Below are 139,317 nucleotides of genomic sequence, written 5' to 3' on the forward strand. Positions count from 1 at the left end.
CTAGCAGCACACAGCAGGGGGGATCTTTTGATGTAAAAATACATGAAAGCTGCTTATATTTTGATCTGGTTAGAAATGGGATGTTTTTATTTATCTTGGCATTTCTAGTGACTGAGTAGCCTAGTGTGACATTCTTCACAAGATTCAATTATATGAAATAATCTTTAGCCATTATATGCATTAATACAATAAAGCTTGGGACTTGACTTCTATAAAAAGTGTTGTGTCATCAGCTCAAAATGCTCTAATACACTATATTGACATTATTTCAATGGTTTGCTATATATAAGCAAAAAATTATCTTATCTTTGGATGTCTGATATAAGTTTTAAAAGTTCACCCAAAAATCACAATTTTGTCATCGTTTACTCACTTTACTTGTTCCAAACATGTATAATTTCATTTTGTCTTTACAGTGCTCAATACATGAGACAGTCTGCCATTCTACCATTCTGCAATATTTAAATCTTTTTGGATGAACTGTCCTGTTAATGTAATATAATCTTAAAATAGTATAATATAACTCCTGCTTGTGTTTATTGTCTTTTGTTTCTCTGACACATGGTTTTGCAAGGAGACAGTGCCAATTGGTTTCGTTCAAAAGCCATAAAGAGCCATATAGACAAAATTTCCCAGATGTCTTTATCAAAGGCTAAGGCCAGTTTGTTCATTTAGTGCAGATGTGGCTCACTATCATCACCTAGGGGCCACATCTGATGTATACACTATTTCTTAACAGCACGATTGTACCTGTAGATGGCACTAACCACAAACCTATGACATACTGATACTGGAAGACTAGTAGATGAAAAATACAGAGAAATACACTGCAAACATGTGATGTGTGATGACACATATTGTAATTGATGATGTCAGCCTTTTCTCAATTAAGGCATCAATAATACATTTAATATAGTAGATGTCTGTTATATAATTAAGCTTTATATTAAAAAGTTACTGTAATACAAGCACACTGCAATCAAATATCATGTGTCATGAATGCACGTAGCCGATGCATGTCATATCATCACATGGCATTATATAGCTGTTGGTAAATTGAGACAGGCTTCTGTAGAAGAACATATGGTTAGTGATTCAATTGTTTCAGCCTTTCATCATACTGGTAAATGTGCAATTATTCATTCATTCAATAGAAGTCTACTTGATATCATTGTATTATGATATTATAGACAGTTATTTGTGGCTTCAATGTATTAAAGCATTGCAAAAATGAGAAAATTGTCTTGACTTATGTGATGCTGCAAATGAACAAAATACAATTTACAAGTCATATAACACATTTCAAATCTATTATTAAATTACCATCGCAATCATTGCATTTTTAGGTTTTATGTTTAAATGATGCACTTTTTTAATGAAGACCACACCCTCTCTATCTTCTTCAACTGTATTAACACAAAGAGAGAACATTGTTAAAAGATGAGTAATTGCTGTGTTCATTATGGCCCCACAGCTTGCCACAGCATTGTTAATGGAAGCCTGTAATCCGTCATGAAAGTGCATGCCAAAATATAGGGGAGACTGGGGCTAGTTGTCACACTTTTTACTCCAATGAATATTTCTCAGGGTAGGTCTATTTATGAAATTCAATTTCAATGCAATTAGGTCTTTGATACAAAAAATGTTATTGCCCAGGAAAAAGGATGCGGTTCATTAAACACACATTGACTTTTGTGACCCCAATAGCCGGGCATGTTGTACCCCTAAACTACCTATAATAGGCTAAACAATGGTAAAACAATAATGAAATACAAAACAATTAATAATATGGTAGCATACATTGTTTTGGCCAACAAATGCTGTAATTAATAAATTGTATAGGCCTATATAACATTTAAAACACACATGACAACTTGCCCCAATAAAAATGTGACAACTTGCCTCGACCTGACAGAATCTTTGTCCTGAGAACACAGTTCAACCTTGCGGTTAAAATGTACTTTCATGATACAGTTGCCCTTGTCTGAATGCATGTCACTGTGGTTTTATTGTATACAGTCGGTGCACTCGCTTACCCAACAGCTATAGCAAGATAAAATAGAATTCACAGACATTATTCTAATTTAACCATGTTTTGAGTCAGGTGTTTGACATGACTGCTGGAAGCAACACACATTTGTGTATCTGGACTTTTGATTCAAAATAGTAGAATTTCTTACTGAGATAGATTTGGAAACAGAAGGTTGACTTGTCTTTAACTGAAATCGGTCTGTTTACCGAAATTTGAAACACTGCCCCCCATGGCCAAAGCGGTAAGTTTTGTTGGGTGTATGAGCAGGTGTAAGCTCCATTTTCTGGGTGTAATGTCCATGGAGGGGCGCCAAAGAGAGTTGTGAAGCGAGTTGTTTTAAACTGTATACAGTAGGATGTAACACAGTGAAGAGGAATGCATATTTTATTAACTGTACCCCCCAACCTAAACCCCAAACCTAAACCCAATCATCAGTGGAGAAAAAATGTAATGTTAGAGGGAAAAATGCAACCTCCAAATCACGCTCATCACTGATAATGCAAACATAATTACTTCCTGGTTTCAACACAAGAAACAGACCCTGACCTCCCACACTACTGATGCAACACACTTCTTGTCACACTGCAGGGGAAGGTGATCAACACTGAAGCTGATGTCTGATCAAGATGGCGCTTGTCATTGAGTTGGCATATAGTGGCCAATCCTAAGGTACCAGAACTCTCATAAACAACATGCTGACTTCCTGTGTGATACTAGGCCCTTTCCCACTGCATTAACTAAAGCCTGATTTAGGTAGTTTTACTCGGAACTACTACTTCTGGTTGTTTTCACACATGAGGAACTGTAGTTCCTCTTAGCCGTTTAGAGGGACTTTTTTTTTTAGCTACTACTGTGGTGTAGGTACTTTTTGGGAAAGTGGGACTGTGGGAGGTGCTGCAACCTGTGATTGGTGAAACACATATGATGCACAAAGCATTGAGAAATGTGACGAGTCAGCAGCCGCCATGAGTAAACAAATTTGTAGCTAGCTAGCCTGCTACTCAGAGGATTGTGCTAATTTTCCATTCCCATAACAGAAATAACATAAAACCAACAAAGTATCCAAACAGTATTGCCTGTTTTACATATTATGTGTGTGCAGGGGGTGAGCAGAGCTGCTGCTTGACAGGATGTATTTTTGGTGTCAATGGGTGAGTAGTTCAGTAAAGTATTTTATGTTGAGATATAAAAGTATAGCATGTGCTGCATGGTTAAAATAAGATGATTGCCTCATCTCTCCCCTCAAGCGCCCAGTGTAAAGACTGTAGCCTGAAGACAGTTTATTCAAAACAGCACTAACAAAAGTGTAGCTCCAATCCTGGCATTCTCCATCGGTACTGTTTATTTTGTTGTTGTTGTTCCTATTGAATTGTGTGTGCAAACAACAACAGCAGAAAAATGGTTTACACTAGATGACGTCACTGCAGAGTTACTTTTGTGTGTTCAAATGCAAGAGGGAAAATTCTCCTCAGGTGTGCAGTTCATCTTTACAGATCTCATCTAGAAAGTTCCTAAGGGGAAAGTACTGGGACTGTATTTGATAAAGTGGCTAATGTTGTCTTGTGACAATTAGTCCCTCTCCTATTGAGAGAAACGTGAAATCAGTCAGTGTATCACTTTACGGGGGTCAGCTAGAGCCTTGGGCCCAGATGCCTGACAACATACATGTCACTCATTCGACTGCTTGATTCTAATGAATACAGTCTGTTATGTTGTTATGTAAATTCCGTGATGAGAAGGGTCCTTGACACCAAGTTAAAGTCCAGCTGGCCTCCGTGAGACTATATCCAACGGGTCACTCACCCCACAGGGATTTGACCCTCCTTACACACCATCTCTGCCGAGAATGCAAACTGACAGCCGAATGAATAATGCTAATTTACCAACATCTTAAATGTGAAAATTAACATTGAGCTCAGGAGATAACTTAAAATGTAATATCTGAAAAGTGTTTTCTAAGGATTTCTACCTGATCTAACCATTAAAAATTACTTTTATTGGTGTAACCCAGGCCTATTCAACCGGCGGCCCACGGGCCAAATCCTGCCCGTTTGAAATTTTCAGTGGCCCGCGTGAGGTTGTCAGTTGTCTTAGGGGCTGTTCACACCAAACGCGTTTTATGTCTGATCGCACTGTTTTTCCATTGTTTTCATGTGTAAACTTGTGCTAGACAGATGTCTAGTGGAGAAGCGCTGCGTTTTTAGATGCTGTCAGAGGTTGCGTTAAAAATAATCCATAATTTTGACAAAATGGGAAGATTAAAGTACTAAATCATGGATGACTGGCAAACGTGAGTTCGGAGAAACAGAAAAGTTCTATTCATTAATTTGGTCAAGAAATTAGATTTTCGATTTGAAAAGTCAAAAGTTTAAATCAATGCATCTATAACAAACTTCACTCTTACTGTTCAATAAAATTTTCACATCAGTCTAATTTACTCCAATTTTAAAGCACTTTTTAGTTTATTTTTATTAATTTTCTCCAAAATTTCCTGCTGGAAAGAAAAAAATCTTGATGTTTTATTTATATAGTTTACAAATATTATAGGCCTTTTATAACACAATATCTGAAAGAAGCTTTATGTTAACAAAATATTCTGGCTTGGCCCACATGCCCCAGAGATTTTTTTCCATCTGGCCCACTGGTCTATGAAGTTGAATAGCCCTCGTGTAAACTGTGTAGTTTGGTTTATTCAGTCATATTAAATAATATTTTTTACTTTTTTTACTAGAATAAAACCAGTTAATTTAGATGTTATGTTTTTTAAATTACTTGACAAAAATGTTTTTTGTTATTTTTACATGCAGTTGTTTCCTTAAAGGGGTAGTTCACTCAAAAATGAAAAATCTCTCATTATTTACTCACCCTCATGCCATCCCAGTGTATGACTTTCTTTCTTCTGCTGAACACAAATGAAGATTTTTAGGAGAATATCTCAGCTCTGTTGGTCCTCACAATGCAAGTCAATGGGTAACAACATTTTGAAGCTCTAAAAAGCACATAAAGGGAGCATAAAAGTAATCCATACGACCAGTGGTTAAATCCATATCTTCAGAAGTGATTTAAAGTGTGGGTGAGAAACATTTAAGTAATTTTTTAACTATCAATCTCCACAGTTACTTCCACATTTTTCTTCTTTTGCTTTTGGTGATTTGTATTCTTCATATCGCCACCTACTGGGCTTGGAGGATAATTTATAGCAAAAAAGGACTTAAATATTTATCTGTTTCTCACCCACACTTATCAAATTGCTTCTGAAGATATAGATTTAACCACTGCAGTCGTATGGATTACTTTTATGCTGCCTTTATGTGCTTTTTGGACCTTCAAAGTTCTGGTACCCATTGACTTGCATTATGAGGACCAGTAGAGATGAGATATTCTTCTAAAAATGTGAGGACCTAAAAATCTTTGTGTCTGGAATTCTTACATAATTTTTCATTCAAAATCATTTCATTCAAAACCACTTTCAGAGCTGCAGTATTTTGCATTCTGTAGCAACACAGACTATCAAAATCTTTGAGCTACCGGACATTTTGACATGCACAACTCAATAAAAAAGACAATGGTTTTCCATACCCGGTGTCATTCTTTACTGTTGATTTGGTAAATGGCCTACTAAAAAAACGCTGAGTAGATTTTTTGCGTGACTGAGATGACATAGACGGGGGATGTGCAAAAATGACTAATACAGGAACTACCACTGGGGGATGTGTTCTATCACCAGCAAGCCCTTATATGAAGAAAGGAGCCCCTCTTATTAATATTTAAAGGTTGCATTTATTGACAGCTTGTTGATTTACGGGGTGTTGTGGGGAGCGGTCTAATGAATCCTTTGCCTCTTGCAGTGGCGGCCTATTCCTGACTCTTTAAATCAAGCCTCGTGTGTAATTGCACACCTGCCTCAATCTATTGAATTAAAAAACACACCCTGATTTTCTTACGTATCGCTGTTGTTGGATAGATATACTCGCGTTTTGGAATTGTTTCTTTTATGCTTGACTCATATGAAACAAACACATTGTTCTGTGCTACAGGACTGTTGTATCCCAGATTAAAATTTAATCTTGAGGATGTTTTAAAATAATCTTTTATTAAACTCTTACTTTAAAGGATACTTAAAAAGGCTTTACTGCTTTTCATTTCCAAGGAAAGTTGCTTGCAAAGCATTTATAAGACAGTAGTTAAAGTTCTTAAGTCAATCTTTGTGATTTTATTTACTGACAGCAGAGCATAGACGAAAGACACTGCATGAAAAACCCATTTTGTATGAAACACTGTGTAGGATTTCATGTTTTCATCATGGGTTTGGATGTAAGCCATAGGAATTCATTGCACAGCAGATGCTATAAATTAAGTCTTTGTTGCTCATGCACTTGTCATTAGACTTGTATTAATAATGGTTTGCTAATTAGTGGCATTAATTACACTAATGAGCAGACATTATGAGACACATGGCAAAAAACTAAATCACTTAATTCAACTAAAGGGGATCTATTATGCTGTGTATCTTTAGTTTTCGTATCAGCAACAAAATAACATAGAATTACACTACTTTACAGAGCCATTATTATGAATCTTAATGCCATTGAAATCACTGTTTCCTGAAACGTGGGAAAAAACATGTCCCCAAAGTTTTACTGATTAGTTTGGAAAATAGCAACATTTCAACTTTTATATCAGAGATGATATTAATATTATATTATATTAATCAGAGATGATTACTATTATGTTTTTAACACAAATGTACTGTACCATTTAATTGGATTTTCACTTAATTTAAACAAAATTATGATTACATTATCACACACAACCACAAACATCACCTGTTTTCAGACCATAAGTCAATTCTAAATACACTGACATTTTGACCTCCTGCCTAATATGCTGTTGGTCCTCCGCGTGCTGCCAAAACAGCGACGACCCGCTGAGGCATGGACTCTACAAGAACCCTGTAGGTGTCCGGTGGTATCTGGCACCAAGTCATTAGCAGCAGATCCTTCAAGTCCTGTAAGTTGCGAGGTGGAGCCGCCATGGATCGGACTTGTTGGTCCAGCACATCCCACAGATGCTCAATCAGACTGAGATCTGTGGAATTTGCAGGTCAGGGCAACACCTTGAACTCTTCATCATGTTCCTCAAACCATTCCTGAACAATGTGTGCAGAGTGGCAGAGCGCATTATCCTGCTGAAAGAGGCCACTTCCATTAGGGAATACCATTGCCATGAAGGGGTGTACCTGGTCTGCAACGATGTTTAGGTAGGTGGCACATGTCAAATTGACGTCCACATGAATGGCCGGACCCAGGGTTTCCCAGCAGAACATTGCCCAGAGCATCACACTCCCTCCACCGGCTTGTCATCTTCCCACAGTGCATCCTGTGCCATTACTTCTCCAGGTAAACGGCGCACACGTACACAGCTGTCCATGTGATGTAAAATAAAATGGGACTCATCTGCTCCAAGGACCAGGTCTGACGCTCACATGCCAATTGTAGGCGCTTTCGGTGGTGGACAGGTGTCATCATGAGCATGCACTGTGTGCTGTGACACATTCCTCCCATAACCATCATTAAAATTTTCTGTGACTTGTGCCACAGTAGACCTTCTGTTGGTTCGGACCAGACAGGATATCCTTCGTTGCCCTCGCGCATAGATGAGCCTTGGGCGCCCAACACCCTGTCGCTGGTTTGTGGTTTGTCCCTCCTCGGACCAATGTCGGTAGGCATTCACTGACTGGGAGCACCCCACAAGCCTTGCCGTTTCAGAGATGCTCTGACCCAGTCATCTGGCCATAACAATTTGGCCCTTGTCAAAGTCACTCAGGTCTTTAATCCTGCCCATTTCTCCTGCATTCAACACTTTGACTACGAGAATTGATTGTTCGCTTACCATCTAATCTACCCAGACCTTGACATGTGGCCTTGTTTGGAGATGATCAACATTATTCTCTTCACCTGTGAGTGGTCATAATGTTTTGGCTCATCAGTGTATAAGTATAATATATAGTACATTTATAAAAAACAGAAATATAGTTACAGTATGTAATTTATAAGAAACATTTCTACTATTTCCTCACAGAAAGAAGACGTTAGTTTTAAAAAGAAACCTCTTTATATAAAGTTTACTGCTGTATCCCCATCTTCATCCTGAAGATTCGCTTTACATTTTTTTAACCTGCTATAAGTTCAACAAGTCCACACAGGCTATGGTGATTTCTTTATATATATATATATATATATATATTTTTTTTTTATTATTGATTTTCAAATAATACAGACATACAATAACATCAATGAACAAACAGACAAACAGACATACAAACCCAAAGCGTTGAAAGATAAACAATTATATATAAAAAGTATACATCTCTTCCTGCATAAATTGTTCACAAACATGACAGAAAAAGGAAAATAAAAAAAACAGAGTAAAAACCCATAGTCCTCTTGAAACAGGTGGTCAGAGTTTCTGTAGAAAAGAATGCACAGGTTTCTATAGCCTCCAAAATTTGTCCGACTTGTGATTAAGATCACAAGTTAGTTTCTCCAAAGGAAAAAAGGCTAATAACTGAGATATCCACATGGTAACCGTTGGAACCTGGGGTGCAGACCACCTCAGTAGAATAAATTTTTTAGCCAGAAATAAAAGGATTGTAAATAAATACTTGGTATCCGGGTCAAAAATGTCTTTAGGAGTATGGTTCAGCAGATAAAGTGAAGGGGATGAAATAAACCGTTTACCAATTATCTCCTGTATCACAGAATGAACCACTTTTCAGAATGGCTGAATGTGATCACAGGACCAAAATAAATGAAAAAATGTGCCCTTGTATATCTTACATTTAAAACAAAGGTTTGAACAACTAGGAAACATTCTATGGAGGCAAACAGGTGTAAAGTAAATCCTGTGAAAAAAATTGAAATTTTGTTAATGTAGAGAAATTGAAGTACATTGTGGAAAAATGCCATTACAAATCTTAGTCCAGTCTGCTGAACTTAATGATACCCCCAGGTCCCGTTCCCACAACGGCTTCAAAGAATCATAACCTGAAGAATCAGAATACACCAATAGGGCATAAAACTTGGAAATAATTCCTTTGAGAGATTTTGCTGAAATCATGGTTTCTTCCAATTCTGATAAGTTTAAACGGAATTTCTGCCTTAAAAGAGACTCCACAGGGAAGATGACTTCAAAGATTCAGAAATCGAGTTCTTTATATTTTTAGGGAATTGTGCCACTACCATGAAATATCAAATCCGTGACCCAAATTGTAAAATTTGTTATTTTTTAAATTTTTTCCCCTAATTTTAAGAAGCTCCCATTAGTAGTTACTGTAGCAACACAATAAAAATAAAATAGCTACTGCATTTAACAGTTGTGTTTTTTGTAAATGATATGCAAAATATGGTTATTCTATCAACAAAGTTAGTAAACTCTTTTGATTCAAGAGCTTAAAATCTGTTTTAAATCATACTGTGTGCTCAATTTATTCTTAATCAATGGAATTGACACATTGAGTACAAAGAGACAATAAAAGAATCAGTGCTGTACCATTTATTGTTTCACTTCTGTACCCTGTTTTGTCCCAGCACTCAAAATTAGGTTAAATAACAAACATCTGCTTTCTCCTTTTATTGAGTAATGAGTTATTGTCTTTCTTCTAACAGGACGCTTTTTGGGGGAGTTATCAGATTTGTTTCTGAAATACATATATCTACACATATTCCAGATAAACAGGCTTGAATCTTACTGTGCTGGGAGCTAAAATGTCTGGTCCCCCAGACATCTACTTCAGGATATCCTTTGTAAATCCGATGATAGTACGTTAAAAAAGGTTTGCTTTTGTGTTTCACTCCATTAATCCAACACTGCATTGAATCCGATTATGATTATGACAGGTCAGGAGAGGATACTGTAGAACTGGATGGATTTTAGTTTTATGCTGTTTGTCATCTGTTTCTTACAGAATGATAGCAGATCAAAACATGCACTGCAGACAGGCTACAGTGAAACATGCCCATGAAAGCCTATGATTTATATATATATATATATATATATATATGATTTACAAAAACACGATTAATTTTTACACGTTAAGATTCTCTGAATGATGTACACAATATTGCAGTGCATTCCTTACAGTTGTTTATTTATTTGATTTGTTCTATTGAATTGCCTTTTTGCTGGGGAACAATGTTATATTGGATTACAGTCACTTCTATGAAAAGAGCATTCCTACTTCATGATAAAACAGAGAGTTTAAGATTGAATAATATCTGCCTGTTGGTTTGATGGGGTTAGATGAACATATTAAATGAATTTAGAGAGAAAATAAGAGGTTCTTTCCAAAATGACTATTATATTTACACATACATCATTGGGGACTCTGGGAACTCAAGGATACAATCCCCATTGATACACTCTGTTTTAACCTTTGGTCACAGTTGTATTTGATTTTTTTCTGTCAAATTCCGGTGACTGTCTGCCATTGCTTGTCACTGCGTCAGATGATCCCCTCATCGGCAGGATGTCACAGTGATATTGATCCCTGTGTCTAATTGGAAACTTTAATAAACTCAGTGTCTTCTCCTATCGACTGGTTTACTCATTATCAATCAGTGGTCTGTATGAGACTGTTGTTCAGTGTCATTCAGCAACATTGTTTAAACTTTAGGGTTAAACACACCAAATTATTTTGTTATACCATAAAGTATTTTTACATGATGTTAGACAATTATTTTCCAATCCAGGGAAGTCATAAATCATTGACAGCTTTAAAAGAACTGCTTACCTGCACAAAAACTGAGACTGTATATATGAAGGGAGTCATAGAACAGACAATACATTTTCTCTTATGTATTGTAAAATATTTCAACCCACTTAAATTGCAAATGTAAGGATAATTGCTACTTTAAAGTAAAATCAAAGTGATTCCAAAGTTACAGTTTGCAATGATAACACAATTGGACATTTTAAATTTACTTACTGGAAAAAATAAAAGAAAAACCCCTCATGGAATCGAGTAGAAATGTCAAAAAATATATTTAAATTGAGTTAAATTGAGTTAAATTAGCAACATGAACAACAGGAAATCGACATGTTGCTACCGAATGTTACAGTACCCTGAAATCGACCCCATTCTGTCACATTACTGACAAGTACCATCCTTCAGCAGACATTATGTTCTGTGGTGCTACTGACAGCGGAAGCTGCTTCAGGGACATGGGTTCTGGTCCCATGGAAACCAGGAAATAATTACATCCACATAATCATTGAAGAGCATCATTCAGTAGTTACATTTTCCCCCTAAAATTACATTTTTACTTCACTGACAGTTAGATTTGGGTTGGGGTTTGGGTTAGGTTGTATAGTCAATAAAATATGCATTCCTATTAACTGTATGTAACAGGGTTCAATGGAAAGCAGGAGGCAAGAACCGGACGAAGCATCAATGTAATGTTTTAATAAACTCTAACACAAAAACGCACAAACATAAACGCATACAGGGCAGCTGCCTGTAGCTCTCTCTCTCCCGAACTGCCGCATATCGTTGCACTTATCCCTCTCCATGGCTAATTAGCCTGATTGGGGGCCGGGCGTGCATAGTCATGGCTCGGCTCCGCCCTCCTCCTTGTCACACTGTATTACCTAATTTACAACTGAAAACAACTCGCATTTGGTGCCCCTCTGTGGACATTTCACCCGGAAACTAGGGCACACAGGTGCCCATACGTGCAATGACACTTCCAGCTTCGGCCACTGGGGGCATTGATTTGAAATTCGGTAAATACAGACCGATTTCAGCAGAACAAATTTCGACCTACTGTTGCCGAATTCATAGTGAGATCAGTCTGAAATTGGTGAAAGCAATGATAGTGTTTTAACAATACATTTTACATTGTGAATCATTTTAATTTTACAACAAATGAATAAACATGAAAAGTTGAAAAGATTAACTATTATAGAAATGGAAACCCTCTCTGGTCCTGACATAAATTAGATTAATTCATTGTTTAGAGATATGAAATAAGGTTGTGAGGTATTGAGTGGGTTTTTGTGACTGGAATAAGATTAGAATGCAACAATATTGACTCTGTGTAATTAGAGGGGGTCATTAGGTCTGGTGCCGTTAAAGTCCATAAAACGGATTTGGCTCCAGGAATGTTGCGCTGCTGGTAGATAATTTTGCCTGTGCTGAAATTAAATTGATGTGGTAGTATATGAAGGGAGGAGCATCTAATAAGAGGGGGCTTGGGCATGCAATGGAACTGGGAGAGCTATAGAGGTTTAATGAACAATCAAAGGAAATAAAGGCATCCCTATAATTCAAAAACGTTTAAGATTGGCAAAGAGAATTCCAACCACACAGTTCTTGTTATTGCTGCTGTTTTTGCTGCACTTTCATTTTTGGTTATTGCCACCAGGATCTATGACAACTGCCACCTTTCATAACATCAGACCACGCAGCTATTGCTTGGTAGAAATCTAATTTCCATGATAGTACACTTGGATTGTGGAATTTCTTATGTGATTTAGGGAATGATAGAGAATCTAATTTTAGTGCTTTATTTTAGAGTCCACTGGGACATGCGGTACATGTTAGGTGCTGTGATTGACTTCATAAAGAATGATTGTCTTTGTGACCTCTGGATGACCCTGCAGCCTCTTATGACCAGTGCTGCTGCAGTAGTCCCATTCAACCCTGTGCATTTATTGATCCAGTGTTGAAGACTGGAAAAAAAACTTTATGATACACTGTTCAAAGGGCACCCACGGGCTACTCATTTTATGTCTTCTTCAGTGAGAAGAAATGGGTTATCTGTGAATGCTTCTTGAAGTGATTATCAGGCCCACACCTTGTAACTGATTTGATTGCATTCCAGCCACAAATGAAAAATCATGGCACAATGTTGGCCAAATTCACACCGAAGGCTATTGTCATAAATCTTATTTCATTGCTTGAATTCCTCAGTGAACTTTATGTTGGAAAACTAGATGTTCAGACACAAAGGATGTCATCTGAAAATAAACCCCTGTCTAAATTTTCAGCATTTTCTGGAGAGAAAACTCCCATTTATGCAGATTTTGGAATGTTAGCAAGAAAGATATTCTATTAGTTGATTAGTCTACTATACTAATCCTGATAAGGTTGAGATAAGATTTAAATCATCGTAACATTCAAGAAACTTTGAAGACCTTGAGGAAACACCTCTTCCGTAAGCACTTAATTAATCCATAACAATGAATAAAGGCATTTCCTAACAAAAACAAATAAATGAACTTTTCTCTCTTTTCTCTACTTTTCTGCTGTTACACTTCTGATCTAGTTTCTGTATTACTCTTATCTTACTATTATTTTTCTTTAAACTCTGTATTGTGGTTCTGCCAAAGTTTTTGGCTCCTGTATGATATATTGCTTGTGCTTTTCCTCATATCATTTACCTCATTCGCTTTGAATAAAAGTGTCCGCTAAATGATTAAATGTAAAGGTAACCATATATGATTTTTTTCCGACATTAACATCCTTTGGTGGATTGCTTGACATGGTTCCTGAAGAGCCCATGCCCCATATGGTAAGTCATTACAAATAGAGTGAACACCCTAGCAAATCTATTGGGAGAAATTTATGAGCCCACTGATAAAGATAAAAAGTGCCATTATCCAATGGACCAAAGCAGCCACAGACCAGTTAATGAAGTCATCACACGTTTTAAAGCTTGAGACAAAAACATGACATTCTACAAATATTGAAGAACTTCAATAAATTGTCCATATGGCTCTTTCTGACATCTAGATGATCAAAACACATGATGTTATTTAAAGAGGGCTATTTTCACCTGTAATATTGCCAGAAGAACTGTCACCAGTGGGAGGGAAGCAGCTGCTTGTATATCCTTGGGATACGATTGGCTGGCCTAGATGAACAAGCTCCTCCCGAACTTACATTTGGAACTACATATACTGTATAGATGATCACAGTGTATAATGTCTGGAGCTACATACTGTACCAATACTTCTGGTGGACATGCATCCTCTATTATACTGATGAACTCTACATGAGTGCATTGTACATTGTATAGTTTTTGTATATAAGAGCATATGCTTATAACAGTCCATTATTGCTCAATGAGAGAGGTATTCTTTTGTAATTATGCGACTGAATGATGATATAGTTGTGTTTGTTGTGTTACTGCATGTTCTTGTTACTTGATGCCTTTGTTTGGTAACAAGTCCTATATGTTACACAGAACACTTACTGAGCACTTTATTAGGAACACCTGTAAACCTACTTATTCATGCGATTATCTAATCAGCCAATAGTGTGGCAGCAGTGCAATGCATATAATCATGCAGATACGGGTCAGAAGCTTCAGTTAATGTTCACATCAACCATCAGAATAGGGGAAAAATGTGATCTCAGTGATTTCGACCATGGCATGAATGTTGGTGCTAGACGTGCTGGTTTGAGTATTTCTGTACCTGCTGGTCACATGAATATATATACCTTGAAGGTGGTGGCTTTGAACAATCTGGCCCAAAACATATTTCTTAGAGGTCAGACAATAAAGTATTAATATGATTATTTAAAAAAAAAATTTAATTAACATTTTTATTGATTCATATGCACATGACAGTGAAAAACTCAACACATATATAAAGAATCATATTAATATGATTATTGTAACACCTGAGACTTTTGCCCTAGTGGCCATCAGAGTTCGCTGGGAGTTAAGTGACTTTTAGTTTGAAGTTTTGTGTGTACCTTCTTGTGTCTCTGTTCCTGTTTACCTTCATGGATGTAACGTTTGTTTTGTTCCCAAGTTTTTGTTTTGTTCCTGTGTTAACCAAGTTTTGTATCTGGACCCATTTTCTTATTAAATATAAGCTGCACTTAGATCCTGCTCTCTTGACTTCTTCCTGCAATCGTTACAGAACAGCTGACCACAAATTATGGATCTAGCGGCTTTACAACTGCTGTCTCTCAAACAGGGAGACTTAACAATTGAACAGTATACGGAGCAGTTCTGCAGTCTCACCCAGAATTTTAATTGGGGAGATAGTTGTTTCAAGGACATCTACTGTTTTGGACTCAATGAGCTGGTGAAGTCCTGCCTGCCTAGAGGCAAGTGTGAAGTATCTTTAGTAGAATTAATTGACTGTGCTTTGAGGCTCACATTCTCCCCTTACACTGTGGGGTGTAGCGGGAACCCTGTGCTGCTGTCAGCACCCACGTCTGCCACGGTCCACAAGTATGTATGTATGTAACACCTGAGACTTTTGCCCTAGTGGGCACCAGATTTTGCTAGGAGTTAAGTGACTTTTAGTTTGAAGTTTTGTGTTTACCTTCTTGTGTCTCTATTCCTGTTTACATTCATGGATGTAATGTTTGTTCTGTTCCCAAGTTTTGTTTTGTTCCTGTGTTTTCCAAGTTTTTTATCTGGGACCCATTTTCTTATTAAATATAAACTGCACTTAGATCCTGCTCTCTTGATTTCTTCCTGCAATCGATACAATTATAATAATATGGATGCACTGATATTAACATTTTTGGATGATACCAATACCAATTAAAAAAAACAAACAAACAAACAAAAAAAAAAACATAGGCCGATACCAATATTTTGCCACTTACCTTATTTTGTCATCAGATCACTGTTTTATTTTGCAATTATTCTTTAAAATTGAACAAAGAGGTGGAAAAGCTTTTTCATTGTTCTAACAATAAATAACTTCCATTGAACATGGATTGGATCTTTTGTACACATGACAGTCCAACATTTTTAAGAGAAGCACAATGAAAGATAAATAGAATATAAAAAGATAAAACATAATAAAAAACAATTATGATAACACACTGACTGACATAAAAAAAATATATTTTGTACTTCTAAAACATTTTTGCACTTGTTTTTGCATTTTATATATATGTACTGTATATAATAGTACATTACAAATTCATACTATGCATATGTTGGGCAATTCCATGGAAATGCCAACTAGATCATGAAAAAATTATTTGGGGGTTGCATCTATAACCTAATTTCCATCCACTTTTAACGACAAAGTGAAAATGCGTAAAAAAAAAATGTTTGCGAAATTTGCCGTCTTCCGCCTGTTTCCATTCAAATGGCCTTTTATCGATAAAAATGGTGTGCTTGATGACTTCATGCTTAAAAAAACACTTTGTTGCATAAGTTTTGGTTTATTGTAAAAGAAATCTGCTCTTAAGCCGTTTTCATACAGAAATGTGTTTTTATATCGCTAATTGTGTACCTTTCGCCTCCCAGATGTCCCTAATCCCCCCCTCCATTTTGGTAAAATGGGGAGAGTATTGAGACAATTCACTCAAATTAGCCAGCTTACTGTCATTTCGATTTGCCAAATAAATGCAATCAGAAGAGAAGGCATTGCAATCAAAAGGGAGCAATTGCTCTTCTGATAGGACTGTAATATTGGTTCTGATGTTGCACCTATCGCAGGTTGCCACCGGTTCTGACCCGGAAGCGAATTGTCATGGCCCTTTTCAAACTGGCAACCTGCACAAGCAGTGGGGGAAACTTTCTTAGTATAAGGACCATCCATCAATGTGTATATGCTCTGTGCACAGATATTAAAGAAAAATTGATGCAGTGTAATATCAGGGTTTACATATATGATACATTCCTGATATTCAATGGGCTATTTTGAACAATCATCTAATCTAAAACATTGCCATCACAACTGCATTATGTCCCGCATATTTGTCCAGCAATTTTTAACGACCAACTGAACTTGATTGTCATAATGCAATTTATATTTTCTGAAGAAGCTCAGCAAATTCGATCTGAGGTAAAGAGGTTAGATTTAAAATATTTAAAAGTTTTAAAATGTTCAAATGCTAGTTTTCTGAAAGTGAACACTTGGACAAATAGTTCTATAGTTTATAGTCTTGAAAAAAATTGCAGAACATTCTGAGAATGTCATTCAGACAACTTTTTTCATCTAAAGATCAGGGTAAGTCTAATTTAAGTTTGTATAAAGAAAAGGCAAGAATATAGGCCTAACAATATAATTTTTTCATTTGGTAATTTATTTAATTTAATACAGGAAATTTGCCGGCATTTTTTCAAAAGTAAGCTAAACAATAATTTTATAGAATTGGGATATGCTAATGTTGCAAAAAAGCACACTGAAGCTTTTCTTCTAGTATTGTGTATTTATTTTTTATTTAAAACATCTTTGTGCATAGAAATGATATGTTTTATGTATTGTGGGCTAATGACTGCCGTCTATTATTTTGAATGGTGTGGAAAAACAACTTTAATAAATAAACGGATGGCTACCGCGATTAAATTAATCGCAAAGAGTGGCCATTCATTTGTTCTCCATGCACTTGTCGATGACTGGTGCATGATACGAGATATTTGTGTTGGCACTCCTGGAAGTGTCATGACGCAGATTTGTTTGCAGCATCGGATCTGTGCAGGTATGCCGTTAAGACCAATCCATAACAGTGCGAGTAATGCTTCATGTACAATAAATTGACTTCCAAGGATGTATACCTTGTTGTCATGATTAACACAGGCTAACAATTGAGGTAAATTCTGTTATGTGACACTATATTTTTGCGTTAATGCCAATTTTCTTGACAAAAAGTGTTTCAAAACCAGTATTTTGCGACATTTGAAGTACCGACATAGAGTTTATGTGCTAGAGTTAAACTGAAAAATATTATGTCAACACTTTTAAAATGTTTGCGATAATTTGTGTTTTCATCAGCTATATTGGTAAACTTTTTGATGCGCTACACTTTTTGTCACGAAACAATCCTTGGATGGAAATGTAGTTATTGTCGGAGGCATGTGGATACAAAAGCGAAGGGGAGTGGATACAGTGACACCTGGGACAGAGAGGTGTGGCTTTGAGTGGGGTGGCCAATGGGGTGGCCAGGCTTCTGCCTGGGGGGCCACGGCCACCCCTGCCCCCTCCTCTAGTTCTGCCCCTGATCATACCAATGTCTCAGAAGTCAAAGTCTGCTGGTTTCAAAGCGTTTTTAATGGTTTCCCTGATCATGGAGCCTATGCATAAGTGCCAACTGTTCATGTATTGTGGTATATCCACATTAACATAAGAACGAGAAAGAATGAAAATGTAATATTACATGTTCTTAGGAGTGCTAACCTTTCTATTTTGTGGCTATTATTATTTCTGGATTGTGCATTTTAATTTACAGAGTTTTTACAAAGCTTATAAATAAGCCATCGTTTTTTCATATCACCATTTTCATGCTAAGAAACAATATGCCGATGGTTTTAATTTAGTCAGTAATTGGCCAATAAATATCAGCAGCCAAAACACTGGAGCATCCTTAATTACTATGCATGCAAAAAAATATTTTAAAAAATGCAAAAATCTTATAAGGAGAAATATCATAGAGAAAAATTTCTATTTCTGTTTTGGGTTCACATTATGTTTCACATTATGTCAACTGGAATGAAGAGAAATGTTAATTCAGACTTCACACCTGCCACCTTTGGGCAACAGCTCCTATTCAAGTTCGAGAACAAAACCTTTATTCAAATGTTAAAAATAAATTGTTTAACATGGCATATCAAACAGAGCTCTCTGACAGTGCAAACATGGCAGTTCCTGCACTCTTTTCAGGATCACTGATCCGAGACCTGTTAGTGGCTGCTGCATAAAGAGGGAGATTTGGGCATAGAGAGCGAGAACAAAACCTTGGTTGAATCGTGGGCACGTCTTTCCCCAAAGGCTTGAGTACACAAGCTGTCATCTTTCACTAACATTGGTGATATGTATTCAGACAAAATCCCACACTGCCAGGCTGAATAGACATTCCTGAACTGAAAAGAGAGCTATTTGAGGTTAAAATGTTTGGATGTTGTATCACGTGTGTTATGGAGGGTTAACATATACTGTAGTCCGGGGCTGGTTGTCACATTTTTTTTTACTCTGGTGAATATTTCTCAGGGTGGGTTTATTTTTGAGAGTAAATTCTTTTATAGGTCATTATTGTCCAGGAAAAAAGATAATCTCCTTTTGTGTTGCACAGAAGAAAGAAAGTCATACTGGTTTGGAAAAACATGAGTGTGAGTAAATGATGATCATTTTTGGGTGAATCTCCTTAATAGTGATAATCAGTTTAATTTAGTTCACACATAGAGATTCAACTGACTTTTTAGGGTTAAATTCTATCTAACAGGGGTGATCAAAACACGACACAGAGGATCAGATAACCGCTAGGCCGTTTATCAATAGTGTTTGGGTAATGGGCAGTAATCTAATGTCCACTAGGGTCGTGGAGCATAGGCCAGAGCTCTGTCAGATGGTGCGTGATCTCTGAGGGGATACTGTCTGCATCTGATATCCATAGGGATGCTTGCTTATGTAGAGACATATGAAGTAGAATTATCTCCTTGGCTGTCCATTGAGAAATATATTTGATAGATATAAAGCAATATTACCACAATAAATTATTTGAGTTTAAATGTCTGAATGTTCTAAATACTTATTCTGCAGATGTGGTAATGGTAGCACTTTAAATTGTATACAAAAACTTCAATCACTGTAAAACATGATTTTGGCTTTCAGCATTTTTGAGTTGACAACAGCCTTTAAAATTTAACATAACACACTGTACTTTGTAATTCTATCAACTTGTACTCAAGTTGAATTAACAAGCATATTTGTTATCTCAACTTGAAAAGTAAATTCAGTACCAGTTAAATAAGAATGTTTTCCCAACTAGCTTAACAAATTTGTCCTAACAAAGAAAGATTTGCAAGCTCTTAAGACCAAACAAAATATATTACGTGAATCTGCGTTGCTGATTGCTCCGCGCACAGTATGTGTGACGCAAATTGTGTCATCAGTACAGCCACGCGGTCGCCGCCTAGACTTTCATGATGTCGTCTCGTGTCCTGCATGTCATGAGTAGTATTTTCTGCCCTACGCAGAAAACACTGAAAACTGTAACTACACTGCAACTAAGAACTAAAAGCTATGATATAGCGAAAGTAGGCATTAATAAAACATGATCTTGCTGTGGTTTATATTTCAGCATTATGTGTAATATCCCTGTGGGACATTGTTCACATTTTCACTATAATCATTACTAGAAAGGTTTCCAAAACTCTCTTCTTATTGACAAATTCATCCAGATCTGGCATGAGCCCTTAAAGAAATAGTTCACCCAAAAATTAAAATTCTCTCATCATTTACTCACCCTTATGCCAGATGTGTATGACTTTCTTTCATCTGCTGAACTCAAATTAAGATTTTTAGAAGAATTTTGGTCCATACAATGCAAGTGAATGGGTGCCAACATTTTAAAGCTAAAGAAGTCATCCATAAGACTCCACTGGTTAAATCAATATCTTTAGAACCTATGTGATATGTGTGGATGAGAAACAGATCACTTTCACATTCTTCTTCTTGTGTTTTTGGTGATTCACATTCTTCTCTGCATATCACCCCCTGCTGGGCTGAGAGAAGAATTTCTAACAACAAATGACTTAAATATTGATGTTTCTCACCCACACCTATCATATTACTTCTGAAGACATATATTAACTGGAGACTTATTCATTACTTTCATGATTCCTTTATGTGCTTTTTGGAGCATCAGCATTTTGGCACCCATTCACTTGCATTGTACTGACCTACAGAGGTGAAATATTCTTCTAAAAATCATAATTTGTGTTCTGCAGAAGAAAGGAAGTCATACACATCTGGCATTGCATAAGGGTGAATAAATGATGAGAGAATTTTAATTTTTGGGTGAACTATCCCTTTAAAGTGATAGCTCAGACATAATTTAATATTTTGTAATCATTTCCCTACCCTCATGTTGTTCCAAACCCATGTGACCTTCTGTATTCTGTGGAACACAAAAGATGTTAGACAGAATGTTAGGGACTGACAGTCTCAATCACCATTCACTTTCAATATATATATATATATATATATATATATATATATATATATATATATATATATATATAATTAATAAATAAATAAATAAAACAAACACATTTACTGAAAGTAAATAGTGACTCAGGCTAACATTCTGTGTAATATCTCCTTATTGTGTTGCATGGAAGAAAGAAAGTAATTTGGGTTTGGAACAACATGATGGTGAATGATGACAGAAATCCATGAATAATAAAAATAATAATAATAATAATTCTGTAATACATGTTAAATGTGTATTATGTAATGGAATCTAGGGAGTTAAAGTCCATTATGTCATTTGTGAAAGTAACGAGTTACTCACTACTTGAGCACTCTTTTAATTGGATACTTTCTTACTCTTACTCAGTAATTATTTATGTTAGCACTTTTACTTCTACTTGAGTAATTTTTTTTTTTTTTAAAGTAATCGTACTTTACTTGAGCACAGTTTTTGGCTACTCTACCCACCTCTGGTTATCGCATTAGCATCATGAATTCAGAATGTAAACAAGACCAATTAAGCATTTTCTACTGAATATATATTACTTTAAATATCACCGAGTGGTTAAAACAACCTCTTTTACTGACCTAATGTGAATTCTACTCAAAGAATGAGGCATATTGATAACACATTTTAATGTCACATTAGTTAAGGTTTTACATGTAGCCAGGGCTGCATTAATGCATGGGCTTAAATATATTGAGAAAAAATATACTCTACATATTATATGGAATAAAGAGGCATAATTAGTCTGAATTAGTTATTTATTTTTTGTTTTGGCAAACCTTGTATTGGACTAAATAAATTGCTCTTCCAGATATACAAATTCCAATTCGATGTCCTGTGTGCCATGGCATATTCAATTCAAATTCCAACTCAGGAATTCTTAATTTCTGAATTTTGCCCAATACTTCTGTAAATACATCTTCTAAAAATTTCCCATAATGAAATTTAAAAATGATTGATGAACACTATAATGAGGGTTTTATTTAAAATATGTGGAGCACAAGCTGTTATTTTGCATCCATAAATGTTGTCAGAGAAATAAAGAGAGACTAAAGTGTATATCTCCAGGTAAGTTAACAGATCCTATTAAGAGCAACGAGCATGAAACCTCTTGGGACAGGCAAAATGAAGAGGGTCATCAGTCCTCAGACACTTGCTGTTGTCATGGGTCAATGGAGTGAAGCAGCATTTAAACAACACTATGAGTAATGACCTACTTGGGCTAGAGGCTTTAATTCTGCCAAACTTGTGACTGTGTCATTGATTGTACTTTTGATGGCTTCTGACAGACTGAAAGATTTAATTTTAGAGACAAGCCTAAGTAGTTTGCCATAAGCAAATAAAATAAAAACCTACACTACCGGTCAAAGGTTTTGAAACACTTGACTGAAATGTTTCTCATGATCTTAAAAATCTTTTGATCTGAAGGCGTATGCTTAAATGTTTGAAATTAGTTTTGTAGACAAAAATATAATTGTGCCACCATATTAATTTATTTTATTATAAATATAAAATGTAATTAAAAAAAAAGTTTTTGAAATTGATAACTTGGACCAAATAATAAAGAAAAGCAGCCAATAAGTGCCCAACATAGATGGGAACTCCTTCAATACTGTTTAAAAAGCATCCCAGGGTGATACCTCAAAAGTTGGTTGAGAAAATGTCAAGAGTACATGTCTGCAAATTCTAGGCGAAGGGTGAGTACTTTGAAGATGCTAAAATATTACACAGTTTTGATTTATTTTGGATTTTGTTCAGTCACAACATAATTCCCATAGTTCCATTTATGTTACTCCATAGTTTTGATGACTTCACTATTATTCTAAAATGTGAAGAAAAAAATAATAATAGAGTAAGTGACCCTAAACTTTTGACCGGTAGTGTATGTCTAGATGTTTTTTCAGCAGGAGTATCTCAACAGGTGCAATTTAGCAGGAGATTAAAAGTCACAATGCAGGTAAAAGTCACATTTGTTTATTTCAGAATGTATTATAAGTGTGCTTATTTGATGTAACATAATAAAAGTGCAAAGGATTTGCTTTTGAACTACTATAAATTTTGCTTTCATTTTTTGAACCCAACAAACAGCCAGAATAGGTTAAGGATAAACACATGATATAATCTCCATAATCAGTAAATTAATTGAGGGGTGTTGTTAGCTCTGGGCTGAATAAATCTCTTCTATTGATAGCCTTTTCTGGGATGAAGAAAGTACATTAACTTTTGATTAATTTATTTTTGCATCAATAACAGCCAAGCTACTGTAAAGATGAGTCAACGGAGTTGAGATCCATGTGCAGATTTTAATAATAATAAGCGTAGTAATACAGACAGGCAGGGGTCAGTCATCATCAGCAGAAATATCAAAGGCAGTCCAGAGGGGTATACAATAAACAGGCAAGAAGTCGGGGCAGGCGGCAGACAATCACAGGTTATTTCCAGGTAACCAAGGCAATAATGGTAGGCAGGCAGCAAAGGATCAAAAACAGGGTGAAACAGTCCAGGATAATACACAGATAATATAATAACCTCAGAAACCGCTCAGAAATGTCAGCCAGGGCAAAACAAGACTTTGCAGTGACAGCAAGTGAGAGTGAGACTTAAATAGCTGCATGAATTAGAAACAGGTGAACAGGTAATCATTGACAGGTATGGGGATTATGGGAAATGGAGTCCAGAGAGTTAAAGTCAATCCCCAGGTGATGGAGCCATCTGATGGTGAGCGGGAGGAACAATGGCGGGATTCATGACAGCTACAATACAAAAGTGTACAACAATAGTTGTCAATATCCATGTTCAGTGCTTTACAGTACAGGTCAAGCTAATCACATCACAGAATAAAATTTACCCCAGCTCCAAAATATCCCCAGACATACAGTTTCAATTTTAATTGGTCTATAAAAAAAATGTATACTGTATCTGTTTTAGCCTTTGTCACCCCCAATAATACCACAGAATACCACTGAAATAAATGAAAGTTATAGTTACAGTTAACTAAAATTATAGAATCGAATATAAAGAATAAATGCAATTAAATAAACCTGTATATACAGTATATACTATAAATATACAGTGTATACACACACTGAGCACTTTATTAGGAACACCTGTACACCTACTTATTCATGAGATTATCAAATCATCCGATCGTGTGGCAGCAGTGCAATGCATACAGTCCTGCAGATGTGGGTCAGGAGCTTTAGTTAATGTTCACATCAACCATCAGAATGGGGGAAAAAATTATCTCAGTGATTTTGACCGTGGCATGATTGTTGGTGCCAGATGAGCTGGTTTGATTATTTCTGTAACTGCTGATCTCCTGGGATTTTCATGCACAACAGTCTCTAGAATTTACTCAGAATGGTGCCAAAAACATCCAATGAGCGGTAGTTCTGCAGATGGAAATGCCTTGTAGATGAGAGAGGTCAACAGAGAAGGGCCAGACTAGTTTGAGCTGACAGAAAGACTCCAGTAACTCAGATAACCACTCTGTACAAAGCCGATTCCTATTTTCAATAATGCATGGTTAACGTATATAGTCTCACCAACTGCTGGACTTGAAACTTAAATGGAGGATGTGACTTGAGTTCTTTACAGCATTATTATCACATTTGAAATGAAGAGGAAACAATTAGATAAAGCCATGTGGATTATGTTAACTAATTTTTTTTTTTCCCCATCACTCAAAGGACACAAAACAACCTTAAATTAAGGTTATATCTTACTTGGAAGAGAAAATGTGTAGATGAAAGTATTATGAAATATAAAAATGCATTGAATTCTCTAAAGAACTCTAAATTAATCTTTATATGGTTTTCGAAAGTTTAATAAAAATATTACACTGAATTCAAACAGAAGGTAAGGTTGGAAACTAACAAAACAACATTTTTAAAGATACACATGAATTCTTAATCTAATATAACATCCATAGAGACAACAAATGGGATGCCACAGGAAGTGGTCTGGAATGGGATATTAAGGGACATCCCGCACAGCATGAAAGGTGACGCCAGCAATGGACCAGATTACCGGCCCATATCTCAATACTCATTAATCCTGCAGATTTTCAGGAACAAATACAGGCAGATTTATAAGGGATAAGAGCCATGTTGTCATGATGTTTTACCCCCACCCTAAAGTGATCTGTAATCCTCACTATTTACAACACTCTTATTAAACAAAGATACCAGATGTGTTCTGGCTCAAACAGAATGAGGTCAGCCATTCAGCAGGTAGTAATCTCTTTCTGTTTCTCTTCCTCTCTCTCTCTGTTTTATAGGCAGTTAAACAAACCTGTTTTTGTGCATGAAATGAGACCCATCTCATATATTCATGTGTCCTGCATCTCTTCCTATTAAAAGGAAATAATGGACCAGAGTTGAACTTCTCTGGGGTGAACAATAAACTGTTTCGCAACTTTTGTGTGCAGTAGTTCATCATAAAAAGCCATGTTAGTTTAACCATGCACTAAATGCACTGAAATATCACTGCACCGTGAGTATTTAAATTAATTCAATGTTATTCTTTTAGAGCAAACATTTGCAAGACAGCTGCAAATGAATTGAATAAAATGCTCCAACTCGCATGTCAAGGAGTCAGTCAATGCAGGGGTCATCCACCCCTAAATCTCCTGACACCACAAACTAAGCAACTTCAATACTGAATAAAAGTGTCTGTCTCTACTGCTAATCTGGCTTTTAACCTAAGAGGGTTTGGTGCTTTAAAGGATAAGTAAGGTGATTAACTCCAACTACTGAATACAGGTGCTGCCATGAGAAGCTTGTCCTACAACAGCATTGGGACTGATTAACACGGGTTTAACAATTAGCCTGCAGTCTGTCCCCAAGAACTGCAGAGCGTATTAGCAGAGCCAGTTCCTGAGAGTTCAAATAAGGGAGAAGGGACCAAAACAAGAAATAAACCATTGGTTCTCAGCTTGACGGTCAGGACCCAAAAATGCATCACAGGTCTGTTGCTAAATACAAATAATAAAAAGCAACTAACCGCACTGTGAAAAAGTGGTAACTTGAATCTAACCCTTAAATTTATTTTTGATGGTGTAATCTTATGAAGGTTGATTCATTTTAAATTATAGACTGACCTCACTGTGAATTCGGTGACAGTAAGTTGAATGTAGTATAACTTTACATTAATGTTCCCTATGATAAAGCTTTATAAAGTAGTTTATTAATGACTAATAAGTCATTTACAAATGCATTATAAATCATTGATATGCAGTTATTATAATAACATGAGTAAAAGGGGAAACTTTCATGCAATACTTGGCAAATACTGAGCATTTTAACGTACATGTAATAAATGCTTAATAAATACACTTGTAAATACTTATATTGATCAAAACACAAAATGGCTAAATTTTTTGTCACAATGTGGTTAAAATGACTTTTATAGTGAGATTAAATGGAGCAATTATGTTATTTTGCTATAATACACTTTGTGTTTATATAAATAAATGCCTCAAATGTGTCATAGGTTACTAATGTTGAATAATGTTGAATGTTATTAAGCATTTATAACACGTGAGGTAAATGGCTCACTATTTGGCAGGTATTGCATGAAAGTCACGCTTTTTATGCATGCTGTCATAACCACATATCAATAATTAATAATACGTTTTTAAATGAATTATTAGTCAATAATGAACCCCTTTATATATATATATAAAAAAAGGGAACATTAATGTAAAGTGTTACCAAAAGGTTCTTTAGCTGAAATCGATCTTTGCTTACCAAAATATGATAACTTCCTGTTTGATCGTGTTGTGTAGGGCATAAAATCATGCATCATGTGTAAAGCAAAATAAATAGGCTCATCAACTATTTAAAGAGAGGAGAAAATATTTTCCATATTTTTGTTGACATCAAAAGCCATGAGTCCAGTCAAACTTTACAGTATTTTAATATAAAATATTAAATTTGCCAGATGCCAACATGGCCAGGTTGCGTGACATGCCCTCATCTTCAAATACAAGAAAAGAACCACTGCTATACAATGCAAATATAAAAAAGCATCATGTATCAGTTTTATATTTATTTTTGTCTGATCCATCCTTTTAGTGATTAATAAGACATGAAAAAGACTTAAGTGTCTCTGTAAGACAGAATACATTGCCAGACAGATGTCATTACTCTAGATAAAAAGGCCAGCCAAAAGAGGTAGCAAGAACATAGGCTGCAATCTGCTGCACACTATCCATATCACCGCCTCTTCACACACTAAATTACAAAAGCAGTTAATCCAAAAGTCTGCCTCACACCTCTCACTTCAGCTTACAACAAAGCTATCTGGCAATCTGTCTTGGTGGACAGAGCTTTAAGGTCCTTTTCCAGTGATAAGGAGCAACAGGCGACAACAATGCCTGGCGAGGATGCTTTCAGTAATGTATGACATGAGAGCTTCAAGTCTGAAATATTGATGGTGGAGCACAAGAAGGCGCTCATCATTAAGCACATGCGTCAGCAAGCTGTCAGCTTGGTTTTTTTTGTGTGTGCTGCTTTTCCATGTTGCATGTTGCCCAGTAAAAGATGCCAATGTGTTGGTTAATTCATGCAGCACTTGTCTTTACTTCACTCGCAGTGATTTTCCCTCAAATTACTTTGAGAAGAAACTTTTGAAAGTGGAAAAAGCCTGTGCCTCCTGATGCTCTGCATTATATTGTCGTTTGGACAATTAACTCATCTTAATTCATTGTGACATCATCAAAACATAGATTGACATGCTTAGATATCCTCATCCATTTCACATATAACATTTTTTCATGATAAATAATAGACTGAAAAAAAAAAAAAAGGATATTCTGATAGTATTTTAGGATGCTACCTGGGCAATTATGGCAGGCAACTCCATCCTTCAAAAGATTTTAAGGTTTTGTCTGCAAATTACACTTACTGCCTCTTGATGCGAACAACAGCATATATCTCCTGGAAAGCAACGTGGGATACAGATTTTTGTTGGGCGTGCATTGCCTACACACAGCATAAAATGAAAATCAGCCAGCAAGCAAAGTAATTAATTCTTATTTGAACGTTTCAAGAATGGTAACCCAGGTATGGCTCAGCACACTTAATAAAGCCCTGGCGCTTGTTATACTTTCATGAAAACAGTGTTTTCTTCCCTGCAAGGAAATAAATCAGCCTTGCTGCTCACTGGCCCTGACCCAGGGGTTGCATTTTTACTGATGGCTACTTCATCATTCAACAATCTGTTCTTGGACTGCACACAAAAGACATGCAATTGCTTGGACTGACTTGGACGACCTTCCTCTGATCTCACAATGAAATCAAAACAGTTGGTTGATTTTTCTTTATCTAAAACCAGTCTGTTCTTACCGAAATCTGAAACACTGCCCCCAGTGGCTAAAGCGGTAAGTGTTGTTGGGCGTATGGACATGTGTGAGCTCCGTTTTCCAGGTGAAATGTCCACAGAGGGGCACTACAAGCGAGTTGATTTCAGCTGTGCGGGATGTAATACAGTGAAGAGGAATGCATATTTCATAAAATGCACCCCCCAACCCATCCCCCAGACCTAAATCTCAGTCAGTGGATTAAAAATGTAATGTAAGAGGGAAAAAACACAATCTCCAAATCACACTTGTCACTGATTATGCAAACTCAATTACTTCCTAGTTTCAACATGGGATCTGAACTTGGGTATCCCATGCTGTGGACTTAACACACCACAGGGGAAGGGAAACACATTGGAGTCGATGCAAAGATGTCTGATAGGAGATGGCACTTGTCAGTGAGTCTGCATAATGTGGCCAATCCTAGGGTACTGGAACTCTTGGAAACAACATGACGACTTCCCGTGTGATCATGTTGGAAAACAAGTTAAATTGATAAAATAAACAGGTAAATCCAGGCAAATATGCTATTATCAGCCTGATCTCATGACAATTACGTGACCTTGGCAACATTTTTGCAAAACGAAATTACGTGCCTTTTATACACATTTGGCTTAAGTTTCCCAGTGAAATGTCCGGTGGGGGCGACAAAAACGTAATCAGAAGAGGTTTTTAAGGTGAATGTAAGATGTAGGTTTTAATGAGTAAAATGTATCTCCTAACTTAAAACTTAAAACTTTTACCTAAACCTAACCAATAGCGATCTAAAATGAAATGAGTGGTAGACATAAAACAGACACCCTTACCCTTAACCAATGCCTAAACCTAACTGATAGTGTCCAAATACAAAATGAGAAATGAAAAGCGAATTTTCTGAAGCAACCACTTCATCTCACATCACTTCTGTGACACTCTCGTCTCACGTGTCAACTTGCGTGCTTGACTGGTCTCAAACCGCAGTCCTCCATGATTTAAGTCCAACACTCTGCTAGTTGAGCTACCGCAGAAGCTAATCAAATCACATTAAGTGTGTAAATGTAGGTGAGTCTGTAATACAAGTGTTAAAATGTGTAGTTTTTCAAATGATGCGTTAGAGTAAACGTGTTTTGATATAATAACACAGTGTGTGAGTAATAGTGCAAAGAATTTCATGTTTATAAAGTCATAATCAGCCGTTGAAGTCATGATTTGTATGAAAGTGAATAAAACGCACAGTTGTCGTAGCTCCTCTAGTGGTAATTTCACTAGGAAACTGCGGTGAAATGTTGAATGCAGTAAGTAAAAGTCAGTTTGCAAAAATGTTGTTATAATAATGTAGTTATAGTAACGTTCACTTTATGAGACTAGGTTGGCTATAATGCCACCTACAAGTGCGTTCAAGCATCAAGTCATGATTAAAAGAATGTGGCCTTTTTGTCAAAGCTTTATTTTTCAATTGTTTATCTGATTCATATTGTGAATACCACTGCATAGACAATTTTATTGTATAGAAACAATGATTATGCAGACAAACTGGTTTTTGAAAGAAATGTGTTAATTAAATTGTATCATATTACATTACTGTTATTTTGTATCATACATTATTACAACCCCAATTCCGAAATAGTTGGGACAATAGAGTGTTTACCACTGTGAAACATCACCATTTCTTCTAATAACACTTATTAAGCATTTAGGCACTGTAGATACAAGTTTGTTAAGTTTAGCAAGTGGAATTTTCCCCCATTCATCCATTATGCAGGTCTTCAGCTGCACAATTGTACGAGGTCTTCGTTGCCACATTCTCAATTGGAGATGGTCAGGATTCGGCCAGTATGTGGTTTGAAGTTGTCCTACTGAAAATGCCAGGACATCCCTGGAAAATATGGTGCTGGATGGCAGTATATGCTGCTCCAAAATTTTTACATATCTGCCTGCATTCATGGTGTTCTCACAGATGTGCGAGTTACTCATGCCATGGGCACTGACACACCCCTGACCCATACAGACACTGGCCTTTGGACCTGATGCTGATAACAGCTTGGATGGTCCTCTTCCTCTTTGGCTTGGAGAACACGACGGTTGTGTTTTTCAAAAACTATTTGAAATGTGGACTCATCAGACCAAAAAACACAGTTCCACTGTTCTACTTTCCATCTCAAATGTGACCGAGCCTAGAGAAGTCGGCAGCGCTTCTGGACAGTGTTGATGTAGGGCTTCTGCTTTGCATAGTAAAGTCTTAACTTGCATCTGTTGATGCAGTGGCGAATTGTGTTGACTAACAAAGGTTTACTAAAGTAATCCCAAGCCCATGTTCATTATATCCATTACAAATGAATGATATTTTCAATAAGAGGGATCAAAGATCACGCGCATTCAGGAGTGGTTTTCTTCTTGCCCTTTACGCACCGAGATTTGACTAGATTTCTTGAATCTTTTAACTATATTGTGCACTGTAGAGGGTGAAATGCCCAAAATCCTTCCAATTTGTCTTTGGGGAACATTGTCCTCAAAGTGCTAGATTGTTTGCTGAGGCATCTGTTGGCAAATTGTAAAGTCTTGAATGATCTTTGCTCTTGAAGGACTAGGCTGTTTTTGGAGGCTTCTTATATACTATGACACGATTGTCACCTGTTTAACATCTCCTTGTTATTTTAACTCATCAAATTGTTATTAGTCTTAAAATGCCCCTGTCCCAACTTTTTTGGAGTGTGTTGCAGTCATTTGATTTGAAATTACTGTGCATAAAAAAAATAAAAAATAAATAAATATAAAAAACAATGAATTTCACAAGGTAAAAACATCATACAATGTTTAGTTGAAGTGCTTTCAATAGAGCAAATGGTTACAAATCACTCCTTTTTGTTTTTATTAGCATTTTTCATACTGTCCGAAATTTTGTTGTATTAAAATGTTGTATTATATACAATAAAATTAGTATAGATTTGAGGAAGAACACCCTCAACAAAATCTGGAGAATGACTAGGTATGGTTCTACTAATAAGTTTCTTCTTAAGAGAGGGTATGCTTAACCTTTTGATCCTGGTCACATCTGCACTTGGTAAATGGGAGATATAAATCATGACATAAACCGGACAAATCACCACGAAATGGCTATGTAATGCATTTACGCTGATCCCGTCATGATGCAAAAGGACCATTAAGTATAATATAATAAATATCAGAACTGCAAACCTATGAAACACTCTCTGTGTTTATTTAATATAGCATTACTGAAGTCTGCCCATAGGCCTACTTTTGGGGGTAATAAATCACATTTATATCTGCCATGTCCAGCACTTCATCTGTCTTCTGGTTCCTAAGGGTGAGAGAAAAAAAATATCCTGCAAATAACAGGATTATATGTGATAATGATTTTGCAGCACACCAAGGGTGATGCATTTCTAAGTGAAGAAGTAAACATGGTCCTCATCTGCCACCCAGCTTTGTTGTGCTGATCTGATAAATGGACTACTTGCCAAACCAATTATGAGATCAAGAAAACTCCTGATGCCTTACATCTTGAAACGGTTACAGTTATCTGCAAAGTGTGTGTAGGGTCATGCAGAAATTTTAAGGTTTATCATGTTTGATTATTTGGGAGTCTTCAGTGCAATGTATTTCTGTGGTTTGGAATGGTTCACTCAAAAATATAAATTCTTTAATTAACTAGGTTTCTTACCCATTGTTTGTAACCTGAACAATTTTGTTTCTTCAGTGGAACACAAAATGTGAAGTTTGGCAGGATACAATCTACTCCATACAATAGAAAAATTGGGAAAGATGCTTTTGAGCTCTGAAAATTACATAAAAGGCGACGCTTCTCGAAGTGACAATATCTAAATGTGTTACAATGAGTCGAGAGCAGGATGTGTTATGGCAGATGCCAGGGGACCGTGAGTGTTGAATAAAAACCTAAATTTGGGTACATTCTTCACACAAAGCGACAGGAAGACCTGGAACAAATCAGGTCACTTCAGCAGAGCAGAATGTGTACAGAAATCAACAGATAAAACATTAACCACTGCAAACTAATAAATGTTGCTGATGAAACTTTAACCACTGTGAATAAATGTTGCTTGTTCAAATGAAATGAAACATTTCATTTCACGATGACAAAATTGTCCCGAACATATAATTTCACAATTATAAAATTCCGATGCTCTTCGCTTCAGTCTATTGACGCCAAAGGTTTCTTAATGAAAACAATGCGCTTGGCGAATGCATCAGAGGATGCTTTTGGGATCCAAATTTGGATTACTTTTATTATACATTTATGGTGCTTTTTTGTAAGTTTTAGAGCTTGTTAGTGTTCACCCCAATTTAATTATATGGAAAATAGCAATGCGTAAATTTGTAGGAAATTCGTGTAAGAATTTAACTTGTACAAAAAATCGAAATATTGCAAAAGCAATTTGCAAATAGAGCAGCTTTTTCATCCCATGGGTTCAAGAGAACAAAATCGTCACTTCCAACACAATCTCATGAGAAGTCGTACAAATTCGTACTAGTTGGTTAAATCGTATGAAATCTTACGAGGTCGTTCGTTTATGCAAATGCTGGGATGTGTAATGCAGAAGTAAGCAAAATTTCCGTGTGTCAGATGTTGAGTACACGTTTATTAATTTTATGCCCTAACCCAAACACAGGGCCGTAACCACAATATACTTTGATTGGGACAAGTCCCCCCAATAATCAGATATGGCCAGATTGTCCCCCCAATTGATATCCTTGTTGCTCTTCTGCTGTAGTCCATTATGCACCGCTGTTTAATTGTCATTAAGTTGTTGCAGGAATAACATAATGGTTTAAAAAAAGATAAATTTTTTACCATGCTCAGTAGTCTAACACCGCTCATCAATGTCATATGAGCCAATCAAATCGATGAAAGCGGGACTTAAATTTAAGAAGCTAAATGGGAACCTCGTGGATTATTCCAGCACCACGCATCAGCTAACAGTTCAGGATAAGAGTGTTTGTGTCATGTGAGATGTATCTAACTAAACATGCAATACTTGACCACTGTTTTATGATTGAAATGTTGTACCGACCGACAATAATTTCCAAGGGTGCAAACTATTTTGGCGAAATTTGCGGTTTTTAATTGAAAATATGTCATGTACAGTACATGATTTGTATGTCTTTCATAACTGTGAATGTGAAAACATTAACGGAGCAGTTTTCAGCAAATCAGGCTCAAGACAAAGAGTGAATGTGTGTATATTGTAAAGGAACTGAATGAATGTGGTAATCAGGCAAGCTTTTGAAGTACCTTTTTAGAAAATTCTCGTTCGTGCACACACTCCATAGGGATGCGAGCGCACGGGCATCGACCAAAACAATGACGTAACATACAAAGAGACAACGTGATTCACCGACATCATGCTGACAGATGAGGTAGCATAATTAAAATTACACAGTTATGATTGTTTTACTACAAACTTTGAGACTGTATATTATATTTGACTCTCCAGTGCTGGAACAGGGCTAAAATAAAGCGTGGATATAGGTCTGACTATACGAGACTGTAGTTTGAAGTAATCACTTTTCTTTGCATGATACACTGACTGCATTTATACGATAGCCTATGTCGGCGTTAGCTAGCTAGCCAGCTTTATCAGTAGCTGTTAGCTAAATTTGGTGGATGATGACAGTAGCTGTTTATAAAATAGACTGTACATTATAAATATGTTGACACAATTCAGTATTGATGTGATTCCATCACAACTGTCATTTTGATATATCGATGCGCTATTGTTTTATAATAATAGATTGTATATATTTTCTGTATAACCAAGTTACGTTACAGTAATGAATGGAGCTTTTTGCATTATCTTGAACATTGTCTAGCATTCAGTTCATGTGTTATTGTAGTTTAGCTAAAATTACACAGATCAATCCTTATGGCACTATATTTCACATGCTTTGCTGTTATGTAAGCTTACCTGTCCAATTAGAAGAACGCCAATTCAGGGTCGGTTTTCGAAGTTCCAGGAATCCAATGCCCTGCCGATGTTCAGTCTTGTTTTCGCTCGCCCACGATCACGTTCCCGCTTAGCCAGACGGGATTCAGTAAATAAATGTTTTTTTGTTTGTTTGTTTTTTGGCTTACTCTGAGTTTGTGTAGGAGTCAGTGTTGTGCTGGGAGCTGGACGTTTGCTGGATTTCATCTCTAAGATAACGCTACCTAGTGTTGCAGACTGTCTGTTGATGCTGTTGAATAGCGGAAGGGAAGCAATTACTGAGGCAAGGCTCTCAGGAGTGTGCATAAACGTCACATCCTTTGGATTTTCCCGGCAAAAGCGACCCGCTCCCTTCACATGAAAATCAGTCTATAGACTTTAATAGGCAACCTAGGAAGTCCGGGAAGGGCTCATTTTTTAAGTTGCGTTACAAGCCGTTCACACATTGGCAAAAATGGGCGAATATTACATGAAAATTGTTACATATTGCACCTTTAAGTAATAATTTAAAATCAACTTTAAGATTTTCTAAATAATTTCTTTATGTCTTTAATTAATTCTGAATTTTGTACAGCATCTCCTAAGAGTCTTTTAAAAGAGACCATTTTATTTTGAGTATGTCTTGTCAGGTCTGTGCTCAAAAAATGAGCCATCAGTTAAAGTAGTTCACCTAAAAATGGAAAATGTACTTTTACTCACTCATTTACTCACCCTTATGTTGTTCAAAACCCATATGCTGGGTTTTTCTTGGAACATAAAAATAGATATTTTAAGCAGCTTTATCCCATAGAATAACAGTTTATAGTGAGCAGGAGCTGTCAAGCTTCAAAAAGGACAAATACTATAAAGCACTATTAAAGGTTCAGTATAAAGACATCATAACAGTTGTCCATATGACTTGTGCATTATATTCCAAGCGTTCTGGGGCCACACAACAGTTTTGTGTTGAATGGACTACTTTTATGATCTTTTTATAATTATTTTTTTTTCTTCTCTTTGGACCTTGACAGCAGTGCTCAGTTTGAACTGTTTTTGTATGGAAAAGAGCAGCGTTAAGATTCTTGAAGATAATATTGCCTTAAGATTCTACTGGGAGGAAAAAACAATGAGGGACAACTTGAGGGCAGTAAATAATTTTGTGTATTTTATTTTTTGCTAGCCAGCAGACACACTCATGTCATTTTACAGATACATCAACGATGAAAAGAAATTCAAATTATATTCATCTTTTCTTTGAGACAGCACACAAAAGAAAGAAAAGATGACTGAAACAGGCAAACTGCTAACAATGCAGACACAGTGTTTGTCTTGTACTGTATGAACTTTAAAAATACATGTACCTTTTAAAACCAAAAATTATAAAATTTTGGGCCTTTATCGCATTTCAAGCCTTTATTCAGAAAATTATTGCATTTTTAGGACCATTATATTTGTGACCTCAACACCTGCGACCCTCCACGCCCAAAATGGTTTGTTCCCCCCTCCCAATGTTCATGACATGGTTATGGCCTTTCCCAAACCCTTATCTAAACCTAACCATAGAGAAGAGTCTATAAGGATGATTTGAAGCGTAAAGAGTATGTTTTGTATGACCAAAGAATGTAATTGTTGCGTTTTAGAAGGAGACAAGGGAGAGTCATCTGATTGACTGTTGCAAAAGTCAAACGATTTCATACAATCCAATTCATATGATTTAGCCAACTCGAAGCCAACTCGTACGAATATTCACTCTGTGAGAGTGTGTTGTCACTTCTGAAGAAACTGGCAATAGAAATGGAATTTGAAGCCACTGTGGCTCTTTTATTAAATGTAATAAATGAACTGTGGTTTAGAGCGTGCAGACAAAATGCTCTGACAAACTTCATGTTTGCTAGCGTTTTGCGGCAGATGCCTTAAGTCTTGGAGCGAAAGCGTCTCAGTTCTGGGAGGAAATAGAAGCCAATCATGGCTTTAAGATATTATGCGATAATATTGATGATATTCTCTGAGTGAATTGAGGCAAAGTCACATGACTTTTTTAATGTGCCTATACTGCATATTCCTGTAGGGCCTATAAATTCTATTCATGGAAAATGTGTATCCATCGTAGTTTATGCGCATGTCTTGTTATAAAATAAAAAAACTTATCCACATCAAGTGAGCGTATACGTTTTTCATTCACATTTTGGACATTTTATTTGCATCTTGGTGTTTCCATCCAGCATTTTCAATGCGATATCTTGAAATTTGCCTACAAATGTGTGGATAGATATCCAGATATACCTCTTTTGTGTTACACTGAAGAAATAAAGTTGCACAGGTTTTAAACGACATAAGGCTATAGTGTCCTAAACTGTGACAGCATTTTCATTTTTAGGTGAATTATTACTTTAAAAAATGGAAAATAAATCCCATACCACACACACAGGGCCCTCTCTGTTTAGACCTCATATAAAAAACATCACTGTATCCAAATAATGTAAAAATAATGCATGCCATATTTCACCCCATGTTAATACCACCAGCTCATCTTGTGTATCTGTGTTGTCTCTGTAAATTCAACGGAATTAAACCCGCCTCCAGCCATGACCCTCCAATCAAAGGCAGTCCTGAGAGCAGGACCAGGACAGGAATCCTCCGGGGACCCGTGGCACATCACCGCTCTCCAGCGCGGAAATTACAATCGGTGTTTTTCTGCTGCCCCTGCAAAGTATGGAAACGCGAGGAGGAAAAAAGCTCCAATCAATCTCTCTCTGACAATGAAGCTCAAAACCAAACTGAGATTTTGAGACATTAGGAACGTCGCTCCGCACATTGTCCGGAATGGGAACTGCGTTGTCTTCAAGACAAGAGGCAGACGCACCGGCTGTCATTCGCTCGCTCGGTTTCCAGCTCGTCAAAGTTAAACGAATAAAGTCCTGAGTAGAATGGCCGTTTACAGACTGTTTACAGCGGGATGGCAACTTTTAACAAGCCACTCCTGGACATCCGGAGACTATTGCAAAAACTTGTAATCATGTTGTCCTTCAGCATTATATGCGTCTCTCTCATTTACCTTTTGCTGGGATGCTGCGAGTCGGACTTGGTGGACAGTTCCAAAAATTCACCGTGGCTTTTAACGGGATGGTACCGCGAGCGCCATAATAAGACCGTACTCAGAGATATATTAACGGTGCCTGACTACGTGGTGGAAGATAGTGTAAATTCAACCAACAGCTCGGGGAAAGATTGGACCGCAATCCGGCGACTTCCACACGCTTTGATCATCGGTGTGAAGAAGGGAGGAACCAGAGCGCTTCTGGAATTCTTGAGACTTCATCCTGACATCCGAGCTCTCGGGTCCGAGCCGCATTTCTTTGACAGACACTATGCGCGTGGACTCAACTGGTACAGGTAATAATGGCACAGTGGTCACATCGAACATTAGTGTCGTTGGTATAGTGTTATAAGATTGTAAGTAGAGTTATTAATATGTAATTTTTTTATTGAGTAGTTTTTTTTATTTTTTATTTTTTTTTAATTCCACATCGTAAGTGTTGTTTTTGTAGTTGTATATCAGCCTGGTATCATGCAATGCGTAAACTGTAATTGGTAATAGGTATGTGTCCACGTAATACATGTAAAATTTAGGGGAAAAAATCTAAATTAACTGGTTTCATCCATATAAATTTTTATATTTAAAATTATTTATTTAGATAATTATTGGATCTATGAACCAACCTGAATACATTAGGGTTGCACAAACAAAACAAATTTTAAGGTTTATATCAAGTAGAAATAGCTCCTTTAGGTAACAATTGCAGGGTACATTTTTTTTAGTGTGGGTAGATTACTTCTGAAATGTAATCTGGTACTGATTAAAATGTACACAATTAAAATTATAACCAGCAATGTAATGTAGATTGTACATTGTAGATTGTAGATAATTAAAAAAAAATAATCTAATCTGATTACCATTGCATTACTTTTTGAATTTTTTACGAAAATCTCATTTTAAGTGTATATTAGCTAATTTGCACTCATTTCATTAAAAATGGGTTAAATATGAAATCAAACAGCAGTTTGCATCTCTTTTTGACCCTGTTTCCCCCTGGTATTAAGATGCGTTTCGGGTGATCCGATCACGGTCAGCCCTAAATACAGGCCTAGATGGGGTCTAAAACGTTTTGTGATCGGATCACAAAAATGTGGTCAAAAATGCATGTGTCCACATCGCATTTCAGGTGTAAATGCTAATCCGTCCTGTATGTGTCCCGGCAGCAGTGAAGCGCCACCCCTCACCTGTCAGTCAACCGCTGCCCTAAAACAAACTTTGCCATTTATGAGCGGCTTTAAAAGGAAATAACCATCCAATCGGAAATTTTAAAAAAGCGGATACATACTCAATCATGAGAGCTTCACGGATCTGTTTGATATCAACACAGATGACAAGCACAAACACCTGAAGCTCCTTTACTACAGGTAATAGAGTAAAATGATGGATGATTTTGCTTGACGTTGCGTTTGTGCTTAGATTAAATTTCAACTGCATTTTGAAGAAACGGTGCACCTTTTTTTTCACGCTTTCTTTGTATTTACTGATTTTGTTGCACTTTATTATCATACAGTAACACACTGACATATTGATGTATGTCATCATGAAACAGAGACCCTCCCCTCCAAATACGAACACAAGTGGTCAAAGGAGAAGCATTTAAGTGACCAGGTGTAAACAGCGATGTGTCTCACCTGACCACATATGATCGGATCACCTGAAACGCATCTTAATACCAGGTTTGAAACAGGGTTTTTAAGTCAAGTCTGATAATGTAATCCACATGTACTCATGTAGATTACATATAATCCATTACTACCCAATACTGAATGTAGGCTATACTTGCATACTTTCCAAGCCAACTTTGGAACTTTGCATGAATTGCTTATGTTGTAGCATTCCTTATTTGCAAGTTCCTTTTAATAAAAGCTACATGAATAATTGTAAATGTAAACATGTAATATGTGGACACTGTAAAGTAAAGTGTTACCCCCACTGTTACAATTCCGCACACAGATTAGAGCTTACTATACTGCCCTAAAGTAAGTGCGAGTTTCACCATTGCGTGACCTTGATGCAATCTACTCTCAAATGTCCATTATAGATGAACTTAAGCGTATTATTTGATGAGGCGTGGTATCAATAGAACAGTAGGCTGTATCATGATATTCATAAATGAGTGAAAGAAATAATACCATCTGGTCATTGCAATTCACTGAAGTGGGGCTGGATATAAGTTGGCAGTGTTAATCATCTCTGGAGCTGTTGCCAGATGTTGCTTTTAACCGAGAAATCTTGTGTCTCAATTGTACCAGCAGTTTGTGTTTGAAAGACTATATGGCTCAATTTGAAATATGTCTTGTCTAGTTTCATCATTGGAAGCTCCTGGCATGCTGAATGATGTAAAAGGAACTGACAGATTTAGCTGATTGGGTTGTGGGAGACACTAATGTGGTGTGGCCTTGTATTGTTAGGCATCAGATCAATTATTTATTTGTTTGTTTGTCTACAGAATACAGTGACTGGTTGATCAACAAGCCCATCAGATATTCTGTCAGTGTCCTCAATAAAGTCACACCATACGATTTTATGGTTGACTGTTTGGAGAGTTGACAAAACTCAATTACTTACCTTTAAAGCAGTTGATTGATTGTTTTGTCAATTCACAATTGGCTTGCTTAGTCCATATAATTAGTCTATGCCCAGATTAATTGGTCAATGCACTGAAAATGATTTGGAATTCTGAACAATTATGCCAATGTCATTTGACTTATTTGCCTGCAAGGATATTGCTTTGATATTCAATTGTGTGCATGCATTTGTGTGATGTTGACACAAAAATCCCCTGTGTTATGCTCAGAGGATCTCTTTGAGCAGAGAAGAGGCAGATTGTCATCAGGCTTGGACCAGATGGACCTCACAGCATGACAGGCCACTTGACATTATTGTGAGACCTGTCAATTGATCTCTAACCCGAGTCACTTTTTCCACCAAACATAATGATCTGTGCCAGGGACTTTATATGGTCAGAGGACCTATAGATATCTGGCCAAACACAAATTCTGGAATGAGTCCACAGTGATTTATACGGACATAATGGAATGGACAATTCATTAATCTTGTTATCAAGGGTAGATTAAATCTGTAGGTGTAAGTGAGGGGGTGGGATGCTGGTCTCACAATCTCAGTTCAGATCTTTAAGAAAGACAGTAAAGTTTGGATAAGATCTGAAACAAGAATGAAGTGACAGATGGATGTTCTCTCCTTATAGTGTTTCTTCAATTGATTGGCCCAATGCTAGACCTTGAGTTCTTGCTAGAATTAAACCAGTCAGTTTTGGTCACTGCAGATTCAGTTACAGTGAGCAAGAGTCTTTTTCCTGCCGAGGCACAATCTGTACAGAGGCTCTGAGTTCATGTTTCAGATGCCAGTACTCTTACTTTCCTTTAAAGAAATCTATTTGCTGGAAGTCACCCTCAATTCTGCATCAGATAGATCCGCTGTATTCAAGTTCAATAGAGAACTGTCAATGGTCCATAAGGGGAAAGCAGAAAAATATTTGAGATTAAAACAAAATATCTTATATCATTATTATTCATCCCCTGTATCACTGTGAGAGCTTTGAAACATAAATGTACATTTGCAGCATTTGAAGTCTAGAAACACATCAATATAATTGATTCAAAGGTATACTGGAAGGACAGACTTGCTGAACCTAAAATGGCAAGACTTTTCCTGTAACCATCTGGTAAAAAAAGCATTGTGTATTTTTCTTAAGTCCTTCTGGAATGTACTCTCTTGTGATAATAATGCTGTATCACTCATAGGGGTGAGCTGTAATTTGATTTACTAGTTTTGCAGTAAAGTGTGTTGGGGGGGATTCATAGAAAAATATGTGAGCATTCTTGTTACTTTTTAAACAATTTAGGCAAAAATAGTGAAGTTTGTAACAGACACTTAAACACGTTAATTACCACATACTTTTCAAACAGACAGCAATGAAGTAAGGCATGTGACCAAAAAAAAAAAAAAAGTTAGTTGTTAAATACTGATCGAAAATGACAGTCAATGGAAGAATGTGGTAGCCTGGCATGAAACTAGTTCTGTTTATGAGTGTTTATGGTGACTAGATGTCTTTGTGTACTGTATGCACACTCTATGAAATCAACATAAGGCTTAGATGCTCCATTGGCAATTCAGCTCTCATTAGGTGTCTCAGGGGAGCAGGAATGGGGAGGTAACGTCTGAGCCCCTTTATGATGGATGTTTCTGGGAAGTGGACAGGGCACAGTTACAACTGACTGGGTCTTAAATGGCCTCTATATGCAAAGAAACCAACACACAAATACACACACTTCATAATGGACACACCCTATTGTCTGACTGTTTACATGTGCCTTCTCTACTTTTCTGTATGTGAGGCTTTACAGAAATGATTATATGAATATAATAATCACCTTAATTAAATTGACCAAAAATTAGAAAGTAAACAATTTACTTACTAAAATGACTACATATAAAATTGACAACTATTTAGAAAATGTTTCTTTTCTGCTGGTGCTGTGCAAAGTGTAAGTAGTGGAAAATGTGTTTTATTTCATTTTAAAAAAAAAAAAATATTATTATTATTTTATTTTTTTCAAACAATGAAAGTGGAACTGTAACAAGACAGTCTGAGTATAAAAAATAAATTAATTTAAAAAATCTGTCCCATACATTTCATGCATATCAACATTCCTAAGTCCTTTTTTATTACATTTAAAAAAGAAAGAAATGTATCATCCTATTAAACAGATTCATTGGAATGAAAGAAATGCGTATCACATCCATTGCTGTAGTTGATGCCCAGACACAAGACAGGGTAATTGCCTCACATCTGTTTGTGCACAGCAAGCTGCTGATGAGGCCATAGAGTGACCCATCTACAAACTCCACCTGCCACCCCCACACCAGCTGAGACTCAAATTATCATACCCCCATCATGATCAATACCCAGGGCACCATTTGGTTTATTCAGTATACCTCAGAGAGGCCCAGCCAAATGCAGCCTCAATTAGAGGAGACCTATCCACTGGCTCCTTTGGGCTGTTGTGATTGTGGAAAACAATGAAGCAGCGTCAAAGCTTACAGAGAATCCATATTGCTTAAATTGATCTTGATTTTCTGTGAGCACTTTACAAACAAAGACATACCTGTCCACTAAATCCAGACCTAGCTCTTGATTCTTCAATGACAATTTTGTTCTGTTATCTTTCAGCTTTTATGACCTCATATTAATTGAGAAACTACCAGCCTAGTCTCACTGAATGAACGTTACTTTAACCACATTTTTGCAAACTGAATTTTACTCTATGTTTTCCTGCAGTTTCAGGAGGCGTTACAACACTGTTTAGGACACTATTGGTTAGGTCTAGGCTAAAATTTACTCAGTAAACATCCATCTAATATTCACCTTAAAAACCTCGTCTGAGAACAATCAGAACTCTTCTACTTAGGGGAGCCTACAAGCTTAGCATAAGAAAGCATAACATGGCGGTCCTATAGACGTTCTATGGGCGAACACTGGAAAGGAGGCAAGGCAGGTTTTTTTTATTTTATTTTAATGGATGTCTATGTTGGAGATGCTTCAGTGTCCTGAATAAACTGCTTTTGTGAGGAAACAGTTCATCACTTAATGACTTGACCGCCTGTCTGCTAGTCTTCAACATGTTTTACACTAATCAGTCCTTTTTGAATGAACTATGTGTGAAGTTTACTACAGTGAAATTGCTGTTTTATAAGAGAACTTTTGCGATAGTTAGGTGTCAGTTTATGGCTCTCCCCATCCATTTGTATGGTATCCACAAATGGTGACTTACTGTTGTAACACGCTAGTTGACCATTACACTCTTTCCTAAGGTAAAAGCACAGAGGTTGTTATCTTGGTATAGAAGATCTCTGGTAAAACATAATTTCACTCGATTTTGGAGTCTCATGCTGGACATTTTGCTGGGAAACTGCATCCGAATGTGTAATGAAGCACGTAATTTTGGTTTGCAAAAATGTTGCCTTCGGAAGCTGTATAAAGAGGTATGAAAATAAGGTGCTTTTTAAACTGTTCTGAGGCCAGTTTTCTTAAGAGTGACATTTATTAAGAAACGTTGTCAGTTAAGCCATTAGTCAGCTGCCTAAGCTTTCGGATGCAGTCTACATGAAATATTTGTACTTTAAAATATTCTTTTGTCACAATGCAGGACCATTTGAAATAACATTGTGAAGACAAAAAGGTGCTAAAATGGTGAAAAGAATTGGTGACCTAAGTTATGCACTTTCCCTTACATTCATATAAATTACATTTATTTAGTTTTTGTTTTATAACCATTAACTAATGTTCCAAAACCATTCTAGGAACCAAAAGTTGTTAGTTAGGTATACATTTTATATGGGCAAGCCAAATTGACTTTGAATTACACCTTATGTGGTGGTCTGCCTGCAGGTCTGTGGGACCCATTTACTGAAAGAAAAGTGATACAATTAATAATTTTTTGACCTGAGATTCATTGGCTTTACCTCATTATCTGTAAATAACATGTAAAAGAACGCATTTCCACACACACAATTTGGACAGAATACATGGCTGGTTCTGGTGCTGGCTGCTGATGGACTGGTCCTGGGACTGGCTGAGAGTCAGTCTCATTCTCTTCTTTCAATTCACTGTCAGACTCAGAATTCAGACATGATCCTCATATTTGGAAAATTATCCTCATATTCATCCTCATTCTACACTTCCACCCCCAAACACCTTATTTCTAATACAACCCCAATTCTGAAAAAGTTGGGACAGTATGAAAAATGCTAAAAAAAAAAAAAGTTTTTTGTAGATTATAATCACCATTTGCTATATTGAAAGCTCTACAGCTACACATTATATGATGTTTTATCTTGTGAATTTCATAGTATTTTTGAAAATGTACAGTAATTTCAAATCAGATGTTTGCAACACGCTCCAAAAAAGTTGGGACAGTCGAGTGTTTACCACTGTGAAACATCACCATTTCTTCTAATAACACTTATTAAGCATTTGGGCACTGAAGACACAAGTTTGTTAAGTTTAGAAAGTGGAATTTTCCCCCATTCACCCATTATGTAGGTCTTTCGCTGCACAATTGTGCGGGGTCTTCGTTGCCGGATGGTGTGCTTAATAATGCGCCACACATTCTCAATTGGAGACAGGTCAGGACTGCAGACAGGCCAGTCTAGCACCCACACTCTCTGCTTACACAGCCATGCACTAGAAATCCAGGCAGTACTGTATGTGGTTTGAAGTTGTCCTGCTGGAAAATGCAGGGACATCCCTGGAAAAGACGGTGCTGGATGGGAGCGTATGTTGCTCCAAAATTTGTGAAGCCATTATCTGTATTTGTATCTGTATCTGTTCATATGACAACATGATCTGTATCTGTCTCTGTATTCGGATAGAACCGGATGCGGGCTGGTCTTAAACCGAAAGTGCGTCAAAACTAAATGAAATGCCCATTTTTAAATGTTACTCTTACATTTATAGTTTCTATTAATAAAATATGCCTTTTCATAATAATAGCCTAATAATAATAACAATAATAATAATAATAATAATAATTATTATTATTATTATTACATAACTATTTTAAAAAATACATATATATTTTTTTTCTTACCAGATGAAGCTGAATTTGTAGACTACATTAACTGTTGAACATGTTGTTAACTGTGGTTTCTCCTGGTATCACTGTTTAAGATGAAGAAAAAAAAGATGGAGCCAGTTTCAGTTTCTTCATTTTACATAAGGAGGAATATTCCTAATAGATGAATACTATATGGAGCATTTTAAAAAACATTTTTTCAGAATAAAATCTTAATCAGATAATTTCCTAAATCGCTGACGTGAATATAAATGTGGTCCACTTTAAGATATGTCTAGAGGAGCTCTGACGTGAAATCATCACTTTAGGTCAGGAATTTATGACCTAAATTCAGATTTAGACTATAAATAAATACATTGGAATCACGTGTGAATCGTGTGATACATTAACATATATTTCAAGAAGTGAAAAGTGTATATGATGTTGTATCTTAATGTTACACTTGATAAGCTCCAGATGCGCACAATTAACAGAGACCGCAAACGACCACGCCCATCCAATCTGAAATCACAACGTGCGCATTTTTATTCATAAGGTTTACACTTTAGAAATATTGGCTGCACAGATTCATAAATTCTTTGTAATTTTTTATGTTTATTTAAAATGTCGCTTTATCCTTGTGCTTCTTGGATAATCAGTCATACGAATATTTTTTATATTATTCGGATGAATCCGTTATTCATTTTGAAGTAATTGTTCATGCCTTTCCGAATAAGGTATTTGGCTTCAGGCACATCCCTAATGTGGACTCTTGGGACCATATAACACTGTTCCACTGTTCTACATTCCATCTAAGATGAGACCGAGCCCAGAGAATTCGGCAGCGCTTCTGGACAGTGTTGATGTAGGGCTTCTGCTTTGTATAGTAAAGTCTTAACTTGCATTTATTGATTCAGTGGCGAGTGGTGTTGACTAACAAAGGTTTACTAAAGTAATCCCAAGCCCATGTTCATTATATCCATTACAAATGAATGATATTTTTTAAGACAGTGAGATTTGACTTGAATCTTTTAACTATATTGTGCACTGAAGAGGGTGAAATGCCCAAAATCCTTCCAATTTGTCCTTGGGGAACATTGTTCTCAAAGTGCTGGATTATTTGCTGAAGCATCTGTTTGCAAATTGACAATTCTCGAATGATTCTTGCTCTTGAAGGATTAGGCTGTTTTTGGAGGCTCCTTGTACAGTATACAGTAATATGACACAATTGTCTCACCTGTTTAACATCCCTTGTTTAACATCTCCTTGTTATTTCAACTCGTCAAATTGTCCTTAGTCTTCAATTGCCCCTGTCTCAACTTTTTGGAGTGTGTTGCAATCATCTGATTTGAAATTACTGTACATTTAAAAAAATAAAATAAAAATAAAAAAATCTAATTCACAAGGTAAAACATCATATTATGTGTAGTTGTGGTACTTTCAATATAGCAAATGGTGACTGACTCTCAGCCAGTTCCAGGACCAGTCCATCAGCAGCCAGCACCAGAACCAGCCATGTACTCTGTCCAAATAGCTTATAATTGATATCTAAGTTGCTTAGTCAGCATCAAAGCATTTAGCATTAAGTTTTTAAGAAAATAGTAAAAAAAATAAAATAAAATGTTGTGGGTCCATTAGACCCGCAAACTTTGTGTGAATAACTAAAACATAAACTCCACATGCTGTAAAGGTTAATCATATGCAGAATATGAATTATAAATATTAAAAATAAACATTTTACTAGTTAAATCTTGATATCAGAAATAGAACTTCTACTAGTGAAAGTGCTAATTTTTGATAACAGTAAGTGCACTAGAAAAATGATGTCATTACTAGAAGAAATACTCATACATGAATTCAAAAATGGAAATGCTTCTATTAAAAACCTACATTTTTGCTATCTGTAACTGCAAAAATGTCACAATAATCTGTCATGCACTCCTGTTCAAAACAAAAATAAAGATATTTATAATTAATTTTGTGCTAGTTGTAATTCCAAATATACATATCATCGATGTACTTCCTACTAGTAAAAAGTTTCATTTTTTTAATATAAATAATTACATTGTTACTAGTACAAATATCCATTCCTGATCAAAAATTACAATTTTTACATGTTGAAATTCAATTGTTGATATCAGGAATGGACATTTGCACTAGTAAAAATGTAATTATTCATATAAAAATTATAATTTTTACTAGTAAAAAGTGCTTTGCTGATATGATCAGTGTTGGGTAAGTTACTCAAAAAAGTAATTGACTTCAAATGACAAATTGCTTCTCTAAATTTGTAATCAGATTGCTGATCCAAAAAAGTAATCACATTACTAATTACTTTTAGGTTACTTTCTAAAACACTTTTCACAGAAAAGCTTTTGTTTTCCGCTCTAAGATTTAAAAATAATGCCTATATTTCCTCCTATTTCCTACTCTTTAGGGGGCAAATGAACATTAGCTGTCACAAAACACAAACAGATATACATATTAACATTAATTACTTTGTAATTAGATTACACCCAAAATTGGAATTTCAACTAGTAAGAAATTAATTATAGATATCTGTAATTGGGTTTTGAATTGAAGTAAATGAAAATAATTGTGAAATTCTACTAGTGAAAATGCAATTACAGATACCAAGAATGATGTTTTTTTTACTAGTTAAAATGTAATTTTTAATATCAAGAATGGGTATTTGCATAGTTAATGACATAATTTTTTATATCAAGAATTAACGTTTTTACTAGTGCAAATGTAATTACTGAAATAAAAAATGAGCATTTTCACTAGTACAAATTATATTCCTGATATCAAGAATAAGCATTTTAACTAGTGAAAATTTGTTTTTGTTTTTATTGTTGATATCTATAATTCATATCCTGCATGTGATTATATGTTGAAAGAGCTTCTGATACATTTGATAAAATATAAACAATATAAACAGATAAAAAAAATAAATAAAAAAAAACTGGATTACTGACTTTGTCTCACTTATAAATCTTTATGAAATGGCTAAGACTTTTCATCGACATCTATGTTCTTATCTCAAAGTGTCTCAATTAAGTTAAAGCAGATCTATAAAATGTGCTGCACATTTCAGCATCAAACACTCTGTATATTCAGTGTTATTAAACACATTCCTCTGTTTCTTATTATTGTGAATATTGAATGGACATCAGAAAGCACTCTTGCATTAGCTGGAGGGCAAAATCTCAGAGGACACACATAGAGTCCACTGCAAGTTCGAACCGGTTATATCAGTGAAAGTGAGTGAATAATTAATGGTGGGATCTAATAGACTGGCCCCATAATAAGCATAGGTAAACAGGGAAGTCTTTAGGCTAAGTGCTTTCTCAGATGAAGTCTTTGATAATGCAGGGAGGTCTTGGGATTGGCATAGCTGCACCAGGAGGATGCTGCACACTGGTGGTGGTTGAGGAGATTCCCCCTATACCCCTATGTAAAGCGCTTTGAGTGCCTAGAAAAACGCTATATAAATGTAAGGAATTATTATTATTATAGCTGGTGTGCTTCTGTATTGACAGGAGCTTGCGTTGAAGGGACGGCTGGCACAGCAATGTAAGTCTGTCTCGTGCCAGAGGACGCAGGAGGCATCATATGGCCTGTCCTCTGCAACCCATCTGAAGAGCATGACAAACAGTAATTTGTCATCTCTTTGATGATATGCAATCAGCTTTGTGGGTTCTCTTTTGTTGCTTTGGTTCATTACTATGAGACTTATACATTTAAATAGTGTGTCCTTGCTTAGTTAAGGCAATCAGTCTGAAAGGTTGGGACAGGAGATTGGTATTCCAAAATTGCTTGTTGTGTTTTAATAAAGACCATATATTAAAACCAGCTGCAAAAACGGCTCATTCTGAACTTCTCAACTCTCTAACATCAGACAGATGAATACATCAAGACATGACTATCCATGTTTACATGTCAATGACACCTATTGGGTGATCAGAAACATGGCCTGCTCTGTCACTGTGAGGTAATAAAGAGAAAGCAGGATAGTTGTTTGTTTCTAAACACACAAAGAACTAATGATGATATGTGTGAATGTTCACCAAAAATTGTGCTTTTCCTGGCTCTGCATGTCCTTCTGAACCAGCTCAATGTTAGAAATGAGTGGCTGAAGTTTATTTTTTCTCAGTTATTTTTTCCTCATTAAAACGTTTTACTATAATGAATTGTAGTTTTAAAAGATATGTATAAAATCATGACTACTTACATAATATGAAGTTTCCAGTCATATCAGTGATTGTATAAAGGCAGTTTTATTACTTCATGGAGAAGGTCACCTCATGCCGAATACTACTCGCTTAATCTCAGTAACCGCCCTGTTATTGGACACTTTTATTCATGAATTAAATTAATCTTGGCTGACCGTGAACAGTGAATTTCTGCAATGGCATCGGTAACTGAAAACTATTGTGTTTGAATGATGCTGCATCCATGCCCCTAGGTGTCAGTGTAAGTCCATGACTAAATAAATACAAAAATGTAACAGTTTGTGTGGCACATTTGAGTAAGGATTTTTTTGAAGGAGGTTTGTTAAAAGGATAGTTCAACCAAAAACAAAAATCTGTCATCATTCACTGACCTTCGTGTTGTTACAAACCCATATGACTTGATTTCTTCTGTGGAACACAAAGGAGATATTAGGTAGAATGGCAGGCTTAGTCACCATTCACTTTAAAAAAGTGGATGAAAGTTTTGAAAAGTGAATGAAAGTGAATGAAAGTTATGAAAAGTGAATGAAAGTGAATGGTGACTGAAGCTAACAGAGTGCTAAACATCTCCTTTTGAGTCATATGGATTTGGAACAGAAAGTTATATGGGTTTGGAACAACATGAGGGTGGATAGATGACAGAGTAATTTAATTAATGGGGGCTCGGGTCAAACATGCCACTGAAATGGACAAAAGTGTGGGAACAAAAAAAAGGCCCCTGTTATGAATTCTTCTGTTTTGTTTATATCATCTGATATGTTTTATTCTTGGTCTACTTAAATGATCATGTAAAATATGAGTTGATGCTGATTTAATTGCATAGGTAATCCTTTCCATTTAAATCACAAAGCAAAATTCAAACAGATGTGTCCCCACTTATAATATACATTCACTAACTTAGAGATGCAGTCTTCGTTTATTAAAATAACAAGTTGCATTAGGGTGGATTAGAACTCAGAACTCCTAGTACTAGAGGTGAAAACTTTACCATGAGACAGTGTTAGATGTATGGATCAAGTTTTCAAATTAATTATGTGAAATATTTATTAGAGCGCTTGAATTGGTCATCAAGAATGACTATGTACCAGTAAAAGATTATTTGACATAGTCTGCACATAACATAAGTAATATTCATGAATTTTGCTACTTCGTAACATCTCATGACATTAACATTAACCCTCGTTCATTAGGACTATCTTATATACAGTAGAGAATAGTTTGTATAAGCCTACTTGTTTTTAAGGCCTAGTAAAGAGTAAAATGGAACATTTTGTGTTTATTTAATTATTCATCCAACCAACAGTATATTTGACAGCAAAAAGTAGGCAATAACTATGGTATTACCAACAGGGAAATTCAGTTAACAGTGACATTGAGCAGAAAGCTTACATATAACCAGTTTTGACAGAACTGCTGATAAAAAGTTAAATGATCAGCATCAGATGATTAGATGAAAAGAAAATTGGTAATCGGTATCAGATGTTAAAATCCTGATTGGAGCATCCCTAATATTCAAGTTGACTGGGTTTCAAAAACTGATAATGATGATTAGTGACCCTATCACAAAATGGACAAAAACAGGTCCACAGTGGATGGGTACAATTTGAATATGAAGAAGGATTGTTTCACTGTTTATATATTTCTTTGTTTGTGAAAAAAAGGTCTCAGTTTGGTTCTTTTTAAGAGGACTCAAGTGTGAAAACCCCAGTAGCCTTTTGACCAGCGTGATCTCACAGTAAAATCGGAAAGAGTAGACCGACTTTTCTTTCGTCAAAATCTGTATACGTTGACCGATATTTCGAAACACTGCCCCCAGTGGCCAAAGCGGTAAGTGTTGTAGGGCATATGGGCACGTGTGAGCTCCATTTATGTCCAGGAGAGGTCGCCAAAAGCTAGTTATACAATGAAGAGAAAAGCATATATTTATAGATTCTATCCCCCAATCCAAACCCAAACCTTACCTTAACCATTAGTGGAGTAAAAAAGTAATGTTAGATGGAAAAGTGAAACCTCCGAATCATGCTCATCATTGATTATTCAAACGTAGTTACTGTCTGGCTTTGAACCCTAGTCTCCAACTCTGATGCAACGCGCTGCCAATCATGCCAGGTGGAAAGGTAAATACATTGAAACCACTGCAAACATGTCTGATAAGAATGCTGCATGTCAGCACATTGGCATACAGTCACCGATCCTAGGGTATCGAATCTATCGGAAACATTATGCCAACTTCACGTGTGATCATGTTGTTTTGACAGTTGAGCATGTGAAAAACATTACCTTTTTTTTGGTCTATCATAATCGTAGTTCAAATCGCAATTGCAATATTTTTCAAAATAATTGCAATTTGACTTTCTGACCTAATCGTGCAGCCCTACTTGATAGATTTCTACTAGTAGTCCCTTAAATAGGCATTAGATGTGGTCATGTTGTACAGGCAGGTGGGGTACAGCTGGACCATTAAACCGGTGGGCCTATGAGCCACTTAAAACAAATGAGTCCCATCTGCCAACGGTAAGAACAAGACACATACATTCCATTTGTTTTTCCTTGTATGTTGGTTACCCTCTGTGATTGATGCCGGCTGCACATCTGCACGATAAGCAGCATTACAAATGCACATTTAGAGCATGAAGGGAGCTGCCTGAATTCTTATTTACACCTTATAAGAGACACAGTGTGACCTGGGCTTATCTGCTTGAGGACAAAAGCCATGTCACCTCATTAGTTCAGTTTTGCTGGGCCAAAGAGCTGATGCTGGTGCTGGGGATGTGATGTGATTTAGAAAATCAAAACTGTGTTGGCTGTTGTAATCTATGTGTAAAGTAAAACAGATCTTAGGACCGGTGTAAATGATTGATTGATGGCAGTAGGAAAGAAAAGCAAGTCTACTTTTTTTGATGACTTTCCTAACTCTTTTCTGTCTCTTTCAGGAGCATGATGCCCAAAGCTCTTGATGGGCAAATCGTAATGGAGAAGACGCCCAGATACTTTGTTACGCCAGAGACACCGGCCCGCATCCATGCCATGTCCCGGGACATCAAGCTAATTGTGGTGGTGCGGGACCCTATCACCCGCGCCATTTCAGACTACACACAGATCATTTCTAAAACCCCTGATATCCCTAGTTTTGAGAGCCTGACGTTTAAGAACAGAACAACGGGACAGATAGACTCTCTCTGGAGCCCTCTGTACATTGGACTGTACGCCAAGCACTTGGAGCGGTGGCTGGCCTACTTTCCACTCTCGCAGATCCATTTTGTCCATGGAGAGAGACTGATAAGCGACCCGGCGGGTGAGCTGGGCCGCGTACAGGACTTTCTTGGTCTGCAGAGGATCATTACAGACAAACACTTTTACTTCAACAAGACAAAGGGATTTCCTTGCCTCAAAAAGCCAGAAGGCAGTAGCAAACCCCACTGTCTGGGCAAAACCAAAGGCAGAACTCACCCTAAAATTGACCCAGAGGTCATTCAGAAACTTAGGGAATTCTACCAGCCACACAGCATGAAGTTCTACCAAATGGCAGGCATGGACTTTGGATGGCAGTGAAAATTTCTGAACATTATATCAAGGAACTCAGATTCGCTTATGCACAGTTGCAGTGGCAATTAGTTCCTTATTGGGAAACTATACACCGTAGAGTGTGAGTTGATCAGTAAGAGTGCTGTTGTCTGTGAGGGCAGGCAAAATCATAATGTGATTGAAGTGAAAAACGATATCTCCAGAATTCTTCATAGGTTTGTTGATGACTCCATAGCTGTTCAAATCAATGTATCTTATCTGCCAGAATTCATATCAGAGTGTGGTACAGACTGAGGGTGTGATAAGGAACATTAGTCGGAGCAGGGAACTGATAGCAATAACATTGTATAATTGTTTTCAACAGCACTTTTCTGCTCATTGTTTATGTGTTGATATCTAGTTTTTGCAGAATCAAACAAGTGCTTGGGCGAAAAACAACATTCAATCATGATTCATGTTCAAAGATTGATGATGCGTAGCAAAATGTCATGATTTAAAATAAATTGTGTAGCATAGATATAACTTGTCATTGTTGCAGTCTTTACACTAAACAGAAAGATTACATATTAAAGCAAGATATAACTGAGGCACTGCAGCACATTTGTGTACAGTAGTAGGTGCTGGTCTACCATCACATTCTATAGCCAATCTCTCAAACTGGTTTTCATTCTCTGTTGTAATTGGTTGCAACTGGTAACTAGTGTAGACAACATAAAAAGAAAATGTTTACCTCTGCTTACATAAAATTGCACTAGTCTGAAATACAGCCCATAAGAAAGAAAATAAATTATTTTAAGATCATGTGCTGTTGTTTTGTGTATACATATAATTTTTTTTTATATAACTTTTTCGTTATACACATTTAAATTAAATAAAATACTTTTTTTGCTTCATGACAAAAATTCCTCATGGTGCTGTTGCTAAAATCAATATCCAAACGAACGAAAGGACACATGCTGCATAAGATGCATCTGAGTCCTTCAAATAGTGTAAAATGGATACTGTCTTGAATTGCAGTACCAACCCTTCCAGTGCATTGCAAGTCCACACAAGCTTCAGTACAAAAAAACATTGTCTCTAGCGCCACCCTCTGGTCATAATAATAAAATGCTATTTTTTTTTGCAGGTGTGCAGAAAACCTAAGGGGAAAAACTGATCTAACTTTTAAGATAATACAAAATTAATTATGGACATTCTGATATAAGCTGCCATGCATTTAACACTATTTCTCTACAACATTTTTGTCTATACATTTTACTATATGCCACTTGTACATTTCTGTAAAAAAAAAAAAAGAATTTTAATTCTCTATATGGTTTATTATTGCACATTAAATGTAAACAGTTTATTTTGGCAGTATAAAGACTCAAAAACAGTTAATAAATACATGGAAAAAATAAAATAAATATATTGGAAATTTGTAATGTATTGTTTGGTAAATGAGTTTCAAATATACAGATAATAATATAATATTATCTTATGAAAATAATATTATACACATAATAATGAGATGATGACAAAATCAAGTTACATAGACCACATGGACAACACGACCCTTTACAGTGAGTTTAAAAAATAAAAATTGTTACACAGTGACAGACATCCATGTCTTTGCGTTCTACCGAATGCAATATTATTAATGCTTTTCTAAAATTAAAAACAAATGAATTCCTATCTCTCTTGATTTTTTTTATATACACATTTAGAGCTACACAATTTAAATGAGCTAAACAAAATACAGCTAAAAAGCAATACATTATTACAAATGTAATCATTTATCTAATTTCTAAAAAGAGAACATAAGAGATATCTCATAACTCCATATACAATGTTTGGCGCTACAGAAATGCTTACATTGTCTGATATGTATTGGGGTCATTATGGATATTTTTGATGATCAAATACTATATAAAAGAAACAGTTTAAGGATTTTTGCATGCTATGGTTAATTAACTTTTCAGTTCCACAAATAAAGGCACTCAGCAACGTAATTTGTTTCTAAATACAACTTACAGTGCATCCGGAAAGTATTCACAGCGCTTCACTTTTTCCACATTTTGTTATGTTACAGCCTTATTCCAAAATTGATTAAATTCATTATTTTCCTCAAAATTCTACAAACAATACCCCATAATGACAATGTGAAAGAAGTTTGTTTGAAATCTTTGCAAATTTATTAAAAAGAAAAAAAAAAAGAAAAGAAAAAAAAAATCAGATGTACATAAGTATTCACAGTCTTTGCTCAATACTTTGTTGAAGCACCTTTGGCACCAATTACAGCCTCAAGTCTTTTTGAGTATGATGCTACAAGCTTGGCACACCTGTTTTTGGGCAGTTTCTCCCATTCTTCTTTGCAGGACCTCTCAAGCTCCATCAGGTTGGAAGGGGAGCGTCGGTGCACAGCCATTTTCAGATCTCTCCAGAGATGTTCAATCGGGTTCAAGTCTGGGCTCTGGCTGGGCCACTCAAGGACATTCACAGAGTTGTCCCATAGCCACTCCTTTGTTATCTTAGCTGTGCGCTTAGGGTCGTTGTCCTGTTGGAAGATGAACCTTCGCCCCAGTCTGAGGTCCAGAGGGCTCTGGACCTCAGGACCTTCATCAAGGGATGTCTCTGTACATTGCTGCATTCATCTTTCCCTCGATCCTGACTAGTCTCCCAGTTCTTGCCGCTGAAAAACATCCCCACAGCATGATGCTGCCACCACCATGCTTCACTGTAGGGATGGTATTGGCCAGGTGATGAGCGGTGCCTGGTTTCCTCCAGGCATGATGCTTGCCATTCAGGCCAAAGAGTACAATCTTTGTTTCCTATGGTCTGAGAGTCCTTCAGGTGCCTTTTGGCAAACTCCTGGCAGGCTGTCATTTGCCTTTTACGGAGGAGTGGCTTCCGTCTTGACACTCTACCATACAGGCCTGATTGGTGGAGTGCTGCAGAGATGGTTGTTCTTCTGGAAGGTTCTCCTCTCTCCACAGAGAAACACTGGAGCTATGTCAGAGTGACCATCGGGTTCTTGGTCACCTCCCTGACTAAGGCCCTTCTCCCCCGATCGCTCAGTTTGGCCGGGCAGCCAGCTCTAGGAAGAGTCCTGGTGGTTCCAAACTTCTTCCATTTACAGATGATGGAGGCCACTGTGCTCATTGGGACCTTCAATGCTGCAGAATATTTTCTGTACCCTTCCCCAGATCTGTGCCTCGATACAATCCTGTTTTGGAGGTCTATAGACAATTCCTTGGACTTCATGGCTTGGTTTGTGCTCTGACATGCATTGTTAACTGTGGGACCTCATATAGACAGGTGTGTGCCTTTCCAAATCATGTCCAATCAACTGAATTTACCACAGGAGGACTCCAATCAAGTTGTAGAAACATCTCAAGGATGATCAGTGGAAACAGGATGCACCTGAGCTCAATTTTGAATGTCATGGCAAAGGCTGTGATTACTTATGTACATGTGATTTTTTCATTTTTTATTTTTGATAAATTTGCAAAGATTTCAAACAACTTTTTTCACATTGTCATTATGGGGTATTGTTTGTAGAATTTTGAGGAAAATAATGAATTTAATCCATTTTGGAATAAGGCTGTACCATAACAAAATGTGGAAAAAATGAAGCGCTGTGAATACTTTCCGGATGCACTGTATATAGAAAAGAATATACATACCCTCGGGATACAATTGGAAATGTTTCAAAATTACATAGTAATACAGCAAAGAGGGACAATCTGATGTGGCAGACAGTTTTCACAAAAAGTTGAACACTCATTTCTAGTAAAAATATTTCTATGCTGTCAGTCTGGCAGCTTTGAGAGTATGTGCATATGTTTCTTATGCAATTTAAAAAGTTTAAATAACTTGTATACACTATCAGCAATACAAAATATTAGCACATCAATAACAAACTAAAACCCAAAGCATTATCTTCAACAAACAACAATACAACAGAGTACATCAAACAAAGCATTATGTCAAGAGCACAGTTATTAAGCCTTAATGCATCACCTTAAAGGGATAGTTCACCCAAAAATGAAAATTATGTCATCATTTACTCACACTCAATTTGTTCCACACCTGAATGATGTTCTTTCTTCTGTGGAACACAAAAAGAGAGGGGGAATGTTAGACTCAGTCGCCATGGTTGACTGAGGCAAACATTCTGCCTAATTTCTCTTTTGATAAAAAGAAAAAAAGTAATATGGGAAAAACATGGGGGTGACTTTTTTGGGTGAACTATCCCTTTTAAGAGCCCTGAATCAAGGCTTTCATGGGTCTCAGGCTACACTATAATGTGAGGCCAGGTACAGTCTAATAAGAGCAAGCAAGAGTACCAAGAAAATGAGGGATATGCTCTCTAAATGAGAAGGTCCATTGTATTGGCTTCAACAGTACTCTTCTCCCTGTGGAGATGGCAGGTCATTGAGGTCCAGGAAGACAGAATTGGTGGAGAGCTTTCGCCCAGAACTGGACAGGTCCAGAAACTCCTCAGCAGTACTGGGCACAGAGCTGATGTACATGTCCCACACCTGGTCTGGAGAGTCCAGGTCCAGCAACTTCTGCTTGATCTTCAGGTTCTTCTCAATGTTCTTTCGCTTGTGTTTGAACTCCAGAATAGTCTTAGTGTATCTGTTTATGGTGGTTACAGATGAGGCCATGCAGGCAGTGAATGAGCTCCAAGCCAAGCTGGAGGAAAGAACATACAGTGTCAAGGGGGCATCAAAGGTATCAAATCAGAATCAGCATCTGATTGTTAATTCTGTCAGTCTGAAACAACTAGGTATAACAACTACATTCCATTTTAAAGTGAAGATGCAAACATGATGCAGGATCGTGATAACGGATTTTCAAAGGGATTTCTTCTCTATACCACCTTAATGTTTTACGATTCTCAGTCAGCAGGGGGCAGTAAGTGCAACTCCAGCTACACTTAGCACTTAGGGTTTAGCGGGCACTATGTAACATTTTCAATAGCCAAATTCCCCGAACACGTCCACTTATGCAAACTTTGATAATATTCTGAATTAGGAAATCATGATAATTCAGCCAAAGAGTCATTACACTGATGCACACTTCACAAAAACACACAACAGTGATTCAGTGTCAGTGATAGAATGATGGAGAAAGGACCTCTCAACACTATTTGATGTACAAATCAAGCCCAGATGGGACTTGTGATAGAAATCAAGTATTTTTCAGCCTACAGTATGGAAGGCAGACTTTAATTACCACAGATGCACGGCAAGTTTTAACTATCACCAAAGCGCAGAATGAGACATTTTTGTCTGCAAGCACTTTCATGTGGATCATGAACGTGGCTTCACGATTGCTGTAGTAAAGTGAATAGCCACAGTCTACTGACAGATTAATATTGTGGAGGATGAGAGTTTAAGAGATTTAATGACCATTGCAATAAAAATGCAACCTATGGGAGACTAGTTCTTTCAATTAGTCAAACTCCCACTTAGACCTTGGGAATGTTTAATGTTACTTGAATTGGTGCTATTTTAGTGCATTTCTTTCTTTATACTGTGGAAGGCTTTGTTTGGAAAATGTCAATAAACCATTATATTGTTATATATTGTGTTGTTTTCTTTCCTAAGATGGTGTTATAAACTATCAGAGAAGACCAGGAGACTCAGGTAAAGCTTCAGCAGGATTCTTTATTGCAGAAGATCGGGAGAATCAGTCTACACGTCAGAAGGTGCTGTCTCGCGCTGCAGTCATCAAGTCTAATTTAGGGAGGTATGCATTGTATTTTACTGGCATTCAGTGGGCAGTCCTTACAGGTGGTAACAAAGTATTCAGGTGAACCTTAAACAAAGAATGAAGTTGAACCCACCACAGACTGGGGTTTCTCCAGCCCTAATCCAGTCAGCATAACTATATCACTCAGATGACTTCATTTTCATAGAAATAAGGAAGGGTCCACGCCTATGGCAAAGCATTTACATTTGACTCAGACATTGGATGAATCATGAACAATGGCCACCAATTCACAGAATGGGACTAGGGCACCTAGTGCCATCAGTTAGCATGAGAAACAAGTTTTCATTCACATACACTCTTGTTCAAGCTGACAAACAGGATGCAGCCATGTGTAGACGATTTCACACAATCACGACAGCAAATACCTTAAAAGCCAAATACAATGTGCATCACTTTAGTTTTTCATGTGATGTTATATGAAAGACAGTAAACTACCTGATCTTATAGTTACACTTAAATTTGCAATCCCAAAATTGATATAAATTCATCTTGACAGGAAAAGTATATACGGTGTCAAACTTTGGCACTTTCAAAATCTGTGATGAATCGTGATTAACTACAAAAAAATATGCAATTAATCGTGATTAACTACAAAAAATATGCGATTAATCGCGATTAAGTAAAAAAAAAATGATGCAATTAATCATGATTAAAAATTTTAATCGACTGACAGCACTAGTTCAAAATAAACAAACTGTTCATGAACGACCCATCACTACAGCAGACAGCACAAAGTGAGGAGGCGTTCTTGCGTTCAAACACAGTTGTATGGAACGCAGGGGTGTCAAGACATGTTTTTCTAAGTTTCAAATATTAACTTGACACAGCACCCTAAAAACACTGTGTTTATGACACGGCACAACCAAAGCGTACATAGACACATCCTTTGAAAAGCCCATATGATATAAAATGAATTCAATTGCAAAACAGATTGCTGTGGACTGTAGGCCAATGATTTGATTATGTTCAATATGGGATAATGTTAGACTATTGCCTTCTAAAGCCATTTTTTGTATTGCCTAATCAGTGCTTTACTCGTCTGCCAAAATAATGTTATGTAACTTAATTATCTGAATTATTATATGTATAAATATTTATTTGTAACGGAGTGACTATTTGCACCACGTGTGGTGGTGTGGTGTGTATGTGCTTTTTTTATGTGGACGACACGAGTTCGATTCTCCCTTTTGTCCAACTTTTTTTCCATCCTGTTTCCTGTTTCCACTCTTAATATTCTTTTAATACTAAATCTAAAAAATAAATAAAAATGTATATAAAGGTTGGTTGCCTTGCAGTGATTTGGTCAGGGTGAAGGTCGGGATTTGAGTGAAAGGTTAGATCCAGGTAAAATTAACCATGGTTTTACTATAGTAATATTGTAGTAACCATGTTTTAGGTGAAAACCATAGTTCTAATGCAATTAACCAAGGTGTTACTATAGTAATATGGTGTTCATATTCTTTAGTAACCATGTTTAATTTTTGTGGTTACTATGATTTTACTACAAAATATCATAGTGATACTCTGGTTACTGTAGTTCCACCATGGTTAATTTTTTAAGGGAAGGTTAGGTTTAGGGGTAGAGGTAGGGGTTGGTGTAAGGGTGTCTGTGGGACTCTAAATAAACACAATAAACATGCTGCAGTGATACCCCTATACTGTATGTTAGTAATTAATTAGGAGTGCAATTAGTATCTGCCACTACTTGCACTGGGTTGCAAACAGCATCTAAGACTATTTGCACTTGAAAAGAAGATGTTTTTACACTTGGTGTAAATAGCAACTATTGTTATTTGCACTTAGTGCAAATATCCTCTGCCTATTTATAATTATTTAACAATTTAATACAGATTTTTTATTTATTTTTTTTTATTTTGGGGGCTTTCTTTGCATATAATAATGTATGAGTTTAATCTGTGACTAATTCAGTTAATTTATTGGCATAACATGCAATTAATTACATTAACTTTAATGCTCTAATTTACTCAAAATTCAAACAACATGAAGGCATTTAGGATGGAAACCTAAACAAAACACCTAAAAAGTTTTGGCCTATTTTATTGTTCTGTTGGCTAATGTAGTTCCTCTGTTGCGTGACTGTGTTGAATTTCTTTGACTTGCATTTTTAGTAAATTCCTCTTCCTGTCATTCCAATTCACATTCCAGTTCAACATCATGTGTGATGTGGCCAATTCAGTTCAAACTCAAACTCATGACACGGAGGCATTTCTAACAGTAAATCCTGAATTTTGCCTAACACTGACTGGTTGAGTGTATGAGACAAGTGAGCTTACATATAAGACCAACTGTAGTCCCAGTTTTGTGGTTTCCAGTCTTCAGGGCCCAGACTCACGGTCAGCTGGAATGCTGTGGTGAACATCATGTGTGCTACCATACCAAGAAGACCTATAAACAAGATTAGAAGCAAGAGCCAATGACTAAAGTGTATTAAACTATATAAACTACACCATAAAATGGTGTAAGGTATCAGTCCTGCAGAACTTGGTTTAATTTACCACCAGTATATTTAGAGGGCGCTGTTGTGCTCTGCACATCCTTATAAAATTAATAGGCAATAGAGTTCCAGTTGAGGCTTCACTTTTTCACCACAAGGAGGCAGTGTTAAACTTCGGCAAACTGTATGTTATTTATAAACAATTCATGAACATTGTCATAAATTACATACAGAACCACAACCTCAGAAACACTAACAATTATATAGGCAGTTAACATTAAATGCCAAGCATAATGGTATATTCCACATTCCAAATCTTTTAATCAGCATTTTGTTTAGGTGAAGTTATTATTCATACTGTTGTTATGAGTTCATATTAGAGTAATTGAGAGGTCATATACTCTACCTGTAGACTATTTTTTTTACTTTTAATAAAACTATATTCACACCATAGGACTATTGAAATGAACTGTATAAAGCTAAAATGTGATTAATGGTGCAAAATATAAATAGATTGGACGTAAAGATTGCACTGACCCCTAGAGAACCTTGGCCAGTAATTAGAAAATTCTCATCCACTTTATAAGAATGTTTACAATTCAGTAGTTTTGTTTCATCGTCGATTTCTCTCTGTGTAATTGAGGAGGCTATACAACATTAAGCACTGGTCAGTCAATGGATATACTAAGAAATATTTCAAAAATTATTAATGAGTGCTGTTACCAAAAAGTGTGCAGCAGAGGTCAGTGTCACTGTTTAATAGTGCCATTATGTGTAAGTGATAAGAGTTTAAATACTCTGTCCAGATGGCAAACTTGACATAATCAACACCGCCAACAAGTCAGACTAGGAGTCAGCACAATCAATGTCACCCTACACCCAAAATAGCAAGGACAGAGGAAGATTGCAGATTACTTCCAGCCCACTAGGTCTGCATATTACGTTAGCTGTTGCAAATCCACTAAATGGAGGTGAATCAAAAAAGCAGAAAATTGAACCCACTGCAAAAACTGAAAGACAAACAACCCCAAGCTAAAAGGGATCATAGAGACTATTTTGTCTTCAGTTTTGTTATTCCCTAAGAAAGAACTTGCACTTTATATGAAGTTAACCTTAGTCACAATTCACTTTCATGGTATGGAAAAAAGATGCATTGAAAGTGAATGGTGACTGAAACTAGCATTGTAAATAACATCTCTTTTTGTGTTCCACCGAGCAAAGAAAGTCATATAATTTTGGAACAACATGAGGGTGAGTAAATGATGACATACATTTCATTTTTGGACAATAAATAGCTTTTAACCTCCATCCTTGTCCTTACACTATCATGTCCATCTAAACCCCCTCACGTGCCCTCTCTCTCCCCTGAGAGTATCTTAATGATAAACCTTGTGTCTCCATGACAACTACAGTGAGCCACCTTTATGCAGGCATCATCACAAACATACATGCACAAAAACAGATTAGTGAATAAAAACGTGGGGTGAAAAAGTCCTTTTACTCAACTGATTATTTCATGGACCAGCAAAATCCCTGGACATTGCAACCTATGTCCACCACAACAACCAACCCTTCACTCTCATGATCAGTTATTAATATTGCCCACATTTTTCAGCAAACTGCCAGAATAAATGTGAATGATTCATTCAGGTTTACCATACAATGGATTAATAATGTAACAGCACAGCATACATTCACTTAACACTTTGTTAGGAACACTGTTTTCCTAATAAAGTACTCAACGTGGTCTTCTGTTGTTGTAGCCCATCCGCCTCAAGGTTCAACATGTTGTGCATTCTGAGATGCTATTCTACTCACAATTGTACAGAGTGGTTATCTGAGTTATTGTATCCTTTTGGTCAGCTCGAACCAGTCTGGCCATTCTCCGCTGACCTCTCAGATCAGCAGTTACAGGAATACTCAAACCAGCCCGTCTGTTACCAACAATCATGCAACGGTCAAAATCACGAGATCACATTTTTTCCCCATTCTGATGGTTGATGTGAACATTAACTGAAGCTCCTGACCCGTATCTGCATGATTTTATGCATTGCACTGCTGCCACGAGATAGGCATGTTTACATAATCGCATGAATGAGTAGGTGTACAGGTGTTCCTGATAAAATTCTCAGTGAGTGTAGAGAAGGGATTTTCTAAAAGGACCTAACCTTAGGGGCTGAAAAGACCTAAGCTTCTAAATATAATATTTAGGGAATAGTTCACAAAAAAATAAAAAAATAAAAATAATAATAATTCTGTCACTTATTCATATACTCTACTTGGTGACCAGGGACTGTCAGGGACTTGCATTTTGCTTCATCTCAATAACCAATGGTGTTCTGTTTAATTGATGTCAACCCTTGACTTTGAATATGCGTATGTGCAAATGAGATTTGAGAGCTACAGCGGAGAAGATTTTCTGAGAATTTTGACTTGAATTTCAATTTGTTCCTCACACACAGCAATAATATGGCTTTAGAGCACTTGGAATACAAGACAAGAGTTTTGCTTTCATGGTATGAAAAAGAGCAGCATGAAAAGTCTTCAAAAGATCTCCCTTTGTGTTCTACAGGAGAAAGAAAGTCAAATGGATTTGGAATGACAGGAGGTTAAATAATTGATGACAGAATAACATTTTTGGTGTGAGCTATTATTTTAACTTTAGGGAACAAATAAAACATTTATTGAACCCGGTCTCATGAAAAGTCGTAATAAATAGCACAAGACAGCAAAATCGTAAGATCTTGTACATCGGGTTGGCTTGTAAAAAGATGTATAACTTTTACTTCCATCAGCCTTCTAAGGACATACTGAAGAAATAATCACCACTGGCTAGTACATTTTTGTTTTTACTTGCCAGACTTTTATCTTGACATGTGTATATATACTGTAAGTGTATATAAGTATGAGCCAAAACATTATGACCACCTGCCTATTATGCGGTTGGTCCTCCGCATACCGGCAAAACAGCGAGTTTACCTGTGGTATCTGACACCAAGTCATTAGCAGCAGATCCTTCAAGTCCTGTAAGTTGCGATGTGGAGCCGCTGTGGATAGGACTTGTTGGTCCAGCACATCCCACAGATGCTCAGTCGGATGGAGATCTAAGGAAATTTGGAGGCCAGGACAACACCTTGAACCCTTCATCATGTTCCTCAAACCATTCCCGAACAATGTGTGCAGTGTGGCAGGGCACATTATCCTGCTGAAAGAGGCCACTGCCATCAGGGAATGCCATGAAGGGGTGCACCTGGTCTGCAACGATGTTTAGGTAGGTGGCACGGGGCTAGACCACTTTCCCAGCAGAACATTGAACAGAGCATCACACTCTCTCCACTGGTTTGTCGTCTTCCCACATTGCATCCTGGTGCCATCACTTCCCCAGGTAAATGGCACACACGTACACAGCCGTCTACATGATGTCAAAGAAAACTGGATTCATCAGACCAGACGACCTTCTTCCACTGTTCCAAGGTCCAGTTCCGACGCTCACGTGCCAATTGTAGGCGCATTTGACTGTGGACAGGGGTCATCATGGGCACTCTGACCGGTCTGCGGCTACGCAGCCCCATATGCAGCAGTGTGCGTTGCACTGTGTGTTGTGACACATTCCCCTCATAACCATCATTACAATTTTCTTTGGCTTGTGCCATAGTAGACCTTCTGTCAGTTCGGACCCGACAGGATAGCCTTCGTTGCCCTCACGCATCGATGAGCCTTGGGTGCCCAACACCCTGTCGCTGGTTTGTGGATTGTCCCTCCTTGGACCACCATCGTTAGGTATTCACTGAATTGACTGTTCGCTTTGATGTGAACATTAACTGAAGCTCCTGACCCGTATCTGCATGATTTTATGCATTGCACTGCTGCCACACAATTGGCTGATTAGATAATCACATGAATAAGTAGGTGTACAGGTGTTCCTAATAAAGTTCTCAGTGAGTGTATAATATTTAATGATATGGGAGGTGTTAATTTTGATATCATTAAATGGTAAAATAAGTTAAATTAGTAAAACTTATAACTGTAAATAAGTACCCGTAAGTATTTGATGGGTTTCATTTTAAGAATATATAATAAATACATAAGGTTAGACATTAGCGCTTTGACTCTATAGTGCAACTCCTTCTCATTATTATGGACTTCCGTAGTCAATGCTACACTGAGATAAATAAATAAATCTAGTGGGATTTAAGCAGATTGAATTTTCTACACATATGTTACCATAAGCCCTTAAATTGTCAAACCATCAAAAATAGCCTGGATGACATTCAAGTCAGGCTTACATGGGATTCTGAGCCTTATGCATTTTTTTTTTTTTTTTTTTTTTTTTTTATCTATCCCGGGAATCGGATTGGCTCTGTGATACCACATAAATGCAAAGACATTTGCCATAAAGGACAGGCAAAGGTCAGCCTGCAGGTAGATAGAAATCTAAATCTGCTCTCTGGACACTACCAATAACAACATCACATTTCAATGGCTTTTAAAATATAGTTTAGAAAGAACTGCAATAGGGCTAGTGTAGTGAGGGCTATTTTTATTTTATTTTTTTATTTTTATTTTTTTGAGCCATTAATGGGAAATCCAACATGGTTGTTCTGTCTACACTGTAAAAAGTGGTAACCTGCAGTTGTTACCTTAAGAAGAAATGTTTACTTGATCTAACCCTTAAAATTAGTTTTGTTGTTTTAATCAAATGTATTCAAGTCGATTCGGTGATGTTAAAGTAAATTTTCGTCTTGAATCAAGCCAGTTAATTTAGACGTTACCTCATGAAGCACATCTTTAGGTTAAAACATTTTCAGTGTACAATATGGCTTGAATGTGGGATCTAATAGATGTGCATAACAATGAGTCATGTGACCTTTAAATGGTAGAGTCTGACAAAGTCTAGACAGATATGTTAAGAGAGGATCACTCAAAAATCAGCCCTCATAATCAGAAAGAATTTCATTTTACAAACAACAACAAGCATGAGCTAATCATATAAAGCAGAGAGTCAACAAGTTACCTGACAAGACTGTGAATATTGCAGCAAAGGCATTCAGTTTGAGTCCATCAATGACGTTTCCAAAATGGCAGACCTCTATGGACATGAGAATTCCCCCAGTGGCCAACAGTAAGATGTAGAGACACTCAGCCACGATGCATAGCCATAAGACACCTGTGTGCATTTGAAAGAGACAGAGACAGAAAGTACTGTGCGTCAAGGGTATTGTTGACAGGCCCCTGAGGAAATTATGGAAATAGGACTTGGGTTCTCTCAAGATGAGCTCACAGTAAGGTGAAAAGCGGAACGAGCCGGTGATTAAGGTGACATGGTACTAGAGACGTTCATGGAGACTGACACTTTGAAGCCAAACAGAACCTCTGGGACTCATTCAGATCTGCCTCCCACCCAAACCACACTGCTCATGGTGAGCATCTAAAATATTTATAAACAGGGAATGTTTATGCCACAATTTAAAGGAGGATTTAGCTTTGAAAGCATGCAAATGCATCTACATATTTCATAGAATTCTCAAGAAAGTTTAATCTGTCTTGTGCACGGCTGCCACACGCACTTTAGGTGGGATGATGAGTGTACAACAATATTCACAAATACATAAGTGTATAGAGAACTTTGTGTATGGACTACAGGGGCATAGATTCCGGGGGGGAAGGGGGGAGGTAACCCCCACCAATAATCAAAACAAGAAAGTACAACCCCTGCATTATTTATACCATGATCATTGGAAATATGTAAATGCTTATCGCTGCAACCCCCCCATTGTTCAAGCCAAATCTACGCCTTTGATGGACTAATATTCAGGGAGTTGAATATTATTAGGGCACCTTCACAGTAGATAAAGCTTTGATGGAGTGTTTGATGGAAAGGAACAAGAAGATACATTTTTAGGGTTTGGAACCGGAGAGAGCTGGGTCAGTCTGAAATCAAGCGGGAATTCAGTGAATATTTTTTTTAAAAAGAACAACTGCACTTGCCTCTTTGAAATTCTCATTGGTCAGTGGATCCCTATGTCAGAGTGTTGTAGCAAAAGTTACATTTTTCACAATTTGGTCCCATGAAGGAGCATCACTTTTAGTAAACCTTGCGCTTTCCTCTATGTCTTTAGGAAGCACCATACCCATTGAAATCAATGTATTCCAGTGTTTTCTGATGCAGCGTAACCTACTGTGTAGGTGCCCTAAAGGTTAAATGTGGTGTAAGCGATTTTTTCATGGAAAGGTATGAACATTTTTTCCTACTCCCTGAAAGATATTAATTCAATTCAATAAGTGTCGTGAGATATCTCACCGGTCTCTGTGACAGCTCTACACTCTTGTTTACAGAACACAACTGTGTCCATGGGCTGCGGTCTCTGATGCTTTCTGTCTGTCAATCATCATTGTAGTTGCAGAGAATTATTAAGGCTTAATGCCATTTTTATGTCATGTTGCTCATAACAGTTGTCAGTTAAGGGCACTACTTCGCTGCTGCTGTTTTTAACAACCGTTTCTGCTCGATATCGGTCTCATTAAAGCTCATTTGGTATCTGTGGAGTGCGAGGTTTCGGAAAGAGGGGGCGTGGCTAATTCAACGGCTCAGCTAGTCGAAATTCTAGAACGGCTAAAATCGCGTGTAATTTATTTGCCATTAGCATTCATTGTTGGGAAGTAGTTCACTAAAAGTAGCGACAATACTAACGAAACTTTTTTCAGTAGCGTGTCAGTAGTGTAGCTTTTACATTAACGAGTGAAATTTTTCCAACGAGTAGCGTTGAAGCATCATAAAATGCTACATCTTTCACATGGTATTGCGAACGCAGCAATGGAGCCGTGGGAAAAACAGATCATTTAAGTGAAATGGTTCTTTTGGACAATTCAGGTAAATGAACTGTTTAAAATAAACAATTGCTTATATTTAGCTTAGGGAACTCTGATTAATTTAGTGAGCTGGTTCAATCGGACGGTTCACGTAAAGGAACTAGTTTACAAAAATGATTTGCTGATTCACTTGAGCCCCACACAGACTTACAGGGACATTGCCTTCTATTTTGAAGTGAAATATTTAGTATATTGGTGCTGTGTAGTACTATATTTCGATTCAGTTATATACAATAGTGTGCTTTCTACTTTAATACAGTATATTTAGTATAAATGTTCAATTTAATGTTGTCACCCTATCTGTTTAACCCCTATGAAAATTAACCATGGTTATACTACAACTTCCTTAAAAAGATAGCTTGCATTTATTCTAACTACTTTAAGTTATGAGTAGCTTGTAGTTTAGAAAGCTACAGTTTCAAAGCTTCTCTCACACTGCTACATAGCATCTAAAAAAAAAAACAAAACAAAAAAAACAAGATTTCTAAAACCCTTCTCATTCCTTCCTTTAGTTGGACAAAAAGATAGTCCTGCCCCAATTCCAAGCTAATGGTTGAGCCAATGTTGCTGTGTCTGGCTATTTTTGGTGCTCAAAGTTTTCAATTAACCACAGTTTACACTTTTCAGGGGAAGCAACACTTACAGTTGTCTTTGCATATTAAGCTGGGAAAGGAGAATGTATTTTAACATCTAAGCATCATGTGTTCTCAATGGACTACTCGTCGTTATAATTCAGTGGCTTTATTTTAACCTGAAGCCCTATAACTTTAGTTCTATAATTTAAAGTGAGTGCAAAATTCTACTGAGCTGAATAACAGAAGAGAGAAATAACCCTTTGGCCACTTAGATTAAGTGTTTCATTGTCATGATTAACTATCATTATTACAAATGGATCTTTTGCCTGACATCATGCATCCATCAATTACACTCTGAAGCAGTTGCGCTAAAGAGGCTGGCAATGCTGATTGAGAGAATGAAACCTTATTGACATGTTCATATATCTACATGAATGAGAATGAGGAAGGTTTTCGCATAGTGGAGAGAAAAAAACAAGAAAAAAGAAAACAAGCTTAATTTAAACTGACTGGACCTTCAGACAGCATGCACAAAAATTCTCATGCAGCAGACACTAGGAGAAATGTTTTCGTCAGTGACAAATGCTTTAAAGCATCCTAGAAAATTTGAATTCCCCAGAGTTCTCAATTAGGAATGACGGAACCTACCTCTCTCATGGGGAGGGGCAACATTAATGAAACTTCTGCATTTCTCACCTGCAAGAGGAAAATTATTTCAGAAAAGATTTTGAAAACAATGCTGTAAGATTACCAACACTAGGCATATACAGGAAGTTACCTATGCTAATTTTGTATTCTATAGTAATGATATTGGAGACCGAAATGAAGCTTTAGGACTGGTCTATTGTTCCTCCATGAAAACTGTATACATTCTGTAAATAATGATAATCCTTGTAAATGGCCAGCTCAAAAGAATAAAGGGCAGTTCACACCGAACACTTATTGCGCAAAAAAGTTAGACGCAGCGCCACGAACGCAGGTGTCTCGAGATCTCGTGAAGATTCGTAAGAATAGCATGACATGGTGAAATCGTAAGAAATCAAACGTGGTGCCTCGGACAAAACGTATGGCTTTTACTGCCATAGAGAAAAAGAAATGAACCAATAGACGATATTATTAAAAATGTTTCTACATTTAACTCCTTACCCAAACCTAAACCTTACAATAAAGTATAACCCCTTACCCAGACTCTAAACATAACCATGATTTTAACTGAAAAATCACTGTTGTGTGCATGGAAGAAAGAGAAACATCATACGATTTTTCCTTTTTAACCCCTAAACCAAAACCTTACCATAAAGTCAAACCCCATACCATGATTTTAATAGGAAAATAACTTTTGTGTACAATGTACAAAAAAATATATATATATATCAAGGTTTGGAATGAGATGAGAGAAGCGAATGTTATTGGTTGGTCTAAAAGTTGTACCTTTTATCGACTTAGAAAGGATATTCTTCTAAGACCTTTTCCACAGTAGCGCCATTTTGATTTTTGATGAGGCTTGAAGGATAGACTTTTAAAGCCGCTTTTCCACCATCGGGCCGAACGGTTCTGAGCACGGTACGGAACAGTTGCAGTGGCATGGTTAGCTAACCGTACGTAACCATTCTCAAACGTGCTGCTGGAAAGGCTTTAGTATGTGGCAACTTGTTTAGTGTATCGTCATGGTTTTATTATGATGGTTTAACTAAGTCTTGTAGCCTACACCTTTTCCATCAGGGAAGCAGTTTACTAGCTCATTTAAACTCAAAATACACCAATTTATTTCTCATATACTATTTTCATATAATACTTATATAACATTCTGTCAATAAATATCCTTTTTAGCTAGTCTGGGATCTTTTACTTTTCTGCATGTTTGTGTCCGGTGGCAAACACAAGCCCTCAGCAAATTATGGTAAACTTCTTGCCTTTTTCTATTTACTTTCCTTTTTGCGACATGTTCTGTGTATTTGCTGTTTGTCAGCAGAGTAAAACCAGGGGGAAAAAGCAGTCCTAAAAACTGGAATATGCGATCATCCTCCATAGCGGTCCGCACTCGCTCCAATGATTACCTCTCATGCCATCGCCAACAGACGGATCTGTTGCATAAGTTCTCCTGATTTCACCATACCACAGTGGAAAAATAAACCATAACCACACCAGCTGGCCCAGATCGGCACGGAACATTACAGTTTTGCGATGAGAACTGTTTGGCCCAATGGTGGAAAAGCTGCTTTTGTCTCATCAATGGGCTGTACTGTTTGAAGAGTTTTGGATCATTCTTCTGACGAAACATTGAAAAACATGTCTTTCAAAGACATTTCAGTAGACAAAAAACTCCAGAAAACATGAGTTGTGGGAAAATTAGATGTGATCTATGAGCTTTTTGATAGCTTTATACAGTGCATGTCACTAAAGAGAAGGTAAGTCTATCCTACAGAGCTTCGTTTTCATTCCAGGGTCATTCCTACAATTCGGTGGCTTTTAAGTCCCCAGTACAAGTGTGTGGTATTTATATTGTTTAATTTCACTCGATTACAAGTTTGAAAGGCTTGTTAAAAAGAATAAAGACTATTTATAATGTTACACATTTCTGGGGCTTATAAGTTATATTTTAAATAATTGAAATCCTTTTCAACTATTGCACTGTCATTTCCTCATGTCCCCAAAACTGCTCATCAAACTCATGCTAAATCATTGGATATCTATTGGATAATCATTGGATTTTCCCACATACAATTAAGAGTTTAATACTACATTCTCTTACTAACATGCATTCATTTGTGGTGAATGTGTAATTTGTGTGTCCCTTGATTTATTGTCCAACCTGTTATATCATGATACAGTGACCTTTCATTGAAGATATACAGTATGCTATGAAATTACATCACACACACTGGAGGTGGACATCAGAGTTATTTAAAGTTTGTAACTCTTTTGTTTTATTTATGTTTTCCTTTATTTTGTGCTGTTAATCATATGTGAATGTCCACCCTGTTATTGTCCACCCTGATGCTTCCCATTTAACTGGATGGACATCTGATTTTTTATTTTTTTGTCATTTAGCTTGACCAGTTTCAAAGTTTCAAAGCTGAAATGCCACCAAATTGTAGGAACGACCAAAAATCAAAGATGGCGCTACTGTGAATAAGGGCTGGGTTTCCCGATAACGTTGCAGCTTAAGCTTTAACGATCATCTTAACTAACGTCGCTCGTTATTTTACGATAGAGAAACGCCTGTTTCCCAAACCTGCACAAATAAAGCTGAACTTAAGGTCTTCGTTACGGGAGCTGACCAGTCCAAAGGTGCTGATCACTTTGGCAAATATGTCCAGGAGTTTGTCTTCTCAACATGAAAATAATGTGGAAATTCTAACGAACATAGAAGTTGTTCATAACATTGCCGAGGCGCCAAAATGTATTACAGGCTATTACAGAATTTAATTATAGAAATAATGATGGCATTAGTAAGGAGGAGTTTCAGATATACTGATGCTCAATTATAGAGATTAATGAAAGTGAAGAAAATATGATGTAATGTAACGTCAATGTGCATGATGTGAATCATAAGGGGCTCTCACATAGCCTAAAGTTTTGTTCCATTGGCTGGAAACTGAACAAATGCACAAAGAACAGGATTAAAATAATGGGCATCAGTATTGAACTACTCATAGACCTGTCTAAATATTAATAAATCATCTGGTTAGAGTGTGAGGCACTGTGTACTTGTAGCCTTACTGCCATTATACATCATGCAATTTGTTTCTGCCTTGTAAAAAGACTATAGGCGAGCCGATTTGAACCAGCCATTGGAGGAAGGAAGAAGAGGAGGAGGAAGAAAGAGGGAAGCTCTCATTGCACACTCTCGCTCTAATCTCCTTTGTTAACCGAATTGTAATTATTTATTAATTATTAAGGCCTATTTATTGAAGTTTTAAACTGCCTGGTCACATTACTTACATGTCTTCTTAAATAATATGTTTAATAAGAACATGTTGTCTGTCTATTGCCATTACAATTATGCCTATCAAAGAAGGCTAATATAGCGTTATACTGTAGGCTATTAATGTCTTGTAATTTACACCTATCATGTCGCATGCGCAGACTGCGGAGACTGCCTACTGATTTCAATGCGATGTTTTTCAACACTTTTTTAATCCACTGAAATAGTTTACAATGGCTTTCCAATGATCAAAATAAATTACTACAATTTATTAAATGTCCCTTTGTCTCTGATAAACTGTGAAAGATGCCAGAAAGATAAGATTAAGTTGCACTTAATGGACTTAAGACTGGATCAAAGCTCTCGTTAATTTACGAAAGTTTTTACGAGCTATACTTAGATAACAATGCTTTTGGGAATCGCGACGCAGAGATTAAGTACTACTTAAGTGCTACTAAATTCCTACTTAGTGCTTCGGGAAACCCAGCCAAGGTCAATTACGCATTGTCATGAGCCTGTGTTGGTTTTGAACAGTTGAAGATCTATTTATCTTGACACGGTGTCTAAAAAAAAAAAAAAAAAAAAAAACAGCCAGACGCGTGGCAACGAGCAAAGACGTTTACATTGGAAAACAACTGAAAAAACAGCACAGATGGACGCAAAAACGCGCTCGCCTCGGTATGAATGGCGCATAATGGTATTTTATTTAAACAGTATCGAAGCCCCAAGTAAAGCTCAAGGTGAATATTTAAAATGATGTTAATTAAAATAGTATTTGTATAAAAATGTAAGAAATAACAATAAAGAGAATTAAATGCAATAATAGCTATAATTCGGAAACTCTCTTGGAGTCCCAAAGGAAAAATGCATACAAATGTGCATAAAAATTGGGTAAGTAGGTTTAAGAAGGACGTCCAATGACTGTGATGGATAGCACTAGTAAACTGACTTTTAAGTGTAACAAAACCCATCTAAAAATACAGATCACTTCGCCAACAGTTTATTAATTTATTACATAGAATACACAACGAGAGGTTTTAAAAGAGACAGACTGACATTGAGACTTTATCATCCCCTAATGTTTATTAATACTGATGTTTAATGCAGAAAGAAAAAAGAAAATTGTTTGATTCAATCGGAGAAATCAAACAGGGCTCAACAGGCGCTTATAAGGAATAGGCTATTCATTAGCTGTTTTAAAATTATTAATTTCCAATCACAATCAAACTGAACGAAGCAACATTGGGGGAAATGCTAGCAAAGCCGCATCCTTACCCACAAGGTCGACATTCTGCTCACAGGAAAACCAAATGCCGGTGTGGAACTTCCTCAGAACAAACTTATCCTCACCTGTCTCCCAAATGTACTGAACCAACCTGCTGTCATTGACGTTCGAGCTGTTATATCGAATGCAGTGTGTTTGTTTTCCTGTCACCGGCCCGGTGCAGAAGGGTTTCACAACTTTTCGGTTCCCCTCACACCAGTAGCTGGTGGTCAGTGCGGATATGGCGAGGATCAGCGCGATGAAGTTCAAGGTGAGCGCGAGGGATGCTCTCCGCCGCCGATCCATCCCTGTTATAGCACGGAAACAGAAAATACAGCGTCCTCCAAATCCAAGTGCTGTGTGCTGTAACTCCTGTCAAATCCTTAAATCTTGTATGTCATTAGAGGTCCTCCAGGTTTGTCGGCTGAGTGCTGCGCAATCCTGAGATCAATGCATCTGCTCTCTCAGCCTCCCTCTCCGCTCACTCCCTACTAATTCTTGTCTGTAGCAGAGTCAACGAGTTTTGCTCACTGTGCTCCCTGTGCGCTTCATTTTTCATGTGATGTCATGTCAGACAGAATGAATGTGGTGAGGTCACTGTGGCCGGTCAAATATGTAAATCAAAGTGGATTCAATTATATCAGTGCTCAGAAGGAACATGCATGGCAAAATTTGGATGACTCCAATGACACAGTTTTGACCTGTTTTTTATTTTATTTTATTTTATTTATTTTTTTATATATATTGAACAAATGAAAAAGAACCTAATGGACCATTCAAGAGTGTTTATCACAGCCTCCTTTTTCCCCTCCCCTCTGCAGTCATTTTTTGAATTTCAGATCTACTCAAACATCTTTAGGGAGTTTTTCCTTTCCACTGTCACGTTTGGCTTGCTTGCTTGGTGTGTGCAGGGCACTATTCTTTATAAATTGCTTTGAAACAATATGTGAAACGTGCTAAACAAATCAGCTGAATTTAATCGCATTTCACTGGTTCTGTTTACTTGCAAAAATGAAAATCCATGATCAGGGCCGACCCGTGGCAGAGGCAACATAGGCGGTTGCCTAAGGCGCAAAATGACAGAGGGGTGCCGCACAAGAGGATTTTTTAAATTTTTATTTTTGTCAGAAGTGCGCCCTCTCATGCCGACTGTGTGCCCTTTTACCCCTGTGTTGAGCGATATGTTCCACTAACATCCTTTCAGTTCTACTGATAAGTGGTTACATAGGGTGACCATGCATAATTTTTTTCCAGGACATGTCCTCTTTTCAGACCTGAAAAAAAGCATTTCAAAATTGGCTAAAAATGTCCGGGATGTATACAGTTAGGACCATATCACGACAGAGTGCACAATCTTTCAAAGTACTTTTTTACATCTTTCTCACGCACCTGCCTGATCTCTTTGCGCTCACTGTACAGTTTGTGTGTGTGCGCAAAAAAGACCATCAGATTGCCCTGCAGGTACAAAAATTAATAACATAAGTACACTTTTAAAAGTACATTCTCCAAATCAGCAAACTATTCAGTAGAACACCTGTTATATCATACTCCTGCTTGCCACACATTGTAATTTTTGACTGAAAATGTTGGCTATATCGAGACATCATCAAATATATGCTTCTACATATTATATAAAATGTTAAAAAAAGCTTTGCAGTAAATTGGAGTTCAAGTGAAAAATGGGGCAGGGGTTTGGGGCGCTAATCTGAAATCTCGCCTAGGGCACCAATTGAGTCTGGGCCAGCCCTGTCCAGGATGTTGTTGACCAACACACTCTCACGGCAAAATCGTCAGGATTTGTACGACTTTTCTAAATTTGCCTAATTTGTATGATATCGTGCGACTGCACTCGTTTGAATTCCTACAACTTTCACTACAGCCAATGATGTCGCTGGGTAAGGGCATAATATTAATAAGTATGTCCTTAACACCTCATGCGCGGAACTCGCGCTTACTTCCGCATTAGACATCCAGGAATTTGCACGTGATGAAGTCGTAGGAGTTTATGCGAACAACATTGTGCGAGACCATACGAAATAGCCAACTCATAAATTATGTACGACTTTTCATGAGATCAGATTGTGTTGACTCACCCAGACTGTTCATTCTTTTGTGGAACACAAAATGAAATGTTAGGCAGAATGCAGCTTCAGTCACCATTCACTTTCATTGCATCTTTTTCCCCACATGATGAAAGGGAACGGTGACTGAGGCTGTGCACCCCTAGCATTCGGCCTAACATGTCTCCATTTGTGTTACTCAAAGGAAAGAAAGTCATGTGGGATTGGAACATGAGGATGTGTACATTTTATTTGAGTCTACTTTTATTTACTGTCTTCAATAGCACACCCCATTGTGTAATTTACTTAAATATGTCCACACAGATTATCATAATAAACACACATTTCTTTTATTTATTTTTTTAGCAATAACAGTGTTTTCACACTGTTAATATCAACACATGGCCATGAAGCTGTGGGAAGCAAACTGCTTCATTTGCTTCCTAATTTATTTCTCTCTGTTGGGTATGAAGCAAGCTGATCAATATTAGTGACAGCGTGTTGACGGATTTGAAACACCCTTATCTCAACTGGAGGTCTCTTGAGAATCAAGTCAGCATTATGTCTATGGACCTTACAAGTCCTTGTCCTGACATGTTGACACATGTCACGTTTATATGTGTTTTGTTCTTGTTTTCATGTCTTTTTTTTTAAGTTTAGTTCCTGTTCAGGTCATGTGGTTCCATGTCATGTTATTTCCTGTTTCCCTGCCACGTCATGTGATTCCCTGTTTCCATGTCAAGTCATGTGATCATCCTGTTTCCCTCCATGTTCATGTGTCTTGTTTTCATTGGTTTATTGTCTTGTTAACTCGTTATCAGTTCTAGTTTGTCATTGGTTTAAGTTTATTAGTCTTGTTATGTTGTTTATAGTCCTGTCTGTTCATGGTTGTTTTGTTACCTTTGTCCATGTATTTATACCCTCATGTTTGCCATGGTCCTTTGTCAGGTATTGCGTTATGTAACGTTGTTTGGTAGTCAAGTCAAGTCAAGTTTATGTTTTGTTCATGTTTGTAGTACGGGTTTTTGGATTTCACGATTGTTAATAAAACTGCACTTGGGTTCATCACACATCATCGTCTCTTCGTTTATCTCGTTGCCAGCCAACATTACAACACCCAAGGGCAGAAAACATACAAAACTGCATAACAGATGCATCGCTATGACAACAGTTTGTGTTTACCGGGAGAGCATGGTGCTAGCAATATCAAGGTTACAGGTTTGAATCTCAGGGAACAAAAATATTAATAAAATGTATAGCATTTACTGTATCACTTTAGATAAAGGCGTCTACCAAATGTTTAAATGTAAAACAATGTTGATACAGTCATTTGAGTTTATAATGAATGTAAATTGTTTAAAATTTTGTGTCCCAAAGGTCACAGGTTCGATTACCAGAGAATACACATACTGGTAAAATGTATAGCTGTAATGTACTGTAAATTGCTTTAGATAAAGACGTCTGCCAAATGCATAAAGGTATAACAGTGTCAAGTCATTCGTGTTTATAGTGAATTGTTTTGTGTCTAAAATTTAGTGTCAAACGTAGTTCCTTCTTGAATTGTGCAATTTTCAATAAAGTCTATTTTTACTCCAATGGAATAAAAGGTTTGGGAAAATCACTTGTTTACACCTTTTTGTAATAGATTTTTATACCAATGTAGGTCTTTGTACCTGGTGTGAAAATTGCTTGCCATATGTAGCTTGCAAATGTCAGCTCGTGTTGCTGGAAACATAATTGTGTTTTAGAATTGCCATCGTTAAGTTAATGTATCTGTGGCCTAAAGAGCAATGGGACAGCCAGGAAAGTATGACATTATACCTACAGTATCAGGGAGAAGAATGTTAGATTACTGTTTATCATACCCAAGGGAAATCACCAACATTATAAACAGTTATGGAAAAAGGTGGGATGCACCCACTGAGAAGGTACATTGACAAAACGTACTAAAAATAGTATAATTAAAAATAAGCTCCAAGCTTTCCGGAGCATTTGCATTACAATGTGACATGAGAACCAAGTTTTTTTAAAGTGGTCAGACAGTGCAAGAAATTTAACTTAGACTGACCATTAAAGGTGTTTTAACCATTTTATAAGCATTTTATAAAAAGGACATTTTCTGCATGTAATTATCCATCCATCCATCCATCCATCCATATAAAAGGACATTTTATGCATGCAATTATATAATTACATGCAGAAAATGTCCTTTTTAACTAACAATTATCACTGAAAAAGGTGACTTAGAATGGCAGATTTTAAGGCCATTTTTGCCTGTTAATCATTTTGCGTGTTCCCAGGGCAGCCCATATATGGAAAGAGTATAGTTTGTGTAGCAGTTGAAGCAGATCATTCTACTTAAATGTCATATTCAGCTTTATATTCAGTGTTGTCAGTTGATTATTTACCTATTTGACAACTTTGACAACACTGGAATGACGTGCTGCTGCGCTCCAGCTCCATATTTAATTACAACGATCTCTAAGAGATATTCACTTAATTAAGTGTAGCTTAGAAATTTCCAGAGGGCCTTTTTGATTGGCAGTGACCATCTGAAAGTTTTTATATTTCTAAAATTTTAACAGCTCTTTGTGAGTAATTTGATGTTTTTTTGTGTGTTTTGATGCTTAGCAGACATGCTAATGCAGTATAGCTTGGAAAATTACTATTCAGGGGTGAGTTTCCAAAAGTATCATTAGCCAACTATGGTCGCAAGATCCACCGTTACCAACATAGTTCAACGATTTGGTGTTTTCCAAAACCGTAGATCCAAGGAACATTCGCAAACAGCATTGCAAACTTATGTGGTTAAAACTACAGCTCTTTACCTGTGGTTAGAAGCATAGTTCCTTTGTTAGTTTGCTGTGTGGACATTATTTGACATTGCTGAGTCTCATCTTTCATTCCATATATTTCTTTCATTCTGTCAACACTTTTATCATGTTAACATGCATTTAAGAAAACAATTTCTTCTGAGGGTTTGCAGAAAGTGGTGTCCTTAAACGTCTCGTAAATGCGAGTGCAGCCTTTCAAAGGATTAAAGGCTGGTAAGAGAAAGCGCTTTAAGCGTTTATGTTAACGCATCTATAATTGGCAATAATATGTTTTTGAAGAGTGCGCATGTGCATATGATCAAGTGCATCATGGAAACACCGAAATCTATTGTAGAGTGAAACCCCACTATTGCAGAACAATGCATCTGTCGCATGACAAAGTACATGCCTCTTTAGTGTCTTCAGCAGCTTTCTCACTTTAAACGGCATTATGGTGTACTTGTAAATAAGCTATCATAATTTTATATTTGCAGAAGTTATTACTACACCCCCTGAGTAACGACAGCTCAACCAAAATGGTTTGAACAATGGATGTGCGACATAGTTACTATGGTTTCGGGAAACAGTTGTGACTATTTAGTTAATTTCAACAATGATGCATTGTAGGCCTACTATTGTGGTTTCGCAGTGAGTTACGTCGTTGTACGGGGAACACACCCCAAGTCGTCCCTAAGCTTGCTTTGTGTATATGTGTTTTTATAACATAAGTAGGTTGGTTTAAAGATTGGAGAGGATTGGATACTAGATTTTTGGGAAATAACAGAATATACATTTCCTTGAATTGGAGTTTCTCTAAAAAAATAAAAAACAAAAAACAAAACAAAAAAAACTTTCGGAATGCTCCACCACACAACTTCAGATTCCGCCCATTTTTCAGCAGTCTGGGTTCCGGGAGTTTTTTCCCATGAATTGTTTCCAATGGCTATTCATAAAATCATTCACAAAAGAGTTCTAAGCCATGAACCAACCAACCAGCACTGAGGTGAAAAAAAGTATCTGAAAATTGGACAAAAAGACAAAATGTACAAGACTGTGTACTTACAGTCTTTCCTAAGGGCATGAACCACAATCCCATGAAGCATCGCGAATGACATAATCAAATAAAAAACTATGGAAAAATATAAAACTATTGATTTAAAGTGGCTGATTATAAATATAGTATCAATATATTTAATTTTATTGCAAAATATTTAGATATTTGAAATGATACAATAGTGTGGGCGGTCGCTGCAGAGCTTGTTTGATGTGCTTTGTTCGCTGTGATTCTCTGTTTGGTGGATTTTTCTCATCAGACTCATGGGTAATGAAGTTCTTCAACAGAAATTCCACTATTAAACACGATTTTTTAAAAAGGAAGATGAAATAATGCAGACCGTTGGATTCAACAGAAGCATATACTGTACATTGATTGACAACCTCGGTCTGTCTCTACGGGTTAATAAGTTATAATTAAAAACCAATTGCCCTATGGAAAAACGTATGGCATTTTTACTTCCTAAAACTGACCATTGCACTCTATAGGAAATACATTAACACCAGAAAGGAAACTGTGCACATCAAGGCATTTAAGTGGAGTCTTTAAATTATTTTACAAGCAGTTTGCTCAGAAACATTGTAGCAATTCTCTCTTATAACCAAAACAAAAGAAAGCCTTTTTATGCCTAGTTGAATGCTTTTGGGAATGCAGAAAGAGCCTAAAACAACACTTGCTCTAGCAAGACAACTTTTTGTGCTAATGAGTTGCTGCAGCACTGCAACAATGTCTTTAATTGTCCACCCTCATTTTAAAGGCATTTGTTTTTTTGGTTTAGTCTGGTAGTCGCTTTGAATACAGTGGCACCATTTGGTGTTTTATGCTGGACAGCTGGCAGCACCCACACATTATTCTGTCCAGAGAGACAAGGTGGATTTAGCGAGGTCAGTAAGTTTTTTTTTTTTTTTTTTCAGAATGCTTCAGTGTCCTCTGTACTGCAATATTAATCCTGCTTCCACTCTCCTGATGAGCCACCAGTCACTGAAGATGATTGCTGCCTTTTTGCTAATGCTACAAACCTGTAATACAGATACTGGGTTAAAATTTATTACTCAAGGTCACAACAAGAAAGGGGGATGAGGCAAAGGCCTTCTCAGCCCAAGGGGAGAGATGTGATATACTGTATGTCATAACAGAATTATAAGGATTCTCAGATCACAGGTTGGGAAAAAAGAACTGTTTTTGTAGTACATTTTACTTCAGAAAATCTGTATTGTGTAATTGCTTCTGCTGCAATATCATCTTGTGCTATCTCTGATTAACTGGGTCCCCTAAAGGCAAAAGTGCATTATTTACTCGTTAACTTTGACAATAATGGAGACATTTTTGCTCCTATTTGTGTCTTCTTCTCAGCAAGCCATGGAACTCATTATTATGTCCCTGCTATCATAGAACTGCATTATAATAAGTATGCCATTCATCAATCTTTTAGCAATGGTGAGTTACTATTACTAGATGGCCTCTGAGAATTGTGTGAAAGCTGGGTGGAACTGTTACTGTATACCATCACAGAGGCTAAATGTTTTAGAGTGACTAATTTTTTATATGATTTATGACTCACTGAAAGCTGTGCGACTAACAAGAGTATGGCTTTTTGTTTTTAAAAGTCTGAATGGATGAAGCTCATCTCACAGGGGGCAGATAGAAGAAAGAATTTGCACATTACACTGGGCCACAGGTGGCTGAATAGACTTCCCAATCACTTCGCAGATATTATACCAGTGAGAATGAAAGGAGTTCACAATCTCACAATGAAGTGCTGGATGTAATAGAAACCACCAGGAAACTCAGGAAATGCATGTGCGATCACGCGTCAGAACATAAAAGGACTAAAACACCATTAAAGCACCTTAAAAGTAGTCCATATGATTTGTATAGCACATTTCCCAAGTTTTCAGAGGAAAGTTGTTTGCTTTGTTTGAGAACAGACTGAATTCAAAGTTATAATTCAGTGATAATCTTCTCCTCCCACAAAGTAAAAAAAAAATTAGCATCAGTGTTCAAATAAAAAAATGGTGTATTACTGTTTTGCACCAAGATGACATCACTGATGCCAAATGTCACTGGTTCTCACATGCTCTCACATGGTTACCAAACACGACAAACCAGTCTGAATATATGGAATGGAGAATGAGATTTGCGAGCTGCAGAGGAGGGGAAGATTTTCAATGAGTTACAACCTAAATTTCGATCTGTTCCTCCTGCAATGCTATGTTTTTAATAAGACTTATAGTGCTTATATTTAATAAGAATATAATGCTATAAATTCATATGGACTACTTTTAAGGTGTTCTCTTTTTTCTTTTCTTTTTTTTTTCTGTGGTCACTATGACTTTTTTCTGCAAGAAAATTGTTCAAAAATTCTGCTTTAGTATTCAACTGAAAAAATGACAGAATATGGCTTTGGAACAACTTGTTGAGTAAATATAGTCACATAATTTTGTATGTGTGTGTTAACTATTCCTTTAAGCTACTTTCTTTATAAATAAACAATTTACTATTGTATCAGTTCATTATTATTTTCTGAACCATGTCTTATCTTAAAGGAATATAGTGGATTCAATACAAGTTCAATCACATATGGCATGATGTTAATTACCACAACAAATTATTTTTACTTGCCCCCTCCTGTTCTTTAAAAAAAGCTAAAATATGGGTTACATTGAGGCACTCACAATGGAAGTGAATGGGGACAATCTGTAAACATTTATATTCTTACTATTTCAAATGTATAGCCACAAGGTATAAACAATATGCATGTTAAGGTGATTTTAGTGTGATAAAATCGCTTACTAACCTTTTCTATGTAAAGTTATATCCAATTTTACAACTTTGTTGCCATGACGAAATGATGTCAACAAACACTAAAACCCTAAAATTACTGGTAAAAAGATGATTTAAACAACTTTACATCTCAAATGATCCATGAGTTTTAACAGAAGAACTAATGTAAGTGCTTTTATAAAATTACAAGCTTCACATTCCAGTCTTTAAATCCTTCAAATATTGGCCCCATTCACTTCCATTGTAAGTGCTTCACTGTTACCTCGATTTTTGCATTTTTTAAAGAAAAGGAGGGATGAGTCTAAATAATTTTTTGTGGTAATCAACATTATGCCACAAACACTGTATGATTGAGCTGAACTTTTATTGAATCTGAAATATTCCTTTAACGGTAGAAATGTTTCAGCTCAATCGTGTCAGGAACACAATTTCAAAAGGCAGTAAGTCAGATTGACATATATGGGCTAAAGTTTGATTTGGTAGCCACCATTCTGTCGTCCTAGACAGCCTATCTCTCTCCATTCATGCTGCTGGTGAGAACTAACCAATACTGTGGAGATTATTGCGTCAATAGGCTCTTTGTAACTGTATGAAACAAAATATATGGTCTTGCATTATCTCCAGGTTTTGCAGTGTTAGTGCTTTTGCATTAGCTAATTTCATGAAGTTTATAGTGCAGATGATAATAAAGCTTGTTTTAAGTAAATTGGAATTGCAAAGATGTTGCAAAGGTGTTTTCCCCAAGAAGGCAATTTCCTTGGAAGTGTTGTCTCAGAGTCTCTGATTAAAACAAATGTAATTCCAATTTATTGTAAAGGTCATTGAAACAGGAGTATATAGGCTTCATTAAACATACATAAATATTTTATAGAACTCTAAAGAGTTCTTCATGAAACCCTACCCATATGAGGTTAAAATGAATTACTCTAAAGACGAAAGTTATCTGATTGAAAGAATTCTTTCTGTCTTTCTTTCTTTCAAATATTGTGTATATACACATTAAAATAATTATTCTGCTCAGAAGCATTCAGAATTGTCCAGTCATGAATAAAAGGGTTAAAAACCTTGGTAATAGCCTTTGGCAAATGTATACTCTATGTAAGTCATCCTGGATTAAGAAATGGGCAGAGCAAATATATAATGCATGTTATCAGTGATGGAGAGCAGTCAATGCATTGACGGGATCGAGCTGGCAGAGTGGCAGAGACACCTGAAGACTGATTGGCAGAAGGAGGGGATGAGATAAGCACCTCAGCAGTCGCAGTTGTGAATTTTTTTTCCCCCTGTGGCTAGAAAAAAAAAAAAAAAACATTTTATGAAGCAAACCATCAAAAATGCAAACTGGGAATGAGCTATTTATTTTTTTGTAAAAATTTTGATTTGCCACAAGGAAGACGTAACATTCATATTACAGTATTAAATGTAATACATATTGATTACATTAGGAATAATACTGCACATACATATGGTAAAAGTGATTGGATGATTTGCATTTACATGAAAACCATGTTTGCATGAGATTTGAAACCATCAGATTATTTCTGGCTTTTGACATCAAAACATAAATAGGCATGCACACAACACTTGCATTGTGCCAGTGGCGATTTCTCAGGGCCAGCAAAGCCTTCTCTGCTGGTGTAACATGCCAAAAAAATTAATATTTTTATCCTTTCATTCTCGTTGACCTTTTTTCCTATGTATTTTCAATCGCTTTCCACTCGCTTTCTCATCTACAAACAAATAGCAAAAAAAAAAAAATGTTTATCCAATCAGAATTTATTCCTTGATGCTTACAAGCAAAGTGTGACAACTGTTTCACAAATCGCATGCCGGAAGCCATGCTGGTTAGCCGAAGCAGCACGTGAGTCTGAGCTCCACCCTGTCAGGCTTTCAAAATTTCCACAGAATCCCTCAACAGTGCAATTGAATGGGCATCTAAAGTCAGATTGTCAGATTCATCAGCCAATCAGATTGATTTATTTGTTCTTGGTGGGTGTGGTCTTTAAGATATGTCCCAGTTCAGGCCTTCTAGCTGGCCTTGAGTGGCGCAATCACACTTTAAGAGATGTACGTAATTTGAAAGCGAAGAGCATGAGATCTTGCTGACGAGTCGGCTGTCATCACTGCTGTTATTGCCGTTGAGAAAGAGATCCTTATGGATTTAAAAACCTGAGATGTTCTGCATGATCGTGCTATTGATTAATTAAACAGGAAAAGAGGACTGATTTTAACTTCAAGTAAATTGGTAAGTGCTTTTTGCATTGTTATAACAACATCAGGAGTTTTCTAAGTGTAAATTAGGCTGCTTGAGCATTCAGTGTCGGATCAAGTTTTTGAAAAGTAACCGTGTACCCTGACGAAACAAAATTTATTGCAAGCAAAATTTAAATCGAATACACGACTCTGGCTTTCGTGCGTGGACGTGTTTTTAAAATGTCAATTCGTATAATTAGTTGACTGGCACACAATGTATAATAGGCAAACGGTGTCTTATTCATTGTGAAACTGTTTTCTTAATGGCATAAATCGCACTGAAGGCCTAGACTTAAAATGCACGGGCCGCGGCTGCATTGTGCACAATGCATAAGTTAGTAGGAATGCCAGTAAAGGTGTTTATATGCAGAGCAAAATTGGGGTAAAGTGAAAAAATTTATGTGTGCAGATTGTTTTTTTGCCTAAACTATTTATGGCTTTACAACAAGAAAAACTGTTTAAGGTGTTTACATGAAAACTCACGTCGGCTGATTAAGCATCCTGTAAAAAATGTAAGATCATTCATGTAAACACGCTCAATATATGGAAAAGATGCACAATTACATTCAGATAATAAAGTGTTATTTCAAATGCAGAAGCTCAAAAACAGATTATTCACAAACAGGTGCAGATTTGTTGTGACTTGTCACTTTTTACTTTATAAAGACAGTGAATGCTAGAGAGAAAATGACAGAGAAATAGTGAATATGATTTGACCATGATGTGGGCTGGACACAAACTTACTTCTCCCACATGATCATAGACTTAACATGTCAGTCACTGCAGTAATCTCTATGTCACACTTCAGTACAGATGCTGGTATAAAAGTGATTGTACAGTCTATGTCAGAACCGGTAGTCATTATTCCACACTCTGATTATAGGTGTTTTTCTTTTTTCAATGTTAAAATGCTTTCTCATGTTGGAACTGTGACCTTCAATTGCTTTGAAATGTTAAGCCATGGTGTTCATGTTGGAGACCTGGGTTTGAGTCCAGTTGGGGGTCTTGTTCACTCTGCTCTTTACACTGTCTATTGATAAAAATGTGGCAAAATTTGGCCCAAAAAAATTACATTTGTATGTTTTAAAATGTTTACAAAAACACATGGCATAGAAAAATTGGGTTTGGTGTCAATTCCTTCATTTGTTTTTTTTTTTGTTTTTTTTTAACGTTCAACTTACAAATTAAATAGGTTATTGCCAAATGAGAACTGCGACATAGCAGTTTTTTGAAACTTGTGACAAAGGAGATGTTATGTGGGTCAAGATCAAGAGTGAATGCTAAAGTGTTTCAGTGGGGAGAACTCTTAAACAGATATGGCAGAAACACATAAATGTCAAAGGCACACCCATTGATCTTACAGGAACTAGCCACAGAAACTGTCATGATATATAAAAATTGTGAGTCAGATTTGTCAAACACAACCTCATGTTTCAACAAGTGGTTGCATGGAGCAGCTTGAACCCTAACCTTGGGGCAAGAGCGGTCACAGTTGGCCTGGTGAAACCCACTTCATCACATTTCGCTATCTGCCAGGGCACCTCACAGTTCCTGCGGTTGCACTCCATCACTGGAATGGAATGGATTCCTGAGGGTGCTGCCCTTGTGTGGAGACTGCCTGATTGCCTGAGACCTTTAATTTGCCGCTCTCCAACCTCAAGCCATGCTGCAGGGATTCAGCCTATGCTCATGCACATCACATGCGCTGAACCACTTCTGTACCACACCTAACAACACCATCATTCATTTAATTATGATTTATAAGATGAAGCCATAATTACTACTAAAAGCATGCTTTCCTGGGTTACTGAGGGTGAAAAAGAGAGTTGTACATCAAAGATCAGAAATGTATAAGTTTACCAGAATTTATTAAGCATTACCTCAGGTCAAAAGCCATGACCTACATATTGCTCTAGAGTCAAGGGAGATACAGTACTTTCCGTAGATACAGGACTTCATCTCATCTTCTTCTGAGAATGCTGCCATGCCGGGAGAAACTGATACTTCTACTGCAAACTTCCAAAGCAAAATTGTTGTTGGTGAACTCATTATTTCTGAGTCAAGGAGTAACTTGAGGGCTTTTATATTTTCTTCAGGAGCTCTGAAAACAGTGGTTTTGTGAAAGAAGTTTCAGGGATACATCAAGTTCATATCACATTTATATCAATTGCCCTACAGGTAAATGGTCATTTATTTGCCATTTGTAATTTATCTCATTATTTAGTAGGTGTGCTGTTGACAGACACATGCAGTAGCATGTTTATGATCTTTTTTATCAACTTCAGGATTTTAGGTTAGGATTTATATGAAGGTATTAGGGAAAGTGTGTATTTTATGTGCTATGATTGGTCACCATTTCTTTTAAAAGGGTAATGTCATGCATTTCTTTTTTTCTTGAGGTTCACTTATAATGTTAGTAGAGTTTTTCTGCACACAAAAAAAGTCATAATGTAGTGTTTCATGACCTTTTTCAACCATGTCTCTGGCCCTCTGTCTGAAAATGTCACGAGTTGTGGAAAGAAGATGCAGACAGTCATATAAACCAAAAAAATAAAACACAAAAACTGGGCATCTTACACAAAAGGCCCAGTCTCAGCCAAACAAGTAGGACCAACAGGGAAACTGGACAGGCTTTTAATCAGGAACCGTCAGGAATCCAAAACCGAGGAGAACAACCGACAGAGACCTAATAGGGGACTAATCCACAACTTGTGACAGAAACCCATCAGAGAAATGAAATTACCCGTAAGAGGGCAAAACTGAGAAAAGAAAACAAACTAGTACAGACATACACAAACCAGACTGACCAGGAAACATGACTAAACAAGAGGAATGAACCAGCACAGGACGGAGCACAAGAGGGGAAAGAAATAGGGAAGCAAATTAGGAGGGTAACAAGGGAAGGCAGGTGTAACTGATAAACTGATAAAGAGGCAAATGAGGGGGCAAGTTTCACTCAAGACTAAATTGCATCACTGTGCACATGGCAATGAAAAACCAAAGCCATGTGCACTCAAACAACAAGAGACACACATGACTATCAGTCTAATGCTCAGTTTCTGTGCTGTTTTTCCTTAAACCTTGTGTGACCCCACGTCCACATGCATGGACGTTGTATTTTCTAGTCTCTATACACAAAGCATAATTTAAATGAATTTAAATTGACTGATTACTGTTCACAACACTCTAGACTGTCATTTAAGGGTTAAACTTCTGGTGCACTGAGTCGCGGGTGGACATAACATCGATTTCCATGAAGCGCTTCTACGGGTGCATTTTATTCTGTTCTTTAAAACTGTAAAAATTAGCTGGTGATGCTGGACTGTGGATCATGAGCAAGCAGAGGAAAGACACTGAAGGCAATGCATTCAAAACAATTACGATGATGAAGCTAGCCTGTGATCTACCTATTGAGCATGGTCGTAAGTTAATTAATAGTGGTGATTAGTCTACATGCTAACTGCAATACATGACAGAATTAAACTTTGCAGTGTTTTTGAATCTGAGGTATATCCTGTCAGATGTTGTTTAATGTTAACCAAGACATAATTCAGTGGATCTGTTCTAATTGTATTTGCTTCATGAGAAAATAAACTATTTCCTATTAAGGAGGCATTGTCAATGTTTTTCATGTTTTTTTTTTCTTCTCTTTCTTATATATAATAATATCTACATTACTCATAACATTATTCAAACATGTTTTGTTTGAATCCAAAGGGCATAAAAGTCTTCAAGATCATATTGCTTGTTTCTTTAATTTATTAACATATGTGACCTCTTATTGCGGTAACTGGATTAGGTTACTGATAATTTTGTTACTAAGTAATCAGTATTTGTAATGGATAACATTTTTAAGGTAACCTTATTAACCCTGACTACACCATTGTTTTTTGTACTCCGCGCTACATGTTCGCCTTACATAATAAAATAATTTAATCTCTGATCAATATTCCATAAGCAATTAAGTATTTATTTGGTAAGTAACCATGCAATAAGCATGAACCACTCCGCATTGGAATACCGATCATGGTTTATTTTGTGATTAAAATGGCTGACTATACAATTCCTTACGTATCAAACAAAAACATACAGACAAACTCAAATTTGCAACTCACTGCTTCATCTTTCAATTAAAGTTCCTTTGCTAAATCTAAATCTTGGTTCTCTAAAGAATCCATGGAGAAATGTGTCGAACAAATGTTTAGTCACACATTGACAAGCTCAGGAACTTGTTCAAATAAATTAAAGCCACTCATTCCTAACGTTGGGATCCTTTGAAGGCTATGCAGAGTTGCAGTTTTTCCACAACCAGGAACACATCATCTGGGAACCTTACTTAACATCTTAATCTTTTCATTGGTTAAAAGCAGACAACAGTAACAATAGTACCACTTTCAGTGTTGGAGTACCTCAGTCACTCTCTTGACCACAACATTTATGTATGTTTTGGAGGTGGGGATTTTCAAATGAACTGCATCCTGACATCATGATGTGGCTGATTTCAAAAGAGTTGTTTTTGCATGAGTGGAAACAATAAATGCTCTTTTTGGACTGGAGAGAAACCTGTTTTCATAGTACAATGAAGATCTCTAATATCACTAATATATAAAAATACAGTATCAAAAAACTTTGATCCCTTTAAGAGTTTCTTAATAACCATTTTGCCTTCACTATAATACATTTTAAATGGTCCTGTGAAGTGACAAATACATTTTGAAAGCACAAAAATTCCATGTAATCTCTTAATTATATGAGGACATAAAAGCTGCATGCATTCTAAATATATACTATAGATATACACACTGTATATACATACAGTATATAAACACGGGACATGTCAAGGGTTATGAGGTAATTTACTATAGCACAGCAGTTATAAGATGCATTTAGTGGGTCATTTAATGTTTTTGAATGCAGCTTTTAATTAATGACTTTATCTCCTTTTTTATTTTCTTAAAGACTACCTATAAACATCGTTTTATTATTAGCAGCATATTTCTAACATAATAATCATATATAGTATGTGTGTACATGCTCATTAGTCCTGTAGCGTTTTTTTTTTTTTTTGGAAACAGTATGCTTTTCATACTCGGAAGCAAAAGCATTTAGAAAGTAAGTAATTACCAGGAAGTTATTCCCATGTGTAACAGAATGTAGATTAACAAAATGTGCTTACAAAAAAAGCAATCTATACACAAATTTATTCCATGCAAACCATCCCTCGTGAGGTCTGTAGGGTTACTGCCAGAGGGGTTGTCCAGTGGGTATGAGATGCCGAGAAGTCGACTCTACGTTTTCTCATCAAGCACTCCAAAATGATGCGACTCACCATTCATCTTATCATTGTCATTCTGAGGAGACAGTCTAAATTTATCAGCGTGTGAGCTGGGCTGTTATTCTGATTACAAATCCTTTAACATGCTCGCTCATGGAGCTTAATCTTTGAATAGGTACAGGAGTAAACACAAAGAGTGCCTCCCCTCACCCAACATAAATCATATTTTCCAGAACTGCTGTAGTGCCCGCTCCCTAAATAGGCGTCTTGATGTTGTTCGGAAAATAGGTCAGTCATGACTGGAGGAGATCTTAATCCAGATGTGATATTATTGAAGACTGTGACAATTTGCTAATTTATAAAGAAAAACTGGTTGATCAATAGGAATAAAACCTTTGATCTGCTCTTAATTAATTTAAATTATATAAGATGTTCAAATGATCAGAATACAAAAAGGTCAAATTAATTATTAAAGGAATATTCAGTTTTAAATATAACAAGTTCTATTGACAGCATCTGTGGTCTGCTGTTGATTTTCCAATGAAAGTAAATGTAATGCATTTACAGCAATAGAGCTAGCGGCCAAGTGTCCAGCACTGTGGGAAATTAAATCTGATGACATTGGAATGAGTTGTGGGGGAGATTCATCATGCATCTTTTTCCAAAATAGCCATTTGCCTTACTTAACCATCCGTATCTTATAATAGAAATTAAACCCCTAAACCACCGTATATTTGGTTGTCCTTGCCAGCTTGTACTATTGTCGCTGTAATCGAAAAACATAAGCAAACAAAAGTATGCTGTGTTATTCTAGTGTGTCCAGTCAGCAAATACCACCCAAATATGAAGAAGGATTAACTGTGGGCCTAGTGGGATATGCTTAACATTCTCTCATTGAGTGTGTGCTTTCGAGGACTTAGTCAAATACAGGAATTGAAATCAGTGAGGCAATCTTTAAGCCCTTTCCTGTTGAATATTTTCCCTGGATCTGAGCCTCAAACAAACCAAGCTCATAAGCAGAAAGGCAGGCGACACAGCTTGTGTTTATACATGCCAAATATCTACACTATCAGCCATGACGAATTAGCCAATATATCTGCTAGCTAAATATGAATTGTGCGGCATTCCTCTAATATAGAAGATACGAGTCAGTGCCTCTAAGACTGGTGGCATTACTCTCCACACAATTTATAGATTTTGTGTGTGATATTATGCATTGATACGGTCCCACATACTGTACATACACACTGATATGAAAATTCTTCCATCACACAAATTTCATCTGTGCACTATTTTTGTACACATGCAATACAGTAATTAACCCTTAAACACATACCTCAGGTTTGTAAAGAACCAGGACCTAATTTAACCACTGTACCTCATCCATTTCTTGGAGTTGTACACACACCTCTTTAGTATTCCTCAATCTTCCTCTTATAAATAGTGTAACATAATTAAATGCCAAAACTGCACACAGACACCCCCCCCCCCCCCCCCACACACACACACAAATAAATAAAAAATAAATAAAATGTCAATGGTTTAAGTACCAAAATTGTATAGAGTCATTAGAGACCCTAAGTATGTAATAGTGTCGGTTTGTTTTTGCGCTTCCATAAATTATATTTTTATGATTATTTCATATTTATATAAGTTTACTCTCACAGGATATCTACAGTATTTCTTTGTTTATTAAAAGAGAAATTAGTACTATATTCATACTAATAAATACTATATCATGTTTATTTCTGTGCAACAATGGTGAATAGTCTGTATCACATATGCGTGTACACATACATATTATAATTGTTATTTCTTACTCAATGTGGCGCTGTTGTTTCTGTGATTGACTTTATTTACATTTGACATTGCTATTTAATGAAGAAACAACATTGAAGTAAACTGTTAACAGCAAGTGTAACACATGAACAGTATGATATGACTATTTCCATTTGGGTGTACTACTGAAATTATATATAGTTGTACATATATTATGTTGTACATACATCTTATGTGTAGTATATTTGTTATGTGTAGCTCAATATGTGTTAGACAGCCAGTAGTGTCTCATATAATTTCAGTTTGAAAGTAATGAATCCTGTTCTAGATTTGTCCTGACTTGTTGCTTTATCTCTTTGATATATTAAAAAGTAAACATAAAAATATATTACAGCAGCAGTTTAGTTTATATATACACTGGCGGCCACCATAAAAGTTCCAAAAAAACTTTGGAATAATGTACAGATTTTGCTGTTTCGGAAGGAAATCGTCATGGTTACTTGTGTAACCTCCGTTCCCTGATGGAGGGAACGAGACGTTGTGTCGATGTAGTGACACTAGGGGTCACACTTGGGAGCCCGAGACACCTCTGGTCTTTGATGAAAGGCCAATGAAAATTGGCGAATGGTATTTGCATGCCACTCCCCCGGACATACGTGTATAAAAGGAGCTGGTATGCAACCACTCATCGCAACATGCCCATTGCAAACAGCACCCCAGCCTGTTTTGGAGGCGTCCGTCGTGACCACGACACGCCTGGAGACCAGTTCTAGGGGAACACCTGCCTGTAGAAACGAGAGGTCGGTCCAAGGGCTGAAAAGACCGTGACAGACTGGCGTGATGACCACGCGATGTGTCTTGTGGCATCATGCCCATCTAGGGAATCGAGTCTGAAGCCAGTGCTGAAGCGGTCTCATATGCATCAACCCGAGCGGGGTGGCTACCGCTGAGGATGCCATATGCCCCAGGAGCCTCTGAAAAAGTTTCAGTGGGACCGCTGTTTTCTGTTTGAATGCCTTCAAACAGGCCAGTACCGACTGGGCACGCTCGTTCGTAAGGCGCGCTGTCAAAGAGACTGAGTCCAGCTCCAAACCGAGAAAAGAGATGCTCTGAACCGGGAGGAGCTTGCTCTTTTCCCAGTTGACCCGAAGCCCTAGTCGGCTGAGGTGTGAGAGCACCAAGTCCCTGTGTGCGCACAACATGTCCCGAGAGTGAGCTAGGATTAGCCAGTCAACGAGTTAGTTGAGAATGCGAATGCCCACCTCCCTTTACGGGCAAGGGCTGCCTCTGCGACCTTCGTGAAGATGCGAGGAGACAGGGATAGGCCGAAAGGAAGGACTTTGTACTGATACGCCTGACCCTCGAATGCAAACTGCAGGAAGGGTCTGTGTCGAGGAAGGATTGAGACGTGGAAGTACGCATCCTTCAGGTCTACCGCCGTGAACCAATCTTGATGCCGGACGCTCGCCAGAATGCATTTTGCATCAGCATCTTGAACGGGAGTCTGTGTAAGGCCCGGTTCAGTACTCGCAGGTCCAAGATTGGCCGCAACCCACCGCCTTTTTTCGGTACAATGAAGTAGGGGCTGTAAAACCCCTTCTTCATCTCGGCTGGAGGGACAGGTTCTATCGCGCCCTTCTGTAGGAGGGTAGCAATCTCCGCACGCAAGGTAGCATCGTTTTCGTCCTTGACCAAGGTGAAGTGGATACCACTGAACCTGGGCGGGCGCCTGGCGAACTGAATCATGTAACCGAGTTGGACAGTCCGGATCAGCCATCGCGACGGATTGGAAAGAGCAAGCCACGCATCCAAGTTCCGTGCAAGGGGGACCAAGGGGACAACATCGTTGGACGTACCGGTAGGTGGGGCCTCGCGGCGGTGCGGAGCTCGAGGTGCCACACCGCGTCGTGGCCGTGCTGAGTCTAGGGACATTGAAGCACTTACCTGGCTCCTTGTGACCACCCCCGAAACAGCTGACACATCGGGGGCAGCTGTGTGCCACAGCTGGGCACTCAGGGGGAGGAAAGACCGCCGCTGGAGCACCAATCCTGCAAGGAAAAACCCGTGGACGGTAGTCCCGGGTATGTGACCCAGGGAGGAAGGAAACCACTCTTTTGCTGAAATGTTGGGTACCGCAGCCACTTGGGCATGCGGCGAAATCAAACAAAAAGGCAACAAAAGATTTTCCACCTGGTCTTCTTACCAGCTCCAGGTGAGTGGGTTTCTTCGTCCCTGGGTCACCCGTCTCAGGGGCGCTTTGACGACCTCTGTGGGTTCTTAGCAGCCGGCTGTGAGATGGGTGGCGTCTGCTTCCTGCGGTGGGCTCCACGCCGGGGCCGGGCCGAAGGGGTGGGCTGCGGCGGAGCCAGTGCAGTCACCGCAGGGGGACGCCCTTGGCGACGAGCAGATGGGGTGCAGGATCTTGAGCCGCGCTGGGGCAGGATGTGCCGGATAGCCTCTGTCTGCTGCTTCACCACCGAGAACTGCTGGGCAAAGTCCTCGACGGTGTCGCCGAATAGGCCAGCCTGGGAAATGGGGGCAGCAAGAAACCGTGTCTTGTCGGCCTCACTCATCTCGACCAGGTTGAGCCAAAGATGGCGCTCCTGGACCACTAGTGTGGCCATCGTCCACCCGAGAGACCGCGCCGTGACCTTCGTCGCTCGAAGAGCGAGGTTGGTCGCCGAGCGCAGATCCTGCATCAAACCTGGGGCGGAACTACCCTTGTGCAGTTCTTTCAACGCCTTGGCTTGGTGGACCTGCAGGAGAGCCATGGCGTGCAGGGCAGAGGCAGCTTGTGAACCTACAGGGCTTGGACGGGAGCTCAGGGTGTCTGCACCAGGTGGCGGCGCTCTGTGGGCATAGGTGCACTGCGAGCATCTTATCCACCGGGGAAATCGCCGTATGGCCCCTGGCCGCCCCGCCATCGAGGGTAGTGAGGGCGGGGGAACTGCAGAATTGGGGCCGGGCAGTAAAAGGTGCCTCCCACGATTTCGTCAGCTCCTCGTGCACTTCTGGGAAGAAATGCACTGGAGCGGGGCGTGGCTGCTTTGAGCGGCGCCGCGAGCCCAGGAACCAATCATCAAGCCACGAGGGTTCAGGGGAGAGTGGAGGGTTCCACTCTAACCCGACGCTCGCGGCCGCCCGGGAAAGCATGTCCATCATTTCAGCATCAGGCTGTGACTGGGCAATCGTCCCCGACGGGGGGAGCCCAGCTGAGGCTTCTGCGTCCGACTGGACAAGCCCGCTCTCCGATGCTGCGCTCGAGAGCTCATCATCTTTGTGGGCTCTGAACAAGAGGCCAGACTCGCCGTGAGACGAGCCAGCGGACTCATCCGGAAGCCCGACTGGGGCAGACAAACTGACATCTAGAATGCCAAGGATCTGCAAAGCTGTCATTGCTGCACATGCAGGATTTTTTAATGAGAACTCTTTGAAGTAGTTTAAGAAGTTCTGAATTTTTTTTCCAAATTGTAATAGTAACTTTTCACGTTATTAATGTCCTGACTATATATTGTGATCAGTAGAATGCCACTTTGGTTAATAAAAGTACCAATTTCTTTCCATCAGAGCAAAATCTGTACATTATTCCAAACTTTTGGCCGCCAGTATGTGTATAAATATATATAATATCATTTTTTATTTTTTTTTTCATGGTGGTACATTGTGTTGTAATAATCAACATTATGCCACAAATTCTGTTGATCGAGCTTAACTTGTATTGAGCCAGGAATATTCCTTTAAGAATGACATGCTGTATTGGAACAGACTAGAAATAAAGTAAAGTGTCTGCTAGCATCTTGATCAAACAACTAGAACTTAATTCCTTTGGCTATTAACAACTCTCAATGTAATACCGGTCCTTAAAACCATACACCTAAACAATGGCTTGAAATCCATCTGCTTTATTTTATTTTTCACAAAGAAACTCAAAGACTACCTGCTGTGAACTTCCATTTAACTGCAGTATATGCTGCACCTTTACAACATCTTATGTGAGACAATACTAATATAACACTGGAGAAAAAGTGATTAGTAAGTATTGATATGAATCCCATTCATCTTGCTGCTATGAAATAAACTGCTTATAGGGCATCTCACTGAGAATATATTGATGCGATGTGGAGAAATCTATCCCTGTCCCTTTCCAGGACAGATAAAAAATAATTATGGTCAGGATATAGTATCTAAGTAATTAAAGTTACACTGGCTTTGCGTCACACCCAGGTGACGCAAATGGTCCCAGCATTCATTTAATGCAGAAATATCAAACTTGTTGGAGGTTTTCCAGGACAGGCAGGGATATCAAAATATGTATGCTATTAAATGTGAGCTGTGAGCTCTGAATCCAGTTTGCAAGGATTATGCGAGACTGTTCTGTCCAGTAATGCTGTACATAGCAGTTTTATGTAATTCCCTGTTATGCACAAAATCCCCCAACTGTGGCATCCGTTTGGGATCGATTCCACTTTACTGGTCACAACAATGGAATGGGTCTCTTTTAATACAGTATATGGGAGCTTAACGGTAAAGTTGTAATTGCTCCCAAACACTTGAGAGAATTAATATACTGTTCTATGGCCTTGGAGAGTCATTGTTACAATGAATCTAATATTATATTGAGGAAATATTTGGAAATTGGAGCAATATTCTGAATGTACTGATTTTCTATCTGTCTGTGATCTCTGATCACAATCATTCAAGAATTTTTTCCAACCACATTTCTTCCGCAAAGCTGATGGTTCACCACTATCCTTCCAGGTTTTAATAATGCATTGGACATTTCTTAACCCAATTCCAGTGATTTCAGCAATCTCCTTAGTTGTTTTCCTTGTTTGATGCAGGACAACAATTTGCCCCTCTGAAACACAGTAACATCTTTACCACGACCACGGGATAAGTCTACTGACATGGTTGTTTAAGAAATGAGAAGCTACACACTGAATCAGTTAGGGTTAAAAGAATTGTTGCCTGCTGAAACATATCAATCACTGCAATAATGATCCAATCATAGACGCTTATGTATCTGCTTATTTAAATAAAAAAAATGTTTGCAGTGTAGATAGATAGATAGATAGACAGATAGATATATAGATAGATAGATATCTCGATAGATAGATAGATCTATTTTAACACCTCAGCTTGTGCAAGAGCTCACCTGCTGCCCTCCATAATCATTATATTCAGATGACCTCTCACCCCACGCCGTGTGGCTCAGCACTCATGAGATGGAGTGGGATGTCAGGGAGACCGAGGGCCTGGAACAATTGGACGTGACAGCTCATTCATCATCTTGAGATATCTGTTCCAGTGACTAGCTCGTATTTTCCTTCCTGTAGTATGTTTTGCATTGTTAATTAAAAATGTAAAGTAGTAAACAACTTGAGCGATTTTCTCCACTCTAAGTATTTGTCCCATACCATGTTTTCCAATTAATTTTTTTTATGTTTTGTGAATGAATGGTTGAATTTCAGAGTATAATTTTTATTGTTAGGAAACCTTGTTTGATATATATTCTTCTTGCTTGTTTTCTCATTTCTTCTTGGCCACAGTGTAGCTTTGTTTTTCATTAGACCCATAAAACACACAGGGCTCTATTTTCGTGACCGTGCTAGGCGCAGCACTAAGCACAGTGACTGTGCGCTACATCTTATCGAATTTGCATGTGAGCCCTAATTCTAAGTGCAATTTTTGTGCCAGCGCAAGTGGGCATGGGAGGGAGTGTTTGTACTATCTGTGGGTGTATGCACACAAACTATGGGTGTATTGTATGATAATGAAGTGGCGCAAAGCGCAATTTACTATTTTCGTGAGAAATAGATCATTGCACTAAGATGTCTGAGAACCACGTCTAATCTCAGTGCAAAGTATAAAATCCGTTCCTGCTTTTTGCAGATTCCACCAGCAGATGAAAGTCTATCAAAGTGCTATCGATCACTTTTAATACTATCCATGATTTGTGTGTCAGTATATCAATATGATTAATAATTAATGTTAATAATAATAATACTACGTTTATTTTGTATAGCGCCTTTCCAAAATATACATTACAAAACAATAAACAATGGAGAGAAGCAAAGCATTTTTTTCAAGCAGGAGAGACACGGGCGAGCAGGACAAGAGCCAACAGTCCAGGAGAGGCCAATAGAGAACATACATAGTGGTCTGGAGCAGCACAGGCGACAAACAGAGCAGGGGATGCATTGCATACAGCCCATTTACACAACCAAATTCTTATGAATGGGCTGTATTCATTTATATTGATGTTGCTTGACATGAAATTGCAAATATAATAGGAGAAGACGGTGCAATAACCGGAGAAGAACCTCAGAATTAAATTGCACTTGACCCAGCCCATTAACGCTTAGAGCATGATTGCATGAAAATATAAAAACTTCATAGCCATGCCCACTGACTTTACATGTCTGATGTATAGCATAGCACTGCGCTTAAGGCATAGCACTCTTAAAATAGGGCCCTCATCCTATTTGACAAAGCAACATTTCCTCTATCCACTTAAGAAACCCTAACAATGCAAAACAAAATTGTTAATGTCATATGTCTGATCATCTTTGGCAGCTTAGAGTGTCCTTGTGCATAGGACAATATAATATGAAAAAGTCATCTTGTGCCACATGGCCTGCTAAAAGAAATGAGCAACATCCCCTTTCCAGTTCACCATCTGGTCCATAAAACTTCATGAATGCCAGCCTAGCAATAGTGAAAAATAACATTAATTTCAAACTGTAATCCATCAAAGTAATTTACAGTAGAACGACATTTAACTCTAAAAAGGTTGGCAATTATGACTGACATGCAAAGAGGATCTTACTGTGGGAAGAAATAAATATTTTCAGACAGACTGTGTAAATGAAGTCTTGTATTCAGGAGTAACGTCTGGATTTTATTTAACCTTGTTGCAGCATACTGTCTAGGGGAATCGGCTAGGGGATTGGCTGGCAGTGTCCTTAATGGTAATATAAAAAATATGAAAGCACTAAATCCTATATCAGCACTGCCTGGGTTTCCCAATAACAGTGCATCTTACACTTTTAAGATCATCTTTGCTAATGTGGTACATTATTTTATGATGGATTAATTCCTGTTTCCCAAACCAGCACGTACAGATTGCTCATTATTAAGTAAAATTTAAGTGCTTTGTTACGAGAGCTGCCCTGGTGAGGCCAAAACTTTCACCAGTATGTCCAGGAGTTTGTCTTCTGGAGCAGATTTGAAGCAGCCATTGGAGGAAGGAAGAAGAAGAGGAGAAAGAAAGAAAAGGAATCAATCATTGCACACACTCAAGGCCTATAATTGAAGTTTTAAACTAGAGGATCATATTTGTCTACCTGTAAAATCTATATGATTAATAAGAACATATCATCTCTCTATCAAGGTTATTATAGTTAACTGAAACTGAAACGAAATTCTAAAAAATAACCTAGAAAAACTAAATTAAACTAAAACTAAAATTTTCAACAAAAAAAAAAGAAAAAAAGAAAAAAAGAAAAATAAACTGAAACTATCATGCATTGTTTCAAAACTAACTAAAGCGAAATAGAAATGATCACAAAGTATTTTTAGTTTTCTTTTTTTTAATACTTTAACTTGTGCATGTTACAAAATCATTTTTGTTTCTTTTAAAGTTATTTTTTGTTTTTGTTTTGTTACATCACAAACATGCCATCTATACTGGCCATAAGTTTAATGTGCATGTGCCCATCAGTTATGTGCTCAATCTTTCAAGATAAATGGTTTAGTTTGTTTAGCCACATCATCCATTGCTGTTCAGAAAATAAAGGGATACATACACTCATCGACCACTTTATTAGGAACACCTGTACATCAACTTATTCATGAGATTATCTAATCATCCAATTGTGTGACAGCAGTGCAATGCATAAAATCGTGCAGATATGGGTCAGGAGCTTCAGTTAATATTCACATAAACCATAAAAATGGGGAAAAAAATTTGATCTCAGTGATTTTGACCGTGGCATGATAGTTGGTGCTAGACAGGCTAGTTTGAGTATTTCTGTAACTGCTGATCTCCTGTGATTTTCATGTACAATAGTCTCTAGAGTTTACTCATAATGGTGCCATAAACAAAAAACATCCAGTGAGCAGCAGTTCTGCAGACAGAAAAGCCTTGTTGATGAGATAGGTCAATGGAGAATGGCCAGACGGGTTCGAGCTGACAGAAAGGCTACAGTAACTCACCTTTCAGCTAACTCACCACTCAGCTTTCTGTTCTTGGCTGACAGAAGTGGAACCCGACATGGTCTTCTGCTGTTATAGCCCATTCACCTCAAGGTTTGACGTGTTGTGCATTCAGCAGAACTGAAACAGAAATACTCAAACCAGCCCATCTGGAACCAACAATCATGCCATGGTCGAAATCACTGAGATCACATTTTCCCCCATTCTGATAGTTGATGTGAACATTAACTGAAGCTCCTGACCAGTATCTGAATGATTTTATGCACTGCGCTGCTGCCACACGATTGGATGATTAGATAATCACATGAATAAGTAGATGTACAAGTGTTCCTAATAAAGTGGTCGGTGAGTGTATCTCCACATTTGTAAGTCCTTCTTGGTTGTTTTTACCACGTTGTATGTCAGCCTAGCTATAGACTATGCAGACCTATGTGTAATCTGGACTGGATAGGGAATAGTTTAATTTAAAGAACATTACACAAAGTTGTCCCCTGCCAAGTCATTTACTCATCTGTGTTAACTGAAATAGAAATAAAAATCTAAATTAAAATATATTTATAGACTAAAATAAAAACGAAAATGAAAATTAAGTGAAAAACCAAAACTAAACTAAAACTTACAAACACAGTTGGTAAAATAAATGAAACTAAATAATAATTTTAAATTGAAAACTGAATAAAAACTAAAGCTAAATTAAAAAGCCAAAATTACAATAACCTTGCTCTCTAAAGCCATTTTAGTTAGCCTATCATAATGTAACATAACACACTGTGCATTTAGGCCTATCACGTTGCATGCACAAACTGCTGAGACTGCCTAATGTTTTAAAAGCGATGTTTTCCACTTTTTTTCTCATCTAAAATAGTGTACAATGGTTTTGCATTGATAAAAATAAATAACTATAATTTATTAAATGTCCCTTTGTCCCTGCTGTCTTTTTACATGCTACTTAGATAAAGATTCTTTTGGGACATGCAACTGAGGTTAAAAACTACTTGCATGGAACTAATATTCTACTTAGTGCTTCAGGAAACCCAGCCAATATCTATATTCTGGAATGTGTTTTTTCTTCATATTTGTTCTGGGTTGTTACTGTTTGTTTTTGACCTACTGGGGAGAGAAGTTATTTTTGGGGGGAAAAATACCAGAAAGGGAGCTCGTAGGTCCGGTTGTTTATTATTCTCTCTCATCTCCATTTTATATATATGTATATGTACTTGTATTTTCTCTGTCCAAGGGTATTGTACATATTTTTGGGGGCTGCATTTGGTCAAGGAGATTGTATAAATAGACAGAAAGAAATCATCTTTAGTACTGCAAGATGCACTAATCTAAAATTATTCATGAAGGGGCGCTTCACTCACTACTACTCGAATCTGTAAAAGTCACTTTAGAATGGACTTCAAAGACTATAAATTGACGTAGGGAGTGCCAACTACAACCTATACCAGCCAGACAGCAAAGGCTACTTTCCAGGCAACTGCCTGTATCTCCCCAATCAATTTAGGTTGGATTTCAAAGATAATTAACCTACAATTTACATTATGTTTTAACACTTTATTAATTTTATAACTTTGAGGCACTTGAAATGTACCTTGAAGTTCCTTGGGTACATAAATATGATATTTCAGGCTTTTTTAAAATAATGCCAAAATACCCACACAAATCAAAAAAGAGATCCTTTGAATATCGCAATTGTTTTTCCTGGACAGCAATGTGTTTAAAATGGGAAACTTTTGCTTAAGTCTCCTGCAGTGTTGTGGTCGAGACCAGCTCATCCAAGTCCAGGCCGAGACCAGAGTAGTTCGAGTCCGAGTCAAGACTGAGACCAGAAGAAGCAGAGTCTGAGACAAGACTCATAATGAATGTGTTAAATGTATAGTTAAAGTTTAAACAACTATTATTCTAGGATCATATATCAAATTTACCTCATATATTATTTGCTTAAGCTTATTTTGTTTAAATAATATTACCAGTCGAAAACATAAAATGAAATAAATGACACATCCTAGGTTAAGTGAACACAATTGTATTACAATTACGACATGTCGGTCTTAACAATATGTCAGTGAAAAACTCAAATTAAAGGTGCAAGGTGCCTATGTGGCTTTGCAATGCAATACAAACCACCAGCTTCAGTGTACTGTCATTATTCAATTTACTGTAAGTCAAGTAAACATTTCTGCTATACAGTCACTGAACTATAAGTAAAATAGACCTAAAAACCAAACAATACTGTATTAAAGGAGCATTCAGAACTTTTGTTTTTGTGTCATCTTGGACTTACACTGACACCCAGCGGCTTGGATGCAGCATCATTGAAAATAAATAGTTTTCAGTTTCAGATGCCACTGTAGAAATTTAGCATTCACAGTCAGCCATGATTACTTTAATCGATGAGTGAAATGTTAAGTAACAGGACGGTTACTGATATTAAGCGAGTGGTATTTGTTTGGTCATGTGATTCTAAAATGGCAGCCCCCCATGTGCGGACCCTCTCCATGTAGAATAAAACAGATTTTTATAAGGTTACTGATATGACTGAAGTCTTCATTTTTATATGAGTGGTCATGATTTCCTACATATATTGCAAAATTACAGTTCATGTCTTTAGGAGTTTTTAATGAGGAAAAAATTACTGAATGCACCTTTAAACATGACATACAGTTTACACAGAAAGTGAGTCTAAGCCTTTCCATTCACATTTCAAATTGCACTATTATATTCCATTCATTATAAGTCAAGTAAGCCTTTCTGCTTACATCTACCTGCAGGATTTCATCTTGGCATTTGCACAGAAACCTGTTTTTTTGTTTTTTTTTTATATAAATTATGATGACATTGAGAGAAGCATTTAAAAAAAAAATCAGTATGTGTAGCATTCATGTAACTAAAGGCTAAAGCATTTGTAAAAGACTTAGAGGCTGTTCAGATAAAACAACAGAAAAACAGCATGAATGGATGCAAAAACTAATTCACATGCAAGGTTGGGAGGGTTACTTTTGAAATGTATTCCTCTACAGATTACAGAATACATGCTGTAAAATGTAATTTGTAACGTATTCCGTTAGATTACTCAAGATCAGTAACGTATCCTAAATACTTTGGATTACTTCTTCATCACTGGTAGATTTTTTCACTTGTTTTGACTATAAAAACTCTGCCAGTACAGTAAGACAAAATACATATGTTAAAAATACATTCTCTGCAAAACCTAAATATCTTATGCAGTGTTGTTTCTAAAAAAAGATTAATCAAATTGATCTTGTTTTAAGGATTTGTAGATATTTTTACAGGAAAACAAAACAAAAATTATTATCAAGAATACGATTTTTGCCCTAATATCAAAGGTCTTACTATAAAAAAAGAAATTATGATCTAAGTGAATTTTCTTGATAAAAAAATATGATCATGCCAAGTTAGCATTTTAACTTAGCGTAAAGCTGACAATTTACACAAGGTTTATTTCTATTTCTTCTGCTTCAAACTTACTTCAAACTTACTTCTCTGTCTGCTCATATGAATGTAACACATCATAAGAAAGTGTTTCACCGCTGATCAAATGCACTTTGGATCGCATCATTTATATGTATAAATGTTTTCCATCTGAAAGGACTAAATATTAAATGAAACAAATGACAATAAAATGCAAAGTAATCTCTTCAGTAATCAAAATACTTTTTGAATGTAACTGTACTCTAATTACCAATTATTTAAATTGTAACTGAAGTGGAATACAGTTACTTATATTTTGTATTTTAAATACGTAATCCCGTTACATGTATTCCGTTACTCCCCAACACTGTTCACATGACACACACCAGTTGAAGTTTCTCAGAGTTGCCTCTCAAAAAAGTAGTCTTTTTTTCAAATGATTATAGGTAAATATCCACTTCATCCAGCGATCGGTTTGATCTTCATGTTATAAAATTTCCAGATACTGTTTTACTGAGTGAGATACTGCTGCAAATGATTCAGCAGTCCGAATGATTCAGACTAAGTAGTGAACTGATTCAGACCTTTTTGCTAACCCATTTGTCAAATTCACCGAAAAGAAATGACTGAAAAGAATGATTAATTCATGAATCTGGCATCACCAGTTCTGATTCTACACATCCAACAATAAATATGGGACACACGTCATAATTGCTGATATTGTCAGTCAGAGAAATGTTTATCAGATAAGTTGAAGCACTCATGGTATATTATTGAAGGGACTCAACTGGTATCTGGGTCAAGTTCGAGTGTCATGTGTATTCTGTTGATTCATGTCTTTTATTTTGAAATGTTTAGTTCCTGTTTCCCTTGTCATGTGATTCCTGTTTTCCCTCCGTATTCATGTGTCATGTTTTCATTGGTTTATTGTTTAATTATCTTGTTATCAGTTCTGTTTGTTCATTGGTTTATGTTCTCCCATGTCTTGTATTTAAGCCCTCATGTTTTCTTTGTCTAGTGGTCAAGTATTGAATGTGAGTGTAGACGTTCATGTCAGGCCACGTTCATGTCAGGCCACGTTCATGTCAGGCCACGTTCATGTCAGGCCACGTTCATGTCAAGTTCTTGTTTATGTTTATGTTTAGTTCACGTGTGTAGTTAGGGTTTTGGATTTCACGTACTTTGTAAATAAATTGCACTTGGGTTCTCATCTTTGTCTTCATCATCATTGTCAGCAGTTCCAGCATACGTTACAGAATACTTGACCAACCATGAACCCAGCAGTTTTACTTCTGCACCTATGTCAGGGGAATCGTCCCCTGGAGGACTATGTTGAGGACTTCTGCAGTCTAGCCAGCCAGGTGGACTTTAATGAGGTTGCCCTCAAAGACTGTGTTAGATTTGGTCTGAATGAGTCCATTTCTTTTTTGATGCCTGGCGGTCGCAGTTCCCTCAGCCTGGCTCAATATATCGACCTCGCCCTACGGTTCATCGGTTCCCCGTTCACTGTGGGGGAGTCGGATGCCGAGCCAGAGGTCCACGTCATGGCCGCCGCCAAGCCAGAGGTCCACGTCATGGCCGCCGCCGAGCCAGAGGTCCACGTCACAGCAACGCCTCAGCCTGCTCCATGCCACGTCACAGCAACGCCTCAGCCTGCTCCATGCCATGTCACAGCCACACCTGAGCAGTGGGACCTGGAGATGGTTCCCACCCTTATACCAACCCTTAGTTCTCCTGAGCAGGCAAGGGGAACTTTCGGCCCTTCGATCCCGCCTGGACCCTCCGAGCCCTAGACTTCGCCTTGGCCTGTCGGTCCCTCGACATTGCCTCAGCTCGGCGTTCCCTCGGCTCCACTACGGTCCTTCAGCCTGTCGGCTCTGCTGGGGTCCCTCGTCCCTCCGACTCCTCCTTGGTCTGTCGGTTACCTGGCTCCGCTTTGGCTCTCCAATCCTCTGGCTGCGCCTCGTCCCTCCGATCTGTCAGCTTCACTGGGGACCTCCTTCCCTACGGCTCCACCTTGGTCCTCAGTCCCACCGGCTCCACCTCAGTCTTCCGATCCCTCAGCTCCGCCTTGCTCCTCTGAGCCTCCAGCACCGCCTTGGTCCTCCCTGCCATCGGCTCCACCTTGGCCCTTCGAGTCTTCGGCTACTCTCCGGGCACCGTGTTCCATGGCTCCGCCCCTCGAGCCTCTCATGGCTTCACCCCCCACGGACTTTGCCCTGGTCCCATGCCCCTCGCCCTTTCTCGCCACGCCCCACGCCTCAAGACACCCCCCCCCCCCGCTCCCTACAGAACTTTGAATCTATGTCATGTTTTACATGTTTTGTTTATGTGTTGGGGTGTCAGGAGCCACCCCTTAGTGGGGGGGGGAGATATGTCATGTGTATTCTGTTGATTCATGTCTTTTATTTTGAAGTGTTTAGTTCCTGTTTCCCTTGTCATGTGATTCCTGTTTTCCCTCCATGTTCATGTGTCATGTTTTCATTGGTTTATTGTTTAATTTATCTTGTTATCAGTTCTGTTTGTTCATTGGTTTATGTTCTCCCATGTCTTGTATTTAAGCCCTCATGTTTTCATTGTCTATTGGTCAAGTATTGAATGTGAGTGTAGATGTTTATGTCAAGCCAAGTTTATGTCAAGTCAGGTTTTTGTCAAGTTCTTGTTTATGTTTGTTTAGTTCACGTGTGTAGTTAGGGTTTTGGATTTCATGTACTTTGTAAATAAATTGCACTTGGGTTCTCATCATCTTCGTCTTCATCATCATTGTCAGCAGTTCCAGCATGTTACATCGAGTCCATACTTGTTAGAGTCTGAGTCAAATCAGATTTCAAATGCTCCAGAGTCCATGACAAGACCAAGACCATAAAAACATAGTCTAAAGATCAAGTCTGAATCTGATCTCGAGCACTATAATGCTGGTCTCCTTCATCTTTTCTAAGATGTTTCTCCTTAGAAAAATAACCTAGTATCTCACATGTGTCTCCTATGGAGTTTCAGAAGAGTTCTCACCAATGTCTCACACTCTGCTTAGATTTCCCAAACACCAATGTCTGCTATCAAAAGTCAGAGGTTTCAATATAAAGGAATTCTAGGAGAAACATCTGAAATAATGTTGATACTTAAACATACTGAGGTCTCCATTGTTTCCTGAGCAGTAATGAAGTAACCTTTGCACAGTTACATTTTCCTTTGGGCAGTTCTAGTACTGGGGTAGTGAAAAGACAGCCTTTATTATAAACTCTAAAATTCACAAAGCCTCAGTGGAATAGCATATTTTTTCCTCTTTGATTTGTAACACCAAAACACATCTCAGAAAATTCAGACTCAAAGGACAAGGCAAAGCTCACACTAAAAGTAATTTATGTGCACAATACACAATGGGAAAACAGGAGTGAGACCTCTACCTTCATCTGTATTTACTGCTTTTACATTGGTGTTCTACCACAAATAGAGGATCAAAGACCTTGGCTGACATCATGTTATTTCCTCAGTAACTGTGGTGGGAAAAACAATGTCATAAGAATACCCTCAGGTAGGATATATTTAGCTAAATAATGTGTTGTATAGCAAACCAGACTACTGTACACAAGGGCAGAAGGAAATCCTCCCCTAAATTTTAACTGGCTATTTCAATCCATGATAGTCTTCTGAATGATGTTCTGCTTAAAGGAATAGTTCACACAGAAAATAAAATTCTCTCATCATTTACCCGCATGTCATCCCAGATGTGTATGACTTTCTTTCTTCTGCTGAACACAAATTAAGATTTTTAGAAAAATATTTCAGAAGACATGGATTTAACCACTGGAGTCTTATGGATTACTTTTAATGTTGCCTTTATGTGCTTTTATGAGCTTCAAAATGTTGGTAACCATTCACTTTCAATGTGAGGACCTACAGAGCTGAGATATTATTAAAAAAATCTTTGTGTTTAGAAAAAACATCTAGGATGGATTGAGGGTGAGTTAATGATTTTCATTTTTGGGTAAACTATCCCTTTAGTGTTGTCTTAAGGGTAAAAAATGACCCGCCACTATGTTTACCAGCAGAGAAAACGAGCTAAATTATTTTTTTTCAACTTGAAATTTGACGACTTTTCCTAGAGTGACCCCAACATTAGAAAAAGTGAAACAGCCTTTGTTCATATTTCCATGAAAGCCTTTGTGCCACCAGGGTACAAAGATTGTCTTAGGGTCATTTTTGACCCAGAAGTTATAAAATAATTTACACACCACAAAAACCACAAAGACACAAAGACACAAACACACACACACACCCACACACACAATGAGAAATTGAGATTATGTGTGCTATTGATTGAACTCAGACAAAACTAAAACTTTCTTGTGCATGTGCAGCATCTCCCCTCCATGACCCCACACATGACTCAAGTTCACAGACAAAATAAAAACAATTTAAGACAAAATAAACTAAATTTCAGACAAAATAAACATTTCTTGAAAGCATTGTTTACTAATGGGGAATGCAGTCAGAGGCTATAAAGGTGCTGCAAATGACAATACCCCCAGTTCTCTCTTTGCTGAAGCCATGAGTGCACATTTCAGTGCCCAACAGGTCGTAGATCTAATTTTTTCAGATGTCCAGGAGGAACAAGAGAACAATGATTTAGAAGAGGAGGAGGTATCTGAAGAAGAAGATGGGGAAGAATACAACCCAGAGCACGATGCATCATCTTCAGATGAAGAAGAAATCCCCCAAGCTGAAAGAGAGACATTTTTGTCAAAGAACAGCAAAATAACATGGTCCTTGTCACCATATAACAACCAGGGCAGGATGACAGCACAAAATGTCATAAGAATGACCCCAGGGCCCACAAGACATGCAGTTGCCCATGCCCAGGACATCGCCTCAACATTCTACATGTTCATCACACCAGCCATCGAAAAAATAATCCTAGAGATGACAAATTTGGAGGGTTTATGTAAATATGGAGACAACTGGAAAAGGATGGATGAGATTGACCTGCGTGCCTACATAGGGCTGCTAATCTTAGCGGTTGTGTATAGGTCCCGAGGCGAGGCTACATGTAGTCTCTGGGATGCAGAGACTGGAAGGGCGATTTTCCGTGCCACGATGCCACTGAAAGTCTTTCACACTTTCTCAAGAATGCTGCGATTTGATAACCGTGAGTCAAGACCTGCAAGACGTATGAGAGACAAACTGGCGGCCATAAGAGAGGTCTGGGAGAAGTGGGTGGAGCATCTGCCATACCTCTACAACCCTGGGCCTGAAGTAACAGTAGATGAGCAACTGGTTCCATTCAGAGGTACATTTTTATTTTCATATTTGTTATGTAAGTGATTTTCACTATTAATTTTATTATGTATTGCTGTAATATAATTGATTTATGTGATTGTTTTCTGTGACACTGATACTAATTACTGATAGTAATCTCTATTGTCAAAGGTCGCTGTCCTTTCCGGCAGTATATACCCAACAAGCCAGCAAAGTATGGCATCAAGATATGGGTGGCCTGTGATGCACAATCCAGCTACGCTTGGAAGATGCAAATCTACACAGGGAAGCCGACCAGTGGAGGCCTGGAGAAGAACCAGGGGATGCGGGTTGTGCTTGATGTGACAGATGGACTGAGGAGGCACAATGTCATGTGTGACAATTTCTTCACCTCTTATGAACTCAGCCAGCAGCTCCTGAGGAGGAAGATCACCATGGTTGGCACAGTTAGAAAGAACGAGCCTGAGATCCCCCCTGCACTCCTCACAACAAGGGGGAGAGAGGCCTTCTCATCAAAGTTTGCCTTCACCCCCACCACCATTCTAGTTTCTTACCTTCCAAAGAGGAAAAAAAATGTGGTCCTCCTGAGCACACTGCACAAAATGGCTGAGATAAATGATCGTGAGGACAGGAAGCTAGCCATCATCCTGGACTACAACCACAACAAAGGAGGCGTGGACAACCTGGACAAGGTGATTGGAACTTACAGCTGCAAGAGGATGACTGCCCGCTGGCCCCTGGTCATCTTCCATAACATCATTGATGTGTCCTTATACAATGTCTTCGTGATATGGAACAAGATCAACACTGCCTGGATGCCTGATAAGCAGAACAAGAGGAGGGTGTTCCTGGAGCAGCTGGGAAACTCACTTGTAACCCCACACATTCAAAGAAGAGAGCGCCTCCCCCGCACAGCAGCCTCTGCAGTGCTTGTGAAAGCTGTTCAGGGGGCTGAATCTTGTCCTGATCCACCTGAGGCTGCAGCTGGGGCAGGCAAGAGGAGGAGATGCCAATTCTACCCCTCAAAGAAAGACTGTAAAACAAATACTATGTGCTGCACATGTGTGAAATACATCTGCAAAGTCCATACGCACACACTTGCATACTGTCCTACATGTGCTAATTAGAGTTGATTGATTTATGTTCTTCAGGTTTTTGTTTTGTATCTATTATCTTATTTTATTCTTATTTATTGTTGTTGTTTATACACCTGGTGGGTGGGGGCAATGGTTCGAAAAATGGGAGAAGACTAGCATTTTGTAGTTGAATTCCTCATTGCACAGTGTATAAGAATATACCACTATGTTGCCAAAAAAGTTCAAGACTGTTATAGTTTCCCTTCAATAAAATGCATTCAGAACTACTTTCTGCACATTTCTGCTACTTTCTTAGGCTATACAAGTGCTATCTCTTGCTAAACAACTAATGTTTACACCTATGCAGTACCTTTAGCAATAATAATAATAATAATAATAATAATAAAAACTCTACTTTAGTAAAGAAAACAATTATGACAGGTGTGTTGTAATAAAAACGAGTGGTGTCCACTGATTAAATAGAGTCTTTTTGCACTGTGAAGAGGTAAAACCCACATATTCACAAAGACAGACTTTCTTTTCTTAGTGCAAAATAGATTTGGGGTTTAAAATTCAATTAAGCTGCTTTATTTTAGGGGTTTGGTGAAGGTGGGTCATTTTTGACCCTTAGGACAAGGGGAGTATACAGAATGTTAAGACTACACAAGGGTTAAGTAATTTGTCTCATACTTAAAGATTTTGTGATCTCATATGTGTGCATGTGCTGTGTCTGGGCTCATTACTGTGTGTTGGCCAGTTTTCCAGAGTTTTAATGTGCTCCACACTTATCATGGTGAATCTTTAATGTGGACTATATCCTGTGGTGCATCCAGCACCATTAAAACAAGGCAATTAACTGCCATCAGCTCACAAACAAATTGCACCACACACACCACTACAGCGCAGTTTCCCCTCTCGGTGCTAATGGTGTGCTAAACTAGACCAAGCAAGGCTCACTAAAAACTATTAAAGCAAATGAGCTAAATGGCACAAAACTAGCATTTTAATATCTGAGGAATGTTGTGCCTGTGTGATAAATTGGAACTGTTGCTGTGTTACTCTACTCTTTTTGTCTAGTAAAATTCTCCATTTGTGATACAGTGATCTTATGATACAGTATCTTTCACTGTTGATTCTTACAGACTTTTTGCATTAGTATGTTGTAATAATCAGGTATCGTAATTGCATATTTTGGAGAGTGTTGGGAAGCTACTTTAATGTACCTTGCTAAAGCTACAAGCTACGTATAATTTAAAGGTGCACTCAGTAATTGTTTTCCTCATTTGAAAGGTTTTACTTTTAAAGAAATGAACAATCACTTTGAAACGTATAAAATCATGTGAGATGAAGAGTTCAGCCATATCAGTAACCTTATAAAAGGTCTTCCCTATCTGTCACTCACTCGACGTTGTGTCAATGTAGTGACACTAGGGGTCACTCTTGGGAGCCCCAAACACCTCTGCTTTTTTTCAAAAAAGGCCAATGAGAATTGGCGAGTGGAATTTGCATGCCACTCCCCCGGACATACGGGTATAAAGGAGCTGGTATGCAACCACTCATTCAGATTTTCTCTTCGGAGCCGAGCGGTTATATTCATTGAAGCTGAATTCATCCGCAAAGTTCATTCACCTCATCTGCTGGATTCTACGGTGCATTTCAGTGGCTTCTCCCCCTCTGCACCCGTGGAGTGCAGAGAACGCCCCTGGGCGCTTCGGCAGAAACAACTAAAAGAGTATATTCTAAAAAGATTATATTTTCTTTCTAAAAGAGCAGCACACACTGAACGTCTTTTTAAAGATACCTTTCCGTTTGTGTGTTATTCCTGGTTGCGGTCGTTATCTCTCCGCTTCTTACGGCCATGATCGCTGTCTTACGTGTCTAGGTGCTGCCCACGTGGAGACATTGTTCGAGGATGGGTCTTGTCCTCATTGCGAGAACATGCCCATGGCAACGTTGCGGTCGTGGCTTGCATTCGTAAGAAAGCAAGCCACCCAAGCGGCTCCCTGCCTCGGTCCTTCTACCTACGGGTATGAGGCCGTGCCGGTTAGCACTGGGGGCGATTTGGGGACCTCAATGGGACCACCTCCGCCGGGTATCCCCCCACGGACCTCCCATTCCCCAGCACGCTCGCTTGCCCTGGTCGGGCGCTCGGACGAGATCGCCGGCTCATCTTAGAGTGAGTTCAACCTCTTGTTTGGAGCCCGGGAAGAAGAAGAGTTATCGAGCGCAGCATTGGAGAGCAGTCTGCTTGTCGCCAAGGGCGTCCTCCTGCAACTACAACACTGGCTCTGCCGCAGCCCGCCCCCATGGCCCGGCCCCGGGGTGGAACCCAGTGCAGGAAGCAGACACCACCCGTCTCACGGCCAGCCGCTAAGAACCCGAGGAAGGCTTCGAAGCGCCCCTGAGGCGGACGACCCAGGGGCAAGGAGACCCACTTCTCTGGAGCTGGTGAGCAGACCACTCCATTCCCCGATGGAGGGCCTGGAGGAGAATCTTTTGTTTCATTTTCATTTAATTTTGCCACATGACCAAGAGGCTGCGGTACCCAAAAATTCAACAAAAGAGCAGTTTTCTTGTTCCCTGGGTCACATGTCCGGTGAGCACGGCCGTCGTCATGACCACCGTCCACCGTCCCAGGTATGGCGCTCCAGCGGCGGTCCCCCAGCCCCTGTGCGCCCAGCTGTGGCACAAACACACCCACACGGGATTGGGTCCGGTGGACTATGGGGATGTGACTCCTCCTCCCCCCTCCTCGACCAATCTTATGGTGGGTGGCAGGAGCCAGGTGCTTTGATGTCCCTGGACTCAGCACGGCCACGGGGCTCGAATCCGCTCGACGTGGCACCTTGAGTGCCACCCCTCTGCGAGGCCCCACCCACCGGTACGTCCGATGTGATCATTCCCTTGGTCCCCCTCGCCCGGAGTTTGGGCGTGTGGCTCGCGCTTTCCAACCAGTTGCAATGGCTGACACAGACCGTCCGACTCGGCTACGTGATTCAGTTTGCCAGGCGCCCGCCCAGGTTCAGCGGCATCCACTTCACCTCGGTGAAGGGCGAGAATGCCGCTACCTTGCGTGTGGAGAATGCTACCCTTCTGAGCAAGGGCGTGACAGAGCCTGTCCCTCCAGCCGAGATGAAGAAAGGGTTCTACAGCCCTTACTTCATCGTACCGAAGAAAGGCGGTGGGTTGCGACCAATCCTGGATCTGCGAGTACTGAACCGGGCTTTGCACAGACTCCCGTTCAAGATGCTGACGCAAAAACGCATACTAGCGAGCGTCCGGCATCAAGATTGGTTCGCGGCAGCAGACCTGAAGGACGCGTACTTCCACGTCTTAGTCTTACCTCAACACAGACCCTTCCTGCGGTTTTCCTTCGAAGGCCAGGCGTACAGTACAAGGTCCTCCCCTTCGGCTGGTCCTTGTCCCCTCGCGTCTTCACGAAGGTCACAGAGGCAGCCCTTTCCCCGCTAAGGGAAGCAGGTGTCCACATCCTCAACTATCTCGATGACTGGCTAATCCTAGCTCACTCTCGAGAGTTGCTGTGTGCACAGAGGGACCTCGTGCTCCAGCACCTAAGCCGACTGGGGCTTCGGGTCAACTGGGAAAAGAGCAAGCTCTCCCCAGTTCAGAGCATCTCTTTTTTCGGTTTGGAGTTGGTCTCGATGACAGTGTGCCTCACGAACGAGTGCGCACAGTCAGTGCTGAACTGTCTAAAGGCAATCAGACGGAAAACAGTGGTTCCACTGAAACATTTTCAGAGGCTCCTGGGGCATATGGCATCCTCAGCGGTGGCCACACCGGTTGGGTTGATGCATATGAGACCGCTTCAGCACTGGCTTCAGACTCAAGTCCCAAGATGGGCATGGTGCCGCTGGACACATCATGAGACCATCACGCTGATCTGTTGCTGCCTCTTCAGCCCTTGGACCGACCTTGCATTTCTACGGGCAGGGTTTCCCCTAGAGCAGGTCTCCAGGTGCGTTGTGGTTACAACAGAGGCCTCCAAGACAGGCTGGGGTGCCGTATGCAATGGGCACAGCCGCCGGCTCCTGGACTGGCCCATGGCTGCATTGGCACATCAACTGCCTAGAATTGTTGGCAGTACTGCTCGCCCTGTGGAGGTTTCGGCCATTGATCCAGGGCAAGCACGTGTTGGTCCAGACGTACAACACAGCGATGGTAGCGTACATCAACCACCAAGGCGGTCTACACTCCCATTGCATGTCACAACTCGTCTGCCATCTCCTCCTCTGGAGTCAACAGCGCCTCAAGTCGCTACGAGCCACTCACATCCCGGGCGACCTCAACACCACAGCGGATGCATTGTCATGTCAGGTTACCCTCAGGGGAGAGTGGAGACTCCACCCACAGGTGGTCCAGCTGATTTGGAGTTGATTCGGTCGAGCACAGGTAGACCTGTTTGCTTCCCGGGAATCCTCCCACTGCCCGCTTTGGTATGCCCTGCCCGAGGCACCCCTTGGTATAGATGCGCTGGCACACAGCTGGCCCCCTGGACTATGCAAATATGCATTTCCCCCAGTGAGCCTACTTGCACAGACCCTGAGCAAGTTCAGGGAGGACAAGGAGCAGATCATCCTAGTATCACCCTACTGGTCCACCCAGACGTGGTTCTCGGATCTCACGCTCCTCGTGAAAGCCCCCCCCCGGCAAATGACGTGGCACCATCTGGCACCCGCGACCAGACCTCTGGAATCCCCACGTCTGGCCCCTGGATGGGACGTGGAAGACCTAAGTGGCCTACCACCCGCGGTGGTAGACACGATCACTCTGGCTAGGGCTCCCTCTACGAGGCGCCTGTATGCCTTGAAGTGGCATCTGTTCGCTAAGTGGTGTTCTTCCCGACCCAAGACCCCCAGAGATACGCAGTTGGATCAGTGCTTTCCTTCCTGCAAGAGAGGCTGGAGGGGTGGCTGTCCCCCTCCACCCTGAAGGTGTATGTAGCCGCTATTTTGGTTCATCACGATGCAGTAGATGGTAAGTATTTGGGGAAGCACGACTTGATCATCAGGTTCCTGAGAGGTACTAGGAGGTTGAATCCCTCCAGACCATGCCTTGTCCCATTGTGGGACCTCTCTATAGTCCTTCGGGTTCTACAGGGAGCTCCCTTTGAGCCCTTGGAGTCAGCTGAGCTTAAGGCACTCTCTTTGAAGACTGCCCTCCTGACTGCGCTCACTTCCATCAAAAGGGTAGGGGACCTGCAGACGTTCTCTGTCAGCAAATCGTGCCTGGAGTTCGGTCCGGGTTACTCTCACGTGATCCTGAGATCCCGACTGGGCTCTGTGCACAAGTTTCCCACAACCCCTTTTAGGGATCATGTGGTGAACCTGCAAGCGCTGCCCCAGGAGGAGGCAGACCCAGCCTTGGCGTTGCTGTGTCTGGTGCGAGCTTTACTCATCTATTTGGATCGCACGCAGAGCCTTAGAAGCTCCGAGCAGCTCTTTGTTTGCTTTGGTGGACAGCGAAAAGGAAGCCCTGTCTCCAAACAGAGGATCACCCACTGGGTCATTGATGCCATTGCGATGGCATATCAGGCTCAGGACAGGCCACCCCCTGTGGGGTTATGAGCCCAATCCACCAGGAGTGTGGTGGCCTCCTAGGCCCTGGCCAGTGGCGCCTCTTTGGCAGACATCTGCAGAGCAGCATGCTGAGCAACAACCAACACCTTTGCAAGGTTCTACAATCTCTGGGTTGAGCCGGTCTCATTCCGTATATTGGCAGGCACGAGCAGGTAAGTTCCGGGACAGCTGGCCAGGTGTACCACTTAAGCATAGCGCCTTTCCCCTCCCTTGAGGTGAAGACGTGCACTCTTGACTCCCAGTCGTGTTCACAGACTGTGATCCCTGGATGACATTCCTCCTTATCCCTCTGGCAGTTGATTTTGCGGAGAAACTCGCTGCCGGCCCAGTACGTGCGATAATGAGACCCTGTACTGAGGTAGGTGCGCCACATGTGCTGGTTCCCTGAAGGCGACCCCATGTGATATCTTCCACAAAATCGTTTCCCTGTCTGTAAACTGCGTCTTCCTTGGGCAGAGACCCCTCTGCCCCCGGTCGCCATGCTCCGTAGAAACTCCTCCCCCTTTGGGTAGGACCTACCATGGGACCTCTCCACATGACATACTTCCGACAAGACTCGGTAAGACCATGTGACATATTCCACTCAAAATACCCCCCCCCCCTTTTTTGGGCGGGGTGTGGTCTCCGCAGTGTTTTCCCCTTGGGAGGGACAGCCCCCGACGCAGAAACTTATGGCTCCCAGTCAGTTAACAAATTCCACTCTTTTTGGGGAGAAAAGAGAGGGAAAAGAGGCCTCAGCTGGGCTAGCCTGTCCCTATAGTTGGGCAGTTGACTTGTTCCTGATGGACTGTTCGACACTCATAAGAGCGTTGGGGGAGGTTACGTGATGGTCTGGTGCGCTGGCTATGAGGCACACAGCAGTCTGCCCGTCACACACCGCCAGTTCACGTAACACAGTTCAGCTAGTTGTGGCATTTTGTACAGGGACCCCTAGTGTCTCTACATCAACACAACGTCGAGTGAGTGACAGATAGGGAACATCCTGGTTACTTGCGTAACCTCTGTTCCCTGATGGAGGGAACGAGATGTTGTGTCCCTCTTGCCACGATGCTGAACCACCCACTGAAATGGCCAGGACCTGGTCTCGGCTCCTCAGCACAAAACCTGAATGAGTGGTTGCATACCAGCTCCTTTTATACCCGTATGTCCGGGGGAGTGGCATGCAAATTCCACTCGTCAATTCTCATTGGCCTTTTTTCAAAAAAAGCAGAGGTGTTTGGGGCTCCCAAGAGTGACCCCTAGTGTCACTACATCGACACAACTTCTCGTTACCTCCATCAGGGAACGGAGGTTACACAAGTAACCAGGACGTTTTATTCTACATGGAGCAGGAGTGCCTCATGGGGGCAGCCATGTTTGTATCACATGACCAGCTAAATACTACTCCCTTAATCTCTGTTATTGGACATTTATATTCATGGATTAAATTAATCCTGGCACACTGTGCATAGTGAATTTCTACAATGACATTGGTAACTGAAAACTACCATATTTGAATGATGCAGCATCCAGGCCACTAGGTGTCAGTGTAAGTCATACTTCGACATACTTCATAAAATTACTGATCTTACTTTAAAGTAAAATGGTTACTCTTAAGAAAAGTTGTTAGCTATGCTACAAGCTACTAATACAAAATAGCTAAATGCATCAAAGCTTTCGAAGTTACTACTGGATGAGGTATTAGGGAGACCAGCAGGGGGTGCTCACCCTGTGGTCTGTGTGGGTCCTAATGCCCCAGTATAGTGACAGGGACACTATACTGTAAAATGCATCGTCCTTTGGATGAGACATTAAACCGAGGTCCTGACTCTCTGTGGTCATTAAAAATCCCAAGGCACTTCTTGTAAAGAGTAGGGGTGTAACCTCGGTGTCCTGGCCAAATTCCCCCCATTGGCCCTTATCAATCATGGTTTCCTAAAAATCTCCATCCATTAATTGACTCTATCACTCCAGTCTCTTCTCTCCACCAATAGCTGGTGGATGCTGCATACTGGTGGTGGTTGAGGAGAGTCCCCTGTTCACTGTGTAAAGCGCTTTGAGTGTAGTGTCAGAAAAGCGCTATATAAATGTAAATCAAATCAAATCAAATCAAATCACTTTATTGTCACACAGCCATATACACAAGTGCAATGGTGTGTGAAATTCTTGGGTGCAGTTCCGATCAACATAGCAGTCGTGACAGTGATGAGACATATACCAATTTACAGTAACATCAAATTAACACAACACAATTTAAACATCTGTTATACACATAATTACACTCAACAATATACAAATAATAACATACACTGTACAGTATACAATATGCTGTTTTTTTTTTTTACTATATAGATACACATTATTCAATAAAAATTACAAATAAAAATATATATTAAAAAAGTATATATATATATATATATATATATATATATATATATATATATATATATATATATATATATAATTTACAGTATTGTACTGTGTTGACATTCAGGCTGTCGGTTGATAGTCAGTTGTTAAGAGAGAACATAATATAATAATAATAATATAATTTATGACAGTCTGGTGTGAGTTATAAGAGTAAGGGTAATAAAGTGCAGTGCTGATGTATTTTGATCGTGGGAGATCAAGAGTTCAGAAGTCTGATTGCTTGGGGGAAGAAGCTATCATGGAGTCGGCTGGTGCGGGTCCTGATGCTGCGATACCGCCTACCTGATGGTAGCAGTGAGAACAGCCCATGGCTCGGGTGGCTGGAGTCTCTGATGATCCTCCGAGCTTTTTTCACACACCGCCTTGTATATATTTCCTGGGGGGAGGGAAGCTCACCTCCGATGATGTGTCTGGCAGTTCGCACCACCCTTTGCAGTGCTTTGCGGTTGTGGGTGGTGCTATTGCCGTACCAGGCGGAGATACAGCCAGTCAGGATGCTCTCCACAGTGCAGGTGTAGAACCGTGTGAGGATGTGGTGGTTCATTCCAAACTTCCTCAGCCGTCTCAGGAGGAAGAGGCGCTGATGAGCCTTCTTCACAACGACTTCAGTGTGGACGGACCATGTGAGTTCCTCAGTGATGTGGACACCCAGGAACTTGAAGCCGCTGACTCTCTCCACTGGTGCTCCATTGATGGTGATGGGACTGTGTTCTCTGTCTTTTCTTCTGAAGTCAACCACAAGCTCCTTTGTCTTACTGACGTTGAGGGAGAGGTTGTGCTCCTGACACCAGTGTGTCAGAGTGTGCACCTCCTCTCTGTAGGCTGTTTCATCATTGTCAGTGATCAGACCTACCACCGTCGTGTCATCAGCAAACTTAATGATGGCATTGGAGCTATGTGTTGCCACACAGTCATGTGTATACAAGGAATACAGTAGTGGGCTGAGAACACAGCCCTGCGGGGCTCCAGTGTTGAGGGTTAGTGATGAGGAGATGTTGCTGCCTATTCTAACCACCTGGCGTCTGCTTGACAGGAAGTCCAGGATCCAGCTGCACAGCGAGCTGTTTAAGCCCAGAGCCCGGAGTTTCTCATCTAGCTTGGAGGGCACTATGGTGTTGAATGCTGAGCTGTAGTCTACAAACAGCATTCTCACATAAGTGTTCTTTTTTTCCAGGTGGGAGAGAGCAGTGTGTATTGTAGATGCAATGGCATCATCAGTGGAGCGGTTGTTGCGGTAAGCAAACTGCAGCGGGTCGAGATTGAGTGGCAATACAGAGCAGATGTAATCTCTGATTAGTCTCTCAAAACATTTGCTGATGATGGGGGTCAGAGCAACAGGACGCCAGTCATTTAAACAAGTTATTTTTGATTGTTTTGGTACAGGCACAATGGTGGATGTTTTAAAGCATGTGGGGACTACAGACAAAGAGAGGGAAAGGTTGAAAATGTCCGTAAAAACACCAGCCAGCTGGTTCGCGCACGCTCTGATGACGCGGCCCGGAATGCCGTCTGGGCCCACGGCTTTGCGGATATTCACCCGTCGGAAGGATCGGCTTACATCCGCTACATAGACGGAGAGTGAACTAACCTCTGTAGCTTCAGCCGCGAGAGCTCTCTCCGCGAGGGCGGTGTTATTTCCCTCGAAACGAGCATAAAAAGTATTTAGCTCATCTGGTAGAGAGGCAGCAGTGTTCATGGCAGAGTTTTTATTCCCTTTAAAGTCCGTGATGATGTTAATTCCCTGCCACATGCTTCTAGAGTTGGTGGTGTTAAACTGTCCTTCAATCTTGCTCCTGTACTGGCGTTTTGCTGTTTTGATAACTGGCTTGTTTATGCTCCTCCGCGTTCCCGGAATTAAAAGCGGAGGTCCACACATTAAGTGCCGCGCGAACATCGCTATTGATCCATGGCTTCTGATTCGGATAGATTCATACAGTTCTGGTCGGAATCACTTCCTCTACGCACGTTCTGATGAAACACATTACGCTATCAGCGTAAAGCTCGATGTCGTCATCAGAGGCGGACCGGAACATCTCCCAGTCCGTTGTGTAACGTTCATTCATTCATACATTCATTCAGATACTCAGTGAATCGTTTAAAAAAAAATAAAAAATAATTATTGCTTAGTTTATATGAACCATCCTAAGTGACGCTACTTTCAGTTAGGTACTCCCAGTGGCTGTGCATGAGGGAATGTTTTTGCGGGGAGGCCGATATGTAAAAGAATATTGATTGATCAAACCAACAAAAGATTGCAGAAGGTTTTATTATCATATTTTTTGCTGATAATTATGCCCCCGTATAAAATGGTCTCTCCTTGATATCTTAAAATAGTCTTAAAAATAAATGGCGTGTTATTATCTTACCGATCACCAGCCTAACAATTGTCAGTATACTAAACAAACTGAACAGATCACGCAGTGCCATTTACAGACTTTGACCAAAACAAACATTTATAAATAAATGTTAGGCCCCATACCAATAATAACAGCTCTACCTGTGTAGAGCCACATCATTCTCCGCTCATTCAGTGAGTCAAATTTATATATGATCCTGTCTTTCAGTCTCTCACATGTTAAGATCCCTCAATCATTTGGATTTGATTGATATTTCGGCTAAATTTGAAAGTCTCTCTTTACTTGTTGTGTTTACCTCAGGCAAACTTGGTGACACACTAACGTGACACTAAAATCTGATTGGCTTAAAGGATTGCCTTTAGTAAAAAATTGGTTATTTATGCAGAAAAGGAACATATTCCATTTAGCCTCTGATTTGCTGTTTTCAATGCTTTTTGGGTGTAAGCAAATGATGTTGCATCATTTGAATAACTGTTTTGATTGGTCAGTTTGCTAATGTTCGGAGCTATATGATTTTATGTTTTTATTACCGATTTATACAGTAATAAAACCCTACTACTTTTATTTATTCATATTAGTATGTAAATTGATTAAAACAACTGTTAATTAAATATGTTAATTTAACCGAGTTGTTACATTAGGTTTTTGAGGAGGCTCAGCCTCATTTGCCTCCTCTGACAGACCACTGATCACTTCCCAACAATGGTTTTGGAAATTTTTAGGCAGTGTTTTTATAGGCAAGTAATGACTTAACTGTAAAAAACAAGCATAATCAATCATTTATAGCTAATGCTTTCTCCTTGACGCACAGACCTGTCTTGTGCACACCTTTCTAGTCCATGATGTAGAATTAAATTAATAATACATCTCAGCATCTGGATCCATCTTCACACACTGAGCCTCAAACTCTGATTGTGTATTTTCTTCAAATTTCTTTCCTTTTTTTTTTTTACCTCTTCTCTTTCTCACATATCATGATACAAATGATCTCTCTCAAAAAATGTAATCGCTGTGCTTTCAAATCAAATTCTAAACTGAACGTTGTCTTTTCTGCAACACTAGCGTCACCAAGTGGAATTGCAAAAATAAACATTTGAAAATAGTTTTCCAAATACAATTTCAAATTTCCAATTGTTGAAAAATGGATGGGATAGGAGAAAGTATTTTAACATTGAAATAATTCCACACATCAGCTTTAAATAATCACACCTGTTACAATAGTAATACACTAATGGTTAGATATAGATAATTAGTTTTAATAGAGATATAATATAGGCTACTGCTTATGACGGCAGTAAAATAAAAAGATTGTTCTATAACCATCCATAATATTTTTAACACCCTTTTAAATCAGAATTTGATTTTTGTGTCTTTTAGTCAATATCTATTAGCTTTGAGGCCATCCATATGCTAGTGTGCTTCTAAAAATTAAAAAAATTAACATTTAGCAGATATACACATGGAAGATAGAAGAATTCCAGGAAAACAGACCAAAAATATTGATGACTCACCTTGTACTACACAGATGCTTGTGCAATCCAATGAATGCTCACATAATCAAATAGTCGTTGTTCTAATGAGATATAAATGTTAAAATGGGAAACTGCACTCGTCAAGCGATTTTATGGGATCTTTAAAGAATCACACCTGCTATAGTAATATACTCTACTAATGGTAATGTATTGATTGTGTTTATATCCAATAGTGTGCTTGTAAAGACCATGCCATTGAAATTAAGTGGTTGTACTATAAATTTACAGAATAATTATTGCATAAAAATGTCTAGAATTCCTTCAAGAGACGAGGCAGAGAAAAAGGGTGTTTTATAGTTTCTGAAACCATGTAGCTCATTTTTAACCAAAGTGACCGTTATTACAGTGGCCTTGATTCACCATCAATCAGCAGCGCATACTAAATAGCAAAACATGTGAAGCAGGTCACACTGCTCCCCTGGAGAGAGAGATTTCAGGTCACTAAGAGACCACTAATGGGATGATTTAGTCCACTGGAGGGCATGGCCAAAGTCCAGTCAGCAGAGCAATAGCAGTGATCCAAACTCACCTGACTATGGGAATGAAACTTACAACCATGCTGACTTTCCAATGGTTTTTGCTAGCAAGAGGTCTAGTTGTTTTACCTCCAGCTATTTCATTATAGGTTTCAGTTCACCAGACAACAAGGTGCAGCTGTGCATTAACCCACTCACCCATGATGTTTGGCTATAAATGGAGACTGGGTTTTAACACAAGGCAGGCCTGGGTAATGATGAACAACCACATGATAATGGAGGAAACAGATCTCTTAATATCCACATTAACCCACAGTCACATCAGGGAGAGAGAGGCCCTGTTATGCCTCTGCGGAACATTATGGCTTCGGTGCTAATGAGGTAGTCTGTCAGGCTTGATCTTTTACAAAATGGATGTCAGTTAACCAATTCTGGAACTAATCATCCATAGAGGCACTGAGTCCTTTGATGTATTTTTTGACCTAGCAGAGGACAACATCTCTCCCTAAAAAAAAAAAAAAACCAAGTTTCAAAGTCAACAGTGAGAGATACAGCACGTCTTGGCAAGCCGAGCCACTGGCATCACTTGCATACCTTACTACAACTATTCCACAAGGACGATCCATTGTTTTGCTTGTCATGACATGCCCTGATTTAAATTGGGGATAATAGCGGGGTACTAAGTGCCAGAGACATTCCAAAACAGGAAATCAATATGCTGCCATTTCTTGAGGGGTTGGAAGGGAAGATGTGCCTCAGAAATGACCTGGAATCACTACTGGCGTTCATCATCATTATCCACAGTCTCAGCATAGAATACATTTTTTTCTATTTGCCAGCATTTGTCTTGTGCCTGGCAGACATGAACAAATCATCAATACACAGGCTGTGAGAATACAAGTGGGAACTGGAGTACGGATGTACAAAAGTGCCTTGTCTGTTGACCGTTAACTAGACTGCTGGACAAATGGTGCACAAATGCACTATATGCTCGAAAGTATTTGTTGTGGCTAAGTTTTGGCTATTTCAGCGACACCCATTACTAACAGGCGCAAAAATCAAGCATACAGCCATGCAGTCTCATCTGTGTTAAACTCAGTTCTTGGAAGGCCACCCACCATCCTGCAGAGTTTAGCTCCAAACCTGATCAAACACACATGAACAGGACTTTCTACATGAACCACATGATTTTAAACATGCTATTTGTTGTAAAATTATAGTAATAATTGAAGAAAACCCAAACTATGGTAATAACAATTATAATAATTCTGCCAAAAAACAAGACAACAGTAGATATTCTTCTGGAGAAATTCTTTAATTATCAAGGTCTGTTGAAATAAAGCCATTTAATCATTCTCATATGCTGTGTGTGGGGCAAGACCATCATCCTCCATGATAATCGAGGGAGATCTGGAGAATCTCCTGCATATTTGCAACAAGTGTTCAATGATAGCCTGAGGAGCACGTTTGCCTTTGCCCCTCTGCCAATCAAAAGCTTTGATCATATGGATGTCAAGCTGACAGGGTTCTCTGAAGTTCTTACTCTTGAGTGCAGACCTGTGTAGTAAACTTTATTGGAAAGTTTTAAAAGCTAATTTTATTCAAATATGTTACTTGTTGGATTTGTTAAAGCGCACCGCTCTTTATTTCAATGAATTATATGCCATTGCTTTAAGGTGTTGTCTGATTTATATTACATTACAATAACTGCAAAATATTGAGAGTCTTTCCTTTTGATTTGTTTTGTTATGCTGTTCATGCGAGTTATTAAGATATGCACAGCCTTTCGATTTGCCCATATCTGGTTTGCTTTCAAGGTCACTAGAGCTTTTTGACATGGATGTGGAGGTTTTAGTGGTGTTTTGTGCTGAGATAAAATTTTTAGGAATGTTTGTGCGTGGCATCATTTTCAGAGGTTGTGTCGCAGGCCAGGTTCTAATGTGACTAAGTTTGGCATGCAGATTTTCACTGTCACTGTGTGGAATTATTTACTTTGTGTATTTTTATTTATTTACATTGTGTATTTGGATTGTGTTTGTTTTATGTGTGTAGCTGTCATAACAAATTCACGTGTGTTTTAATTACTGCGTCATGATTGGACTGGCTTGGACGGCTCTCACAGATTATTATGATTGGTTCGTGATTGGTGATTTCCTGGACTTACCTTATATAAATGGCGACTGTGACAAAGCAGAGGGAGGTTCCTGAGAAAAAGTCTGTTTGGTGTGCTGCCCGCTTGCTGCCCGCCGTTTTCCTACTTGCTGCCCGTTTGCTGCCTGCCTGCTGCTCGCTTGCTGCATGCCTGAGAGAGGAAGTGATTGATGGTGCTTCTCTCATATTCTAAAGGGAAGTGATTACTGTTTGTAAATTTTGGGCAGGTTTTTATTGAGACAAACATTGTGCTGGGTGTTGAGTGTCTATTATTTTATCCAAACTGTTGGTCCGGGTGTGATCGATGGCCAAGAGGAGATCCATCTGGCGGTAATCACAAGGGACGTGAGTGACGAGCCAGTGTTCCGTGGCGCAAAGGGCCGTAAGATTTCCTATCCCGTTGTTTGCTTAAATGTGAGGATTTTGAACGTGCAGCTGCTTATTTCCACTTACATGTTTGCTTTTTCCTGTATAGGTGTTGCGTGACTTATGTTAGATATTCCTCACGGGCCTAGCCCCTGGGTTGGATCGCTGGCGAGTGCGCATTTTAAAGGGCCAGTACTTCCTACTGGGCTGGGTGCTTTATATTGCTCTAAAGGACTGTATGGGATTTTGGGTTGGGATTAAAGCTATAGAGAAGATTTTAGAAGAGTTTTCTTAATGAAAGTTTCTTAAATAAAGATTTAATTTGTTATTCCTGACTGGTGTATGGTTGTGTTGCTGTGGCCTGGGATCTGAACCTTTTGTAAATTAAAACTGTGACAATTTTTTGGCATAAGTCAGCAAGGATCCCTTACCATGCAGCACAGTCAGGCGCCAGAGGAAAATCCTGATACAGTTAGAATGGCTGATCCAACAGTTGTGAATACTATGGTAATACCATGGTTTATAAGCATACCATGGATGCCCACATTTTCAGGCGATATTAGCCAGATAAATTTTAGAGATTGGAATATGCAAATGGGGGCAATGCTTAGAGCCCAAGGCCTTGGTGAAAACCAAGAGGTTGATTTTATAGTTGGGGCCTTAAGTGAGGATGCTAAAAGGGATGTTTTATTTTGGATGAGTTGGAGAAGTTATATGGGAAACCAGCCTCTTTATCACAGCTATGGGTGCAGGTGTTTAAGTGCAGACAGTCTGAGGAGGAGAGTGTAGTAGCTTTTATTCTATGCTTAATGGAGCTTTTTACTAATTGGAAGGAAAGGGAACCACAGGGGTCTGCACAGGATGACTCAACAGCACGTGATCAGTTAATATTGGGTTTGAAGTCAGGAACTGTGCAGAGGGAATGCAGCAGCTGGTGCGCAGGGACTCAGGACTTACCTTTTCACAAGCTTGTACTGAAGCTCGAGCACTGGAGGTAGACATGGTCTTCGAGAGTTAGGGCCCCAGCACCATCAGTCGACTCTGTAGGTAACCCAGAAAAGTGGAAGGAAAGTGTTAAGTTTTAAATTAGTCAAGAGCTTCAAGAACAATTAGTGGTGCTTGGTAAGACATTAGTTGAGGAAGTAAAAAAACAGCTATCCCCTAGTTTTCCACAAAGTCCACAGTGGGAGCGAAATGCTGTGTATCTTGCCAGTGGGTATTGGCAGGTGGAGGTGGACCCCAATAATACGGAAAAGACCACCTTTACTACCCCTTAGGTCTGTTTGAGTTTGAGAAGATGCCCTTTTGGCTGTGTAACACCACTTCAACTTTTCAGCGGCTAATGCAGTGCTGTTTAGGTGACATGGTAAATGAGTCTCTGTTGATATATTTGGATGATGTGATTGTTTTTTCACCTGTTTTCGAAAGTCACTTGCTACATCTTGACCAGGCATTTGAGAGGCTCCAGAAGCATGGATTAAACTCCAGCCCCACAAGTGCCATCTTTTCCAGAGGAAGGTAAATACCTGGGCCATGTGGTCAGCAGAGACCCTGACAAAACTGCTGCTATACAAGAGTGGAAGCCACCAGGGTCCATGCATGAGGTTAGGTTCTTCTTGGGGTTGGTAGGATATTATTGCCATTTTATTCAAGCTTTTTCGAATGTGGCAGCCCCATTGCATTCCCTCCTAGTGGGTAATGCTACTTTGGCAAGAAGGACCAGCCTGTGTTGTGGATTGCTGCGTGCCAATCCTCTTTTGAGAAACTTAAAATTGCCTTGTTAAGTGCTCCTATCTTGGCCTTTGCAGATTTTTCTCAACCATTTCGATTGTACAACTTTAAGTTGAAGCTGTTGGCCCTTAAGTGGGCAGTTACAGAGAAGTTTAAGGATTATCTTTGGGGTTCATCCTATACAGTCTTTACTGATAATAATCCTTTAGTACATTTGGATACCACTCACTTGGGGGCCAGTGAGCAAAGATGGGCAGCACAGCTGACCCATTACCAATTCACTATTGTGTATAGACCAGGCAGTGCTAATAAGAATGCTGATGTGTTGTCAAGGCTTCCCCAGGTGATGGAGGCAACGTGGGAGCCAACAAGATGGAGATTGATCCCCTGCTTGATGAGGGAGTTAACTGGGCAGCCCACCAACAAGCTTACCCCACCTTGTGAGAGTTGTGTGAATGGGTTTGACAAGGGATAATCCCAGGGAGAACGGCTAGACAAGCCGCCTCACCCATAATACATAGATTGCTCTGTGAATGGAGACGTTTTCAGTTGAGAGTGGGTATTCTTGTAAGAGTGGTGAAGGAACAATATTCTGGTCTGTCAAGGCAGCAGGTGGTGGTTCCTGCACTAAAGGCCCGAGGAGTATGGGAACACAACCATGTGGCAATGGGTCACCTGGGTGTAAATCGATATTGAAGTAGCCATTCGTCAGAACTTTTACTGGCCACGACTTGGTTAGGAAATATGAGAGTGGACCACTGAATGTCCAAATTTTGTGCAAAATAAATCCAGATCAGTGGTAATTGCCCCACTACACCCCATTGTTACGCCTTATCCATTAGAGACTGTAGCGATTGATTATTTGTCTGTTGGGTAGTCTAAAGATGCATATTCTTACCTCCTTGTGATGACAGATCTTTTCTCTAGGTATGGTTGGACTGTGCCTACAAAGGACCAGATGGCTGTATCTATGGGCGCAGGCTTTGTGGCGCCACCTTATTCAGACATGGGGTTGCCCAGAGAGACTATTGTCAGATCGAGGCCCAGCTTTTGAATAGTCATTGATTGCACAGATTTGTCACTTGTATGGGTGTGTTAAGGTGTGTACTACTCCATATTACCCACAAGGAAATGTGGCATGTGAATGCTTTAATCAGACTCTATTGTCTTTTTAGGTTCGTTGGAGGAGGAAGATAAAGTGAGATGGCCAGACCACTTACCTGCTCTGTTGCAAGCATATAAAACACCGTGTATAGTAGCACAGGTTTAACCCCATTTTTTTGTTTTGCATGTTCACCATGCTAGGTTACCTATAGAAATAGCAAACTGGGCACTTGCACAAGAAAAGAGATATGACTTGGAAGGCTGAGTTTCTGTTCATCATCAAATACTTAGCAGAACTTCAAGACAGGTCCTTGCACAGATGGAGAAGTGTTAGGGGAAAAATAAGCAAAGGTTTGATAAGAGAGCTAAAGATGCACCATTTCTTCCAGGTGAAAGGGTGCTGATTCGGAACTTTCGTAGACGCAACCAAGTGAAGCTTGCTCGATGGTGGCAACCTACTCCTTTTGTAATTTTGTCCCAACTTACCCCACATATGCTTGTGTATAAGGTACATCTGGAGGAAAAGGGTGGGCCAGAGAAGACATTCCATCGGAATAATATGTGCCCCTGTTCTTTCTGGCCAGGTGGAGTGTCCTGGAGTAGAACAAAACCAGGAGTCTGGCGGAAGGGAGCCGCCGAGTTGGCCTTTATTTCTGCCCATGACTTTTCTCCCTACAGTTACCCCAAGTCAGCCTTATCCATCAGACGTGACTGCCCATGGCCAGTCAGAGCAAAGTATCCCCCCTGTGTTAGATCCTGGAGGGTTGGGGACAGAAGACATTGTAGCCCCACTTAGATGCTCTTCTAGAGAAAGCAAAGGGGTTAGACCCACCAGATATTGGTAAGCACCCGTAGCTGTGTAAATGACTTTTGGTATTCGGGACGACTACAGAAAAAAGAGGGGGAGGCATCGCAGGCCAGGTTCTAATGTGACTAAGTTTGGCATACAGATTTTTTGCTGTCACTGTGTGGAATTATTTGCTTTGTGTATTTTTATTTATTTACTTATAACATTATTTGCATTGTGTTTGTTTTATGTGTGTAGCTGTCATAACAAATTCACGTGTGTTTTGGTTACTTGCATCATGACTGGACTGGCTTGGACGGCACTCACAGATTATTATGACTGATTTGTTATTGGTGATTTTCCAAACTTACCTTCTCTAAATGAAGACTATTTGGTGTGCTGCCTGCCATTTGCCCGCTTGCTGCCCGCCTGCTGCCCGCTTAACATAATTGGTCTAATGAGACCCATATTACCAGGTGTAAATGTAATGGTGCCTGTAATACGCATCTTCATGCATCTTTATAGCAGGTAATTAACAGGGCATAAAACACACACACACACACACACACACACACACACACACACAACACACACAGCAGGTGAGAGAGAGAAAGTAAAGTCAAAACTGATGCACTAAAAATAAAAACTTTTTTTCTGTTTCTTTTTTATCTGTGAAAATGAAAGAGCATTTGGAATTACCCGTCAATTTTCAAAAAACTTGAAATGACTGATAATTTTTTTTAACAAAGCTCCTGACATGTTGGGTTAAGTAATTGTTTGTTTCCCACCAGAAACAATGAGCCTAAGGTAAACTTGGTTTCTTGAAAGGAAGGAATAAGACACTGCATCAGTAGCTGAAGCTGTGGGAGCTCCTCCCAGGGCAGTGACCTTAAATCCCTATACCAGTGGTCACCAACTAGGGGCCGCGGTCTGAGTTCGGACCCTGGCTTGGTTCCATCCAGACTGCGAGATAATGACAACTCTTGCCCTATCTTAATGTTTCTACAGTTTTAGTGAGCAGCACATCAAAACAACTGAGCTGTATACACCACAAGTGCTCATGGGCGTAGATAGTGCAGATCTTTCAGCGCTATATCATCTTTTTCTCTAGCACCGTACACGCTTCATTCCCACTCTGAGTGTGTTGCCTCTTTGCCTGATTAGGCTATGTCAGGACACACCCATTTTCAGAGTGCTCTATTCAAACGGTAAAGACCTGGGATGAACCTTACAAATATGCACGGCAAGAAGCAGCAAACACCTTGGAAATGCCAGGCATGTGACATTCACATATGGCTTCAGTTGAACAGGAACTTAAGGTTTCAAGGAATGGCACAAAAGTGTGTGACTCTCTTAAAATATGTGTGCTCAAAAATGTGCCTTTGACCATTATTATTTATATTTTGATTATAATCTGCACTTTGTTGTAAAAAAAATCTAAAAACTAAAATAAAATAAAAATCTGTGCTCAAATGTGCCTTTGACCCTCATTTATGTGCACTTTGTTGTAAACAAACTACAAAACATAATATATATTTATTTTAGTCTTCTCGTATTCTTTTTGTTTCCTCACAGTGGCATTCCACTTTGATAGCCCCATTAGGGGGTGGGCCATTATCACCCTAAGTGTGGAGTACGTCAATATTTATGACCATTTAGTGTAGGCCGCCTATGTTTTTTAATTAAATTAATTTGTTGTGAACTTACACAATTAAAGGATAAGTTGTGATGAGATATGATGGCATCCATATGGCTGCATCGTTTTGTGTGAAATTTTGGTCCTCTTTTGAAATATTATGCAATAATATCATTTCAGACCTAAGGCAAGTCTTCTAATCACATTATAGGCCTACATCCTAATAATACATTTCACACAGGAAATGATGATTCTATTAACCCATTGCAGCACAATCAATTTATACCTGTTCAAATTAATAAAATGAGACTGTAACTAAATGTTACATAACACATCTGCCTACTGATCTGGGTAGGGTCGCACCAGCTGTGTGTATGGTCTCACGTAAGTTCAGACGTAAAGTTCACACTAAGGACTTAGTAACTACTAGTAATTTTGTAACTAAGTCAGTGCTTAATTTGGTTGCACCACCTGTTCTTAAGGCAAGACTTAACTAGTAGGTCGTAAGCTCTCTGTAAAGTGATGGGTAGTCGCATAATATGACGTTTACCTGTATTGATCCAATAAACAGCCTTCAAATTTGTACACAGAAGTGTTAAAAAGCTGCGAATTTTAGGTTGGTCTTTTTACGCTTGATTTTCAAACCTTGTTTGTTCATATAACTGTCAGCTGTAATAAATTATATCCCCATTAAAATACGATACGTAATAAAAGAATATTTGATAAATAGTATATTTGCCCTATGTAAATAACAATATATAGAAACTGCATCTAAAATAAATAAGGGGTGATAAATAAATAGTAATACAACAGGCTGGAAAAATAGACATTTAATAATTTTAATATCCTATATATATTTTTAATGTGTTGAAACTAGACACCGGGTGATGCATCCTGAAAACTGCACTGTTAGATTGGTTTCATGCTGAAGAGCAGCTTAAAAGTTTTTGTTTTCTTTCTCATAAATGTAAACGAGTGTAATTAACAGCATCATACTGTATGTTAAAAGGACTGATGCCTGTCACGCAAAACACGAGCTCACCGATGTCATAAAATATCAGTCTGCTTTTTTATTCCATCCGTTACTACAGGGCGGAGGCTTCCGTAAATATTTAGTTTATACATAGTGTTACGTCCTACCTTAGTTTAATGGTGCAACACTCAAATATTTAGTAGTGTGTAAATTATGACTTAGTGCCCATTTACGCCACAACTAGGCTAAGTTGTAACTTACGTATAGCTGGTGTAACCGGCCCCGATTCCTAAGAATTATTGGACACTTCAGATCAGAAACATAAAAAATGGCAACTGAAATAAATAAAAAGAAACAACTAAATGAATAAAAAGTGAGTGTGCATTTGCAATGTAATAGGAACTGTCGTGCAAACTGATTTTAAGCATGCCTCTAAGCTGTTTAATACTCCATTTTCATTAGTTTTTATCAGTAGCCCGTAGTCAGTGGCTGCCATAAACAAAAGTGAATCCCACAGAGTTATGCATGAACATTCTAATAAATATTTCATGCAGGCGAATAAAAAAGGAGAAATTTCCATTGTGTACGTGTCTGTGGAATGCTAATTTCCCACATGGCTTTAGTCCTCTTATCCTTTACATGTTAAGACAGCAAGGCCCCAAATCTTTTGTTAATACTCCTCTGCTAGCTTACCAGAACATACTAACTCGAGAGCATCAATAATTCAGTGTGTCAGCCTGGCACCACTTCATCAACTGTCCACTGCTGGGAATGACTTGAGCCTTCACTGCTGGTGAGTGGCACTGATAACATACCTGGAAAACAAGCTTTGAGAATAACTTTTTATTTCCTGGGTTCACGAGAAAATAGCCCCTACATTTTCTGTCAGTTTTCAACATAAAGAATATTGTGCTATTAAGTGAGGTTAAAATGATCTCTAAAATATTCCATAGAGATACGTGTTAATTGGGATTAGCATGTGAATACAATTATGTAGGCTAAATTTAAAATCATCTGATTCATCCTGACCAATTCAGGAAACCTGTTTATTTTTGCAATTTGGTTTGGTGATGCTAGTGGTGGAAAAATGACACACTTCACCTTTAAAGCTGATGTAACTTTATTAATGATAAAAATATTTCAAAACAGTTCTAAATTAAAATTATTTCTCATATCCCATCTTACAGTAATATGCAGAGTTAACTAAGTGAGCCATCTGTAGGTTGATTTCCCCTAAAAGTCTAACAATGTGACTCTGTGGTGCAATTAAAACATCCCTGTTTGTTTGAGCAGCCCCGTCCAGTCGGTCCGACACAACAACATTGACTATAACAATGGCGTTAGTTTAAGGTGGAAATATCTTTTTGTACAAACAATGGAAGACATGGACAGTTTTCTGAAATCTGTTAAACAGTAATTATTTTAGAAATTCCATATGGTGACAATAGTGGCACAGAAATTACACACGTAAGCTTTACTTTTTCAGTTATACTAGATAAATTATGCAAGAGACACTTGCAATAAGTATAGAAATTATTAGATACAGACGAAAGCTATTCACTATGCACTTAACTAGTGGTGGGCGATAAGCAAAAATCAATATCATGTTACTTGGTAGGCAAACATATATATCACAATATACACATTTTTATGGAAAAGTGATTCAAAAACAAAAAGTTTTAAAACAAAGTTCAAAGTAAGAATATATATATATATATACTGGTGGCCATGTATAGTCAGGACATTAATAATGTGAAAAATTACTATTACAATTTGAAAATATTTTCAGAACTTCTTAAACTACTTCAAAGAGTTCTCATCAGAAAAATCCTCCACGTGCAGCAATGACAGCTTTGCAGATCTTTGGCATTCTAGCTGTCAGTTTGTCCAGATACTCAGGTTACATTTCACCCCACACTTCCTGTAGCACTTGCCGTAGATGTAGATGTCTTGTCGGGCACTTCTCAAGCACTTTACAGTCTAGTTGATCCCACAAAATCTCAATGGGGTTAAGATCCATAACACTCTTTTCCAATTATCTTTTGTCCAATGTCTGTGTTTCTTTGCCCACTCTAACCTTTTCTTTTTGATTTTCTGTTTCAAAAGTGGCTTTTTCTTTGCAATTCTTCCCAAAAGGCCTGCACCCCTGAGTCTTCTCTTTACTGTTGTACATGAAACTGGTGTTGAGCGGGTAGAATTCAATGAAGCTGTCAGCTGAGGACATGTGAGGCGTCTCTGATGTACTCTGATGACTCTGATGTACTTATCCTCTTGTTTAGTTGTACATCTGGCCTTCCACATCTCTTTCTGTCCTTGTTAGAGCCAGTTATCCTTTGTCTTTGAGGACTGTAGTGTACACCTTTGTATGAAATCTTCAGTTTTTTGGCAATTTCAAGCATTATATAGTCTTCATTCCTCAAAACAATGATTGACTGACGAGTTTCTAGAGAAAGCTGTTTCTTTTTTGCCATTTTTGACTTTAAGATATGCCAGTCTATTGCATACTGTGGCAACTCAAAAACAAACACAAAGACAATGTTAAGCTTCATTTAACAAACCAAATAGCTTTCAGCAGTGTTTGATATAATGGCAAGTGATTTTCTAGTACCAAATTAGCAATTTAGCATGATTACTCAAGGATAAGGTGTTGGAGTGATGGCTGCTGGAAATGGGGCCTGTCTAGATTTGATCAAAAATGACTTTTTTCAAATAGTGATGGTGCTGTTTTTTTTTTTTTTACATCAGTAATGTCCTGACTATACTTTGTGATCAGTTGAATGCCACTTTGGTGAATTAAAGTACCAATTTCCTTCTGAAACAGCAAAATCTGTACATTATTCCAAACTTTTGGCCGCCAGTATATATATACAGTAATACTATATATATAGTATTTGAACAGTTGTATAGGGTGAAATAAAACTACTGGGCCCTTATTGTTTTTTTCCTTCCAAATAACATTTTAGTTTGTTTTTTTTTTACCCTAAATTCTGCTTTCCGTTTATTCTTTTTCTGAATAATTTAAAAAAAAGTTTAATTCAGTTTTATAATCAAAAGGGTGTCTAATAAAATGAATTAATAATGAAAATAGAATAGTAGGCTACATTTTCAACATACCATTGCATTTTATTTATCAAACAAATTGCTTACGAATACTCAGCACAATCTAAAACACAACATTGGATTTATTTTTATTTTACAGTTTAATAAGCACACTAGGACAGATCATGCAGTTCAGAGAGTCACTGTCAACATTTTTAGTGACTATATACTAGATATAAATAAACGGTTGATAACGGTGTTATTTATTATTTCCAGAGTGCAATCACTTCTCTCTCCATGATTGCAGCAGAATAGGCGAAGGTAGGGAAGCTGCAACAGTAAATAAAGGGGACGGGGCTAAGAGGTGGGTCAGTGATGGAGCTTTTGTTTAACAAGTTCTTCCTCAGTCTCTTTCCAAATAGTAAGTAAACGTGAAATGCGCATTCCCTACCATGCATAACCGCAATAGAAATTATCCTTGAAAATCCATACTGTTTGACACATTTTTACTTGTATATTGTTTTAACCGGTATATTGCCCACCCCTACACTTAACCCTGGGTTAACGTCCCTTTAAACACTAGGTAAAGGTTTTAACACTTACTTTTTATACAGTGTTTCTCACTATTAGCCTAATTTTGAAATGGAGCTAGCACTACATCTTTTTTTCCATACTATAAAAGTGAATGGTGACTGAGGCTTACATTCTGCCTGTTCCACAAAAGAAAGAAAGTCATACAGTAAATTATTTTCATTTTTGGGTGAACTAACCCTTTAACCTCATAAACATGTAAACAAGAACATTAACCCAGGATTTACAAATATACTATCAATTTCAAGTGTGAAAAGGTCAACAGAAAGAGTGATAAAGTGTTTCAATAGTTCCATCAATCTTGCAACTGAAGAGGACAAGGCAGGATTTGAATGAAACTCAGGGCAGACATGCCTCTCGCTGTTAGACCTTTAAGTTTGAAGGTGTGTAAAGTAATAGGGTCGAAACGCAAGGTCGGACCGGCACTTTTCCGCTGTGCTGACTCTGAGTACACCGGCAGAATTTAACATAAACGTTGTCCCTGATTTCCTCCCTGGCAAGTGGATGGGATATTTCCATTGATTGATCAAATATGTCACACAGACAAATGCCTCTGCATGGAAATGTTTCCCTTGGTACTAAAAAGAGGATTTTGTAGGTTAAGCTGGCACTTTGCACACTTTAATGACAGATGGAAGATTTTCTGCTTTGTCCTGCAAGAATATTTGCAAAATACATGGCAATAATCTGTGATCAGTTTTAATATTCTCCTATGTAACTTAGAAAGTGACACAAGCAGAACTCATGGGATGTTTACTATATTTTTAAGGGAGAGTGAAAAATTATTTGTATGTGCGTGTGTGTGAGTAAGAATGGTTAATTATGTTCACATTCTTATCCCTCAATTATAAATGGTGGGATATAATTTACAGGAAAATTGACGTCATTGATTGACAGTTTATAGCGTAGCGACCGGTCTATTTAGGGCTGTTGTCTGCCACCTGGGAAGACGTTGCTGTCAAACACACCTTCCTTAAAGGGGTCATGAAATGCTCTTTTTTATAGTTTCATTATCTTCCCTGAGGTCCACTGATAAGGTTAGTAAAGGTTTTTTTCACCAAAACAGTCATCATTTTGTAATATATGATAGTTTCCCACCCTGTCCCTGTCCTGTGTAAATGCTCTCTGTTATGATTGGCTAACAGCGTGCAGCCCCTCAAGTTCAGCCATTTTTGAAACTCAATCGGAAGAGAATAAACAAGCACCAAAACATTATAAATTTAAATTTCACGGTTTACAAATAACACACATCCAACACATTGCACCTGAATATATTACACTAATCATCTCAAGCACAACTGTTAACACTCACACCCTGTCTACACCGGATGATATAATTAATGATGCTGTCTACCATTGGATGCTGTCACTCCAACTGTAAACAAACAGGTGTCCCATTCCATTTTGCGCTGGCACTACTACTGACAAAACACAAAGAAATGTGTCAGAAAGTTTGTGTCGACACGCCCGGTGTAGACAGCCTCAAGCTATTGCGTTGTGATGCATCAACGGACGCACCCAGTGTAGTCAGCAATAACTGTCAGAAAAACGTCTCGGTTACGTATGAAACCTCGGTTCCCTGAGATGAAGGGAACGAGACATTGCATCACTAAGCAGATGCTATGGGGAGTGTCCTTCTACATGACCTAGTTGAAACCCTTCTACTATAATGCCAATTCTGGGACGGTGACCAACATGAGTATGCTGCAAGTGAATGACCCTCATGGTGAGCCAAGAGGGGAACATTCTGAATGGATATATTAACTACTTATAGTCATATAGTATGAATTAACCCCTTCACGATCCCAGTCGGGAAGGAAGTTTTATTTATAATGAAAGTACTTGTGACTTTATGGGAAATTACAGTGGCCTGATTGCAGGTGGTTGTGTAAAATGATGCGGAGCCCATACTTAAAAGGAGGGGCATAAGTAAATGTTTGGCCAACGAAATAGCAAGTACTCCAGACAGAGAGGATTTGCGATGAGAGAGATGTTACGTCTAGGTTGTAAAACCTTGTGAATGTATTTTGAGAAGACCATCCTGCTGCAAAACAAATGTCTTGTATGGACACACCATTCGTCCATGCCCATGAGGAGGCCATGCTTCTAGTTGAATGTGCTTTAACACCAATTGGACAATTTGCCCCCTGCGACTCATAAGCCAGGGCGATCGCATCAATGATCCAGTGAGAAAGTCTCTGCTTGGAGATGGACATTCCATTCGTGCATCCTCCATAGCACACAAAGTGCTGGTCAGACAGTCTGAACTGGCAGGTGCACTCAACGTATGTGTGAAGCACTCGCACAGGGCATAACAAATGCAAGGACTGTTCCTCATTCAAATTAAATGGAGGACGGAAAAAGGCTTGAAGGTGAAACACCTACGCTCTGAAGGGCATGGTTAAAACATTAGGCACATAGCCTTTTCTGGGTTTGACAGTGGCTTGTGAAAGACCCGGACCAAACTCCAGACATGAATTTTCGACTGACAGTGCTTGCAAATCAAAGATCCGTTTTACTGAGGTCAAAGCCAGCAGTAATGTGGTCTTAAGAGAAAGCACACGCAAATCAACAGAGTCCAGAGGCTTGAAGGGAGACCCCGCGAGTGCTTTTAGGACCAAAGTTAGGTCCCAAGTCGGGACCTTAGTCGGGCAAGGGGGATTTAGCCTCTTCACTCCCCTAGGGAACTTTAAGATTAAATCATGTTTTCCTATAGAGGTGCCGGCTTCATGTGCGTGATATGCAGATATAGTCGCCACATAACGCCACAACTGTTGTTTGTCCGAGCAAATCAGAACATGATAATTTGCTATTTCGGATTGAAAAACCTTCAAGGCTAGGAAAACAGCCGACAGTTCCAGGCAGTTGATGTGCCACACCCTCCTCTCACCTGTCCAGGTGCTGAAAGCTGGGCGTCTGTCACACACTGCACCCCAACCTGCGTTGGAAGCATCCATGGTCACCACTTTCTGCCTGAAAATCTGCCCCAGCATGACACCTGGTGGTAGAGGGCAGAAGCTGTCCAAGGTGCTAAAGCAGCTAGACAGCGGCGAGATATAGTGATACACATGTGCCCTTAGCACCAGGCATTTCGAGGCACACAGTGCTTGAGCAAGTACTGAAGAGGTCTCATCTGTAAAAGACCTAATGTAATGATGACGGATGCCACCGCCATAAGCCCCAATGCTTTTTGAAGCAGCTTCAGTGGAAGTGCTCTCCCCAGTTTGAACTGAGACAGACACTGGAGAATGGCCTGAACACGCTCGCTCGTGAGATGCGCACACTCACTCATGGAGTCGAGACGGACTCCCAAAAAGGAGATTTGTTCACCCAGTTGACATTGAGGCCCAGGCTGTACTCTTTTTTGCGTTATTTATTTGAATGTGATCCACTTTATGAGGAGAGTGGAATCACTGTGTGAGAGAGCTGAATAGGGCACATGCCAGGATTTTGTCAGTTTGTTATGAACTTCCGGGAAGAACGGGGCAGATCTGCGGAACGCGGTCGCTTGATGATGTCCAGACTGCAGGAACTACTCATTAAGGCGAGATTCTTCTGGAGGAGACCACTCGAGACTGAGCTCTTCGACCGCCCTTGAAAGGACGCGAAGCATCTCCTTGTCAGTGGTGCGTGCGCACTCCTCGCCCTCGCTGGGGAAAGCAGCGATGTCCTCCATTGACCACTAACTAAATGCAGTGAGAGACATAACATCACCCCCAACGTCAGAATTGCCGAACGTGACAAGGTCATGGTGCAGGTTCACATTTATGTGAGGCAGCGAATGCTAAATTGTCATGTGCGTGGAGTAACACTGCTGCGGTTTAATAGCCTCTTTGGGATGCTTTGAGTTTTAAATGGTTTAGCATTTAACTTGTGGAATTATTGTCTGCACACTAGAGCATAAGGAAAAAAACAAAACATTGGTTTACCTTTTTCAAGTGCTGAAACTTTTCCAGGTGAAAAACAATCTGGAATCATGTGTAACAATCACATTAAATCCTCTCTGCAACCTGAACATCTTCAGAATGTCGAATGTTTGTAACACCTGAGCTAAAAAACTAGATGCAGTGCAACAAATGGTCACATCGAACGCAGATGTCTCTAGATGCATTTATAAATATTTAAGTTCTTTTTAACTTGACACTGTGTCTAAAAAGTGCAGCGGTCCCGCGCGAGACGCTGAACGGTCAAAGAAATCTGTTCAGCACTTTTCCATAGAAAAACAATTGAAAAACAGCGCAGATGCACGCAAAAACGTGTGAACAGCCCCTAACTCACCCTATACTTGAAAAACTGGCCCGAACCTAGCCCAAAACCCAAACTCTCTTGCACGTGTAGAATATCTGAATAGTGATTTTTGTGTTTGATTACAGGCACATCGAACGGTTAACCAAATATCGACTATCCATGCACATTCCTAGTTTCCACCTCGGAAGTTTAATCGCTGATCTTTGACCTGGACACCGATTCACTCGTCAAATCTGATGTACTTAGGTTTTCCTCTAAGGGTGTTCCATTAACTTCGACTGAACTGTCGTTACCTTTCTCTGAGTATGAAGTTGAAGCACTATCGCACAGATATTTTCGTTGGGTTGCCGCTACTGTGTGGTTTTCATACTGTGTTATGTTTTATTTTTCAGTGTTTTTTGTTTTTTTTTCCTCTTTAAAGCTGTTTGGGGTTATCTAGTTTATGATTGTGTTTTGTTTAGTTGGTTGACCAAATTTGTCAGTTAATGTAAATGTTTTTGTATGTATTGATTTATATGTACGTATTAATATATATTTATATATTTAAATACGCATACATTAGTGTTTTTTTTTTTTTTTTGGTGTGTTAAACCAGTTTCCCAGCCCATCATTGTGTCTGTTTGTCATATTAATTGATTGTATCAGATTGTTAACATTGTCTTTTTTATTTCTTTGTAGGAGCTGGGTGCTTGAGGGTGCAACTGTATCTGGTGGTGGTTTTCTCATTCTTTGGCACTCAAGTGTTTTGCTCT

General features: G+C 38.6%; 4 protein-coding genes across 5 annotated transcripts in view; 3 read left to right on the forward strand and 1 right to left on the reverse strand.

Annotated features, from left to right (window-relative positions):
• The window catches only part of dhrs7cb (dehydrogenase/reductase (SDR family) member 7Cb), a 10,280-nt gene extending 9,066 nt beyond the window's left edge, over window positions 1–1,214 (forward strand). For both annotated transcript variants that reach the window (XM_051666632.1, XM_051666634.1), the window contains exon 7: window positions 1–1,214. This exon is cut by the window's left edge and continues 304 nt beyond it. The gene's annotated coding sequence lies outside the window, so the exon portion shown is untranslated.
• A 35,559-nt stretch (window positions 1,215–36,773) lies between these two features.
• On the forward strand, window positions 36,774–53,494 carry hs3st3l (heparan sulfate (glucosamine) 3-O-sulfotransferase 3-like). The gene is made up of 2 exons (XM_051666631.1): window positions 36,774–37,670; window positions 52,120–53,494. The coding sequence occupies exons 1-2, from the start codon at window positions 37,234–37,236 to the stop codon at window positions 52,736–52,738; spliced, it is 1,056 nt and encodes a 351-aa protein (XP_051522591.1). The 5' UTR covers window positions 36,774–37,233; the 3' UTR covers window positions 52,739–53,494.
• Window positions 53,495–56,202: 2,708 nt separating this feature from the next.
• Window positions 56,203–74,040, reverse strand: gsg1l2b (gsg1-like 2b). The gene is made up of 5 exons (XM_051666635.1): window positions 73,578–74,040; window positions 69,023–69,070; window positions 65,944–66,096; window positions 60,769–60,880; window positions 56,203–57,391 (listed from the first exon to the last, which is right to left on the reverse strand). The coding sequence occupies exons 1-5, from the start codon at window positions 73,870–73,872 to the stop codon at window positions 57,091–57,093; spliced, it is 909 nt and encodes a 302-aa protein (XP_051522595.1). The 5' UTR covers window positions 73,873–74,040; the 3' UTR covers window positions 56,203–57,090.
• A 33,672-nt stretch (window positions 74,041–107,712) lies between these two features.
• LOC127422877 (piggyBac transposable element-derived protein 4-like) lies at window positions 107,713–137,377 on the forward strand. The gene is made up of 4 exons (XM_051666684.1): window positions 107,713–108,523; window positions 108,664–109,485; window positions 127,363–127,385; window positions 137,216–137,377. The coding sequence occupies exons 1-4, from the start codon at window positions 107,713–107,715 to the stop codon at window positions 137,375–137,377; spliced, it is 1,818 nt and encodes a 605-aa protein (XP_051522644.1).
• Window positions 137,378–139,317: the final 1,940 nt, after the last annotated feature.

The sequence above is a fragment of the Myxocyprinus asiaticus genome, chromosome 32 (genome assembly GCF_019703515.2).
Source record: "Myxocyprinus asiaticus isolate MX2 ecotype Aquarium Trade chromosome 32, UBuf_Myxa_2, whole genome shotgun sequence".
In the NCBI taxonomy this organism is placed as follows: Eukaryota; Metazoa; Chordata; class Actinopteri; order Cypriniformes; family Catostomidae; genus Myxocyprinus; species Myxocyprinus asiaticus.

Bases quoted from the DNA above. Each gene is read 5' to 3' on its own strand.
- hs3st3l (XM_051666631.1), top strand. From the start codon at position 37,234: ATGGCAACTTTTAACAAGCCACTCCTGGACATCCGGAGACTATTGCAA. The intron at 37,671-52,119 runs GTAATAATGGCA...TGTCTCTTTCAG, and splicing joins CGTGGACTCAACTGGTACAG to GAGCATGATGCCCAAAGCTC.
- gsg1l2b (XM_051666635.1), bottom strand. From the start codon at position 73,872: ATGGATCGGCGGCGGAGAGCATCCCTCGCGCTCACCTTGAACTTCATC. The intron at 69,071-73,577 runs GTAAGGATGCGG...TTCCTCTTGCAG, and splicing joins GCAGAATGTCGACCTTGTGG to GTGAGAAATGCAGAAGTTTC. The intron at 60,881-65,943 runs GTAACTTGTTGA...TCTTGTTTATAG, and splicing joins AATATTCACAGTCTTGTCAG to GTCTTCTTGGTATGGTAGCA.
- LOC127422877 (XM_051666684.1), top strand. From the start codon at position 107,713: ATGGGGAATGCAGTCAGAGGCTATAAAGGTGCTGCAAATGACAATACC. The intron at 108,524-108,663 runs GTACATTTTTAT...CTATTGTCAAAG, and splicing joins GCAACTGGTTCCATTCAGAG to GTCGCTGTCCTTTCCGGCAG. The intron at 127,386-137,215 runs GTGAGATGGCCA...TCACCTGTCCAG, and splicing joins CGTTGGAGGAGGAAGATAAA to GTGCTGAAAGCTGGGCGTCT.